General features: G+C 39.2%; 3 protein-coding genes across 4 annotated transcripts; 2 read left to right on the forward strand and 1 right to left on the reverse strand.

The window, feature by feature from the left end:
• Positions 1-12074: 12074 nt before the first annotated feature.
• Positions 12075-19913, reverse strand: LIG4 (DNA ligase 4). Of its 2 annotated transcripts, none has more exons than XM_032611157.1 (2): positions 19697-19913; positions 12075-15961 (listed from the first exon to the last, which is right to left on the reverse strand). In XM_032611157.1, exon 2 carries the CDS (start codon positions 15931-15933, stop codon positions 13198-13200), a length of 2736 nt encoding a protein of 911 aa, XP_032467048.1. In that variant the 5' UTR covers positions 15934-15961; positions 19697-19913; the 3' UTR covers positions 12075-13197. The 2 variants fall into 2 exon arrangements, with proteins under 2 accessions (XP_032467048.1, XP_032467049.1); XM_032611158.1 differs by having other exon boundaries at positions 19377-19709.
• A 2335-nt stretch (positions 19914-22248) lies between these two features.
• On the forward strand, positions 22249-40726 carry ABHD13 (abhydrolase domain containing 13). Its single transcript, XM_032611159.1, is given in 4 exon segments — positions 22249-22501; positions 35535-35831; positions 35834-36537; positions 36539-40726. Coding segments are annotated over 3 exon segments (1011 nt in total). The 5' UTR covers positions 22249-22501; positions 35535-35554; the 3' UTR covers positions 36569-40726.
• Positions 40727-64885: 24159 nt separating this feature from the next.
• Positions 64886-100325, forward strand: TNFSF13B (TNF superfamily member 13b). The gene is made up of 6 exons (XM_032611685.1): positions 64886-65414; positions 65493-65580; positions 81566-81622; positions 95393-95505; positions 95593-95743; positions 98862-100325. Exons 1-6 carry the CDS (start codon positions 65085-65087, stop codon positions 98972-98974), a joined length of 852 nt encoding a protein of 283 aa, XP_032467576.1. The 5' UTR covers positions 64886-65084; the 3' UTR covers positions 98975-100325.
• The last annotated feature ends 43854 nt before the right edge of the window (positions 100326-144179 follow it).

Raw genomic sequence — 144179 nt, forward strand, 5'->3', positions numbered from 1 at the left:
GTAGTTGTGGCTCACGGGCCTAGTTGCTCCGCGACATGTGGCATCTTCCCAGACCAGGGCTCGAACCCGCGTCCCCTGCATTGGCAGGCAGACTCTCAACCACTGCGTCACCAGGGAAGCCCTCCCTCATTGTCTTGATCACTGTTTAATCCTCAGCATCCACACCGTGCCTGGTACACAGTTGGTACTTGATAAATATTTGTTAAAGGATATAAATTATTCATCTTTAATTAACTCTTCTGAAGAAAAATCTCTTCTTTAAAAATCCTTTCTGTGGGGGCTTCCCTGGTGGCGCAGTGGTTGGGAGTCTGCCTGCTGATGCAGGGGACACGGGTTCGAGCCCTGGTCCGGGAGGATCCCACATGCCGCGGAGCAACTGGGCCCGTGAGCCACAACTACTGAGCCTGCGCGTCTGGAGCTTGTGCTCCACAACAGGAGAGGCTGCGATAGTGAGAGGCCCGCGCACCGCGATGAAGAGTGGCCCCCGCTCGCCACTAGAGAAAGCCCGCGAAAAGAGACGAAGACCCAACACAGCCAAAAATAAATAAATAAAAATTAAAAAAAAAAAAAAAAAAATCCTTTCTGTGGTTCACACTGAAACCACCTCTTCTGTGTGTTTTCTACAAACCATAATATGGCTTAATCAATAGATTCATACTTCAATTTTAACAATTTAATAAGTCACATAGATTTCAGTTATTTTTCCTCCCTGAGTTTCTTCTCACACGCATCACAGCCTTTCTGACATTAGGACCCCATATTTGAACCATTTCTTTGTACTTTTTTGTGAAAATTCTTCCCTGACCTCCAAGACAGGATTAGATGTCTCTCATGTGTTCCTTTGCACCCTTGTCTCTCCATATACCCCTTTGATGTCAAGGCCTCATTTTGTCTTTCTGTTGAACAAAACCATGAACTCTTTGAGACAAGGACAGTGTCTTATTTTTGTAACAGTAGTGCCTATCATATAATAGGCCCATAATTTATATCTGCTGAATTATTTAAAGGCAAACATACAAATCAATGAATGTCAAAACAGTAAGACCAACAGAATTCATTCTTGACCAGTAGGTGGCAACAGTAGAAAAATGTCAAAAGAATGACCCCTGGGAGGTGACCAGGAAGCCTTTGGTGTGGGGTCTGAGTGGGGCTACCAGTTTTGCCAGAGGAAGTCACCTTATATATTAAATTTATTAATATAAATTTAGTCGCTCTTGTCTAGATGCCTTCCAAATTTGCTGTACCTTTTTCCAGCTCCAGAAATCTGAACTGGTTTAATTATTCCATTTGTAATAATATTTTTGCTGGACTTCTTTTCCCAGTAGCCTAACTTGTAAAATATTTATTTTCAAAGAACTGATAAAAGTGTTTATATATTTTTCTTATCTAATTAAGCTATAATTTGAATACATATATGATACATGTCCCGATTTGAAAGTATACCTTCTTATTCCTGAATATTTGTGGATTTGGAGAAATTCTGCCTTTAATAACAACCTGATATTGGAGGAAGATGAAGTTACCCAAAACAAGAAACCATTATTACTGAACACGGAAGCAGAAATGAATATGAACAGTTTTCCCTTTAGGTTTAACCACGGTCCAAACATTCTAGAAGAAGGGGCACGCTGCAATAAAATTAAGAAAGAATGTTCCTCTCACATTTATTTACATAAATTCCCATCCTTCTAATCAAACTATTCAGACTAGTGCTTCTTTTACAGTGCAAATAAGTCACTCAGAGATTTTGTTAAAATGATGCAGGAAAGGGTAAGCTGGGACGAAGAGAGTGGCATGGACATATATACACTCCCAAATGTAAAATTGATAGCTAGTGGGAAGCAGCTGCATAGCACAGGGAGATCAGCTCCGTGCTCTGTGATCCCCAAGAGGGGTGGGAGAGGGAGGGTGGGAGGGAGACACAAGAGGGAGGGGATATGGGGATATATGTATATGTATGGCTGAATCACTTTGTAATACAGCAGAAACTAACACACCATTGTAAAGCAATTATACTCCTATAAAGATGTTTAGAAAAAAACCCCACAACAGCCTGGCCAGCCATATGACCAAGAAAAAAAAAAAAATGATGCAGGGAGTCTGGGGTAGGGCCAGAGGTCCTGCATTTCTAACAAGCTCCCAGGTCAGGCTGAAGGTCCTGGACCATGGACCACAGTCTCAGCAGCCAGCACAATTATTTCCAGCACTTCCAGGACAAGAATATCCTGTGCCTGTATGTTAGGGTATCTGATGGCCTCAGGCTGAATCTTAAGGTATGAATCCTTCTTAGTTATATTTGACTTAATACACTTAGCTCTTATGTTGATTATTTTATTATTCAGAGACAGTCATTCCCTGAAATTAATGTTAAATCTCTTCCTAAATTAATCCAACCTGCAATATTCTACTAACGCATAACAAACTCTCCCCAAACTCAGAGGCTTTAAACGACAGTAATCTCATTGTACCTCACAATTTTGTGCACCAGGAATTCAGGCACGCATTGCCTGAACATTCAGTTAGTTTGGTCTCCAAGGTCCCAGATGTCTTTATTTCCAAGTCTGGTGCCTTTAGAGCCATGGCTAGAAGGCTGAGCTCCTCTGCGCCCCTCTGCTGTCCCCCAGGACAGGACATCTCTAGATGGTCTGTTCAGCAGGGCAACTGGACATCTTACACGATGGTTCAGGCTTCAGGATCAAGGTGGAAAGTGCCAGTCCTCTTAAAAGCAAGTCGTGGCCTGTCAGGGCATCACTTCTACCGTGCTCTGTTAGTCAAGACCATGACAGGCCAGTCCAGGCTCCAGGGAAGGAGCAATAGGCTTTCCCCTGGACAGGACGAGTGTCAAGGAACGTGCACCCATCTGGACTCTCCCACAGCTGCCTACTCTCAGAGAACAGATGGACACCATGGAACCAGGGCACATCTGTGTGTTTGTGTTAAGTGGTAGGAGGAACTGGAATATTTATACTGTTTTTTTCCTCCTTATAATTGGTCATATATTCAAATTGAATTTCTTTGCATCTCTCTTCATTTCACTTGACTGTCATAAGATGGAACACATTTACATTTGCAAATACATTTGTTAGTGTTGAGGTATGTATCTCTCTCTTGGTCTCAATTTTCTTCTTGTTAAACTGAGTAAGAACTTATGTGACTGCTAAGCCTCCTTGGAACTCCATGATTCCAAGCCATTTAATCTCTTTTGTCATCTCGTGTAATATACTTATAGTAGCTTTTAAAAATATTTAATATATTTAATGTCTCAAAATTATACCAATCCAAACAAAAAAGTATGTACTTATATATAATATTATTAATACTATATTATATATATTATTATAAATATTATATATAATTACCTATATATATAAATTATATGTATATGAAATATATATATAATTACCTATTTATATCCTAAGTCTCTGCCTCATCTTTATTTCTGGCAAGTTCTTCAAGAGCTTCTGCATAATTTAAGTATTGCTTACTTAAAGATTTACCACTTTAATTATAGCATCCTCCCTCTTTGAAAGTCCTTTAGATGTTTAGGGAAATCTTACAGCTCATTCAAGCCCATATAATTTATCTATATAACATAATTTTAAAGCTTAACTAAAACCTTCCTCAGTTCAAATTATGATTGACTGTTTTAAATCTTTCGACCTTTTTCTATTTCATATTAAACATATTCTCGCAGCTATAATTTCCAAAAAAAAGTTAAAGCATAAAAAAAAATTGCACCCATTTACTACAACCTCTAGCTCCCTCTAAAACTGAGTGATAGTGAATCTTTGGATTGACATTCAAACCTATAAAAAGGAAGAAAAAGAAGGTCACATTATCATAAAGTATCACAGAATTTTCTAGATGTTTCTTTAAAACTGCTGGTATGTAGTGACTTTTCTAGAGAATGAAAAAACATGTTTGTAACTCACGGCAGAAAAAGAAAAGGGCTGGGATTAAGGGCTGCAGATGCGTTCGGTTCAGGCAAAGAGCGAGATGCCTGATGAGAATACAATACAAAATAAGAGATGAAAGGTCAAGATGGAGAAGCCAAGGTGCAGAGGGAAAGGAGGCAGTACAGGGTCTGAAGATTCAAGGCTGATGCCAGCCAGGGGCCCGCAGGTGCCCTTCAGGAAATGCAAATGCTCAGGAAAAGCAGAGACTTGCAGTTGATGTGCCCAAACTATTGTCCATCCCATTTTAGATGTAAAATGGAAACACTTTAAAGAGAGTTCTTAAGTATACATGGTTTTATCTCCGCATTTAGAAAGTAGTTGTTATGGACTGAATTGTGCCCCCCCCCAGCCCCATGCCAATTCATACGTTGAAGGTACCTTAGAATGTGACTATCGCTACTTAAAGAAGGGCCTTTAAGGAGGTGATTAAGTCAAACCGAGGCCCTAAGGGTGGGTCTAATCCAATCATACTGGCATTCTCATCTGGAGAGGATACACAGATAGGAAGGATATAGGCACCCAGGAAAGACCACCTGAGGACCTCGATTATCTGTCTGGCTGAGGTAGTGTCTCCCAGGTGTCTCCACCATAACATTACGCTTTTCCTTCTGTGTACACAGTGAGGAAACATTTCAACCACCCTGAACCTGTTTCTTACTGTTGTAAAATATGGACGAAACCCCCTCCCACTGTTTTGGAAGCAATTCTGTGAAATGATGTTTTCATTCTAGTGATGGACCCGAGCGGCATCTACTCTACACTTACCTTGAGCAGGACAGGGGAGCTGCCTGTGCACGCAGATTTCACACACACACACCCCTGCCCCCCAACCCACGCCAGGTCCAAAGCCAACAAGTGTCATCTAAAGCTCTCTCTTCCAGCCCATTCCCCATGAGCTGCAGCCCCCAATTTCAGATTCCATCCCCTTTAATACCTCTCCTCGTTTTCTACGTCAAAGAAATCTTGAGTCATAACAGCCATTACTTAATACAGTCTTCAACGGTACAAAAGTCTACCATACTCTCCCCGGTAAATCTTGTGGCCACTTCTATTCAAAAGTCTGGAAAATAATAAATAGCTTTTTTTTTTTTTTATTATCATCCCTTGTTTTCCTCTTCCACTGGTAAAAGTTCCATCAGGTACTCACCAGCAACCTTATGGAATATTTACTTAGCACCTTTTGGACACTCTTACTGTTTTTCATTCTAACACTACTAAGATAAAAATACAAATTTAAGAGTATAATAGCACATAATATCTAATTAACTAATGATAGGAGTTTGCTATATAAATTATAACTGAAAATTCCCCCCAAAATAGGGGTAAAAGATTAAATTTCCCTGAAAGAACTATTAAGACTACTACAGCTCTAGATAAAACAGAGTGCTTAAGTAACTTTTTTTTTTTTCCTTAGGCTAGAAATACAGTAAGAGTTCAGAGAAAAGGAAAGATTAGAGAAGGCTGTTGTGAATGAGAATCTCACCTGCCGTATCAGTAAACAATGTTGCAGCCGTCAGGTCACTGCAGCGGCCCCTATGGTGAGCCCTGAGGGGATTCGGGATGAGAAAACACGGGACACTAACCCCAGAGAGCTAAGGTGCATACGAAAGGAATGATTTCAATGAGCCCAGACTCTTGCATCTTCTCATACACAGAAAAGCACTGAATTCCTTTACTTGAGATGTCTGGTTTTCTTTAATTAACAGCAATCTTTTGATGTTCCGACTACCTGGTCCGTGTTGCAAAAACCCCTATATATCCTGGTTCCTTCCTTACCTCTTTGGAGCCGTCCCCCAGAACTATCTAGGAGGCTGCCTCCCGGGCTTAAGTCCTCAGAAAGTCTGCTGAATAAAACATAATTTGCAGCTTTTAGGCTGTGTTTTTCTTCTTCAGCCGATGGTGTATGGAGCAGGTCAGAGTAGGAGTGAGCCACAGAAAACACGATGGGTGTTTCCAGGCAGAGAGGGGGGTCAAGGGTGCTCTAACATCTCAGTGAACATAAGGAAGGGTGTATATAATGATACATAGATCTTTCCTGGTTTTTTACAGAAATGATTTATTATAGACTGATGGGCCACTGGGAAGTCTGTTGATGAGAACAAAGATTTCATGTTGAGAAATTGAAGCGTAATTTGAGCATTAAAGAGGAGGCTATGGTGAAGAGATGATGGAGATTATTGATAAATAAAGAATGAAGGTTCCAGTGAAGGTTCTTTCTTCCATAGAATGACAGGACATGGCATTCTATGGTTTCTCAGTCCCAGGACATTATTTTTTCTAGTTGCCCTCTCCCTTCTAATTTTTATTTGTTGTCCTTACGAGGCACAATCTTCAAGCTAGATTTTTGATTAACACAGAAATGCTAAACTGTACTTGTCATTAAGCTCATAGTAAAAGTTCCTGAGAGAGGACTGAGGAAACCAAGAATCCTATGACTCTGGTACGATGCATTTGATGTATGTTTCTAGCTTCATAATTTATACTTCCTATTATTTACACAAAGGACACCTGGTGAATTTTTACTTCTTATCTTACTTTATTCTGATATACTGTGCTACGAAATCAGTTGTTTAAAGAACGCAGAAAAATGTGTATGTAAGGTTCATTCTCATAATATTCTAGTGATTCTATTCTAGTCAATTCAATTCTATTCTATTCTATTCTGTTCTATAGTCTGGGCCCAGTCACTCTTTCCACATTAGCAGAAGGACTGGAGTGAGGGTCTGTGATACTACAGGCCCTATCTGGTATCAGCAACACCACCAATGAATTAGAACCAGATTATACCTAGCAACTTACAATTAGAATAAAACATAACTCCTGCTTTCCCATTAGTAAAAAACTTGTGAAAGAATAAAGGACTCATTAGAAAGGAATCTGAAAAATTAAATCAGCCAAAATTTAAAAAAAAAGGACATATCTTATGAATTCCACCAGGAGAGAAAAATAAGATTTCTGATTTCAGTGATCAGTGTCTCATTCTTTTAAAGTTCATAACAATTTCATTTCCCTGGAACTTTTCCCTCAGTGCAAAAGTACTAAAAGATTTAGGAAAACACAAAGAAAAGGAAGTACTCATAATTTTCGCATTTACATATAATTGATGCTCATATTTTGATATATGATCCACAGGTTATATTTTTTCTATGCAATTAAGTATTTTTAATTGCATACTGTTTATATCATTTTGTCCACATTGCAGGCTATGAAATCTTCCTCAATAATTTAATGTCTGTCTATCATACCATTATATGAAGTACTTTATTTTACTTACCCATTTAGATCGTTCCCCAATTTTTCTATTACCGATAGCATTGTGATAAGCACCCTTGCACATACGTCTCTCCATATCTATGGAATTCCATATTGAAGAGCGATGCTAACCAAGAATTAGATCATGAAAAATGTAACCTCCATTCTCACTATGTTCGAATAAATGAGTATGGTTACAATCACGCATATCATGCCTACATCTCCCATCAGGTATTTGATGGCAACCGCTAATTAGCAACTGCTCCTACAGTGATCTCATTTACACTAATAACAAAATCAAATAAGGTTGAAACCTATTGTCCTGTTCAGCGAACCATGAGTCTGTCAGCTGCTCCTCCCGAGGCTGGCGTTTGAGCCTGGTTGTTAACAGACTGTCTGCAAAAGTATTTTGCTGATTATCTTCTAACGAACTTATTCTTTGGAGACAACAGTATAAGAAATACATAACCAGATTTCTCTACTGAAAAAAGTGTAAGCTGATTTTACATGAGGATTTCCCACACAAAAGGGGAAACTCCTTCAATTAATAAGTTTACATTGAAGGAAAACCAGGAAACTCTGGGGAACAGCCATTTTGAGATACCTTTCGGAGGAGAAAACTGTATCTTCTCCAAGCAACAACACTGCTGAGTGGAGACGAAATCCATTTGGCGCCTACTGTGCCCTTTAATTTTCCATCTCATCATCTGAAATTACAGAGTATCCATTTTGAACAAGTCAGATCTTATCTTTTTATCTGTATTTACAATACAAGGACCAATATCTAAGGGTGTTCATTGTCGGTGCAATAAAACAAGGAAAGAAAACAGTGGGTCTCTGTTGTAATTAGACAAGGCTCTTAGAATTAGCACTTATTCTTGAAAAACAAACACAAAGTATAGTTTGAATTTAGCTTGGCTATCATGCCAAACATAAATGCCAGGTAAATTTAACCTTTATAAAAATGTGTCAAGAAAATAGTCAAGGCTTCTTCATCTAGGCTGTTTCAATGAAATAACATCCTTAACTCCAGTAATGTTTCTCCATGATTAAACTGGTATCATTTGTGTGCATTTTTTCAATAAATGAAAACATTTTTATTTTAAAATATTTTATTTCTATGTATCTAATAACCAAAAATATGATATAGTTCAGATGACATGATAATATATAGAAAGAATCCTAAAGATGCTACCAGAAAACTACTAGAGCTAATCAATGAATTTGATAAAGTAGCAGGATACAAAATTAATGCACAGAAGTCTCTTACATTCCTATACACTAATGATGAAAACTCTGAAAGAGAAATTAAGGAAACACTCCCATTTACCATAGCAACAAAAAGAATAAAATATCTAGGAATAAACCTACCTAAGGAGACAAAAGACCTGTATGCAGAAAATTATAAGACACTGATGAAAGAAATTAAAGATGATACAAACAGATGGAAAGATATACCATGTTCTTGGATTGGAAGAATCAACATTGTGAAAATGACTCTACTACCCAAAGCAATCTACAGATTCAGTGCAATCCCTATCAAACTACCAATGGCATTTTTCACAGAGCTAGAACAAAAAATTTCACAATTTATATGGAAACACAAAAGACCCTGAATAGCCAAAGCAATCTTGAGAACGAAAAACGGAGCTTGAGGAGTCAGGCTCCCGGACTTCAGACTTCAGGTTCCCGTCCATCAGAATTTGGCAAAGCCAAATCTCACAGCTCAGAATTATTTACCCCAGTATGTCACTACAGATACTTCATCCAGATTGAAGCTGAGTTAAAGACAACATTGTTATTTAAATCTGAAGGTTAGATTCTACCTCCTAACAGGAAAATGGTCACATTAGGTAAAATCAAGAGCCGTATTGAAATTTAAAGACATTTATACTGTCAAAGGATAAAATTATATTTATGGGACATGATTTACACTTCATACCTACAGAAAAAAGCATACTGTATTATACTCAGTTTCTTGGTTTCTTTAGAAGTTCTTTGCAGTTCATTTTATTGTCTTCATTATATCAGACCCAGTCCGAGTTACACAGTGACTCCCAGGCCAGAGAAAACCAGTTTATAAATATAAATAGTAGAATTTTTCTATAAATTAATTGTTTCTTTATAATAATTAAAATTGTATTATGGATTCTTGCTACTCCCCTCCCCCACCCCGCATACAGTGCTGTGAAATTGGAAGAAACTTACTCCTGTTTAGCAGACATATCCCAAAGCTAAACCTATAGTTTTCTTAGTCTTAATGAGCCAAGTTATATACAGTCACATCCTAGCCATCGAAAACTGGCTTAGGTCCTGATGCCCATCTTTCTCATTATAAATGTTCCAGCTTAAATAATCACGCAGTGCCTCTTAGGCCTTTGAGGCTTGGCTGTGGTCATGAACAAGGATCACAGCACGGTCTTCCAGAATGGTAATTAATAACATAGCATTTACATACGATTTTACATCTTCAAAGGGCTTTGCAAACACTAATTAACCCAGTTACTAACACTTTTAAAGGAAGAAGCGGGAATTAGCTTTCATTTTATGAATGAAAAACTGGCTCGCAACAAAGCTGTGATTATGCACGGTCTTTTGGAGTTACTCATAAGTAATATAAGGTCTTCTTTCGTTACATTTCAGGTGACTCTTTGTCAGCCTCACCATTACTGACATTTTGGTCTGGATTGTTACTTGTGAGGAGCTTTTCTGTTCTCAGTAGGACATTTAACGGCATACTTGGCCTCTGCCCACTCGATGCCAGTCACACCTCACCCCCGCCCCCCGTCTTAACAATCAAAAAGTCTCCAGATGTTGCCAAACCCCAGAAAGGCAAAAATCTTCCCCAGCTGTGAACCACTTCGTAGGAGAAAGGGCCAGAAAAGTTTGGTAATGCCCATTACAGGGTTTTCCCTTACAAACACAGTTCTTTTCTCCAATTCACATTCTATTATTACCATGTATCACAGAACCTCTGCACGTATTATTTTTCCTTCTCACATTACGTACAAAAATAATAACTGATGATAGTGTTCTACACAGTCATAATACGTATACACACACAGGGTCCTTACAACCACTGGATAAACCAGTTACCACTATTACCCTATTTTACCCAAGAGGAAACTCAGACACATTTTCCTAAATGGGAATAGAATTTGAAAAAGAATAGATACATGCATGTATTTAGCTGAATCACTTTGCTGTACACCTGAAACTAACACAACATTGTTAACCCACAGTACTCCAACAGAAAATAAAAATTAAAAAGAAAAGATCATGTTTGTTTGAGAAGTCAGGAATTCTACTATAAAATATCTTTAGGGGGCTTCCCTGGTGGCGCAGTGGTTGAGAGTCTGCCTGCCAAGGCAGGGGACACAGGTTCAAGCCCTGGTCTGGGAAGATCCCACGTGCCACGGAGCAGCTGGGCCCGTGAGCTATAAATACTGAGCTCTGCGCGTCTGGAGCCTGTGCTCCGCAGCAAGAGAGGCCGCGACAGTGAGAGGCCCGCGCACCGCGATGAAGAGTGGCCCCCGCTTGCCACAACTAGAGAAAGCCCTCACACAGAAACGAAGACCCAACACAGCCAAAAATAAATAAATGAATAAATAAATTAAAAAAATATATATCTTTAGGTGAAATCATGTGATCTAAGATGACTTCAAAATAATTCAGAGGTCTATAAATATGAAAAAAAGATTAATCATTGATAATTGTTGAGAATGGGTGATGTGCATGCAGGTTCACTATGCTATCCTCCTGGTTGCATTTAAATTCTTTTCTATGATTAAAAAAATGTTATGGTTGGGGGGTTTCCCTGGTGGCGCAGTGGTTGAGAGTCCGCCTGCCGATGCAGGAGACACGGGTTCGTGCCCCGGTCCGGGAAGGTCCCACATGCCGCGGAGCGGCTGGGCCCGTGAGCCATGGCCGCTGAGCCTGCGCGTCCGGAGCCTGTGCTCCGCAAAGGGAGAGGCCACAACAGTGAGAGGCCCGCGTACCGCAAAAAAAAAAAAAAAAAAAAATGTTATGGTTGGACACATTATGTTTGAGAGGCCCATGTGACTTCATGAGGAGATGTTATGTAAATGGTTAGATATGTGAACTAGAGTTAAGCAAAGAAATCGGGGCTAAAAAAAGTGCGTGTTATTAGCACATTTAAAGCCACTGGGCAAGATGAGAACGCCTATGAATTGAAAGGAGAGAGAACAGGTCTAGTACTAAGAAACTGACCTCTCCAAGAAAATCCAGAAAGGCATCCTTGCCAGAATTTTACAATGTGTCTCAAGTCACTGGAAAATACGTAACCATGAATCACTAATTCCATTTCTACAAATGCAAACAACTGATTACAAAGCTCAGTAAAGAAGTGAGGGTGACTTAGTGACATAACCTAAAAGCCAGACAATAAGGACCAGCTGGATACATTACAAACCAGTCAATGGAATATTGTGCAGAAATTAAAAATGATGTAGATATAGTTTAGTGACCTGTAAATATTCTCACAATTTATTAGGTGAGAAAAGCTAGTCATAGAAAGCATTATAGCTTATTTTATTTGTTACACTGTAAATATGCATTTTGTGCTTTCCTCACCATCGGTAACCTAAAATAGATGTTATCTTCGGTGGTAAAATTATGTACTTTTCTTCTCATTACACATACCTGTATTTTGTAATTTTTCTCAATAGACATTATATAAAAATATACAAGTTTAAAAATTTTAATGAAGCTCATTCAGTAATATGAAATTCAAAGGACCTGAAATAGGAATGACTTGAATCAAAAATTATATTAATATCATAATGTCTATTTGACTGAAATAACTATTATGAATTGTTTGAAAATAAAGATAAGAAATTATTTTAATAGTACATTAAATATTTTATTTAAATTAAGAAATATAACAAAATAACATACATTTGTTCCATGGGTTCGATAAAATTTTTAACTACTTACAAATAATCTACACACAGTTTCTCAGGTACCAAATTCCAAGTATTTAACTGATGTCATAAAAACATATTTTTCAAAATGTGCAGGCTGCATTCCAAAATTTAGTATATTTTGGTATTTATATATTTGGTGTATAAATCCAGACATAATATATATATAAATACATACACATACTATACAAACTTTACATAACCTAAGGGTAAATAAAAGTCACTTAAAAAAGTCAAAGCAATGTACTTCTCTGTAAAGAAAGTTATAACACACCTGCCATTCTGACACATTCAATGGGTTACACTTAAGAAAATCACTCTTTGTGGATACTATTTATACTGAAGTACAAATTCACATAAAAGTATTTTCTTTAAAACATGCTCTATTTTAGAAAAAACATTAAGTGTGGGCCAAGTACTTTTAAATTTGCAAGAGATTTTAAAAATCAAACTGATCCAACTTTAAGTTTTTAGACCATTAAACCTCATTCAACTTCCCCTGATTTAGCTAATGACATCATTAACAAGGTATGTATTCATGAGCTTGACTTAACCTTAAAAAATAAATTTGTTCACATTTCACATTTAAAAGAGGAATTTTAGCCTTCAACTTAATAAGACATATTATTTACAAGTCCAATTGTAACAATTCTGATTTTTTTCTTGCAATGCTTTTATTAGACAAAAACTATTATTAAAATTTTTATTTGACTTCAGAAAATCCTGTTAGGTCACTGTTTTTAATGACTCTAAAAGCTTCTAAATCTATTTTATTAATATCTGAGTCAAAATTCTAGATTTCTATAAGGAGACTGTTAACGTTAAACATTTTATTTCATCTTGGTTATAAAAATAACCAAATACTACACTGTTAAAAAATTTTCTTGACATTGGGCCATTGGGTGTCTTTTCTATATCAAAAGTTACGATTACTGTGTTTCTATATCTAATAATACTGTTTAAGCACAGATTTTAAGAGATTAAAATAAAATGTGGTTTAATGAGTCAGCCAGATCAGAGGCCTTCCCTCACTAGGAAAGCTAGCTTCAAAGCAAATATTGATTTTCCTCCTGTAATTCCCTCTTGTCTATTGATTCAGTCACCCAACGTTCTTGTAGGATTTTAAACTTTCTCTTCAGAGTTCTTCGAAAAGCTTTAAAGTCTGCAAGCCGACTCTGATCCTCCCCAATGATGACATGAGACACTCCCTCAGCTAAGCATGAAACTACTTTTGCTCCATGAAATTGAAGCTCCAGGGCTGTGACAGCTAATCTTGCCCCCTCGATTTTAGTACTTAGGTCATTAATAACAGTATACAAGTCCAAAAAAACGGTGTGGTGTCGAAACATGCTAAGAGGAGTGTTGTCCCAGGAATACCGGTGTTCCAAATCGGCAATCACAGGATCCATTTCCCTAGGAGTCTGTTCACCAGCATTTTTAATTCCCGAGAACACTTCCTTCAGTTGGTTCCAATCTGTATCGACAAAGTAACTATCCCCGTAGCAGTCGTATTCCCGAGCAAAGTGCTGTTTTGTGGACGGGCACATGTGAGTCATGAAGCGAGGCTGCCACGGCACACAGCTTTTGGTCTCTAAACACTCTAACAGCCACTCGGGCTTGACGACGTCGTGTTTATCAGAAGAGATGATGTTTTTCACTCGAATGTTCTCACACCCTGCGATCACACAGTATGTGTCTGGGCCTGGATTTTGGACTACGTAACCACCGAATTCGGCGATTCTGTTCTCCAGATCGGGCTTCGGATGGCTCTTGGTTCCACTCATGACACAAAACTCCACATCTTCAAATATATTAGAAACTTTGTTTATGTTAGAGAGGTTGGGTGCTTTTAGGTGCTCAATAATTCCAATAACTTTCTTCATCTTTGGGGCAGCTTTCCGCTTTTTTTCTTGTGGTTCATCATCGTCACCCACATAAAGGTGTTTAGATGCGAGCTTTCCAGAGGCTTTCCCTCGAAGTTGTTCTAAGTCCTCCAGAGATGTACATTCGTGCCATTCTTTGTTTTCTCTTATGTTCTCAATTCGTGGAAAACGCAACGTGCAGCCAGTTTTATACATACCACTGGGGACAATCTCTGTGGCCTTAACCTGAACGATGACCGAATTCCAAGGTTCGATGTAGACCTCTGGCTTCTCTGTTCCACATAAAATGCAACTTGGTGGAGCTTTCCTATGAAAAGGCTTCCAGTGTTGGGCCAACTTCAAACCCAGGTCATACAGTTCTTTCTTGGTGTAACCTGAGCCAACGCGACAGAGAGTATGAAACACTGATGGTTTTTCACCAGGAGGGGGTTTCTCTGACACCGCACACAAAAAATGAGACATCATTCCACCCCGGGAACCTTTCCCCCAGTAGCCCCCCACGATTAAGATGTCCAGTTCATCCATCAGCCCATCTACATACTCTGGTTTAATTTTTAACCACCCTTCACCTCTCTTATCTGGCTTGTAAATGGACAGAGGATGTTTTATCAGGATCCCCTCTTCTCTTTTATCTATTGCTTCATTCAGAGCATCAATTACTTCTTTCTTAGTATGAGCTTGTGTCTTTTGCACTATTTCTATTCTACCTGGTATTGGTGTAAAAACACTATTAAGAATTTCATACCTCTTTCTCAGTGTCTCCTGTCCTAGCTTTTTATCATTAACCATCAATACATCAAAAACACAGTAACAAGTGTGCAGATCAGAATCTTCGACCATTCTTTTAATATCAAACTTACTCCCCTTCTGCATAAAAGTTTGTGTATTAGGGTTGTAGGCCATCATCTCACCATCGAGGATACAGTTTTGAACATCTGTTTTGAATGCATTATGGATGAACGGTGTAAGGGAACCTTCCTGTGGGGAAGAGCCAAACTGATCCTCATAGTTATAGCCGTTGCGGGAGAAGTACCGATACACGTCCCCATCCTTGTGCATCTGCATACGCTCACCGTCCAGCTTGGTTTCGATGTAGAAACTCTGGTGTTTCATGTCCTTCTCAATTCGCTCGATATCTGCTATAGAGGCCAGCATGGGTTTAAATGCAGAGAATAAAGTGATAGAAATGTCACTGAGTCCAACTGAAGGATCATGCAGTTGCCTACAGACCTTTTCCAGATCTGTGGTGACATTATGCAACTCAGCAGCATCATTATGAAAGACAGCAAATACAGTTTCCCGAGTAAAGCCAAGCTTCAAGTCCTTTAAAATCATCCGTATCAGCCACTTTTGTTCAAGTGCTGAACTCTGAGTTATAAGCTGAAGAAGACTCTTCTTTACTAGGTCCTTCCTTTGGGCAGAATTATTGTTGGCAATGGAGTCTAAAAGGTCATTTACTTGCTGTATGGTTAAACTTCCCTTCTGTAAACATCTGGGTTTCAACACAAAGTATGCAATCATCGCAAAGTCTCCAGCATCTCCACGAGTTCCGGTAGGTGTTCTGTAGTTTAGAAGTTTGAGGGCATCTTTTCCTTCTCGAGGTAAGTTAAGCAATTCAATATAAAGCTTAGCAAGCATAGTTTCTTTGATGCCATAGGCCATTCTCTCTCTTTCCAGCTGAGGAAGAATAAGTCTCATGGCTGGATAAAAAGAATCTGTGACATCTTTTTGGTTCTTATGAAGGGCATCATGAAACTTTCTCCAAGAATCTAAAAGTTCTTTGAAGTGTCTGATTTTTTCTGCACGTCCTTTACTTTTCTGTATTCGTTCTAAAGTTGAACATAAATCTGCAAAAGGAACGTGAGATGCAACAGTCTGTGAAGTTTGTGAGGCAGCCATGGAAGCGACGGTGAATCTTCTGGTTTATCTGATAAAGCAAAAAGAGAATAACTGTAAAGGATAAAATTCAACTAAATTTTAATGTAAAGACCTCACAGAAAGTGCCTGGTTCATAACAAATGTTTAATAATGTTTGTTAAATGAAAACAGACCAATGTTACAAATGATGTCTCTTTTCAACCTCTACATTGAATGATAATCAACTATTTTGTTTCAAACCCATTTCACTTCTGGGCTCCTGAGGTCTTTTCTTATATTTCTCCTCTTTTTCTTTCAGACCACCACCACACAGCACCAGAAACAAACTTTTTTTTTCAATTTACAAACAATTTTCCCCATTTTATTGTTTTATTTTTTACTGAAGTATAGTTGATTTACAATATTGTGTTAATTTCTGCTGCAAAGTGATTCAGTTATACATATATCTACATTCTTTTTCATATTCTTTTCCATTATGGTTTATCACAGGATAGAGAAGATAGTTCTCTGTGCTATACAGTAGGACCTTGTTGTTTACCCATTATATGTAAAAAAAAAAAACCTTCCTAAAGTCATGTTTTTAACAAATTGCTAGCTCACTGAATTGAAATTTGGCTGAACTGAACTTCTACGTAGATAGGGTCCTTTCCCCCAAATAAGTACCGTCTTCTTCCAGACAAAGCCTATGACTATGTTTACTGTCACTTCTTCACTGCTATGACAAATCACTCTAGCATTCAAAACCCAAATCAAAATATCCTCCCCATGAAATTCTCACTTTACCTATCTCTTTTTTTCTTTTTTTTTTTTGCGGTACACGGGCCTCTCACTGTTGTGGCCTCTCCGTTGCGGAGCACAGGCTCCGGACGCGCAGACCCAGCGGCCACGGCTCAGGGGCCCAGCCGCTCCGCGGCATGTGGGATCCTCCCGGACCGGGGCACGAACCCATGTCCACTGCATCGGCAGGCGGACTCTCAACCACTGCGCCACCAGGGAAGCCCCCGCTTTACCTATCTCTTAACTCTATTATCATAGTTACTTACAGTTTTATAAATTTAAATTCATTAGTGCACTTTTTTGGCTGATAATCCCATGCCAGTAATCCCCAAACTACTTGCTGACTATATATGGGACATGCATTGTGCTATGGGCAAATACAGTATGTTTCTGCCTCAGGAGTACATTTTGCAATGAAAAAGAGATGTAATGGGAACAACTATAAAATGAAAAGTGCTTTAACAAAAATATAGCAAAAGTAAAATGTCATGAGACAGAGCTTTTCACTGAAATATCTCCTAAAAGTCAGAGAGGAAATAATGGGGGCCTTATTCTAGACCCTAGACCCTGGACTAAAGTGGTCACCACAAGCATAAAAGTGGTCACCACAAGCATAAAATTTCTTTGAAGTTTTAAATAATCATGCAAGTTCTATTAGAATCTATAAAATATCAGAACTAATATGGTTTAAACTATGGAATACTAAAATATACTAACTTTTCCAAAAAAAGATTCAAGTAAAATGTGTACTCTAGGAATTTAAGCCGTGTTTTATCTTGTGGTTTCAGATACCTCCTGGCATATCCCCACGTAGCCCAGAGGGCAGGGAGTCAGAGCAGCTTCTGGGGAGTGGGGAGGTCTCTTGTGGTGCAGAGTCCATGAAATTCCCGGCCCCAACAAACAAAAGAGAATCACACAGTATTATCAGCACGAGGGCTACACTATCTAGCAGGAGAAATCACATGGTTAACTACAACACCACGTTAACTAAACTGTCAGTCTCTGGAGGTTAGAAATCATGTTGTAATCTGTGCCACTAGCTCCTGGCGCATAGTAGGTTGGTTTGTTGAATGAATTACTGAAACCTACAGTTGAGTTCCTGGAAAAGCACACTAGGGAAGGCCAGGAGCTGATCTCACACACACACACACACACACACACACACACACACACACACACACACACACAAGTGATGGGGTAGTTTGGTTAAAAACACCCAGCAGCTATGACTACTCTGGGGAAGGTTAACAAAATCCATTTGGGGGCCTATGGGGCAAAAAACCTCACCTCTCAGTCTAATTCCTGACAAAGGAAATCCAATTTCTACAGAGTCCATTAGGCCGACACAAACCCAGGAGAGACCACAATCCTGAGTCTTTTATCTCTGAATACAGGAACTGCTTCCTCTGGCTGTGTCTCATTTGAATAACTGACTGCACCAACTGGTTAGGTCTGTTCACTCTCTCATCTCTCAAAACATGCTCCCTCAACCCAGCGCATTACAGTATATAATGCCCTGCTTACAATTCATATATAATATATACCAAACGAAGTATGTTAAGAAATACTTCTTTGAATGTTCAAGATTGGTGTAGGGTTTCTGATTTATCTGTAGATTCTATTACAGTCTCAAAGTCCAAGTTTCCCTGAAAGGGAAATTTGAGTCTCAGGCAAAGGCTCAAATTACTTCATACTAATGTTGAAATCCACGTAATGATGTAAATATGTATGCATCGTAAAACTGCTCCATAGATAACAAGGATTCCAAAATTAGTATAAAATGAATAGACTTCAAATATTTTTACTTATTAAAATAGTACAAAAGAGTCGAATATTACCATTTCCACTGCTTTTTACATACTCCTTTCATTTTATTTTCTGGATTCTGAGGACTTTGGCTGATGCTTTTGATTTGTGAAAAAGCAATACAAAGAAGTTTGTGGTTAGGGCTCAGGCTCTGGAGTCCAATAAATCTGAGTTTAAATGTGGAGTCTAACACTTCATAGCTGTGTGATATGGGGCAGCTACTTAATTTCTCTGAGTTTCAGTTTCCTTAAGTGTTAAGTGGGGTTGATAACTATGTAGAAGATGCCTGACAACTCACATAAGATGCTTAACACAGCACCTGGCATTTAGGAAGCCCCTGATCGATTTTAGTACTATAATGCTTGTTGACCCAAAAGACACTGAACACATGAATATTACAAAATACTAAGCTGGTAAGAAGAGAGGGGGACGATTCATTTTGACAAGGATAAGCAAAGCTTTCAAGAGAATATATACAAATAATTGGTACAATAATGACTCATCATCTATTCAGCTGCTGCCTATATACAACACGACACACTAGCAAGGTTTTATTCGGTGAATATGGGAGATGATTCAATGCTCTTCTACTGGAGAGAAAGGAATGGCACAGGTGAAGTTTCCTTCGTGCAACCCTCGACAAGACAGAAAGGTTGACAGGAGCCCACCTTCCACAGCACTTTGTGATATTCTGGGAGAACCTCAGGAGAAAGAAATTAGTGGTGAGAAAAAGCCAGAAAGCTGTGGGAGGCAGGAAGTTAGTGAAAGACAAGGTGTAAGAAGAGAAACAAGCATACTCCCTCTCCGCAAAATCACTGGACGGTCCACACTACCCTCATCAGCGGATGCCGGGGGAGCCCTGGCCCTGGGCAAACCGTTACCTCTGAGTCCAGGGGTCTCCAGCCGGCGGGGCGGGCGCCGGAATCAGGCCATTCAAGCAGCCAACACGGCTCCTGAGCGTCAAAGGCGGGGGACACTACAGTCCCCTCGCCCCACGTCCCAGGAGGGGGGGTCCAGAGCAAGAGCCCGAACCTGGGACCGGGCTTCTAACGCGGCGGGTCGCCAGGGTGTCGGTGCCTCTCACCCGGGGACCCGATGAGGATGAACCGAAGGACGAAGAAGAAGCCTGAACTCTTAAGACTGTAGCATTTCCTGGACTAAGAAGACGCTACACGGCCCCCTCCTGTTCGGCCACACCTACCCAGCCTCCGCCTGCCCAGACTCCACCTCTGGATCCTCCGTGGAATCCGAGGCCCCTCCCGGGCCGTCACACAAACCGCCAACCAAGCCTGAAGCCGCTGCCGCCGCCGCCGCCAAACCGGAAGCGGGAGCATCGAGGGCCGGTTCCGCCAGCTGCTCCCTGCGCAGGCGCAATCGCTTCCTGCGGACGGAGCGGCCCTGACTTCACGCTGCCGACGTACGCGAGCGCCGTCGCCACCTGCGGGCCCAGAGGCTGTGACGTCAGGGAGATGATGTGCGCAGGCGCCGTACCTTTCGGGAGGCACTGGGAGGACCGCCCACCTTACTGGGCTGCAGAGGCCCAGAGGGAACGGGGTTTACAGTGTGGTTACCAACACATTTCCGGTTGGCCTCAGCAGCAGGTGCTCTTTGCAAACGGTTGGCCCACGAGAGTGGATTTCGTCGCTGAGGGAGACCCCCAAATACTTTGTCCACTGGCTCCTTACTGGGACTTTGAGCCTGAGCCTCTCTGCTTAGGCTACTCTTAGCAAGCGACAACCTCTCAGAGTTCTGCTCCCTATGTGTAAAGAGTGGTACCATCACTCATTTCCGTGGTTGTGAAAGCACCCAGGGGAGAGGAGGGCATCTTCCCTCCCAAATCGTCTGCGGTTTCATTTAGGTGGAAAAATATGCTTTTGCAAAATTTCCTATTTGCTTTTCATGATGGTGCAACTGTGATGTCAGCTCTTGTCTCCTAACACAGAAATAATACATAATTCACAATAATACATAATTCATAATACAAACAGTTGCATACTCGGAAATCAACAATGGACTCCTAATTTCTATTCAGGGATTCAAAATAAAACTGTTCCACAAATCTCTCCTGAGCACCTACTATGATATTGTAAATCGTGCTACATACAGAGGATTGAGAAATGAAAACAACCCGAATCCTTTTGTGTGGCTTTCCAGGAGCTGTGGCTTTCTACCAGTATCTTGCTATGGTTTGTCCTCTTCCACCATGGAGAATTGAGAAATTATTCATAAACTGTAGGAGGAGACAACTTATAGAATTACTTCATTTTAGCATAAAATATTACTGCTTTAAAATGAAAGTGAAATTTTGCTACAACAGGCTCTGAGAATACATTTTGGAGCTTTTAAGTGCCCTTAGGAGTTGTCTAATATACAAAAGCCTCTTTTTACAAACTGACACACATTTAATCCACAGTACTAATTTGTAGTAAAGCTACACTTAGGGCTCCTTCTAGCTCAACAACAACTATATGTCACATCAGCTATGTTATCTGACTACTTTTCTAAAATCACTTGAGTCGTAAAGTCACATGGTACTGTTTTGTGGGTAGTTTTTCCACCTACTAGTCAACTTAATTATCAATTCACTTTGGAAGAGCACCCAACAGTGTTAAGTTAGAGGACCCTCCACGTGCCCATCTTTTGCGAAGGCATTTGTGGACATTTTTGTACCCTGTTCAACATCTACTGAGCTTGTATAATGTCGGAGATTGCACTTTGTATTAGTGATATAAGAGGGGAACAAGGAAACCAGACAAACTCCAAGTTGTTTCAAATCCCCATCTCCAAGTTACCATGTTATTTTAGCCTTCTGATGCTTGGTTCACAGAGAATCGAGTTTTTCATTGAGTATCGTCTAGAGTTGCTTTGATTATTAGTTTATTTGTGTAAGTGGTCGGTCTACCATGGTGGGTGGTGCTTATCAGATGATACACCACCTGATAACAATTTCTGATAAAAACAGGAATTATTATCAAGAGCCTCTCTGACCTGGAGCTCTCAATTTGGTAGCAGATTCCAAGCTTTAAAAAACATTGTTACATATCCTCTGTATATATAATACAGGGTACAGAGAATAGGGAATGACGGGGGGTAGGGTTAGACATCGATAAACAAACAATTGAGTACAATTTGGTGCGCAAGGCGGTTGTCAGTGAAGGTAATGACGCTCCAGCTTCAGGGGCCCATTTGTATGGTCACTTCCAAGGACCTGGGAGGGGCCCTAGCAATGTCTTCACTGTCTTGTGCTTCTGTAAAATTTGCAAAAGTAAGGTAATGTTCCATTCTTTTTCTTTACAAGGGCCGTCTAAATGGTACAAGTTTCGGGCCTCATAAACCATGCATCCGCCCGTGACGGTCCACTCTGACAAAGGTAGGAGCGGTCTGGGTTGGGAGAAGACAAAAAGAGAAACGAAGTTAAGGAAGCGATTTAAGTGCCGGAACTCACTCCTATATCCTTAACAACCGACTGGGGCACACACCGCTTCTTCGGGAAGACATGCGTCCTACAGGCAGATCCGGCAGGCTCCGAGCTCTCACCCCGGAGGCCTCGGAGGCGGGGCGAGAGGCCTCCGGGTGATCGGAGGGAAGAGAGGCTACCGGACAACCCGCCGCTGGGTATCCGGCCCATCGCGAGCATGCGCGTGCCGGCGCCCCGTTCCCGCGGTATCTTGTCCGTCCGGGCCGCCGTCGCGGGTGGGGAAACTCCTACGGCCGCGGTCTCTGCGCATGCTCGGGAGGGCGGGCCCGCTTCCTACTCCCGGGAGGAAGGCGAGAGCAGGTGATGTGGGAGCCGGCGGGAGTATTTGCCGGCTACACAGAGCGTGGGCCGGAAGTGGAGGAGCCGAGAGCGGCGCCGCAGGAGCTACGGGCTACACTGTGGCGACGGCGGCGGCCCCTCGGCTGGAGGAGGACGATGAGGAGCGACGGAAGCGGCGCGGGGGGACGCTTCTCCGCGGCGCCGGGTTCCGAGTCCGCGGCCGACTGCGCAGCCTGCGAGCAGGTCTAAGTAAGTGCGGTGCGGGCCTCGGGGCCGCCGTGTCCCGGGGCCGCGGGGGGCGGCCGGCGGGGGCCTCCCGGGAGCGCGGGGCTACGCGCCCAGGGCCGTGCGGGACCGGACGGAGCCCTCTCCGCAGCCTCGCCGGCCGAGGGGGGAGAAGCCCAAACAGACGCCGCTGTGGGAACCGAGGCGCGCCGATTCCCGACCGCCCTCCAGTGCGGCGCCGGGACGCTGTCCTAGAAGGTGTCTTAGAATCCGCTGTTTCCAGTAACGTGTACAAACCGGCGCGTGGACACCATCCATCCCCAGCCCAGCCCTCCCCCGCACACAGGAAAAGTGCAGCGAAAATCCCAGCTGCCAGGTGTGAGACATGGAGTAGTCCTGGCCCACTCAGGTCAAGAACAGGTTTAGACCTGCGAATTCCATGTTAGGAACTTTGGGGTGTTTATGAAACGGGGCGGGAGCACCCCATAGAATTAAGTCAGTTTTGCTGTAGAGTCTTGTCAACATGTGTTTTCTGCAAAATGCATTACGAGACTTACTGCCCAAGGTATCAGAACCCCAAACAAAGTCTTTTATTCGATAGCTCTTTGACTTAGGTTCACCATGTTACAGTTACTGCATAGAAAGGCACAAGAAGATGTGGGCTTTAAGTTTTGATGCTTGGCTTTTCATGGATCCTCTCCTGGTATCTTTCGGCACGCGTTAAGAACTTGTGCGCAAGCGTGGGTTAATCTCGTATCTTTTGCTGAGAGGTTAAGTTTTATTCCACGAGCTAAGAACTCGTGGTTGACCATCTAGTGGTATGTCATAATTGTCCTGCTTACGTCCTAGACTGCTCAATTCAGTAGCTGTTAATAGAGATTTACTGTGTGCCAGGCATTGCTCTGTCGACTGAAAATACGGATTTGCATAAGATGATGTCACTGTCATCAAGGAACTCACAGTCTCTGTAAAGCAGATGAATTACACTACGGCAGTGAGTGCCACCACATGAATTTGTACAAACTACAGGATGTGAAATGGTTGGCAGTAGGGAGTAGAGGACCAGGGAAGGCTTTCTGAAGGAGCTGCTACCTGAGCTGGGTTTTGACAGGAAAAAATAAGGCAGCGCCCTAATTCCTTCCTGTGTGCACCTACTCAGGTAATCTCCAGTGAGTCCTACCATTATTTCATCCAGGTCTAGCAGACCTTCTAGTTGTACTTACTCTGCTCTAGTAGATAATAAAATGCTTTAACTTTTGTCTTGTACAAGTAGCTGCGTGTACTAACATACTGTGTTACAGTTGATCGCGGCCGTGTTTCAGTTACGTGTTTGACCCCCTTTTTACACACCAGGAGACATATATTTAGAAAGCTTACGTGAGTTGGCAAAAGCCACCCAGCTGTCAGCATACGGAGCCTGAAAACACCCTCGTTCCCACAGCACGACGCTGCTTGCCATTGATAGGTCCTTTGGAATGATGAAAGTGAGCCAGCTTATGAATATCTGTACATACGGACCTTGGCAAGCCTCCTGGCTTCTCAGCCACACCTCAGGCCTGAGCGAGAGCATTTACTAACCAAGTTGTCCTGGGTCAACATTGTGACTTTAGAAGTGGATACAGGAAACAATCCAACCTAACCTTTTTCTGGGATCTCTTCTCTCTGGTCGCTTACCTCAGGAAAATCTACTTCTGTTTCTCTGTTTTTCTTTAATTTAGAACTCGGTTGTTACTCAGAGATTCTAAAATCTTTCTAATTATCGGTTAGTCACCTCAGGAATGTTTGAGGCCCTTATATACTCTTTTGAGAACAGACCTAAAAAAAAAAAAAAAAAAAGGGTTCTAGTTTTTCTATTTAAGATTTTTTCCCCCTCAAGCGATAGACTGCATAATAAATTATTACATTTTATGTTGCTGTTTCGTATAAGTCTCAACTCCTACAGCAGTATATTGTACTGGAATTACAAAGCTCTAGTATATCCAGGGTGTGAACTGTGTGCGTTTATGAGCTAGCCTGAGAATCTTACTTCTTCTGTAACACTGATTTTATAAGAAAATAAATTCCAAGTTTCACCCATTTAGTTAATAGTATTTAGAACACTATCCCGTCGTAAGTTGGAAACGTCCTGAATTTCATTACCAGTTTTAATTCTTACATCACTGTTTGCATTTTTAGCCTTGTGGATCTATTTTTTTAACCCTTTTCTTTCTTTGTTATTTATAATCTCAGAATAAATTGTGATTGACTTCCACAGTGACAAGAATCTGTTATCTTTGTTCTCTCAGAGTTGACTAGATTTGCGAAGTCTTCTGTGCTTCAGGCGAAAGGGAAAGCACAAAAATGCTACTAAGTTGCTGCCTGGTATAATGTTCCAGATGTCTGCTCAAGCCAATTGAAATCCCAGTTTAAATCCAGCATCTCCATAGGCAGTTACTGTTGATTTGTCCCATAGGACTATTAATACACACTTTTTCATTATTGGTGACACGTGGGTAACCATTAGGGAAATAGATAATTCATCCTGTGGTGTCTCCAGCACACTGATAGTGGCTGTTTGTGTTTTCATTTCAGCTGTGCAGCTGGCATGGTTTCTTAACTTTCCGGTGCTTAGCAGAAAAGGAGATCCATTGATGCAGGAGAGCTGAATCTGCTTTCCCTGTTACTTGAAATGTGATTGGAAGCTGTGAATTCCCCCAGAGGATACCATTCTCCCCCTGTGATGCAGACGTTAGGCGTGACACATGAATTTGCTTTCCACTTTTTAGTCTTCCCTTGAACCTGCACATGGTTTTGTCACTTGTCGGTATGTTTCTTTAATGTACGAGCAGTTTTTATTTTTAAGCAAGATGTTCCTAAAATTATCAATCGAGATGGATATAAAGGCCTTTAAAATAATAGTATGTTTATGACTTCTTAAAATTCTATTTATAATTGGTTACTCTTCAGTCAGATGTTTCTTGGGGAAGTCATATTTAATTCATGTATAGGTAAAACATCTTTTGTAGTTTTCAAAGACCTTTTACTGTTGGCAGAATCAGTAAATGAATATATACTGTGCAATACGATATAAACTTCTGCATTTAAAAAATAATGAGAATAATTAGCATTTACTTTTTTTTTTGCGAGACAGTTCCAGCCTTCATTAAAGTATAATTTTATATGCGATTGAAAGAGTAACATATTTGTTCAGTTTACTCTGCTAGTATTATTGGGGCAGTCATAATTAAATGTATCCATTCCCATAGTTTGAGCTTTAGTTCTTGATATATCTAAGTTGTTAATCTTTATTTATTTAAAAATTTTGGATAAAATATTGCTAAATGAATAAGTGGCATAGACAGCTGTTTGATGGAAAGTAAGAGAAATTCTTCACCCTAGAGTTGTACTTTGTCCTGTTTTTTAAAAATTGGCAAAAATTTCCCCATGGTTTCTTTAAGTATTCAAGCATAATGAAATCCAGAGATTACTAAAATTATGTTGTGAAGGGCACATAGTTAAGGTTTTCGTTTTCTTTTGCTCTGTGTAAGGACAGTGTGATCTTTCTCTAATTTTCCTTGGCCCCTCTATAATTAAATTTATGTTAGACATATACAGTTACATATGCCCATGATCCCTGAGTAGACCAAGGGCTACTGAGTAGATCATGAGCTACTTAAGAATAGGACTGCATATTTATAAGTTTTAAATAGTCTATAGTGTCTAAGCACTATGATTCAGATAGCAGGTGTCTGCAAGTATTGGTGGCGTTGTCTTTAATCTTGAAATACTATGATAAGATGCAATGGAATCTGATGAGGCTGGGAAACCAACCCTGGGACCATTTTGTGGTCTGGGCTGGGTTTGAGAACTCCCTTGGGGGACGTGTAGTTGTGTTCTGAGGACTCACATGATTGAAGGTGAGCATACGTTTGGTATTGCTCTCTCTTTTTTTTTAAGCCTCAGCTTACTGAACAGTTATTTAAATATTTTTCCTTAGAAATGGAACCATTTGCGATCCTCCAAGTACATATGTGAGGGAGCACATAAGGTGATTAAAGGAGGTCAAACGCACATGTTCATCACTCACTCAGTTGACTGGTCACTCAGCTCACACCGTAACCAACATGGTGGTTCTGACAGCTTCACCGCTATAAATTGTTTATATTTTTAGCCTTAAATGGGTTACTGTGTACTTATATGGGCTGATATTTAAAGATAGGAAGCATATGGAGCAATAAAGGTGAACAAAACAAGTTAATGACTAAAATTCTCAAGATGAGCATCATCAGATTTCTTTTCATTCATTTGCTCAAAGTACTTGTAGAGTATAAAAAGATACTACTAATATTTCAGAACCATTCTTTTAAAAAGAAAACAATCATAATTAGATTTACTTTGTCTATACATTACAATAAAAATTAGTCTTTTTTTTTTTTTTTTTTTTTTTTTGGGTTACGCGGGCCTCTCACCGTTGTGGCCTCTCCCATTGCGGAGCACAGGCTCTGGACGCGCAGGCTCAGCGGCCATGGCTCACGGGCCCAGCCGCTCCGCAGCATGTGGGATCTTCCCAGACCGGGGCACGAACCCGTGTCCCCTGCATCGGCAGGCGGACTCTCAACCACTGTGCCACCAGGGAAGCCCCTAGTCATGTTTTTAATAGATTGTTTCTTGAGAAGTGCTCATAATATCAGATGGCACCTCTAACCACTTCATCTAAATAAAAAGCACAAAAATTGTTTTTAAGGTTGATATTTTTTCATTCGGATATAAGACCTGTGCATGTTATAATAATGTACCTATTATTGATATTGTAACATAGTTAAATTTACTTTGCATGTTATTTTATATGTAGCCCTAGCATCAGTTGTTTTTTAAAAAATATATTTGTTTACACATCATGCTTTTTTGTTCATAATTAACATAAAGCATGTAAAGCATCAGATGAGGAGGATTTGTTTAGTTTTGGGTAAGTCTGTGTTGTTAACGAAGCATCAGGTACTCAAGGAACAGATAAATTGAGATTATCGATGGAGTAGACATGGAGAATGGGAATAATTCATAAACAAGTATGATGGTTGGAGCCATGAGAAAGAATGAAATCCCTGAGGGAAAGAAAGGTAAATACACAGGGCCTTGGAAAATGCCAACATTTAGGGGTGGGTCAGAGCGAGAAACACAGTGATTTGATTATACTGGAAGCTGAGGAAGATTCCAGGTTTGGTGCTACTTAGGGGTACGGTGTTGCAGTGGGGATTGGGAAAAGTCCATTGGATTTATTAGTAAGTGAGGTTTGCTTTTTATGAGAGATCATCACAAGAGCTCACGCATCAGATCCTCTACTAGCGAGTAGTTAGCAGTTACTGGGGTGGTCGAAGCCATAGATAGATGGGCTTTAGAGACATTTGATATGTGAGAGCTGGTGTGATAACTTGGCAAAGGTAGAATTGAGAAATGAGAATAAGTCAGGCACTTATTTAAGACGTAGGCATAAGATTAGAAACAGAGTAATAATGTAGAAGAAGAATGGCAGATGAAGGATATTGGTTGACCGAGCTTCTATGCTCTACAGGTCTAATGTTCTTTCCCTTTTTAATTAGTATAAACATTGATTTCACTTGGAGTACATTAAACTCAAATTTCTCTTTATTGTTTATGATACTAAGATGTTATCAGCAGGTGCATCGCAGCATGCAAAAGAACCTGGCGAATAACCCATCTCTTCTGGCAACACATTTCATAAATTTTCCTCATAGGATGTACTTTTTTTTTTTTTCGCGGTATGCAGGCCTCTCACTGTTGTGGCCTCTCCTGTTGCGGAGCACAGGCTCCGGACGCGCAGGCTCAGCGGCCATGGCTCACATGTGGGATCTTCCCAGACCAGGGCTCGAACCCGTGTCCCCTGCAGTGGCAGGTGGATTCTTAACCACTGCGCCACCAGGGAAGTCCGAGAAAAGGTTTTGTTAACCCTTTATTCAAAAAACACTAATTTTTTGACAAAAGAAGTGGAAAACTTACTGTTAGCTCTAGGATCTGTGCAGTGGACTGTACCGGAGGCAATGTTCATTTTTATTGATCATCATAGCCTCTGGGTTTATGTGAAGTTGTTTTTACATCTCAGCAGATGGCTCTAGTAATTGTACTTTGTTGATAGTTTCAGCAGATTTATCCAAAAAAATCCTTCTTATATTGTTTGATAGATCCAGTCCCATTAAGAGCATGGTGGTGTGATACAGAAGGAGGAGCAGAAATTATTGGTTAATTGGGTTATAGGACAAATAAGGCAGTTCGTGCATGGAGGTCTCTTTCTAAACCGCCAATATGCCGTAATGTATTATAGAGAAGAGACACACACTCTAGAACAGTTTTTATTAACCTGTCCTTAAAATTGACATCCATTTGATATTCCTCAAAATGAATTGACTTTTATTGACTTCCACAGTTTAACAGTCCATTGCAAGATTACCTTTGTTTATCACAAAGTCATTTAATTAAGGCAGCTTTTCAGGAATGCTTTGTGGAAAACTGCAAGGTTAAATCCCTATTGTTCCTAACCAATAATGGACTCAGATATGCCATTTTTCTGGTGTCCAGTCTTAAATATATATGTCTGACGCTCAGAATGCTGTTGTGTTTTCTTAGAAATCTAATAATTCAGATACATTACTGGATTGTTCATTTAAAAAAAAATTTTAGTTTTGAATATATATAAAGTGGTGTACTACCCGTAGGGATACAGTAGTGAAAAAGAACACAGTTCCTGGCCTTACAAATTTAAATTCAGTATTGTATGTTGAAAAGATTCTGAAGACGAAGCAGCTGTTATAGGAAATTACCAGTGATTTGAGAAGCATCCATACCATGAACATGATGAGATTCTAAGAGACTCAGAAATAGTTAGATGCTTTGAAATCAGAGATTAAGAGCTTTGGGTCAAAAAGACTTGATTTCTCATCTTGTCTCTAGCATTAATCAGCCTTGTAAATGTTAGCAAGTTGCTTCACCTCTCTACCTGTTGTTTTTTTTTCATCTGTAGAAAGGAAATAACATTGCATGCTTCCTTAAGTTGTGAGGATTAAATGACTTAAATTGGAAAAATGAGTCAGCTGAAAATTAATGAAAATTGCTCAGACATTGTTACAGCCCTCAGAGATGCCACCAGAGCATGAGGTATGCTGGGGACTGTGGTTCCTGACAGAGGAGCCCAGGAAGACGGCTGCTGTTACTCACTAACCATTATCGCAGGGAGACCATACTTCTGTCCCAGCCTCACTTCACTTCGAAATATGTCATCTCAGCCAGGCAGCAGGTCTCTGGATATTGAGAGCTAGCGCATCAACAATTCCCTATTCCGGGGTTAAAATGCCCTTAAATATTTCTGTAGTTACAAATGGGAGAGCTGGTTGGATCAACAGTGAGATGCTTGAGCAGAACTTATTTCAGAAGCTCTCACTGATCATGGATCCTGTCCTGTTTCCATCCTCTGGAAGAAAGAGGAGAAGGAAGAGCCCGGTGCGAGAGACCAAAAGGCTGATCTCTGTACAGAGCTTATGATTTCTGGGGAAGAGCTCAGAAACTTGTTTTCAGGAAATTTCTCAACAAAAGATTTGACTGTCAGGTGATGCTGGCATTTCTCATGTTCTCAGGCATTTCTCATTATATGAGGTTAGATTTACTGTGTACATTACAGAAAGACCTTTAAAAAATAGATGTTTTGCCATAATTTCCTATGAATGATGATAAATATATGCAAGCAACTGTGTGTTTAAAAAAGCAAATTTATCTTTAAACATCTAGTTGCAGTTCCCAAGAAGGACAGAATGAAATAAGATGATGTAAAAACAAAGATGATGGTAATGATGACAGTCATGGTAACGATGATAATAGCTGTTTACTGAGCCTTTTCTGTGAGTGAAGTCTTGTTTTGGAGGCAGCAAAAAAAAAAAAAGAGACTACTTTTTTAAAAAAGATATTTTTTCAAAGTTTGAAAATCGAAAACTTTATATAGTTTAATCTATATAGGTGGTTTGAATTTCAAAATATGCCCTGTCCATGTATTATGAGGTTTATGTTTTATTTAGTGTTGTACTAGTTTTTTATAAGAACTTTGATGTGAAAACTTGAGTCAATTCACTCCTGATTATCCAGGTTGTAGGAGTGCTTTGCCATGCCCTTATCAAATTCCTATATATTTTTTTCTTATAGGTGCTTGGTAAGTTCTAATTTTGATGTTAATTCAAGCAGAACATGGTTAAGAATGTAGTAGTACAGCCAGAAATACTAGTCACAAAAGCAAATGAAGTTAATATATCTGTAGCATTTGTAAATGCTTTTTTATCAATTTTGTTTGACAATGCTGACCACCTTTATAAATAGGCATTTTTAGAATTCTCATTCTACTGAAAAGGAAATTCAAACTGGAAATAACTGATAAACCCAAGATTATTTAACAAATATATGGTAGAGCAGACTTTAAGGGTGATGGAATTTTAGTGTTTTTTTCCTACTATATCACCAAATAAGTGATATTTGAGTTACTCATCTCTCTGATACTTCTGCCATAAACGATTGGCTTGACTATGAAAAAAAGTACATTTTTTCCCTAAAGAAATATCTTAAATGGTATCTTATTTTCCAAATGACACAGTGCCTTAGTATATTTGTATGTTATATCCCAAACCTTGTTAATCCTAATCATTATACAAAAATTATTTTGATGTATAAAGTAAATGCCAGTCTGTTTTCAAATTTTCCTAATATAACTTCCGGGTACAAATGAAAATCGTTCTCTTAAAGAAATAAAATTAAGTAAGCATTAGATGAAAAATTTAAGTGCTCAGATGTGTTGTTCAGACTTATCCACTACAGTGAAGGATTATAGAGTAGCCCTGTATAATTTAAGCTGTTGATGAATAGTGGTCAGAGATTGTAAACAGCATTGATTATTGACCTGGAACAGTTATTCAGTATTCAGTGTAATTGGCTTATTTGGCTGCTGTAGTGTAGCCTCTTTCAATCTGGTTCTTATCCAGGTCTGACACCTAATGCTCAGGTATTGCTTCTCTAGTTGTTAAGCTTGGATCTTTGTTTTACCTCACATACCTGCTTTTCTCTGGCTTAACATAGTGCTTATTGTAATAAAACTTGCTGCAACTGGGTGGCAGTGTTGATTTTAGAGAAACTTCAGAAAAATGCTACACTGTTGGTTTATGTTCAAAGAGAGTTATTTGAACGCAAATTCAGATTCGAAGGTCCATGTTTGGCGGAATAGTAAAATATTCTTGGTGAGATTATAATGAAAAATCGAATCTATTAAATTGTCTAACTCATCTTTGTAGCCAGTATAATTTAACTTGGTTTTCAGTGTTTAAATCTAATTTGATGAACTAAAATGCCACATTTATTAGCTTATGAAATACAATAAAATTTTATAAAGATAAGTCATTAACAATTATTTATTAAACTTAAGAATAACTTCTTTATGGTAGTTTTGTTAGTGAGTAAAAGAATGTAATTTTTAAAAATGGTAAATATATAAGTAAATGAGTACTACATAAGCAAAATTGTAACATCTCACCTCTTGTGCCTTTTTAAGACAACACACATAAACTTTATTTGATAACAAAAACAATGACTTCTGAAAGCTTTTCTTTTGTATTTTCTTTACATCAGTTATAGTTTTTAGCAAACTTTAAAAAGATTTTTCTCCAGTAAGTCGTTTTCTTCATTTATCTCTGGTTCTGAAATAGAATTTCTGTGTCTTTGTTTCACACTTATCCCCCAAGTGTTTATGGCCTTATCAGTATACTGTAGCAATCTTTGTTGACCCGCTGGTGTGAAATTGCAGTGAGGGCTCTATAAAAGATTGAGCATATTTCACAGTATTAACTATCTAAAGTCTCTTTTAATCAGATATGAAAGACAAATGATTAGACTTTTTCTTAAAAATAATACAATATTAGAAACTAGTGTTCCATTTAAATTATTTTTTAAATTTAGCTGTGAGAACCTCCAAATAGAAGGGAACATATTTTATATTTTAGTTTAATTATAATTTTCTTCTATAATGTGAAAAAGAAAATTGACAATAAATTCTATTGGATTGGTCTTGATAGGTTAGAATCTGTTAACTACCTCTTTAATAAAATTTGCCCTTAACCTACCTAGCTCAGTAAAGTTGTTTTGGGTCCCATCTCCTAGAGAAATGGAAACAAAAGCAAAAACTAGACAAATGGGACTTAATTAAACTTAAAAGCTTTGCACAACAAAGTAAATCATAAACAAAACGAAAAGACAGCCTATGGACTGGGAGAAAATATTTGCAAACCATGAGACCAACAAGGCCTTAATTTCCAAAATATACAAACAGTTTATACTGCTCAATATCAAAAAACCCCCAAAAACTCTCAACCCAATCCAAAAATGGACAGAAGACCTAAATAGACATTTCTCCAAAGAAGACATACAGGTGGCCAGTGGCACATGAAAAGATGCTCAGCATCACTAATTATTAGAGAAATGCAAATCAAAACTACAATGAGATGCCACCTCACACTGATCAATCAAAATGGCCATCATCAAAAAGTCTACAAATAATAAATACTGAAGAGGTTGTGGAGAAAAGGAAGCTCTCCTAAACTGTTGATGAGAATGTAAATTGGTGCAGCCATTATGGAGAACAGGATGGAGGTTCCTTAAAAACTAAATATAGAATTACTCTATGATCGAGCAGTCTCATTCCTGGGCATATATCCAGAAAAGACGAAAACTGTAATTCAAAAAGATGGATGCACCCAGTGTCATAGCAGCACTATTTACAATAGCCAAGACGTGGAAGCAGCCTAAATATACATCAGCAGATGAATGGATAAAGAAAATGTGGCATACACACACACACACACACACACTGGAATATTACTCAGCCCCCAAAATGAATGACATAATGCCATTTGTAGCAACATGAATGGACCTAGAGATTATCATGTTAATTGAAGTAAGTCAGACAGAGAAAGACACCGTATGGTGTCACTTATATGTGGAATATAAAAAAATTATACAAATGAGTTTATTTACAAAACAGAAATAGACTCACAGATATAGAAGGCAAACTTATGGTTACCAAAGGGGAAGGAGGGGGAGATAAATTGGGAATTTGGGATTAACAGGTATACACTGTTAGATAAACAAGGACCTACTATGTAGCCCAAGATACATTCAATATCTTGTAATGACATTATGGAAAAGAATGGAAAAGAATCTGAAAAAGTTATATGTGTGTGTGTGTGTGTGTGTGTGTGTGTATGTATGTATCTATATATAACTGAATCACTGCTGTACACCTAAAACATTGTAAGTCAACTATGTTTCAATTTAAAGAAAGAGTAAAATACCAAGGAATAAATTTAACCAAGGAGGTAAAAGAATTGAACACTGAACACTATAAGACATTAATGAAAGAAATTGAAGGATACACAAGAAAGTGGAAAGGTATTTGGTACTCATGGATTGGAAGAATTAATATTGTTCATACTGCCCAAAGCAGTCTACAGATTCAGTACAATCCCTATCAAAATTCCAGTGGCGTTTATCTCAGAAATAAAACAAATAATCCTAAAATTTGTATGGAACTACAAAAGACCCTGAATAGTCAAAGTATTCTTGAGAAAGGAAAACAAAGGTGGAGACATCATGCTTCCTGATTTCAAACTCTATTACAAAGCTATAGTAATCAGAACAGTATGGTATTGGCACAAAAACAAACACATAGATCAGTGGAACAGGATAGAGAGCCCAGAAATAAACCCACACATAATATGTCAATTTATGACAAAGGAGCCAAGAATATACAATGAGGAATGGACAGTTTCTTCAATAAATGATATTGGGTAAACTGGGTAGCCACATGTGGAAGAATGAAACTGGACTACTGTTTTACACCATACAGAAAAATTAACTCAAAATGGATTAAAGTCGTGAAATTTAGCACTAACTCAAAAAGATATATGCACCACCATGTTTACTGTAGCATTATTTACTATATAGCCAGGATACAGAGACAACCTAGGTGTTCATTGATGGATGAATGAATAAAGAAAATGTGGGATGTGTCTGTGCGTACACACACAATGGAGTATTATTCATCCATTAAAAAGGAGGACATTTTGCCATATATAACAACATGGATAGATCTTGAGGGCATTATACTAAGTAAAGTAAGTCAGAGAAGGACAAATACTACATGATCTCACTTATGTGTAGATTCTGAAAACAAACAAAACAACCCCATACTCATAGATAGAACATATTGGTTGTTGCCAGAAGCTGGGGGTAGTGAGCAAAATAAAAGAAGTGGGTCAAAAGGTATAAACTTAACAGTTGTAAAATAAGTCATGGGGATGTTATGCACAGCATGGTGACAAGTTAATACTGTATTGAATGTTTGAAAGTTGCTAAGCGTAGATCTTAAAAGTTCTCATCACAAGAAAAAGATTTTGTAACTATGTATAGAGATGGATGTTAACTAGATTTATTGTGATCATTTTGCAGTATATACAGATATTGAATCATTATGTTGTACACCTGAAATTAATATGGTATATGTCAGTTTTACCTCAAATTAAAAAGTTGCCCTCACCTTACCTAGCTGACCAGTGGGTGCACCAGGAGCATTAGAAGCGTGCTGCTTGGTCTCCAGGCTCTTCTGTCTGCACAGCTGGGACACAGCCAATCCACTTATGCTCCAGAGCGTTTGTTCCCTCATATAAAAAATTGGGAACATGGCATCAACTTATTTTTCTGTCAAATCAAGGAGAATACATGAATGAAAGTACCTGCATTTTTTTTAAGAAAATGAATATAGTTTGATGAATATTTGTGTTTCATATATACAGCAGTGGAGGGAGAAAGGAGACCTTGAGAACTGAAGGAATGAAGAAAATTAGAACAATCGATTTTGTGGATGGATTGATGTAGGTTTCCAAGGATTCACCTAGTACCATGATTTATTACATCATGGATCTAACTTTTAAAATAATAGATATATGTTGAATTACTGATTCTCCCTATCTCTGTCTCTCTTCAGGACGCTTACGGAGAGCCACAATGGAAAAGTCCTGGATGCTGTGGAACTTTGTTGAAAGATGGCTAATAGCTTTGGCTTCATGGTCTTGGGCTCTCTGCCGTATTTCTCTTTTACCTTTAATAGTGACTTTCCATCTGTATGGAGGCATTATCTTACTTTTGTTAATATTCATATCAATAGCAGGTATTCTCTATAAATTCCAGGATGTATTGCTTTATTTCCCAGAACAGCCATCTTCTTCACGCCTTTATGTTCCCATGCCGACTGGTATTCCACATGAAAACATTTTCATCAGAACCAAGATGGAGTGCGTCTAAATCTTATTTTGATAAGATACACTGGAGGACAATTCGCCCTATTCCCCAACTATAATTTATTTCATGGGAATGCAGGCAACATAGGTCACAGGTTACCGAATGCATTGCTTATGTTGGTTAACCTCAAAGTTAATCTTTTGCTTGTTGATTATCGAGGATATGGAAAAAGTGAAGGAGAAGCAAGTGAAGAAGGACTCTACCTAGATTCTGAGGCTGTGCTAGACTACGTGATGACCAGACCTGACCTTGACAAAACAAAAATTTTTCTTTTCGGCCGTTCCTTGGGAGGGGCAGTAGCTATTCATTTGGCCTCTGAAAATTCACATAGGATTTCAGCCATTATGGTGGAGAACACATTTTTAAGCATACCGCATATGGCCAGCACTTTATTTTCATTCTTTCCAATGCGTTACCTTCCTTTATGGTGCTACAAAAATAAATTTTTGTCCTACAGAAAAATCTCTCAGTGCAGAATGCCTTCTCTTTTCATCTCTGGACTCTCTGACCAATTAATCCCACCAGTAATGATGAAGCAACTTTATGAACTTTCCCCATCTCGGACTAAGAGATTAGCCATTTTTCCTGATGGAACTCATAATGATACATGGCAATGCCAGGGTTACTTCACTGCCCTTGAACAGTTCATCAAAGAAGTAATAAAGAGTCATTCTCCTGAAGAAATGGCAAAAAACTTCATCTAATGTAACAATTATATAATGTTTTTTTTTGATTAATGCACTGTATTTTAATTTGTGCAGAACGATAAAGAATGTTCCTTTCTAGAAGTGTGTTATATCTGTACTTGTCTGAAGAGTGACATTAAACTTTGAAAGGACTTCAGTGCTCCTTTAAAATGATCCAAATAAGTTTTTTACATTTGAAGGACTATAATTATTGGGATTTCATACATTTTCATCGAACCTTTCAATATGGTTATGTATCCATATCTTTAGTTTAGTATGCTATCATAATAGCATATTCAGAAGTTTCTTGTTGCTGAAGTTGTGTAATCTACGTGACACTAGATTAATGACTAAGTGTGGAAGGAGACATGTAAACAAGAAACCTTTGGGTATTATTCCTTTAGTAAATATTGGGACAATCATGGTAAGCAAACTTAGTTCTGTAATTGCATTTTTCACCGTAAAAAATGAAATGCATGATGGTATTTTATTCCTTGACTTATGCAATGCAATGTTTTTAATGTAAATACTGGTCATATACCAATGTATATGGTAACCTGGGTTATATCTATTTTTATGTAAACTCTATTTTGTTTTTAGCAAGAAATGAAATTGAGGCCTATGTGCAGGTGCCATTGAATTTTGCTCTGGTGAATGCTGAGATCCAGCTTTTTCTTACAAATAAATGGGACCCCATTTTCCAATATAAACGTACCGTGTTTTGTTAGGTACAGTCTGGATCATGGCATGTAAAAATAGAAATTGAGAATTTTACTGCAGCTTTGATGTGCATATTTGAACTTTTAACATTTGTAATTTTGGTGGCAAAGAGAATTTTAGCTTCTGTCGATTTGTAAGTCTACAGCTGAACCACTAATAGCAGTCATAATGAAGATTAGAATCTGTTTAAGAATTAGGAAGTCTTATCATTACATTATTGTACATACTATTTTACAAGAATTCCCACATTTCATTTTTAAGTCCAAGTATCTAGGTATATCTGTCCCACTAAAGCCAGGATATCATTTATTGGACTTTCTGAAAATAAAAGTTACAAAAAGAAAAGTAAATGAAAACTATATTCTTTGGTCTGATGTTTCAGTTATGAAATAGAAGAACTGCATCAAAAGACAGCTTTAGGAAGTCTTATTTATTTTCTACATGTGAGAATGTGCGGATAAAGGAACTCTAGAGCTTTTGATCACAGAACCTGTGACCACATTTAACAAATAAATGGCTGTAAGTGGGAAGTAGTATTTCGACATATAGAAGGTAAGAAAAAATCTTATTTAAAAAAAGAGCCCCTTAATCCTTACAGGATTTACCTTAAGATATATAAGCTAAGTTGTTTCAAGCAGTCCTCAAAAATTAGATGTAATTGAGCTCTGTATGTTATGTCAGCTTTAACATATGATATTCTGAGTATTTTAGCTATATTTATTGGCTTTGTGCAAGCAGCTAGGGCAGAGAAATAATGGGTCAGTAATCTTGACCTTAATTGAAGCTCTTTCCATAGAGATAGGGCTAGAAATACTTTTGCCAAATAACATTCTTATTCACTTTATGTCAGTATTTAGAAAAAAATAAATTATAGCAAGTATGATTTCTAAAGGATAATGTTTTCTATAAATTGTAAAAACATCATGCGTTTTTAAAAAAAGTTGGAAACGCGTATCATGGAAGGTGTATTTTGTATTTATAAATTCACTACAATTAAAGGCTACTTTTCATCTTGTCAATCATAGCTATGTAGAATGACTATCCTAACTAGTAATGTATTAACAAGAACGTTAATACAACAAAATGTAGTGTGTTTAGACATGAGTTTACGTGGCATACCTTAGACTTGTATCATTCTTTAAAGTTTACAAAGTACCTTATGTTTTCATGTGATGATTTAGTCTAGTACACTATGGAGGAATTTATCAACTTTTTCTTCATCAGTGTTTTGTTTTATGCTGCTTTTTTTTTTTTTTTTTTTTTAGTACTCCAGGTTTATTAACAATCCCCCCCTCTTCTTTTTGACCCAGGACTTCAGAAGTTGTGGAGTACATGTGTCCCATCCCTACCTTCATTCTCCTCTTTGGGTTGAGGAGCCTTTCTTTCTGCAACAAAAGGAAAAGGTGTCTAGGGTTGTAGCACATCTTTCCTTCCTAGTTTCCTTCTGTATTTGAGACTGGTTCCTTAGATGGGAAGAGAGTAGAAGACAAACTCTTATTATCAGGGGTCCATGACGCCTGTGGCATCATTTTTTTAAAGCATGTCTAATATTGTGGCCAAAGCAATTGGTCTTAATAAAACGTGAATTCTTCATGAGTCACACCTTCATTTTGGACTCATCTCTTAGTGGGAATAGGTGTGTGTCCATCTTGTTTATTAATTTCTGGCTCATTGATGTAAGAGCAGCTGTAGGAGTTTCTGAATGAGTTTTTTAAGTTATTAAGCTACTGGAATTTGGAAACCCTAGAGTCATTTTAAATATGGCAAGAAAAAATCCGTTGAGATCAAAATCCATTATTTTAAAAGGGATTATTGGGGGTAAAATGGCAAAAAAGATCCTAAAAAAAGATATTACAAAATACAGGAAAAAATCATTTGTAACAGATAAAAGAATACTAATAGGATAGAAACAACTGGAAAGGGAAATGTGACATCGTTCTTAAATGTAGATCTAGGAAATAATTAGCTGGTGAGGTTGGTGAAAAGGAAGCATAACATGTAAAACAGATCATTTGAACTCAAGGTGTTTCTAACGGAGAAGGCAACTGGAGCACCTGATACTGCATCTACCCTATGTTTTTGCAAACACTTTGACTGTAAAATTGGTGGTTTCGTTAAAATGGTGTTCTGAAATTTGTTATGGGGCAGCTTAAATTTATCTTTTCATGACTGTAGACAGTTGAGAATAACCCAAATTCTACCTTTGGTAATGCGTCACCAGATTAATGATACCGTAATATTTATTGAGAATCATACCACCTGATGCTTTCATACTCATTTCTTTTGTTCATAAGATTTGGTTTGAGGTGGGTATGGGCTTGTTTGGTGGAATTAAAGAATGAAGGCCATACTCAATTTTATATAAACTATCATGCAAGCCCAGCCAAAGTGTAGTTTTTGACTGAGTCCTGTCCTTGAGGTTAGGAATAAATAAGGTAAACCTTAAAAGAGGGTGTCGCAGAAGTCACTTTTTAAATTAGACTATGATTGAGATATACTGAAAACCTCCACTGACCTCTCCCCTCTCTGTTTTTCTTATTATGTTTGACAGCAATTATGGAGAAAGAAATGTGAAAAGAATTAGTCATAATGCTTTTGGATTATCCTTAAATTTATGTATTTTCATATCACTCAGGTAAAGTTGGGAAATGACAGAGCACAGACATATTTTTAAAATCGGAGTAGAAAATAAAAAGCACTTCTGTTGACTTATATTGCCATATGCGCACATCATCTCAGCTAATCAGAAATAGTATATTCATTTGTATGACAAAATAAATGCATTCATCCTAATAGTAGTCAACACATTTTGCCAGATGGTGCAAATATACCTCCATTTATATTTTGTATCTTAAAAATGTAGTTTAACAATAGGACTGTGTGTAAGAGACACTTTTTTTACGAAAAGTGTCATATATACATATGTAACAGGGATGAGTGTGTGTTGTTTAACATCATTTATAACAGAATTTCTGTCAGTACTCCATATACTGAAAATTCAAGTTGTTTTCAACTTCAAATACGTTCAGGATAAAATAAGTTAATCCCATTTCATAATGTAAATCATATTTTTGTTATTTGCCATATTTTATTTGAAGCAGTGATAAAATTTTATAACTCAAATCTGAATGTTATAGTACATTATGTGCTAATCATGGCAAAGGCAAACATTTACATTTGTGTTTTTACAATAAATTTCTTTAAAATACGCTTTCTATTTTTCTGTACTGACATATGCAATAAATTGATACATTAAAAGTTTGATTAATGTCTTAAGATAGTTTGTATTCAGTCTTTTCTATTACCTAGATATATGGTAGGACATTAAAGCTTCCTTAATGATCAAATAAACTCCTGAATTGTTCTGAAATTAATTTTTATTGTACTAATGGTGTGAATAAAAAGTAGAAGTTAGATTTATTTTCCCTTTCCTCGTATTTTTCTCTCACATACATTTCATTTAGGCTAATATTAAATATTTTCTATATGTGAACTGCTGGTGAATGCATAGACCCAAAGCATTTGATTAGTTACATTAATCTAGGAATAAATAGATTTTAACTGTTCATGGTCATGTTGTCTTGAGATTTCATAAAGTGCCCTTTTATGAAATTATGCTTTTTTTTCTCTTATTATACTGTGTTTATGATTTGGGATGATTACAAAAATGGCCTAATATTCATTCGACCTTTAGGGGGCTGTAGCTTGCTTTCCTTAACCAGAAATTTGCATGCTTAAATAGTGTCACAACCAGCTGGATGATAGGAAATGTATGAGAAACCTTAAATGGCCCCCTGTAAGTGCAGATGAAGAATTCACCTAGTGGAGACCATTTTTCCCATGGGGTAGATCTGGTGGGAAGAAGCATCCCTCATGTACTTCCCTGAGAGATCACCAAGCTGAATCCTTTAGCTAACTAGTTCTTATTTTCAAGTGATAATTTTTTCACATTCCTATTTCACTCTTCAACTCCTGCTTTACATCCTAAAGATGATGAGCAGTTGGATCTGGTTAGAGACTGTAACTCCTGTCTTATTAAGGGGAAGGGAGGGAAAAGATACTTTTTGAATACCTACAAGTGTATAATGTGCTAATGTCATTGAACCCTCACAGCAAACTGTCTAGTAATTTACATATAAAACTCCCATTTTATAATAAACGAGCTCAGAGTGATTCAGTAATGTGCTCAAGATTACCCAGAATGGAGCTGGGATCTGAATGTATCTCCAGTTCTAAATCTAGGACAATTGCACATTCCCTCATTTACTCAGTGAAACAATTTGTTTTTATCCATGTTGGAGTTGATTTAAGACATTGAAATGAAATTAAAAAGTGGCTATGTATAGAAAATTAGGAATATACAAGAAACTACACTTTTTCAAAGTAGTTAAATGTATGTTCCTGTAGGAAAATGTAGAAGTTAATTAACCTCATAAGACTTCTCATCCTCTTTCCTCAGCCTTTTATAGAAAAATTTAGGAGTCATCTTCCTCGTGAAGTGAAACTGATATATCTGATCTTGCTGTTTCCTTTTCCAATAAGATTTATTTTCCCAGCCTTTCCTCTATTACCATTATCACCATACCAGTCCCTGGAATTATTTTATAATAGCTGACATTTTAATTGAATGCTTGTTATTGTACCAGGTATTGTTCTGACTCCTTTTTGTCATTTATTCTTTTTTTAAAAAATTTTTGACTGCCCTATGTGGCTTGTGGATTCTAGTTCCCTGACCAGGTGATTGACCCAGGTCCATGGCAGTGAGAGTGTGGAGTCCCAACCACTGGACCACCAGGAATTCCCTGTCATTTATTCTGATAATTGAATAGTCTATGATCTGGTGTCCAATCCACTGACCCCACTCCTCCATGTTTGTCCTGTTCTAATTTGTCAGAAAAATCTGCAATGCCTTTCCCTAAGAGCATTTAGTGACTTCATTTCTCATTAAAGTCAAGACTTCTTGGTCTATAAGGTCCTTCACCACTACACAATCTCGTTGTGAAAGAAATTTTCTCTTTCTGTTTCCATAAGCCAAATTCATTCCTCCTCTATGTGTTCACCGTGTCCAGTGCTTTAACTGCTAGGTGGAATGTCTTCTCACCTGCTAGGCTCCCAAGCTCATCACCCAACTTAACACTTGTACTGGAGGTTCCATGCAGGACAATTAGGCAGGAAATAAAAGGCATCTAGATCAGAAAGGGAGAAGTAATATTTACAGATGATGTGAGCTTGTGTATAGGAAATCCTAAGGAATCCACTAAAAATATGAGAACTAATAAATGAACTCAGCAAGGTTGCAGGATTCAAGATCCATATACAAAAATCAATTTCATTTGTATACACATCAAGAAACAACCCCCAAATGAGAGTTTTGTAGCTTGGATTATGTATCCCAAAAAGATATGTTGAAGTCCCAACACCTGGTACCTATGAATGTGATGTTACTGGAAATAGGGTTTTTGCAAATGTTATTAAGATGTAATTCAAATAAGATCCTTCTGGAGTAGGGTGTACCATTAATATAGTATGACTGGTGTCCTTATCATAAAAAGAGAAAAGACAGAAACAGACATATATGGAGAGGAGAATAACATGTGAAGACACAGCCAGAGGAAAGATGGTCGTGTGGCAATGATGACAGGTTGGATTTATGCAGCAGCACCAAGGAATGGCAAGGATTTCTGTCAGCCGTTAGAAGCTAGGAGAGAGAGTATGGTCCTGCTGACACTTTGATTTCGGATATCTCTCGTTCAGAGCTGTGAGAGAATGAACTTTTGTTGTTTACGTCACTTAGTTTGTGGCTCTATGTTAATGGCAGCCCTAATATATTTTTTAAAATTCCATTTACAGTAGCACCAAAAATAATGAAATACTTAGGAATGTAATTGGCAATAAAGGCAAAATGTCTTCTCTGCAAACTACATAACATTTTTTAAAGAAATAAAAGAAGTCAAATAAATGGAAACTAATCACATATTTGTAGATTGAAAGATTTATTATTGTTAAGATGGTAATCAAGGGATCAATCCACGAAGAAGATACAACAATTGTAAATATTTATGCACCCAACAGAGGAGCACCTCAATATATAAGGCAAATGCTAACAGCCATAAAAGAGGAGATTGACAGTAACTAAAGTGGGACTTTAACACCCCAGTTTCACCAATGGACAGATCATCCAGAATGAAAATGAGTAAGGAAACACAAGCTTTAAGTGATACATTAAACAAGATGGACTTAATTGATATTTACAGGACATTCCATCCAAAAACAACAGAATACACTTTCTTCTCAAGTGCTCATTCTCCAGGATAGATCATATCTTGGGTCACAAATCAAGCCTTGGTAAATTTAAGAAAATTGAGATCATATCAAGTATCATTTCTGACCACAACGCTATGAGACTAGATATCAATTACAGGAAAAAAAATCTGTAAAAAAATACAAACACAAGGAGGCTAAGCAATACACTACTAAATAACCAAGAGATCACTGAAGAAATCAAAAAATACCTAGAAAAAAACCTATGGGATGCAGCAAAAGAAGTTCTAAGAGGGAAGTTTAGAGCAATACAATCCTACCTCGAGAAACAAGAAACATCTCAAATAAACAACTTAAATTTACACCTAAAGCAATTAGATAAAGAACCCAAAGTTAGCAGAAGGAAAGAAATCATAAAGATCAGATCAGAAAGAAATGAAGAAAACAATAGCAAAGATCAATAAAACTAAAAGCTGGTTCTTTAAGAAGATAAGCAAAATTGATAAACCATTAGCCAGACTCATCAAGAAAAAAAGGGAGAAGACTCCAATCAACAGAATTAGAAATGAAAAAGGAGAAGTAACAACTGACATTGCAGAAATACAAAGGATCATGAGAGATTACTACAAGCAACTCTATGCCAATAAAATGGACAACCTGGAAGAAATGGACAAGTTCTTAGAAAAGCACAACCTTCTGAGACTGAACCAGGAAGAAACAGAAAATAAACAGACCAATCACCAATTACAAGCACTGAAATTGAGACTGTGATTAAAAATCTTCCAACAAACAAAAGCCCAGGACCAGATGGCTTCACAGGCAAATTCTATCAAACATTTAGAGAAGAGCTAACATCTATCCTTCTCAAACTCTTCCAAAATATAGCAGAGGGAGGAACACTCCCAAACGCGTTCTACGAGGCCAACATCACCCTGATACCAAAACCAGACAAAGATGTCGCAAAGAAAACTATAGGCCAATATCACTGATGAACATAGATGCAAAAATCCTCAACAGACTATTAGCAAATAGAATCCAACAGCACATTAAAAGGATCATACACCATGATCAAGTGGGGTTTTTCCCAGGAATGCAAGGATTCTTCGGTACACGCAAATCAGTCAATGTGATACACCATATTAACAAATTGAAGGATAAAAACCATATGATCATCTCAATAGATGCAGGAAAATCTTTTGACAAAAGTCAACATCCATTGATAAAAACCCTCCAGAAAGGAGGCATGGAGGGAACTTACCTCAACGTAATAAAGGCCATATATGACAAACTCAAAGCCGACATCATTCTCAATGGTGAAAATCTGAAACCATTTCCTTGAAGATCAGGAACAAGACACGGTTGTCCACTCTCACCACTATTATTCAACATAGTTTTGGAAGTTTTAGCCACAGCAATCAGAGAAGAAAAATAAATAAAAGGAATCCAAATTGGAAAAGAAGAAATAAAGCTGTCACTGTTTGCAGATGACATGATACTATACATAGAGAATCCTAAAGATGCTACCAGAAAACTACTAGAGCTAATCAATGAATTTGGTAAAGTAGCAGGATACAAAATTAGTGCACAGAAATCTCTTGCATTCCTATACACTAACAACAAAAGATCAGAAAGAGAAATTAAGGAAACAACCCCATTCACCATTGCAACAAAAAGAATAAAATACCTAGGAATAAACCTACCTAAGGAGGTAAAAGTCCTGTACTAAGAAAACTATAAGACACTGATGAAAGAAATTAAAGATGATACAAACAGATGGAGAGATATACCATGTTCTTGGATTGGAAAAATCAACATTGTGAAAATGACTCTACTACCCAAAGCAATCTACAGATTCAATGCAATCCCTATCAAACTACCAATAGCATTTTCAGAGAACTAGAACAAAAAATGTCACAATTTGTATGGAAACACAAAAGACCCCGAATAGCCAAAGAAATCTTGCGAAAGAAAAACAGAGCTGGGGGCATCAGGCTCCCGGACTTCAGACTACACTACAAAGCTACAGTAATCAAGACAATATGGTAGTGGCACAAAAACAGAAATATAGATCAATGGAACAGGATAGAAAGCCCAGAGATAAACCCATGCACATATGGTCACCTTATTTTTCATAAAGGAGGCAAGAATATACAATGGAGAAATGACAGCCTCTTTAATAAGTGGTGCAGGGGAAACTGGACAGGTACATGTAAAAGAATGAAATTAGAACACTCCCTAACACCATACACAAAAATAAACTAAAAATGGATGAAAGACCTAAATGTAAGGCCAGACACTACAAAACTCTTAGAGGAAAATATAGGCAGAATGCTCTATGACATAAAACAAGATCCTTTTTGACCCACCTTCTAGAGAAATGGAAATAAAAACAAAAATAAACAAATGGGACCTAATGAAACTTAAAAGCTTTTGACAGCAAAGGAAAGCATAAACAAGACGAAAAGACAACCCTCAGAATGGGAGAAAATATTTGCAAATGAGGCAGTTGACAAAGGATTAATCTCCAAAATTTACAAGCAGCTCATGCAGCTCAATATCAAAAAAACAAACCACCCAACCCAAAAATGGGCAGAAGACATAAATAGACACTTCTCCAAAGAAGATATACAGATTGCCAACAAACACATGAAAGGATGCTCAGCATCACTAATCATTAGAGAAATTCAAATCAAAACTACAATGAGGTATCACCTCACACTGGTCAGAATGGCCATCATCAAAAAATCTACAAACAATGGATGCTGGAGAGGGTGTGGAGAAAAGGGAACCCTCTTGCACTGTTGGTGGGAATGTAAATTGATACAGCCACTATGGAGAACAGTATGGAGGTTCCTTAAAAAACTACAAATAGAACTACCATACGACCCAGCAATCCCACTACTGGGCATATACCCTGAGAAAACCATAATTCAAAAAGAGTCATGTACCACAGTGTTCATTGCAGCTCTTTTTATAATAGCCAGGACATGGAAGCAACCTAAGTGTCCACCGACAGATGAGTGGATAAGGAAGATGTGGCACATATATACAATGGAATATTACTCAGCCATAAAAAGAAATGAAACTGAGTTATTTGTAGTGAGGTGGATGGACCTAGAGTCTGTCATACAGAGTGAAGTAAGTCAGAAAGAGAAAAACAAGTACACACACACACACACACACACATATATATATATATATATGGAATCTAGAAAAAAATAGTTCTGAAGAACCTAGGGGCAGGACAGGAATAAAGATGCAGATGTAGAGAATGGACTTGAGGACATGGAGAGGGGGAAGCGTAAGCTGGGATGAAGTGAGAGAGTGGCATGGACATATATACACTCCCAAATGTAAAGTAGATAGCTCGTGGGAAGCAGCCACATAGCACAGGGAGGTCAGCTCGGTACTTTGTGTCCACCTAGAGAGGTGGGATAGGGAGGGTGGGAGGAGACACAAGAGGGAGGAGATATGGTAATATATGTATATATATAGCTGATTCATTTTGTTATACAGCAGAAACTAACACATCATTGTAAAGCAATTATACTCCAAGAAAGATGTAAAAAAAAAAAAAAAAAATGCTGGCAATACTCCCCAGTTTGATCAATGGATCAAAACACTCCCTATCAAACCTGTCTCTTTTTTTTGCAGAAGTTAACAAGCTGATCTTAAAATTCATGCATAAATGCAAGGATCTAGAATAGCTAGAATGATCTTTAAAAGAAGAACAAGGTCAGGGGTCTCATATATCCTGATTTTAAAACTTGCTAGAAAGGTATAATGGTCAAGACATACAGGCATAAGGATAGACGTATAAATCAATGGCCTACAGTTGAAAGTCCATAAATAAATATATATTTACAGTTAACTTTTGACAAAAGTGCCAAGATAATTCATTGTTGAAAGGACAGTCTTTTAGCAAATGGTGTTGTGTCAACTGGATATTCACATGCATATGAGTGAATTTGGACTCCTACATCTTACCATATAAAAAATTAATTAAAAAGGGAGTAAAGACTCGTGTAAGAGCTACAGCTGTAAAACTCTTGGTAGAAAACGTAGTCACATCTTTGCGACCTTAGATTAGACAGTGGTTTCTTGGTATGACACAAAAGGCACAAAGGACAAAAGAAAAAAAATAGATGAATTGGGCTTAATTTAAAAAAATATTCCTCAAAGGACATTATACATTATCAAGAGAGTGAAAGACAACTTATAAAAAAGGGGGAAAATATTTGCAAATCGTATATCTGATAAGGAACTTGTTTCCAGAATATGAAGAACGCTTACAACTCAACGATATAAAGACAAACGACCCAATTTAAAAATGGGCAAAGGCACATTCTCCAAGGAAGACATACAGGTGGCCAATAAGCACATAAAGAGATGTTCGCTGTCATTAATAATAAGGGAAGTGCAAGTCAAAACTACAATGAGACACTTTTTCATATCCAGTAAGACAGGTATAATCAGAGACAGAAAACAATGTGTCAGCGAGTGTCAGCGAGGATGTGGAGAAATTTTGAACGCTCACATTGCTGGTGGGAATGAAAAATGGAGTAGCCACTTCGGAAAACATCTAGCAGTTTTTTTTTTTTTTTTTTTTTTTGCGGTACGCGGGCCTCTCACTGTTGTGGCCTCTCCCGTTGCGGAGCACAGGCTCCGGACGCGCAGGCTCAGCGGCCATGGCTCACGGGCCCAGCTGCTCCGCAGCATGTGGGACCTTCCCGGACTGGGGCACGAACCCGTGTCCCCTGCATCGGCAGGCGGACTCTCAACCACTGCGCCACCAGGGAAGCCCCATCTAGCAGTTTTTAAAATGTTGAAAGTGGAGTTAGCATATGTCCAGGATCTGCACGACTGGGTATGTATCTAAGAGAATTGAAAATATATGTTCATACAAAAACTAGTACATGAATGTTCATAGCAGCATCCTTCGTAACAGCAAAAGAGTGGAAACAATCCAATAACTAATGATTGAATAAATAACGTGATGAATCCTACAATGTAATGTTGTTCAGCAATGAAAAGAAATGAAATTCTGATAGATGCTACACATAGACAAACCTTGAAAACATGCAAAGTGAAAGAAGCCAGTCACAAAGGACTATTCATTTGCAAAGTCCAAAATAGGCAACTCCATTGATATAGAAGGTAGATTAGTGGCTGTCTGAGTATAGGGGTATTGGGTGAGGGGGAATGGGGAGTGACTGTTCATGGATATAGAGTTTCTTTTGGGGAAGATGATAATGTTCTAAAATAGATTGTTGTGATCAGTCTGTATCACAACTCTGTGAAAATACTGAAAGTCATTGAATTGTACCTTTAAATGCATGAATAGTGTTGCATGTAAATTATATTCAGTAAAGCTGTTATAATGGGTGAGACTAGGAATATTCTAAGTAGAAACTCTTGGATTTAAATGATGGTAGTGGATCTCGAGAGATGTGGATGGATTCAAGATGCACTTGGGGTGTAAGCGATTGTCAGAGGTGCAGAAGACTATAGAATGAATACATCTATATCTCTGCCTTTCATACCTGGTTGATTAAAAGAACACAAGAATGTTCTGGGAGAAATATCAGGAGTTCAGGTTAAATTCGTAATGAGTTTGAGGTGTCTCCTGAAGAAGGTGTGAGCAGTCTTCATCCTTTTCAGCTGCCTAGCACCTGCCCTTTGCTTTGGCAAATGTTCCATCCGATGGGTCAGAGCTGGATGCTCCCCTTGCAGCTGTGATGACCCAGACTTTGTCAACCAGGTAGAGGCTGGTGGTGTGGAAAAGGAAGGCCATTATCAAATCCATGCTAATGTGGCAGTAGCAGTGGAGCGCCAGCAACCAGATGCAGATTTCAGAGCCTCCAGCACCTATGCATCTAGCAGTAGGTACCCAGAGCTATGACTGCAAGTGGTGGTCTGTGCCCAGCTGTAACAGCAGTGGTATTTTTATGGGCTCACTTCTGTATCGTGATTGCGAGAGGTATATATATTCAATCCCCCAAACATGCTTAAGCATGATTCTCTAATTCTTTCCATAGATTCTGCAAGTGACTCTAAATCCTTTCAATAGAATCCTTTCTATCTGATTAGCTAGAGATGGTTTATGTTGCTTGCACCTAAGAGAAACCTGACTGGAATAACATCCAAAAGAAGATGCTGAAAAGGCCGTTAGCTTTGGGGAAAGAGATCGGAGCTAAAGATACAAGTTTGAATAGCCATCAGTGATACTGTTGATAAAAGAATTGGTGGCGTACAGCAGTGTGATTGTACCTAATGCACTGAACTGTTTATTAAAAGATGGATGAAATGGTACATTTTGTGTTATATATATGTCCACAATAAAAAAAAAAAAAAAGAAGGAATGGATGAGAATGTTTAGGGCACGAGTCTAAAAGGAAAGGAGAACGAAGGACCTAGGCTGAGGCATTTGAACCTTTAAAGGATAGGAGAAAGAGATATGTCCCTAAAGGAGAAAGAGAATGAGGTGTTTTATTCAGCTCTGCGGAGTAGCTGGCACTGGGTAGTCTAGAACAAGGTTTGTAGCCTTGTTCCAAATCTGAACGAATGAATGAGTTTACTCCTCAACTGGGGAGCTCCTGAGCTTGTTGAGTGTTAATTGCATCTTTAATTACACATGGGTTATAAAACTTGGTATATAGCATCATGGTGAACAAGATTAGCAGTTGGGGTCATGGCATAGAACAGCTCCTTTTATTATAGTGCAGAGTCCACAGGAATCCATGGTCCAGGACGGGGACTGGAAGACACAGTACTATTTACCCTGCACGTAATCAGAAGCAAGGCGCCATTGCCTGAAAACACTTTTATTCAGTCTTCACATACAGTCATATTCCCGACATACACTCTAATTCAGTTTATTGTTTCTCTGACAAGTGAGATTTCTTCATGAATGTGGGCCACGTTCCGCAGCTATTATCAACAACCTTCACTACGATCGATTGCCACACCTTTCTTTACTTAGTAACGTCCACTCCGCTAAGGTGGCGATAAAAATAATGACGAAGTTAAGTCTTATATTTTCTTTTTTCCCTTAGCTGTCATCTTGAGGCGTTCTTTAAGTTCTCTCAGCATTCTTTTTAAATTTACAGTTTATCTTTAGATAATTTTAGACCTCTTCACGTGAAATTTGAGAACCTAAAAATGGTATGCTTATGTTCCTCCCCTTATTGCCTTTGTGCTATTTTGGTCATATATTTTGCTTCTGTATATGTTATAAATTTCACAACTGTAATTATTTTGTCATTAGTCAGTTATCTTTTTTTCTTGTGGTACAAGTCACAAACATAAAATTTACCATCGTAATCATTATTGAGTATATGGTACGTTAGTGTTAACTATACGCTCTGTGCAGTGGATCTCTAGATTTTTTTTCATCTTACAAAACTGAAACTCTGCCTTTTGAACAACTTCCATTTCCCCCTTCCCCAAGCCCCTGGCAACTATAATTCTACTTTCTGTTCCTTTGAATTTGACTACTTTATATACTCCATGTAAATGGAATCATGCAACATTTGTCTCCTTGTGACTACTTCACTTAGCATAATGTCCTCAAGGTTCATCTGTGTTATAGCATAAAACAGGCTTTCCTTCTATTTTAAGGCTGAATAATATTCCATTGTATGTATACATCACATTTTCTTTATCCAGTCATCAGCCAGTAGACATTTAGGTTGCTTCCACCTCTTGGCTATTGTGAATAATGCTGCAATGAAAATAGGTGTGCACATACCTCTTTGAAATCTTGTTTTCAATCCTTTGGGATGTATACTAGGAAATAAGATGTGCTGGATGACATAGGAATTCTATTTTTAATTTTTCGAGGAACTTGCATACTGTTTTCCATACTACCTGCACCATTTTACATTCCCACCAAGAGAGCACAAGGGTACCAATTTCTCCATATCCTTGCCAACACTTTACTTTCTTTTTTCTTAATAGTGACCATTGTAACGGATGTGAGGTGGTACCTCATTGTGGTTTTGATTTGCATTTCCCTGATGATTAGTGATGTTGAGCATCTTTTCATGTGCTTGTTGACCATTTACAAATTATCTTCTTTGGAGACAGGTCTATTCAAGTCCTCTGTTGATTATTAAAGCAGGTTATGGGGGGATTTTTGTTGTTGAGTTGTAGATTTTTATGTATCCTGGATACTAATTCCTTATCAGATCTGTGGTTTGCAATATTTTCTTCCATCCTGTAGATTGCTTTTTCGTTTTGTTCGTTGTTTCCTTTGCTATGCAGACGTTTTTAAGTTTGACGTAGTTCCATTTGCTTTTGCTTTTTATGCCTGTTCTTTGGGTGCCGTATCTAAGAAATCATTGCCAAATCCAGTGTCGTGAAGTTTTTCCTGTATGATTTCTTCTAGGAGTTTATAGTTTCAGGTCTTACATTTAGGTATCTAATCAACTTTGAGTTGATTTTTGTTTATGGTGTAATAGAAGGGCCCCATTTTATTGTTTTGCTTGTAGATACTCAGTTTTCCTAGCACCGTTGGTTGAAGAGACTATCCCTTCCCCATTGTGTAGCCCTGAAAACTTTGTCAAAGATCATTTGACCATAGAAGTGAGCGTTTATTTCTGTGCTGTCTCTTAAATGCTGTTCCATTGGTGCATGTGTCTGTTTTCATGCCAGTACCATACTGTAAATTTGTACTGTGTTTTAAAATCAGCAATTGTAAAGACTCTATAGTTTTTTTGTTCGTTTTCCTGTGAAGACTCTAGTTTTGTTTTTTGTCTTTCTTAAGATTGTTTTAGCTACTTGGAGTCATTTGAGATTCCGTATGAATTTTAAGATGGTTATTTCTATTTCTGTGAAAAATGCCATTGATAGTTTGGCATGGACTGCATTGAATCTGTAGATCGCTTTGAGTATTGCGAATATTTTAACAATATTAACTCCTTTAACCCATGAACGTGGAATGTTTTTCTTCTTACTTGTGTCTTGTTTAATTACTTTCAGCAATATTTTATAGTTTTCAGTGTACATGCCATTTACCTACTTGGTTAAGTTTATTCCTAATTATTTTATTCTTTTTAAAGCTATTGTAGATGGGAGTGTATTCTTAATTTCATTTACAGGCGGTTCATTGTTAGTGTATGAAAACACAACTGATTTTTGTGCATTGATTTTATATTCTGCAACTTTACTGAATTTATTTATTTTAACAATATTTTTGTGGAATCTTAGGGTTTTGTCCATATAAGATCATGCCATCTGTAAACAGACAATTTTACTTCTTCCCTTCCAATTGGGAAGCCTTTTATTTCTTCTATTTGCCTAATTGCTCTAGTTAGGACTCCCAGTACTGTTTTGAACAGAAGCGTCAAAAATGGGCATTCTATGATCTATTTAATCCATGTTTTTGTGTATACAAAGCATGTTTTATCAAGCACTATTCTCCATTTTTCGAATGGTGAATATCTATCCAAATATGAAACCGTTACTAAGCATTTTTTGACCTGTAAAGCTTTTGATAATATTTTATAAAATCATATATCTCCTAAGTGACCCATTGTAGCACTTATAACAACTATTGTAATTGATGTTTCATCTCTTTGTCTGCATCTCATGACTGAATTCCTAAAGGGCAGTTATGACTATAGTTCATTCACTTTTATATGCCCAAGTCTGACAAAGACTTGGTTTCAGGGAGAAAATGATTAATGAGTTGATTAAACAATGTTGATCCTGTGTAGGATTACATCTTGTGTAACAGTCTACTATGCTTCAGAGAAGTAACCATATTTAACAATTTAGTAAGAAAACTTAAATATAGAATAGAAATATATATATATATATATTATTATTATTATTTTTTTGTGGTGCTTGGGCCTCTCACTGTTGTGGCCTCTCCTGTTGCGGAGCGCGGGCTCTGGATGCGCAGGCTCGACGGCCGTGGCTCGCGGGCCCGGCCGCTCCGCGGCATGTGGGATCTTCCTGGACCGGGGCACGAACCCATGTCCCCTGCATCGGCGGGCGGATTCTCGGCCACTGCGCCACCAGGGAAACCCGAATAGAAATATTTTTGAAGAATCAATTTTATTTGATGGATGTACTTAATTTGTAACTTTATCTTTTTTCCTTATTTCTTTTTATGTATGTACGTGTATTTTCCACTTAGCAAATTTAAAAAAAACCATGAAAATCAGATTTTATTTCATTCATCTTTTTGACAAATTGCTTACTTTAAAAAACTTTGTTTCTGAGATGGGATTTTGTTTTATATATGAAAAGTGCAACATTTGCATTGTCTGACTAACCTCAAGTAGACAGTGAAATATAAAGAAGCAAAGACTTTGCTTTTATTCCTTTGTCTTCCTTGCCTTTGCTTTTGTACCCTTCCATGGATTAATCACTTTAAGGTCAATTGTGCAGTCATTACTCCTCTTGGCAAAACTTCTAACTGAAGTCAATCAATGAATCAGCTGAGAAAGCAGTAGCTTTACTAATTCTTAGTGTTTAATCAGAAGAAAAATCTTTAATTTTATTTTGTCAGGGGTTAGAATCCATGCAAATATACCAGTCTCTGGCCAGTTTCTGAATCAAATAACTATTAACCTGAATTAATAAGATAATTAAATCAGAGAAGACCATTAACTAGAAAAATGAATAACATTGCTTTAGTAATAGGTTTCACAATTGAGAAAAAGCATCCTTCCAGGAGCTGGTTAAAGGCAGGAATTCTTCCTTAAGTGTCTATTATGTATTAGGCCCTGAGCTAGACACTATGATTTTTCACTTTAAATTCCTTAACTCTCTGTCAAAGAGAAAACTAAGATTTCTGATGAGAGGTTAAGAAGTTTAAATGCAAACAGAAAAAATAAAGAGCATTCTGACCTTGTTACTAAGAGGGAAAGTTTTCAGTTTTTCACCATTGAGTACGATGTTAGCTGTGGGCTTTTTTTAAAAAATTTATTGAAGCATAGCTGATTTACAATGTTGTGTTAAGTTTTGCTGTACAGCAGTGATTCAGTTATATCAATACATATATGTATATTCTTTTTCATATTATTTTCCATTATGATTTATCACAGGGTCTTGAACAGAGTTCCCTGTGCTGTACAGTAGGACCTTGTTGTTTATCCATCCTATATATAATAGTTTGCACCTGCTAATCTCACACTCCCAGTCCTTCCCTCCCCCACCCCCGTCCCCCTCAGCAACCACAAGTCTGTTCTCTGTCTATGGGTCTATTTCTGTTTTGTATATAAGTTCATTTGTATCATTTTTGTTTAGATTCCACATATAAGTGATATCATATGATATTTGTCTTTCTGTAAGTGACTTACTTCACTTAGTATGACAATCTCTAGGTCCTTATGTAACAACCAAATGGGAAAAGAATTTGAAAAAAGAATAGATACATGTATATGTATAACTGAATCACTTTGCTGTACACCTGAAACTCACAACACGGTTAATCAACTATACTCCAATATAAAATAAAAAGTTTAAAAAAATCTCTAGGTCCATCCATGTTGCTGCAAGTGGCATTATTTCATTCTTTTTTATGGTGGAGTAATATTCCATTGTATATATATATATACAACATCTTTATCCATTCACCTGTTGATGGACATTTGTTTCCATGTCCTGGCTATTGTAAATAGTGCTGCTGTGAGCACTGGGGTGCAGAGGTCTTTCTGAATTAGAGTTTTCTCTGGATATATGCCCAGGAGAGGGATTGCTGGATCATACGGCAACTCTATTTTTATTTTTTTGAGGAAACTCCATACGCTTCTCCATAGTGGCTGCACCAGTTTACATTCCCACCAACAGTGTAGGAGGGCTCCCCTTTCTCCACACCCTCAGCAGCATTTATTATTTATAGACATTTTTTTTTTTTTTGGCTGTGCCGTGTGGCTTGTGGGATTTTAGTTCCCCAACCAGGGATCGAATCCGGGTCCTCAGCAGTGAGAGCACAGAGTCCTAACCATTGGACTGCCTGTTTGTAGACTTTTTAATGATGGCCATTCTGACCGGTGTGAGGTGGTACCTCATTATAGTTTTGATTTGCATTTCTCTAAAGATTAGCTGTGGGCTTTTCATATATGGCTTTCATTATGTTGAGGTAATTTCCTTCTATTTCTAGTTTGTTGAATGTTTTTAGTCATGAAAGAGTGTTGAATTTTGTAAGATGCCAACAGAAGCAGACCCTGCCATGACAATTTGATCAAAGAATCAATGAATGAAGCTTCTCTTTGGCTGTTCTAGAGTCACATGGTCTCATATCTCTGCTTTCTCTTAGCAGATTGACTTCTGCTCTGCTTGGACTTAGCCCATAACTGGTGTCACGAAAGATGCCTGCAACTCCCAGCCCAGTTATTGGGCTATGCATGGGGCAGATGGTCCAAGAAGGGGATGTGAAAAAGGGAGGAGGGCCAATTAGCATCTTTAGTACTAGTTTATTTCTTTGGAATGCATGAGTTTTGGGAGGATTTGTTGGTTATTATATTTTAAAATCACAAGAATTTAATTTTTAGTGAAATTAGTATAGAATTAGGACTTTCTACTCCAGAGGTAGCTGGAATAACAGTTTAATTGGTGTCAGTGTATAAACAATACACTGTTTTGTTTTTCAAGTTTAACAGGAACAAGATTTAAATAATTGATAAAATCTCATGCTGGCAAGAGCACAAGGAAGTGTTGCCGGCAGGATTGTGAATTGCTACACTTTGGAGACCAGACTGCATACATCTATGAAACATTAAGCTTTGTTTCCTCACTTTTAAAAAAATTTTATTTATTTGTTTATGGCTGCGTTGGGTCTTCGTTGCTGTGCGCGGGCCTTCTTTAGTTGCGGTGAGCAGGGGCTACTCTTCATTGTGGTGCACGGGCTTCTCATTGCGGTGGCTTCTCTTGTTGCAGAGCATGGGCTCTAGGTGCCCGGGCTTCAGGAGTTGTGGCTCACGGGCTCTGGAGCTCAGGCTTAGTAGTAGTGGTGCACGGGCTTAGTTGTTCCACGGCATGTGGGATCTTCCTGGACCAGGGCTCGAACCCGTGTCCCCTGCATTGGCAGGCGGATTCCTTTTTTTTTTTTTTTTTTTTGCGGTACGCGGGCCTCTCACCGCTGTGGCCTCTCCCGTTGCAGAGCACAGGCTCCGGACGCGCAGGCTCAGCAGCCATGACTCACGGGCCCAGCCGCTCCATGGCATGTGGGATCTTCCCGGACCGGGGCATGAACCCATGTCCCCTGCATCGGCAGGCAGACTCTCAACCACTGCGCCACCAGGGAAGCCCTGTGTTATTTTTTAAAGTAAACTTTAAAGACCTTTAAAAAATGTCCATTGTTCATCACTAATCAGGGAAATGGAAATCAAATCCACAATGACATATCACTTCACTTCTGTTGGATGGCTACTATCAAAAAACAGACAATAAGAAGTATTGTCAGGGATGTGGAGAAACTGGAACCTTGAGCACTTTGATGGACATGTACCAATAAAATGGGTGCAGCCGCTACAGAAAACAGTGTGGAGGTTCCACAGAAAATTAAAAATAGAATTAACATGTGATTCAGCAACTCCACTTCTGTGTATTTGTCCAAAGGTATTGAAAGCAGGATCTCAAAGAGATTTTGCACACTTATATTCATAGCAACATTATTCACAGTAGCTAAGATGTGGAAGCAACCCAAACTGATCATTGAGAAACCCAAGTTGATTATCATCCATCATCGATGGATGAATGGATAAACAAAATGTGGTATTATATTAATCAGTGTTTTCCAGAACCAACAGGATGTGTAAATATACGTGTATTCCAGTATGTGTGTGTGTGTGTGTGTGTACACAGACCCAGATTTTCTGAGTGTGGCCGGGGCTTTGTCCGCCGTGCACTGCCACCTTCTGGAGCCTGAGATGACATGTACAGTGCCTCCTGCAGTCCTCTTCGTGTTGCAGATCCATGACATACAGAAGTTTCCCCAAATGAGATATCTTTCCTTCTCTGGGACGGGGTGAGGATTATCAATTCAAAAGTTAACCATATTGGGACTTCCCTGGCGGCGCAGTGGTTAAGAAGCAGCCGCCAATGCAGGGGACACGGGTTTGATCCCTGGTCTGGGAAGATCCCACATGCTGTGGAGCAACTAAGCCTGTGTGCCACAACTACTGAGCCCGCATGCCACAACTACTGAAGCCTGTGCGCCTAGAGCCCATGCTCTGCAAAGAGAGAAGCCCGCGCACCGCAACGAGGTGTAGCCCCTGCTCTCCACAACTAGAGAAAAGCCCATGCGCAGCAACGAAGACCCAACAAAGCCAAAAATAAATAAAAAAATAAATAAATGTATTTTTTAAAAAAGTCAACCATGTTAAAGAGAAGTTGAAAAGTGACTTCAAAAGGGTAACGTGGATACAAACGACTATATGTAAAATAAACAACAAGGACCTACTGTATAGCACAGGGAACTATATTCAGTATCCTGTAATAAACCATAATGGAAAAGAATCTGAAATAGAATGTGTATATAGGTATAACTGAATCACTTTGCTGTACACCGGAAACTAACACAACATTGTAAATCAACTACGCTTCAATTTAAAAAAAGGTAAGGTGATAAATTTTATGTTATGTGTATTTTAACACAATTTTTTTTTAAATCGAAAAGATGTGGGACATACACAGTAGAATACTACTCACCCATGAGAAAAGGGGGAATCTTGCCATTGTGACAACATGGATGGACCTTGAGGGTATTATGCTAAGTGTGATAAGTCAGACCGATAAAGACAAATACTGTTTGCTTTCACTTACATGTGGAATATAAAAAACAAACAGACAAACAAAACAAAACAAAACTCAGATACAGAGAGCGGATTGGTGGTTATCAGAGGGGAAGGGGCTTGGGGGCGGTGGGTGAAATGGGTGAAGGGGATCAATTGTACAGTAACAGATGCTAACTAGACTTACTGTGGTGATCACTTTGTAGCGCACACAAAGATTGAATTACGTTATACACCTGAAACTAACATAATGTCATATGCGAATTTTACCTCAATTAAAAAAACTCAGAAAGTGTCTACAGTTAATGGTTTAAGATTAGTGTTCTAAAATACTGAAGGATTTTAATAGCCACCAGCACAGCCCAGGTTATACTTTATTTTATTTGACTTGTTATCCTTAGTTAATTATTACTAATACTGCTGGCTGACAAGTGATAGTGAAAATTTCACATGAATTTTGTACTGCGTCGTGATCACTTCTCTTGAGTGTGGAAATACGAAAATGGGTCTGGATTGTGTTTAATTTTTGAAACTAATAGAAACTCATTATTTAGTTTAAAATATGTAAACAGCTGTAGCTGTGAGATAACAGATTATGCTTTTGGTTAAAATTCTGGAAATCACCCTCTTTTTTTTATACCAGTGGTAGAAAAAAGAGGCTTATATTTAAAAGGAATAGGCAAAAATCAGCAAATTCATTTTAAATGCAGTACATTCAGATGTAATTAACAATAAATGCAGTTTATGAACTCTGACATATTAGACATGTTTTATGACACTTCACGATTATCTAATACAGCTTTTACAAAATTTCCTATAAAATTATATTTGTTGAGCAATCAGACTTGGTAATAAAACAATCTGAGCTTAAGAGAGTCTTTATATTTTGAGTAGCAGGAAAACACAAGAAGAGAAGTTACAGATTTCCAGGCCGCTCAGAGAGGGCTTCCCTGCTGGCGCAGTGGTTGACAGTCTGCCTTCCAATGCAGGGGACACGGGTTCGTGCCCCGGTCCGGGAGAATCCCACATGCCGCAGAGCGGCTGGGCCCGTGAGTCATGGCCGCTGGGCCTGTGCGTCCGGAGCCTGTGCTCCGCAACGGGAGGGGCCACAACAGTGAGAGGCCCGCGTACCGCAAAAAAAAAAAAAAAAAAAAGTGACCATCCTTTCCTTTTTAATTCATCTATTAAACTGTTTCATTGGAAAATGATGGGGATCATTTTAGTTTCTAAGAAAACTTACTGCAGTTGAATTTTCTATTAATTTTTAGAACTCAAATTGTCCATCACCTCTGTTTTGCATGTTGGCAAGAGGATTCCTGTTTCTCTTTCCTTCTGTGCCTGTTCACCTCTCCTAAGCATCCTATCAGTTTTCTTTACTCACTCAACTGCTGGGAAACCAAGTCCTCTCCATCTGGATAAGCCGGCCTGGTGCCGGCAGAGAAGCTTGCCGTCTACTGATGAGACATGGGCGTTGGGGAGGCTTTCGTTTCCTCTCACCCCTTACGTTATCCCAGCTCCAGGGATGGGAGGAATACCTCCACTCACCTGGTTCCTCCATGCCGTCTCCAGGTCAAGGACACCTGGCACACTCATGGGGGGCTGATGGCCCCCACTGCCTGGGCCCACAGACTCCTGCTCTGCCATTTATTGAAGATTCCCTGAGACTCCAGTCCCAGATTCAATACTACCTAACCTTGCTTTGGGGGAAGAAGCCTCACATCATTTTTCTTTGTCTAAGAACTGTTAGAGCCCAACATCCAGCTGCCTATGGGTTTCTCTGTAGTTTGGCTCAAGAAAGATGGATAACTCAGAGCCTGTAGGAAGGAGAAGAAAAATGGATTCAGGCTGCATTTTTCTCAGAATACCCTGGGCTTCCTTTGGTTTTTCTTTAATGCGAGGTGATTCCCTCCTTACATGGTGACCCACAATTCTGATTTCCTATTTCCCTTTCTGAAGAGGTCACTGAATTTATTCTGGGTCCACATAGAAAAGACAGATCCCTTCAATACATCTCCACAGAGTAACACTTTTAAAGATGTTGTTTTCTTGTTTCCTAATTCTACTAAATAGTTGAAGTTATCAAAAAGTAACTTTAGAGTAGAAATGGAAATAAGATTCTTCTTAGTGAATGAGCTAGTTTTTCCAGCAATAAATGCTAGATGAAATATAAAACAAAAATTTCTCTTTACATTGTAATTTTTAACATGAAGACATTTGGAAAAATTCTGGAAGAACATTCGAAACACACAGTTTTTGGGTTGTAGGAATATAAATATCCTCACGCTAGCAGAACTAGTTAGGATGTTTCGGGATCCATTAACGCCCACTCTTGTCTCAAATTGGCTTAAAGAATAAGGCAAAAGGATTACTCAGTATAAAACATCCCCAAATAGGGAACACGAAGAGTTGATTAATTCAACAGCGCGATAGTGCAGTTAGAGACCCAGGTTTTCTTCCTACCCTCCACCTGTCGGCCTAGACAGCACAGCAGTTGGTGGATGGCCAGCACAGTTCTGTGTGCCATATGTGAACATGTGGCAGTGCAGGAAGGATGTCTTTTTCTTGGGTTTCTCTTTAAAGATGATGAACTCTTTCTCATGAGCCCCCAAAGAGACCACCCCTCCCATCTGATTGTTAGAAACCTCTCTTATCCGTCCACTCTTAGCAATCAATGCTGATGCGGATGGAATCACCAGGACTGCGTTGCAGTGATTAGAATTGAAGCTTGCAGTGGGTCAGCATCCCAGCAAAATGTCTATCTAAACAAAATCACTTTCTAGATTTGGGGCAGGGAAGGGTCTGTTAAGATGGTAGAACAAAATTGGGCATACAGATGCGTCAGACTTCAGAGGCCATACATCTCACCCCCATCATTTTACTTCTCACATTTAATAAGCAAAATTTCAAATAAATTATTAAAAACGTGTGCAAACTCTGCTTTATTCGTTTTTAAAGACAGAGAGAATTTCATAAGTAACGTTTCCTGCATGGATAGAATTAATCCTTTCTCCCAACATTTTTGAGATGGTCAAATCTGACCAGGTATTATTTGAGTGCCCCTCTGTGTCAATGTGTATTGTCTGTGTCATGCATGTAAAGTAGAAAAATTAGTTGATGTATATGAAATAGACAGATGATCTGACACATATTCATCTTAATACTAATGAAAATATTCTCGTAAGTATTATAAAGGTAAAGAATAACAAACTAAATTGCAATTTAATTGAAAATAGTATTAAACAGAAATTTCTTAAAAACACACACTTAAATAAACACTCAAGAGAATTAAATCTGAAGGCAGTTACACTACAAATTGAGGACAATTCACAAGTGAAACTGAATTCTTAGCGGATTTTTTTTTCCAAAACTGACAAAAATTAAGCTCCAGTGAATACATACACACTCCTCATTTGAATATAACTATTAAGAAATAAAAGTCAACATCGCAGGGACTGACATTATTTTTTGTATAAGAAATGACCAGTGTTGTCTATGTTTAAAATCACACCATTACTTCCTGGTTCAGTTTCACAGAGCAAATAGCACTTGGCCTTCCAACTCAGGTTTCACTATAATTATAATAGCAACTGACTGCATGTATATATTTCTACAGGAAAACAACATGATTTTTTCTGAAATTAATAATTATTTGCATCAAGCCATTTTCCATATTCTGAGCACCTGAGGAAGCCAGTTTTACCTAGGTCTATTTTTAGGTACATATGTATTTCTAGAAGAGCTGTTGTCTCCATGCTTGAGTTGTCCAAATCCTTATGAAAGACACTTTTTTCCTCAAAGAAATGGGTAAAGGATAGATTTCTCAAACCAGCCAATTCTTTATAGGATTGTTAAGCCAGAAATTTAAAATTAAGCTTTCTGAATCTTTTTGAGGTTGTCACTATAAGAAGCAAGCAGTCAGCGTAGATGTTTGTTTTATGCTGTGTTTCATCCATCAGACAAATTCCTGACTTCAGTTCTTTTCAAATATACTCTCCCATGTTCCTGTCTACTCTCTCCTGAATAGATGGGACAGGGAACCTGGGACTCACTTTGTTTATTCACTTTGTTTCAGCTCTGTTGCAGGAGAATGTTTTACACTCCAGTTGAGAAAAAGAAGTGGCTGAAAAGGAGCTGAACCATGGAAGAGAACTGTGGCTCAGGTCCAGCCCTAAATAAACGTGAATGTGGTGAGCTAGTCAGTGACTATGGACGTGCTTGCTATCTGTTGAACAGAATTTCAGTTAAATTATTGTCACACCCTTTCCTTTGCAGGAAACAGATCCTTGATTGATGGAGTAATAACTTCCTTTTGTTCCTCTACTAAGAAATTCGAGAGCACATAAATGCCACTTCGTTTTCTACCTGTCTTCTGAGAAACCGCATCACGTGATGGCTATGGAGGACATCACCTGGCCATGTCCAGTCTGGGCCAGCTGCCCTGCTGCCTTTGGTCGAGGGAGAACTAGCCCTCCTCTGGTGCGGCTGCCCGCTGGTGGTCCAAGACCAGCTCCTGGTTCCAAACTGGCCGCAGGCAGACTGCTCGGTGGCTCTCCCAGGAGAGCAGCTGAAGGCAAAGGTAATTCCCTAAAACAAGTTATTCCCTCTCTCTTGAGAACTTTTACAGCAGAACACGGAGCGGAGTGGCCTGCCAGAAGGGGAAGAATGTCCACTCACAGAAAGAAGCGGTGGCTGCAGGTGTCCAGGGTGGAAAAGAGAGTAATTGGTTTCTAGCACTGCCTTGAATTCTTTTATTTCTCCATGTATTTAGGTACTAAGAAGGCACACACTTATAATCTGAGAGAGTTTCAGTTACTTTCAGTCAGAAAGTAATCCCCAAACTAATCCTTTTGTAAAAAATTGAAATGTTACCTAGTATGTTTTACCGTGATGATCTGGAAACAAGGACTGTCACAAAGGAATTGTATTACAGTAAAGAGTCTGCACACTTACTTATAGACGACAACTTCCACCTGAGAACAGCTAACTGGGGTGACCACGGGAATCACTAAAACCTTTTTTTAAACAGAAAAAAATTTTAAAGTCATTTTGAAAGGTCTTGGAACTTGCAGATGCAAAGGAAAAAACAACAATCCCAAGAGGTAAAAATGAATAAGGCGGATGACATCGCACTTAGTGAGACAAGGACGAAACAGGCGGTCCTGGGAGGGAGCTCAGAGACACCCGGTCAAGGTGACTGTGTGCTCTTCTCCAGCAGGTGTGTGCAGCTGTGACCAGGGGACAGGTACAAAGACGTCTATTGCAGCACTGTTTGTAAGAATGAAAAAGATTCCATGGACTGAATAAATGAAGCATTCTGTTCATAAAATGATTGAATGAAATAGATTCCACATGAATGAATGGAATGAATGAAAAATGGGAACATCTTGAAGGTCGCTTGTTCTACATTCCTGTAAGTCTCCTTACAGCTCTCGGGGACAGTTATCACCCCATCCAACAGATGAGGACACAGAATCTCAGGCGGGATTGGTGTCCTTACAGCCACGCCACGTCCAACAATAGAGACTTTTTTTAAAAATTAATTTGTTTTTGGCTGTGTTGTGTCTTAGTTGCAGTGTGCGGGCTTCTCACTGCAGTGGCTTCTCGTTGCAGAGCACGGGCTCTAGGCGCGCGGACTTCCTTAGTTGTGGCTCATGGGCTTAGCTGCTCCGCGGCATGTGGGATCTTCCCGGACCAGGGCTCGAACCCGTGTCCCCTGCATTGGCAGGCGGATTCTCAACCACTGAGCCACCAGGGAAGCCCCCAACAATAGAGATTTGAAACTAAATTCTGTCTGGGTCGAGTCGGGTCGTCTTGTATACAGGTTAGATTGGAGCAGAGTCGGCCTAATGTGGACGAGCAGATAAGCTGCTTTAGGGAAAGAGCAGTTAATGACGGGACCCAGGCATCTGGAGCCGAGCTAAGACCGATTCTCCCCCAAATGGTGTCCGACGGAGCAGGGACTTGCAGCTCCAGAGGTGGGGACAGCAGAGGTGGGACAGCTCCTGGGGACTGGCCATCCTGTGGGTGGCTGCCTCTCTAGCAGTGAGTCCCAGGAGGAAGAGGATTACTTAGAGTCCCTTTCAAAATGCATACACCTGCACATAGAGAATCCCCTGCATACCTAATCTAAGTAGGTCCCCCAAATTGAGGCACTTCCTTCTTATTCCATTACTAAGGTGATAGTGGGGACAGTACTCCCCAGCGGACTTTTATGCCTTGTCCAAGGACATTTCATTGTATTTCCCACTTAGAGACTGTTACTAAATCACTCTCCAGCTGACTACAGTTCAATGCTGAAGTACTTAGCTTATCTGACCTTGGCATTCATTAATTTTATCACACCAGCAGGAACTTATTAATATTCTTTTCCCCCTTCCCTACAAAGCCACGTGGCCCCAAGTGGACCCAGTTCTCTCCTAATGCCTGAGGGGGAGTTCCTTAAACACCTTCCTATCTTAAAAGTTGTCTGTAGTGTGCTGGTCCAAACCCCCAACTCCTTGCCGTCAGTAGATTTAAGGGGCCCTTTTGTGCATGAGTGTTCTGAGATGCCATTAAAATTCTTACAAAAACTGAAAGTGAAATGAGGAAGACTGATTGGGTAATCACATAGAAGGGCGAATGCCAGGAAGACCTATCATACAGTAGGGGCAGAGATGCGGCCGGGCAGAGAGAAGAAAATTCAGGAGAACTCTCCGGAGGGCGAGCGCCGGGCTGGGCCATGTAGTCAATGTAGGACATCAACAAACACAGATAACAGGAAATGATCCATTCTCTGTGGTCACTTATTCAAAGGGCCCGAACCTTCAAAGTTCAAGGAGGGAAATGGATGACTCCACAGGGGAGCAGTCACGCCTTTCTCGCCTTAAGACCAGAGACGAAATGAAACTGAAGGAGACAGTCTCCATCCTCCCCCAGAAGGAAAGCCCCTCTGTCCGCTTCTCCAAAGATGGAAAGCTGCTGGCCGTGACCCTGCTGCTGGCCCTGCTGTCCTGCTGCCTCACGGTGCTGTCCTTCTGCCGCCTGGCTTCCCTGCAAGCAGAGCTGGGAAGGCTCCGGGCGGAGCTGCGGGAGCTGCCCGGCGCCCCCCAGGCTGGAGCCGCAGCCCCCAGGGCCGCCCTGCGGGAGGCTGCAGCCGCCACCTCCGCCCTGAAAGTGAGTCTGCGGCAGCCCCAGCCCCATGCTCCCGCACCCAGACGCCCTGGCAAAAACGGGGGCCTTTTCTCTTGGCAGGGGAGCTTTGCACTACCAGCTCCAGGAGAAAGCAACTCCAGCCAAAGCAGCAGGAGTAAGCGTGGCCTGCAGGATGCAGAAGAAACAGGTATGTTCGGGGCACAGAAGCGGCTAGGAGTCAGGGATCCCAGTTCACAGGTGAGGAGCAGAGGGGAGCCAGACAGGACGTGGAAACTTGGACACGTGCCAACTTGCCGTCCCAGCCGGGTGTGGCTCCAGGGAAAGCCAAGTCCTGGCCGATGTAATAGGCCGACAGCACGTTTTGTCCTACGGTGAGCGGGTTTTGTGGGGAGAGGTATTTATCTGTGCGGCACTTTAAAAAAGGGGAAAGGGGCCCACATTTCCCCTCCAATAGATAGTTCACTCCTACGTCAGGAGCGTCGTCTGGCAGTGCAGGAACAAAGCACCACGTGCCAGTGTAGAATGAGCTTTCGTCAGCGAAGGGCAGCCAGACAGCATCTCCTGGGGGGCGTAGCCGCCGTGAAACCACGTGTAGATCGCCCCGGAGGCAGGTGCATGTTTCTGCTTTATTTGGTGTCTTGCTTTTTTAAAAAAAAGCTTATTGTACACACACACTCACACACACACAGAGATTTTAATGCTTTTCTTTAATGTGTGCTTTTTCCTGGAGCTCCACACACGTTTATAGCCTCCTTGTAATAGTTCCTTAGCGATCGCTACCTTTCTTCCTGCTGCGCATGTCCCACAGAACTGTGTGCGTGCCTGACACCTCAGGTTTGGTGGGGCCTCCCAAGACGTGATTCAGCTCTAGTTCCTTCATCTCAAGGCTGAGAAAGAGCATTTGAATGGCACTTACTAATATTGCAATTTAACAAATCCTTGGTGCTGTTTCCCTTTTATATTGAAGGAACCTTTTCTTGAGCCCCTAGAATGTGCCAGGCAGGCTTGTACTAAGAGGTATCGTCACACCTCCTGTTTCCTTTCATCTTCATGGTGAGTGTGAGTCAGACCCAGCAGGTGTAATTATTTACATGTATTTGTACTTCTGAACAGAAGTGCATGAGAGACAGAATAGGTGTCCTGTCACACCACACACACACACACACACACACACACACGATGCTCCTTCTGTAAACTTATTTTTCACTAAATGCCTTATTCGTGGAAAAAATTCTTCCTCGTTTTATACAGCTGTAAATTTTGTATCTGGTTATCATATCTTTGTGCCAATTATCAGAAACAAATGGGTTTAAAAATTTTAAAACTGGAAAACACTCATATTTTTACTATGCTTTAACACATCGATTATTTTCATATTTTGCGTTTTATCATCTATATTTTTTACATAATTGAAAAAATTCAGTATATCTACTGTGGTATATTACACAATAAATGTTTTCCTTGTTTCTAGGTAATTCTCACACATCCATATTTATTTGTTATCATACAATTATTTATCATGATCATTTCCAATTTTTTTGATAGAATGGAACATGCCAAACTTTTTGTGCAGATCTCTTTGTTTCTGAGGCATTTTATGCATATATTCAATATAAATTCCATACATGGAATGTCTGAGCCAAAGGGGATGAACATCTTTAGCACCCTTGCTACCTGTTGCCTTACTGTTTTCAAAATGAACTACAAATGTATGTAATCAGAAATGCAGTGTACAAGTTCTCCACATTCTTACAGCATCTTATCTTTAAAAATATATTTTGACTAGTTTAGTAGTTGTAAAAGAATGCCTCAAATTTAATTTTTTGCTTGCTTACAAATAAGAATTAACTTATTTCTGCATATTTTGATAACTTCTAATTTTATCTTCTAATTTTTATTTATAACTTTCCTCACTTATCCTATTTTTAAAATAATTTTGAATAAACTCTATATTAGGCATATTGTTTATCAAAATTTTGATGTAAATATTTTCACAATATTTTGCAGGTTTTTAAACTTGTACAGAGATTTTGCATCTGTATATTCAATGTGATACACTTTTAAAATTTTCTGTAATACATCAAAGCTAAAAATATATTTGTTCATAATCTCTTAAGTAGTTTATTCTTTTCTCTGCCATTTTGACTTTTTTTTGTACTTTAGTGTTGTAGTTTGGTATTTAATCCATTAGTCCTGGAGTTTATTTTGGTAGGTCATGTCATACTAACTTCCTTTCTTTGGAACTTCCTTCCTTCCTTCCTTAACTTCCCCTTTCTTCTTTTACTTTTTCCTTCCAAACTATTGCTAAATATCTCGGCCAAATTCATTAGATGGTTCTTTTTAACTCATTTGCATTGGAATGCTTACTATATTATATTAAGTTCCTCATTTATAGTTGAATCTATTTTGAGACTTTTTTTTTCATTGATTTGTTTCCTACTTGTATTAAATATTTTAAGTAATTTTATAATAAAATGAGCTTCAGTGCCTAGTAGGGTGAGGATGCCTCAATCTTCTTCAACCTTGTCTGCTAGTATTCCCCTGCCTCTAAATATTAATATTAAAACTAAACCCTAACTTTTCCATTCCAAAGAGGATGTAGACTCATTACATCAGATTTAAGAAGGAAAGAATTGAGTAAGAAATCAATAACTCCCTGAGTCCCACTTGACCAAAATATGTTCTATTAATATTTTAAAATTTCCTCCCATGTGAGTATTTTTTCATATTTGTGTTACTATGGCATCCAAAAATTGTATACTGACAAAAATTTTCCCCCCCAAATTTGCAATTTTTAGAAAGTCTGGAGAATAGCAGAAAGTTCTAACCAATGAATCAGAATGCACCTGGTTTCCATAGCCCAGATGTCATCACTATGGTCATTATCATGGTTTGCCTTAGATTTTTATAAACCCTGATGTAGCATATATATGGTGTTTGTATATATATATATATATATATATATATATATATATATATATATACACACATATATGTATTGTATATATAGTGTGTATATATATATATATATATACTCTATAAATATACTTAGTACATATATATCTCTAAATCTCTCTCTACATATATTTATAACATTCATAGATCCCACATGAAGGGTTTGAAGACCAGAACCTTAGTGATAGGTAATATCAGTTATTCCCGGTCAATGAAATTGGCTTGAATGTTGTTTTAGACACTGTCCCTTTGTGCAGGGAAAATTAATTTTGTTTAGCCTTACTCCAAAATTAATGCATATATATATGCCAAGAAAGTTGTCTGAGACTCCATGATTTTCGTTTGTTTTCGGTTTGGTAGGGTCCTTTTTTTGGAATTGAGAAGATTCTATTCAGTTTGAATCTAGCAAGTTTCTTTGGTTTTGGTTTCCATTCTAGTTGTTGTGATTTAAGTAAAACTCAAAAGCCAGAGTTATCCCTTTGACTTTCAAAGCATTAGTTTCTATTTTATTTATTCATTTTCTATAAACGTTTTTGTTGGAATTTTAGAAAAACTGTAACTCTGAAGAAGAAAATGAATTTTCACACTTTGAATTGATATATTCAAGAATTTTTAATATATTAAATATAGAATTTTAAATTTCACAATAAGACAGTTTTCCTTATATAGGTTTCACTATTCTTTCATAGTTAAATGAAAAAGGGTTTATTGCTATGAGGAGTCTTAGCATTTTCAAATAGCTTGTTAAACTGCTAAAAAACATCGAATTTGCAGTAAATGATTTAGTATTCGATCTCACGCTTATTTTTAAGCCACATCAGTAGTACACTCAGTGGATCTATACTTAACAGATTTATAATATTATTCTAGACTTTGTCTAAAATACTCTGCTTTCTGTATATACTCCTCAACATCAGGTGGTCATTATTTTATAACTGTGTCAAAAAGGTTCACAGCTGAATATTGCTAAGTAACATACCAGAATGTTACTCGTTCTTATTTTTCTATAAATCCAACCCAGATTTCACCAGGCATCTCAGTTTTTATTGTGTGGATATTCAGTTTGTAAGTAAATTCCAGTATGCCGTGGGCTAGAAAGTCGAACCTCCCCAGCACACAGCAAGCCTAGTTATTGCATTGGTATTTGATACTCATCCCATATTACCCAGGAAGGTTGTTTTCTTTTCATTTGTGTATACCCCGTCTGTTCAACTAAAGAGTAGAGACTTCTGTGGTCTGGTCCTATTTCTCCTTTTGTATATTCATCATGACACTTGCACCCTGTAGGTATTCCATGAATATGTGTTAATCAATTTTGGGCTCAATATCAAATAAGATAGAATGATTTGGCATCATTTTTAGGGGGAAGGGATTTTCCCATATTTCTTCATTTGTCAGGTTTTGATCAAAGGCCATCTTATGAAATTTTTTTAACTTGACCTTTAAAATAACTAATGAACCAAAGAATGAACATGATCATAAGGCTAAAGTCGCAGGGGCAGTCTGGAGACCCCTCGCCTCAGACTCTCTTGGTGCACCAGGTAGAGGCACTGTTTGGGCTCATTGAAAAGTCATAGAGAAGCTCCCATATTCAGCAACTTCTTTTACTATAATTTCCTGGGTTTCTAGCTTAATTTTTTAAAATTTTAATTGACATATTATTTACACACAGAAAAGGGCATGCATCTTCAGGACACAGGTCAGTGAAATTCGCAAGCTGAACAGCAGTACGTGAAGGGCAGACATCACCATCAGCCTACACACCCATTTAGTCTTTCTTGCAGACCACCCCTGGAGTAAACGTGCTGCTTTTACTTCATTCTAGAATTTGGTGCTGTGGCTCCAGTTTTGTTTTTCTTAATTATGTTGTGTTTCAAATGAAAGTCTCAGTAAGTTTCATGTGTTTCATAAGATAATTTATGATTACAATATAACAAACAAATGTGGGGAAATCCAGGATTTAAATTGCCAAATGGCTTACAATAGCCAAAAATTCACTTTTAAGCCCATAAGTGTATTTGGAGATAGTCCCAATTAGAAAAAAAAAACAAAAACAAAAACCCTAAAGTGACATGGCTTTGAAAATATTACACATGAAAATTTCTTCACAGATGAAATCATGATGACCCATGTTTTGAACCTGCACTTAACTATAATTCTATTCATTTCAAGAATCTAAAGATAAGCATCTTCAGAGTCCATCAAGAAAGTGAATTCTTCCAAATGCGTTCCTACTGAATTAAAACAGTTTATTAATAAAATTAGGTGACCTTTCATTTTTTCCCTTGTTATTCAGTAGGGAGTTTAAGTTATCAGAAACCCATGTATTTTAGATTATAGAAAGACAAAAATTATTTTTTATTAATAACGTTTATTATACTCATCTCAACTGTAATATTAAAAATAGTGGTGAAAGGGACTTCCCTGGCAGTCCAGGCTTAAGACTCTGTGCTCCCAGTGAAGGGGGTGCAGGTTCTATCCCTGGTCGGGGAACTAAGATCCCCGTGCTGCATGGTACAGCCAAACAGTTAAAAAAAAAAACAAAAAACAAAAAAAGTCATGAAGTGGTGAAAGCGTGAGCATTTCAAAGAAATATAAAAACAAGAGCAGAAAAATTTGCCCATATTTTATCTTTCAAATATTTATTGTAAAATTCTGACCAATCTACTTTATTTTTCTCCATTTTTAAATAAACGTTTTAGTTTGACATTATTTTAGAATTACAGGAAAGTTGCAATAACAGTGCAGTGAGCTGCCATATATCCCTCATGCCGTTTCCCCTAATGTTAACATCTTATGTTACCATGGTACCTTTGTCACAACTTAGAGACCAACATTAGGATTTAACTGAACTCCCGACTTTATTTGAATTTCACCAGCTTTTCCGCTAAGGTCTTACCATGTTCCGGGAGCCGTCCAGGACACCAGAATGCATTTAATAGTTTTTAAAAATCAGAGTTTTGAATATAATGCACATAAGTTAACACCTAATAGTATAACTAAAGTATTTCTCTGGGGTAAACACTTTTGTTGTTAAACATAAAGATATCAATACTATTAATATATTTGAAATATTAATATTTCTTTCTTGAAATCCATAGTGCATTTCCTTTGCAAGAAAAGATGGGGTGTCTGAGGGTCTGTAACATCCAGTAACATCCAGTCTTTGCTTCATCGGCATTTCGGGCTCAGCTGTAACTTACAAGGCTGTAAAGTGAGTGTTAAAAGCATGCAGTGTATAACTCAGCCATCCAATTTGTCCCCAGATGAGGCTAACGGCAGCCTCTTACCCAGCAAGGGTGTGTTCCTTCCTAGAACAGAAACAGCTGGCTGCTGTCATGGTGACCTTTGACCAGAATCTTCCCTGAGTGTTATTTTTCTTTTTCCCTGCTTTAAATAAGGAGAGCCTTCTTTTCAGTGTTGCAAGAGCTGGATTCTGTTCAATTTCCACAAAAGTATTTTAAATGGAAATAGTGACCTGGTAACCAAACCTTTGAACCCTGTTCTTATCAAGTTTAAAGTTTTGGGAAACAGAAGAGCCAGGAAGCGAATCAACCAGTGAAGCCAGAAGCGATATTGTATTTCTTCCAACCTTCCCTGACCTATAGGAGGTCCAAGCGCTGTTCCAGTTGTTGGGTATCGATTAGAAGACAAACAGATAAAAGTTTCCCGTGCATTGGAGATTACATTGCAGTGAGGTGGAAAGCCATAGAAAATAATCAATAAACATAATTAATGAGGAAATTATAATACTAGAAAATGTCAAATACATTGCAAAAGTGAAAAATTTAGGGCAGGGTTAAGAGAACCAGCAGAGTTAAGGGTGAAGAAGGGTAAGAGGACATGTCTGTATTTTAAGTAGGGAGGCCGGGGTAAGTCTTTCTATCTAATCCCTGAAAGCTCAATAATTCTTTATTGTTTCAACATTAACAAAAATTGCAGACATTCTAGGTATTTTAACAAATTCATAACGTCGAGGGATGCATTCTCATTAATAGTTCGTAGAAATGGGTGGTATTAGTTTTAACGGTTAATGATGCTTTTTATAGGTCAAGTCCTACTTACAGGATCTGCATTGGGCAGCTGCTCTTTTGTTGTGGTGGGATTTTCTTTGACCTAAATAGACATTTCTCCAAAGAAGGTATACAGATGGCCAGCAAACACATGAAAGGATGCTCAGCATCACTAATCATTAGAGAAAGGCAAATCAGAACTACAATGAGGTATCACCTCACACCTGTCAGAGTGGCCATCATCAAAAAATCTACAAACAATAAATGCTGGAGAGGGTGTGGAGAAAAGGGAACCCTCTTGCACTGTTGGTGGGAATGTAAATTGATACAGCCACTATGGAGAACAGTATGGAGGTTCCTTAAAAAACTACAAATAGAACTACCAAATGACCCAGCAATCCCACTACTGGGCATATACCCTGAGAAAACCATAATTCAAAAAGAGTCATGTACCACAATGTTCATTGCAGCACTATTTACAATAACCAGGACATGGAAGCAAACTAGGTGTCCAGCAACAGATGAGTGGATAAGGAAGATGTGGCACATATATACAATGGAATATTACTCAGCCATAAAAAGCAACGAAATTGAGTTATTTGTAGTGAGGTGGATGGACCTAGAGTCTGTCCTGCAGAGTGAAGTAAGTCAGAAAGAGAAAAACAAATACCGTATGCTAATGCACATATATGGAATCTAAAAAAAAAATGGTTCTCATGAACCTAGGGGCAGGACAGGAATAAAGACGCAGACGTAGAGAGTGGACTTGAGGACACGGGGAAGGGGAAGGGTAAGCTGGGACGAAGTGAGAGAGTGGCATGGACGTATATACACTCCCAAATGTAAAGTAGGTAGCTCGTGGGAAGCAGCCGCATAGCACAGGGAGGTCAGCTCGGTGCTTTGTGACCACCTAGAGGGGTGGGATAGGGAGGGTGGGAGGGAGACGCAAGGGGGAGGGGATATGGGGATATAGGTATACGTATAGCTGGTTCACTTTGTTATACAGCAGAAGCTAACACACCATTGTAAAGCAATTATACTCCAATAAAGATGTTAAAAAAATAAAAATTCCTAAGGACATATCAAAAAAGAACAAAAGTATCCCCATTTCTGAGGAGTTAGAGAAGAAACAGACTTCTCTCAAAATAGAGGAGACACCTACTGTGCAAAGCTCTGAGGTAGTCTCTCCAGAATATGCAGAAAAGGGGAGAGAAATGAAATGAAATTAGCCGAGTACGGTCCATGTGAAAGCTCTGGGTTAGGCCCTGTGGACCTGTGATTATCATTTGCCCTCTTCGTAACCCTGCAGTGCTGGCATTATTGTCTGCATTTTAGGTGAGAGAATTGAAGCAGGCACAGCCAACCCCTCTTTTCAGAAACCCAGTACTGAGTTGGAGAAGTTTTAAAAAAACTAATGTAAATTTCAAGATAATAAGTAATTAAAAAATAACAATGTCTTTTGCCTTTACAAAACACATGCAAATTATGCCTTCAACTAATTCTCACTATGAAATAGATATTGTTTTTTTCAGTTTACAGATAAGAAAAAATATTTCAAAATTGTGTCAATCTCATGATTAAATAGCTAATTGGTTTAAGAACTAAGGTTGAATTTATTATCTCGACTGTAAATTCTGAGCTTTTTTGATCACGTGAGCTATATGTGCCTAATGTTCAAATAAAGCACCAGTTTTGAGAAAAGTTATTGGATCCTGGAGAAGCCTAAATTATTATTAATATTATTACCAGTGAGAAGGATAGCTAGTTACGGAATCACAGGGTGTCAGTAGTGGAGATCACAGACTGAAAGATCATCTAGACCATGGTCGAGAAGAGCTGAGCTGGGTTTTAAAGGTTGAGTAGATGTGGGTAAGAGGAGAGTGTGTCCAAGGTATGGTAACAGTAATAAAACAGGAAATAGAAAAAATACAAGAAGAGACCTTATTATAGTAAGCGGCCGTCTCCTTGGGGATTTTTGCAAATGTTGATTGATTGAAGTTCAGGCTTTCCTCTTCTCTCCATCCCTCTCCTCTGACTACCCTGTGTCAGGTAGACAAAGAAATGGAAAATAACTGCTTCATGGTATCTGCTGACACAAGTTGTGAAGCTACACTTCAGCTCATCTTTTTTCTCTTCTATCTACTACCCTAGAGCTTCTTCTGGCAACTAGAGAGTAAGAAATTCTAGAGAAATAGCACACAACCATTTACTTTTAAAAATATTATAGCGTGCTACAGTTCTATGGATGACGTTTCAAAAACTTACTGAGATTATTTGTTATGAAGAATGTTTTCCATAAAACCGTGGACCCAAAGATTTATTGTTACAGAGTTCAGACATCATGGACATAGGTTTTTTTTTTTTAATGGAACCTATTTTCCCTAAAACATTAATTTAATTTGATTTAACATGTCTTATAAATTTGGATGTAAGGATGGGGTTTTTAAAAATTATTTGGAAAGGTTAGACGTTGGTATGATGTCTTTCTTTTCTAAATTGTTCCACAGATTTTTTTTTTAATGTGCTGTAAATGAGACACTGCAAATTTGTAAATGATGGACCTTAATGTGAAGTGACTCACAGTCTAGGGATGGAAGCAGTTATAGAAACAATTAGTACATATAGTGAAATGTATTTCAATAGATGTACGTACAAAGTGTAATGCTATCAAATATTTAGCTAGAAGGATCAGGGAAAGATTTGATATGTGACCTGAGCCCTGAAGCATGAATGAGGTTTCACCAGTTGGAAAGGTGAGGAATATTTAGCCGTAGGTAATGGCAGATACAAGGTCCTGGAAACATGAAGCCGACCTCCTGTTCTGAGAAGGTGTGTTTAAGTACAGTGGGGGTGGGAGAGGAGGGTCATGAGGCTGTGCAGGTAGACTTGGATTTTGTGTGCAAAGAAATCCTTTGAAGGAATTATAAACATGAAAAGGACAAGATAGGATTTGGGTTTAGGAAGATAATTCTGGAGGAAATGCAAGTGATGGACTAGGAATTGTAGAAAATGGAAGAGGCACAACTAGGTAGACTAAGGTAATTGTGAAGAATGGTGAGGGTAAAGATCTGAATTTAGGCTACGATGCTCTCCATCTTACCATTTCTCTCTGTCTCTCTTTCTCTCTCTCTCTCCCTCTCTCTCTCTCTCTCTCTCTCTCTCTCTCTCTCTCTCTCTCTCTCCTTCAGCCAAACTTGCCACCATTCAAAGAAGCCTTCCTCATTGGATCAGACATCTAGGCACTGTATCACTCTTACACTTGCAATTTTAATTCTGTTTTGGTGCTACTCATTCATGCCTGTTCTTCCCACTAGATTGTAATCTCCATGGGGGTAGGAATTATATCTCCTTTTTTTGGTATCCCTAAGTGCAACATGTGACACAAATCTAGTGCTCAGTAAAATTGTTGAATGGATGAATGAGAGATGAAATCTTAATTGAATGAAAGTTAAAAGTTCAAACCATTAGAACTTGGTTATTAGTTGAATTTCAAGATTGAGGAGGAAGAAATAAGGCATGTTTATAAAGTTTCTAGTTTGGGCAACTCAGAGGACAGTTATATATCCACTAAGAGAGAAAACAGAGAAGGAGTGAGAGGTGAGTGTGTGTGGAGAAGATCAAGAAATAGATTTGAGGCAGATGAAACTTGAGGTATCACTATGGCATTCAGGTGGGAATGTCCAAGTGGGAGTTGAAAATGCAACAGCCAACTGTGCCATTTATTGCTACCTTTCTCCAGATATTCAGGTGTATTTCTATTTTTGGTTTTACCTTCCTTGACTTCAGAGCTGTTTGCACGTTGTGTTATGAAGCCAATGTCCTTCACTGGTAAGTTAGTGATACCCAGTGCCTTCTGAGTATGCGTCATTAATAAAGTGAAATATCCTGGGCTTCCCTGGTGGTGCAGTGGTTGAGAGTCCGCCTGCCGATGCAGGGGACGCGGGTTCGTGCCCCGGTCCAGGAGGATCCCACATGCCGCGGAGCGGCTGGGCCCGTGAGCCATGGCCGCTGAGCCTGCGCATCTAGAGCCTGTGCTCCACAACGGGAGAAGCCACAGCAGTGAGAGGCCCGTGTACCGCAAAAAAAAAAAAAAAAAAGTGAAATATCCTAAAATAATGCAAAGAAGTCATGACCGAAGAAAAAACATATCCTATGGAGATGATGACAACTATAAAATTGGTAATTTTAAGTTAAAATATTTGATCATTTGCAAAATTAAACAACATTAGATGAAGATGGTATTTTTGGGGTTTTTTTTATCTTTGTTACTTTACTCTTATGAGGCTATCCAGAGGGCTGCCATCTTACATATCCTGCCTTACTTTAGTCATAGAACATGATTATATTATGAGTGGTACATGGCAACGTCCAGTTCACGTCAAGACTCTTTCTGTGCACATATACACATAGAAAATCTTCAATTCAAATATATTTCTTTACTTCTATCCGTTATATTTATTTCTACTTTATCAGCTTCATTCCAAGCCCTCCAAAAATTCAGCACCCCTTCCTCACTTCCCCAAGGCCGTTATAGTGCTGCCATCTTTGTGAATTCCCCAGAATTGAAAACCTGCTTTTAATATTAGTTTTTAATTCTCCTTCAAGCACATATACTCATTAGTCAGAAACTTTTAAATTTTTTTCACAGTTTGTCTTGGGTGCTCCACTTATATAATTGCATTTTAGACCAAATCACCCACATATATTTATTACCAGTCAAGAGCTGAACCTTGGCTTTCATTCTCCCTTTACAGCAGTTCATTCTACACATAGACACATGTTTTGTCTTTCTCAGGCACAACATGTATCAGGCAAGCCCCTCTCAAGATTAAGAACTCCTAATATTTTTTCTATTTTCTAGTAAGTCAAATACAGACTTCTCAACCTAGCTCTCTAGAAATTCTTTCAGAACTCTCTCATTGTTTTTGTAAGTTACCAATAAGTAACTTAATAAATGTTGCCAGTTACACAAACTGCTTATCCCTGATCAAACAATACTTTATAATCCAGTTTCCACCCCTAAAATTTTTTCTTCCCGTTCCAGTAGAAATGTTTATCCTAAAACCATGATTTCTTTGATTTCTTCATAAATCTATGTCCAGCATTAGGTCAATATTTAGATCTGTAAGGGATTTCTCTTAACTAACTATTCCAGCCACTGATGATTTATTCAAAACTAGCTCAAGAAAATTCCAACTCCTACATTTGTCATGACTTCCATGCACTGAATGAAAGCTCTACAGAAATGAAGAGAGGCATCATCTCCAGAGTCCTCATTGTTGAAAAATGTACAATGTAATAAGTAAGGCAACAGAAAAAAGAAGAAAGATAAAAGAAGATGAAGGAAGGGCGTCTCACTCAGACTGAAGAGCTTAGAAGAAGCTTCTCGAATGAGATGAGTGAGAAATTTGGGAGTTAGTGGGTGTAGGTCATATGGACAGGACACGAGTAATGGGAAAAGCTCATGTGGGATGCTTTTCATGGGAACCACGTATAATCTGCAATAATTGCATTATTTATGGTAGTTTCTATTAGATTTAGTTTTGTGGAAATAATGTATAATAAACTGGATTCCAGTTTGAAAAGGTTTGGTTCCAACACAGAAAACAATACAACAGATATTAGCAATTCCATAAACCTATAAATCTCTTTTCCTGATTAAAAGCCACTTTAAAAGGTGGTTTTCAATCTCAATCAGTCCAACCACTATTCTAATTGTGGAGTTGGTTGGATTTTATTATATCAAATACTGAGCAATAGCAAATGACTTTTGTCTAAAAGTTCTTATTTTAGGAATTCTCTTTTGTAAGCTAGTTTTGTCATCAGTATAATGTTTTGTTTTTAGAAATATTTTTCACATGGTTTAATATTATGAGTAAATTTTCTTATGCTGTAAAAATGTACTTAAGATTAATTATCTGTGGTTCTCACATCATTATAGTATGAGATATATATATATTTAGAAATACGTGCCTCCCCATTGACACAGAAATGTTTTAATGTATGCTACTGCCTTGCTTAGTTAAAAAGATAAACCATTCTCAAACTCTTGTATAACTCCCCTCAACTGTAGCAGCAGGAAAGATGTGTGAAAGACATTTGAAAACCAAACACAGTCAATTAATACTACAATTGTTATCAATATTATGTTTCTTATATTAGACTATGCATTCTCAAAAATTTGTGGTTGGATATCTATGCTATTGGGAGATACAAAAACAGTACTGCTCTCTTGGCCAACCTTTTGTGAGCAATAATCTATAGTCTAAAATCAGATCTATGTTGAATTGGAAAGAGAGTCCTAAAAGACTGAACTGGAGATAAGTTGATAATAGATATGAAATTTCCTTAAAAGGAGGAGTTGAAAGCTGAAGAGGTAAGTAGCACTGATAGGGTTGATGGGACCTGAACAGCATCTAATGAGGGCAGGATGGAAAGTCCTGTTCTTATTTCCAAGAATTTATCTCCTTGAAAAGCCCAGTGACTTTCTCTGGAGTAAGGAAAACTAATGAATAGCACTAGCTTTAGTGAGTATAATTCAAACACTACTCTTTTTTTTTTTTTTTTTGCGGTACGCGGGCCTCTCACTGTTGTGGCCTCCCCCATTGCAGAGCACAGGCTCCGGACGCACAGGCTCAGCGGCCATGGCTCACGGGCCTAGCCGCTCCACGGCATGTGGGATCTTCCCAGACCGGGACACGAACGCGTGTCCCCTGCTTCGGCAGGCGGACTCTCAACCACTGCGCCACCAGGGAAGCCCCAAACACTACTCCTGAACTGTCATTTTAATATCTCATTTTCTTTTCTGAAGAGTATTTCATGAAATAAAAATTTCTCTCCTTAGTGTATTTTCTTCTGAAAGCTAGATTTCTGCTACTGTGTGATAGAATAGACCATAGTTTTTCAATGTGTAGGTTGTGGCCAAGTTTTAGTTGGGCTTTGGAGATTAAAATTCAGATACTTTCATATCAGTTTGGTAGTTTCCAGGCAGCACTCATTAGGTAAACCCCTTTCTGTCTAAATAGAAAAGGTAAGTCTCCTACAGGAGTTTGTGGAAACAGTCAAGGAGAGGGCTAATTGGAATAGTATTTCTAGGGACTTCCCTGGCGGTCCAGAGGTTAAGACTCCGCGTTTCCGCTGCAGGGGTGCAGGGGGCAAGTGTTGGATACCTGGCTGGGGAACTAAGATCCCAGGTGCCTCGTGTGGCCAAAAAAAAAACCACCAAAAAACAAGAAATAGTATTTCTAGTATTTCCTTGGGCCCTTTATCAGCTTCACCTGGTCTTCTTGCTCTCCTAATGTCCTTCCCTTGTGTTCCCAGTTTATTTGGTTCGATGCTACTAAGAACAATACCACTAATAATAGCCAAGATTGACTTTGCAATTGTTATGTCCCAAGTACAGTACTAAATGTTTCAGATGTATTATCTCACTTAATCTTTACAATATGCATGCACATGACAAAGGAAAGATGGAAAGTTTGGAAATTTAACTTTGACTTTCGTCAAGATCCTCTTCTTTTTCATTGTGGAGGAAAGATTAGAGCTTTTCATGCCCTGATTGGCCCTTGCATCCCTCACAAAACTTATCATGGTGCCTTGTATGTAGTAATTCCTCAAGAAGTGTTTGTTAGAAAAATAGGTTTAATATGGTGACTCTAGACCTTGTGCTTTTCAGACTTTGGCTGCTTTGGATGTTCTGTGGTTCCTTTCTTTCAAGCTGTCCTTATTCACAGCTATTCTGCCTGTTACGATGCTTTTCCATATTTTCTGTGGCAGAGGGTCTGCCATAGTAACTGCAGTAATGAGTCACATTTCCCTGTGGCATAGACACCGCTGCCATTGTTTTCCAGGTCAATAAAAGAACCACAAAGTGGCCAAAATGTTGTGCTCCTATCCAGACCATCAGATTAACATAAAAATGTGTTAGAAAAGTCTCGTGGTTATAAAGGAATTGCAGTTTTTAACATTATAGTTCCACCTTTAAATACCAAGGGAAATTTCTTAGCAGGTTTTCATATGTGATCACTGCCTGTAACAGTATTCTTTTTAGGCCTATGCGTTTGCACAGCTTCAGAATATTACATAATTATTACATCTGTTATTCCATGTTTTCCATTAGTGACTTGCAGCAGGAACTCTCCACTGTGTTAATAAGCTCCTAAAGTGTATACATTGCGAAGCGTGTTTTTAAAGCATTACTTCAATGCAGAATAAAATACCTGCTATATAATAAGCGACCTAAACTAATATTTTCTGAATTTAAAGTGGGCATACTTAGGTTCATGTTCCATATTTACCGTAGATCTTTACTGCTTTGTTTCCTTTTCCTACAGGCAGTGTACCTATTTTGCTGTTACCCGAAGGCATTGTCTTTATTTAATAGCGTAGTTACGTATTCTTTGGAATACTCTGTGTAATATTCTATATGTGATGTGTGATGTGAATTGATGCTTCCCAGAAGCTTTACTGGTGATGCAGTGTCAGGGAAATCTTCCATTTTTATCTTAAAAAGACGTTGTAGCTCTCTTTCTAGTCCAAAACATTTTACCAAAAGCCTGACTTTGGCTCCACAGTGAAACAGGCGTGATTAAACTTTGGCCCTGTCACTTTCTATCCCTGGGGACTGGACAGGTTGTTTACACTTTCCATGACGTAGTTTCCAGTATGTAAATCTTGGGATTTCTGTGAAGTTGCCTGGATTTATATTAGCTCAATGCATTTTAGCAATTATTTTTATTTTCAGTAATGTTAATAGTGATAGTTTCAGTACTAGTGAGTTGTCACTTAATGTTAGATTTTTTAAACAAAAAATCATTTTAGAGTGATCTGATAATTTGGCTTGTGTATTTAAGAGAATTGAAAAACAAATGACAGTGGCTAAACTTGCTTTCTATACAGGCATAAACATTTTAGAGTAAGTTAAGCTAAACTGTTTAGATGATATACTCACTGTATTTCAACAGCATATAGAGTTTTTCTAAAGCTTGAATTTCAAGTACATATTGTATTTCAAGTACGAGTTATAGTAAGAACCTGTGGGCACATTTCCTAAAGTAATTTTAAGAAGAGCATACAGGCAATATAGAAAGTATAACTGATTTGGTGTCACTGGAAGAGTGGGTTTGCAGCTCTGTATTCTTGGTCATCTTTAGTCCCTTACAATTTCTATTCAAGTAACTAAAATGATACATTTTTGCTTTTCAGTCACTCAAGACTGCTTGCAACTGATTGCAGACACTGACACGCCTACCATACGAAAAGGTAATAAAACATTCCCAGGAACGTCTCCACTTGGCATTCAATTCAGTCCAATTACCTGTACATTTCAAGTCTAAAGACTGTATTCAAACTCCATCTCAAATCACCTATCTGCCTCAAAATTTCTTACAATCAGATTTAAAATAATAAATTTATTTACAATGATTGGGGAGTAAATATTTAGACTAATGTAATAACCTAACAAAGAGAATTACCTTAAGGATACTAATACGTACAAATTTTAAATAAGTAGCACATGATAAAGCAAAATCAGTACTAAATCCAATTCAGTATTTTATTATTTAGAAATGATTTTGGCTTCTATGGTACCTCAAGATCCTCTTCACAAATATTCATTCTCTGTTATATTAGGTTGTAGAATATTACAATAGGATGAAGATAAAACTGAACATACATTTTATATTAATTTATCAATAAGTATATGTACAAATAAATATAACATTTTTGTGATAAATCTCCAGTGTGAAATTATTGCTTTATATTTTACATATACTGGTTAAAAACATACAATGTTCCAGTTACTGTGTGGGTATTGGGGCTCAGCAGTGAAACATACATATAGGTCCTCATTTTTATGGAATTTACCTTCTCATGAAGGGAAAACAGAAAAGCAAACAAATGAACGAGTAAAATGTAGAATGATAAAATTAAATGGTATGGAGAAAAATAAAGCAGGCGGGGGGCAAGGGAATATTTGGGTTGTGAACCACAAGGGGGAGTTCAGAAGTGTCAGGAAGTTAAGCTGGGGGCCAGGAGTGGAGACACAAGAAAGATAATGAATTTGGATTGGCCTTTGCAATGATTCCTGGGAACGCTACCTTTCATCTATATTTTTCTATGTGACTTTAATTATCCTAAATGTAACCCAAATAATAAACTATTTGAAATTCTCTTATTATTTATTGTTCTGCATTTTCCAAAGTCATATGTTTGCAACTTTTATTAGGTAGCAAATTGTTCCCTAAGAATTAGAATAGAGCCAGAAGAAGACCCTAAGGACCAATTAAAAAATATAACTTGGAAAAGGTTTGTTTTACACATTTGGCCAAAACCAAAAATGCTATAAATCATGCAAAAAAAAAATGCAGCTGCTACTCCATTGTGAGCTTGAATTTCACAGAGTGTTGTGATCTTCCTGGCGTGGTGGCTGCTCTACATTGATCCTCCTTGGAAGATCTGGCTGCTTATCTGGGCGCTTTGCCATTTGGGCTGATGCGTTGTGATGCCAGTAAACCTTGAACGTGTAAATGTTAGTGTGTGTGGACATTGCAGCAGTACTGCTTTACTGCATCCTATAAGTTTTGCTATGTTGTGTTTTCATTTTTATTTGTCTTAAGATATTTTTTGATTTACCTTTTGATTTCTTTTTTTGACTCCCTGGTTGTTCAGGAGTGTATTGTTTAATTTCCACATATTTGTGAGTTTTTCAAATTTTCTCCTGTTACTGATTTCTGGTTTCATACCATTTTAGTTGGAAAAGATGCTTGATATGATTTCAGTCTTCTTTAATTTGTTAAGATGTATTTTGTGTCCTAACATTTCATCTATCTTAGAGAATTTTCCTTGTGCACTTAAGAATGTATATTTTGCTACACAGTAGGCTAGAATGTTCTCTATATATCTGTTAAGTTCGTTTAGTCTGTAGGGTTGTTCAAGTATGCTATACCCTTATTGATTTTCTTTTGGGTGATCTATCCATTGTTGAAAATGGGGTACTGAATTATCCTATTGTTGTTGTATTGCTGTCTATTTCTTCTTTCAGATCTGTTAATATTTGTTTTACATATTTAGGAGCTCCACTGTTGAGTGCATATATATTTATATTTGTTATATCCCCTTGATGAATTGATCCATTTATCATTACATAATGACCCTCTTTGTCTCATGTGACAGGTTTTGACTTAAAATCTATTTTGTCTGATTTAAGAAAAGCCACTTCTTCTTTCTTGCTTACCATTTGAATGGAATATTGTTTTCCAACCCTTCACTTTCAGTCTATGTGTGTCCTTAAAGCTACAGTGAGTCTATTGTAGGCAACATATGATTGGATTTTGTTCTTTCCAATCCATTCAGCCACTCTGTGTGTTTTGACTGGGGAATTTAATCCATTTACATTTAAAGTAATTATTGATAATGAAGACTTATTATTTCCCTTTTGTTAATTGTTTTCTGGCTGTTTCACAGTTCATTTGTTCCTTTCTTCCTCTCTTAATGTCTTTCTCTGTGTTCTCTGATTATTTTTTGTAGTGGTATGCTTTGAGTCTGTTTACGTTTTTTGTATCTACTACAGGTTTTTATTTCTGCTGACCATGGGGTTTACATAAAACAACCTAGTGATAATAGTCTACTTGAAGCTAATAACAACTTAACTTTGATCTTATCCCAGAACTGCACTTTTACTTCTCCCTCCCCTACACTTTAGCTTGTTAATGTGACAACTTACATCTGCTTATCTTGTGTATGTATTAACACATTATTGTAGTCATAATTCTTTTTTAAAAAATACTTTTGTCTTTTAACTTTTATATTTACTAGAGCTAAAAGTGATTTACAACTCATTATAGCCATTTCTCTTAGGTTGTTTACTGGAGATTTTTTTTCTTCCTTTGTGTTGTGTTTTCTCGATTCCTCATATTCCTTGTAGATTTGCTTTGTTGTCTGTGCATTTGAAGAAGCAGCTACTTCTCCCCATCTTCTTGGACTGATTTTGACTGGGATACACTTTCACTGTCAGCAGTGCTCAGTGTTAGTCACTCTAAGGCTGGGAGCAAAGCCCCTTTGCGTCCTTCCTTCCCTCCTGAGGTAAAGTATCAGTTCTCTGCTTTTCCACAATCATGACAAAAAAATTTCTGACTATAAGGGGATGCACTCCCCTTTTTTGTTTCTAACTGTTTCAAGGGACCAAGATCTTTGGTTGTTCAGTGCTCAGTATGAGGCAAGATAGAAACCAGTTCCTCAGAAGGCACCCTAGGAGGCCCTGAGGCCTTGTGCACAATCCAACCTCACCATCCCTCCATGCGAGGATCATGGGCTGAGGCAGTCTTCTTGGGGTGGAGCTAAGCCTGTCTGGAGGAGGGACTGATGTGAGTAAATTGAAATTGCTTTTCTTACCTGTATAAATATGACTGCTTCTCAGTTTGTGCTCCTCTAGGCTGCTTCTGCTTCTTAGTTGGATCCTGAATGTCTCTTCACGGTATTTTGATAACAATATTATTGTTAAATCAGCATTTCTGTGGAGGGATGAGAGGTAAGTCTCCCTGCTCTACCATCTAACTGGCATAATTCCTCATTCAGAACCTTAAATATGTCATCCCACTGCCTTTTGATTACATAGTTTCAAGTAAGAAAACAGCTGTTGATCTTATGGAGCATCCCTTGTACTTGAGGAATTGCTTTTCTCTTGCTACTTTCGAAATTCTGTGCTTGCCTTTGTCTTTCAGCTGCTAGCTATAATGCATCTTGGTATGGATCTCTTTAAGTTTATTCTCCTTGAAATTCATTCAGCTTTGTGGATATGTAGATTCATTCTTTCTACAAAGTTGGGAAGAGTTTGGCCATTATTTTTTCAAATATTCTTTGTGCCTTTTTCTCTTCTCCTTCTGGGACTCCTATAATGCATATATTAGTCTGAAGGAGAGTGTCCTATGGGTCCTTTATGCTCTTTTCACTTCCTTTTATTCCTTTTTATTTCTTCTACTCAGACTAGATAATTTCAATTGTCCTATATTCAAGTTTGCCGATTCCATCTTCTGCCTGGTGAAGTCTGCTGTGTAACCTCTCCAGTAAAAATTTTATTTCAGCTATTTTAATTTTTAGCTCCACAAGTTCTTTTTAAAGAAAGAGTTTGGCTCCTTTTACAATAATTTTTATCTCTTAACTGATAGTGTCTATTTGTTCATACACTTTTCTCCCAGTTTTCTTAAGTTCTCTGTCCATGGTATCCTTTAGCTCTTTAAACTTATTTAAGATATGTAATATCTTTGTCTAGTAAGTCCAATATCTGGGCTTCCCCAGGAATGGTTTCTGCCCATTTTCTTCCCTGTGAATGGTCCACAATTTTCTGTTTGTTTGCATGCTTTATATTTTTCTTTGTAAATTGGACAATTTGAATATTACAGTGTGGTAACTCTGGAAATCCCATCCCCAGGGTTTGCTGTTGTTGATTGTTGTGGGCTGCAGTTGTCCATTTGTTTACTGAATTTTCCAAAACCTTTTTTCAAAAAAATAAACTGTACTCCTTGTTCTGTGTGGTCACTGAAGTCTTTTTTCTGTTATCTCTGCAGTAATCCTGTTGGGGATTCTTTTATCTCCAATCCTAATCCTGATAGAGATTTACTTTAATGCCAGGAAACAAAACCCAAACCACCACCACCAACAAAAACCAAACTCCCTCTTTTCTGAGCAGATTATCTCTGGGCTGGGGCACTCCTTCCACGTTTAGCTAGGCTACCAGCAACTGTGCCTTAGACTTCCCATCCTGCTTGAGCAAAGGGCAAAGATCGACTAGAGGTGTTAGCTTAGGGTTCTTTCAGGTGTTTTCTGAACATGCATCCTGCTCTGGTCATGCAAAGCCCACTGCAGATTCCTTGGTGTATGTGGTAACCCTTCAAAGCCCTTATTCCTTGAAGTATCTTCCTCCTTAGCCTCATCCTTCTCAGGCTTCTTGTCGGCCTGCTGCTTGCCCTGTCCACTGCTCCTTGTTACAGGTGGCTACAGGTAGTGTATTTCTGTAAAGCTTTTGACTGACACCAGCCTGAGGAGCTGCTCCCATCTAAATGGAAACTCCAGGCAGGTCAAAATCCAGAGTCACAATGTTTTGAGAACAAAGTGAGTATTGCACTTCCTGGCACCAGCAAGACACCAACTGGAACCCAGGCCACCATCTCCATGGCTGCCACTAAGTTGGAGAATGAGGGGTGGTACATGAGTAAGCAGAAATACCGCAATACTTTCTTACTGAAATTTACACCTTTTGTTTCATTAAACACTCCCTTGGTTTCTATAAGTTTTTTACTAGATTTCATATATCCAAAAACATGGATTCTATAAGTTCTTGCAAGTTTAATTGCTGCCTTAGCAAAGGGACTTTTCTTTTTCTTTCTCTTTTTTTGAATTTTATTTTATTTCTTTATACAGCAGGTTCTTATTAATTATCCATTTTATACATATTAGTGTATATATGTCAATCCCAATCTCCCAATTCATCACACCACTACCACCCCCGATGCCACTTCCCCCCTTGGTGTCCATACGTTTGTTCTCTACGTCTGTGTCTCAATTTCTGCCCTTCAAACCAGTTCATCTGTACCATTTTTCTAGGTTCCACATATATGTGTTAATATACAATATTTGTTTTCCTCTTTCTGACTTACTTCACTCTGTATGACACTCTTTAGGTCCATCCACGTCTCTACAAATGACCCAGTTTCGTTCCTTTTTATGGCTGAGTAATATTCCATTGTATATATGTACCACAACTTCTTTATCCATTCGTCTGTTGATGGGCATTTAGGTTGCTTCCGTGACCTGGCTATTGTAAATATTGCTGCAGTGAACATTGGGGTGCATGTGTCTTTTTGAATTATGGTTTTCTCAGGGTATATGCCCAGTAGTGGGATTGCTGGGTCACATGGTAATTCTATTTTTAGTTTTTTAAGAAACCTCCATACTGTTCTCCATAGTGGCTGTATCAATTTACATTCCCACCAACAGTGCAAGACGGTTCCCTTTTCTCCACACCCTCTCCCGCATTTGTTGTTTGTAGATTTTCTGATGATTCCCATTCTAACTGGTGTGAGGTGATACCTCACTGTAGTTTTGATTTGCATTTCTCTAATAATTAGTGATGTTGAGCAGCTTTTCATGTGCTTCTTGGCCATCTGTATGTCTTTTTTGGGAAAATGTCTATTTAGGTCTTCTGCCCATTTTTGGATTGAGTTGTTTGTTTTTTTGATATGGAGCTGCATGAGCTGCTTGTAAATTTTGGAGATTAATCCTTTGTTGATTCATTTGCAAATATTTTCTCCCATTCTGAGGGTTGTCTTTTCGTCTTGTTTATGGTTTCCTTTGCTATGCCAAAGCTTTGAAGTTTCATTAGGTCCCATTTGTTTATTTTTGTTTTTATCTCCATTACTCTAGGAGGTGGATCCAAAAAGATCTTGCTGTGATTTATGTCAAAGAGTGTTCTTCCTGTGTTTTCCTCTAAGAGTTTTATAGTGTCCGGTCTTACATTTAGGTCTCTATTCCATCTTGAGTTTATTTTTGTGTATGGTGTTAGGGAGTGTTGTAATTTCATTCTTTTACATGTAGCTGTCCAGTTTTCCCAGCACCGCTTATTGAAGGGACTGTCTTTTCTCCATTGTATAGCCTTGCCTCCACAAAGGAACTTATTTTTGAGCTTTGTACTCTGTCATTTTTCATGATGTTACTCTGACATCTATAATTATGTCTTTAGATAATATATATTGATTGTCTACTCTGGTCTGTAATAAAACTAAATATGATTTTTCTTTATTTTTTTCTATCATTCCTGTCCTCCACCATCCATTTTTTGGATAGTGGTGTTACATTTCCTAATGCTTATCTACACACTGTTGCAATGTTTATATTGCTATTACTTGATCTCTCAGCTTTATATCCTTTGAGCCCCAGCTGTTACAAATGAGGCAGTTGGTGAATTTACTGTCAACATTTTTTTCTCCACTACTTCTCAGTATTTGCTAGTTATATAATCTCTACATTGTCATGGCATAAAACTGTTCTATTCTTTATCATCAAACCACCCTCTTTATGTGTTTTTACAGTAAATATATTCAATACCCATTGCAAGTCCTTTTGCTATGGTTTCCTCATTCATATCTTAGTTTCCTGAATTTTGTTTTCTACTAGTTTATTCAAAATCGCCACAGGAGAACAATGCTCTCTTAGTGTTTGCATTAATAAAGCTGTTTCCTTGTAGTTTTTATACTTTAAGGACAGATGTCTGGGTATGAAATCCTCAGTTTACCGTTTCTTTACCTGGGTAGCTTGTAGGAATTTCTCCACTGTCTTTTGCCTTTGGCATTATATGCACTTTGAAGAAAACTGAAGTAAGAGAAAATTCCTTCTCATAAGTGGCTTGACTATCTTGTCTAGTTACACAAAGAAGTATATATTTACCTTAAGATTTCAGTACTTATTTTATTATATATCTGAAGGTAGACTATTGTGGTGGGTAGAAAAATATTTCCTCAGACATGTCCACACTGTAATCCCTGAAACCTGTGAGTTTATTACCTCACCTGGCAAAAGGGACTTGGAAGATGTGATTAAGATAAGGAATTTGGGCATATTATCCTGGATTATCCGTGTGGTCCCAGTATAATCACAAAGGTCCTTGTATGAGAGAGTTAGCAGGGTCAGAGTCGGAGAAGGTGATGTGGCGATGAAAACAGAGTTCAGAATGATGTGATTGCTGTCTGGGAAGAGGAAGGGCCACAAGCCCAGGAAAGCAGGCAGACTGTAGAAGCTGGAAAAGGCAAGGGATAGACATTCCAGCGTCCAGAAAGAACACAACTTGCCAACACCTTGATTTTTGCCCAGTGAGACTTCTGATGTTTCAGACGGGAGATAATAAATGTGTGTTGTTTTAAGCCACTAAGTTTGTGGTAATTTGTTACAGCTGCAATAAGAAACTAATAAAACTCTGAATCAACTTTCTCTGACACATAATGGGTCTTTTAATTCTGCAGTAGCTCTACGTGGTTGTTCTGCTTGACTTTTTCTTGTTTTTGTTTTGTCTCTCTGGGTTCCAATTATGTATATGCTGGTAATTCATTACCTATCTTTTGTATTCTATAGTTTTACAATTTTCCTCAAATTCTTAACTCTTTTTTAAATTTCCATCTCATTTTGTTTTGTGTGAAACCCATTTTCCCTTCTGAAACTTTTACTTTCATTTAAGTGAGCACTTTCCCCCCCTAATTTCCCAAATTCTTTTAGCTAACATTGACATTTCCTGTTTGTTTGTTTGTAGACTTCTGTGTGTGTGTGTGCGGGCCTCGTCACCTTTAGTGAGTTGATTTTGCTGTGACTCTGTGTGAACTTTGCTGTTCCAGGCCATTGACTATTTCCTTTGCTTCTTCTCTTCACTTTTTTTTTTTGTTTTTTTTTTTTGCGGTACGCGGGCCTCTCACTGTTGTGGCTTCTCGCGTTGCAGAGCACAGGCTCTGGATGCGCAGGCTCAGCGGCCATGGCTCACGGGCCCAGCCGCTCCGCGGCATGTGGGATCTTCCCGGACCGGGGCACGAACCCATGTCCCCTGCATCGGCAGGCGGACTCCCAACCACTGCGCTACCAGGGAAGCCCTCTCTTCACTTTTATGCTCAGCTTCAGTGTGATCTCAGTTGCTTTGGGCATCCCTTGCAGTTATTTTGGAGAACACACATCTATGTTTCTTTCATGGGATTTACAGGAGGTAATAAAGGAGAGATGTGATTTCCACAGTCATTGATAGTGGAAGTCTCTCGTTTATTCTGTTTTTCAACATAATTATTTCACAGCGGCAATGATGAGATTTAATCTCACAGTAGAATTTGACACTTGATGATTTCCCTCTTTTTGAAACACGTGCTTTTCTTGGTTTGTTTCTCCAACCATGTTCCTAGCTTTTTTGGCCACTGCTTTTTAAACTTCTTTGCAAATTATTCTTAAATTTCTTCAGTATTGATGTTTTTCAGACCTCTGACACAGTCCCATTGTCTTCGTTCTTATTTCTTTGGCATTCCTAAATCCTCATGTGTTGTCACTTAACATGCACGTGTGATGGCTTAAATGTAGATCTTTAGCCCAGATGACTTTTCCGAGATCCAAGCCTATATATACCTCTGTCTACTTAACATCTTTTCCTGAGTATCTTGGTGGCATATCAGCATGAACTCTTTAGAACTTTTCCCCAAGTCTGGTCTTTTTCCAGTGTCTCCTGTTTCAGTAAGTGCTGACCATGTCTTCAGCTGTTCAGTCTGGAATTCTGGGTGTCATTCTTGACAGCTTCCTCGAAGTCAGTACGTTAATCTCAAAACTTTATCAGTGATTCCTCATATATATAATTTGAATGAATCTGTTTTTCTTCATTTTCATTTCACCGTCCTAGTATAAACCACCATCGTCTCTCACCTTGGCTGGTTTCCTGGCCTCCCGTTTTGCGCATTTCTTACCTGGTAACCACACAGAAATGTTTCTAAAACACAGATATAGTCATTTTCCCCCACTGCTCACAGCCCCTACAGGGCTTCTCACTGCCCTTCTGGTAGCTCAACCTGCATGGCTCTGCCTGTCTGGCTTCTGTTCCTTTTGATTTTTCTAGTCCTGCCTCATCTACAGAATCAGGCATATGATTACGTGGATTTCACTGCTAAACTATATTTGTTCAATAAAAAAAAAATCCCTATTTCTTTTTAAAAAATCCCTATTTCTTCAATTGGTTTACTTAATCTATCTTCAAAAAATATTATTAGTATCTTCTCCCTTAAAACTATTTCCAGGAGTTTTAAGATAATAAAATAGAAAATCAGGAACAGTAAGCAAATGTGATAGCTGTGATTGACAGCTGCTCTCAGGAGCGTCTATATTCAATTACTGAGGGAAATAACACTGGAGGTATAAATATCGGGGAGGAAATTTCCTATTCATAAAATAGAATAGAAAACAAATATTAATGAAATAGATCTGATTTTCCTATAAAAATTTCTTGTCCTAAAATTTATCTACAAGTCTTTCATATATATCAGTACAGGAAAGATCTACTCTTTCAAAAGCAGGCATTTTCAGAAATACATGTAAATTATTTTTACATTTAAATACTGGCATTATTTTTATTTAATTTCACATATTAATGTACACAGTAATTTATTAAGTTTTCCGAAACATTTAAATACATCAAGTATTTAAAGCTGAGTGGAGCTGGGACGTTCACACTTTATATACCAAGATATATCAGTATTTTAGCTGTTGACTAGCAAAATTAAGCATTAATACTCCTAGAATTTACCTCCACTGACTGAAATAAAAACACACAATATAAGATCTATGAGTTGGAGTTCATTCAGTGTCTTATTGAGGACTATAGCCCGGGAGACAGCCTCTCAGATAGCTCTGAGAAAGGTTCCAAAAAGGCAAGGGAGGAACCTGGATACATCTAATTTTTTTTTTTTTTCTGGAAAAGAATGTTTAGTTGAACATCAAAAGATTACTGCTAATCACAAAGCATAGACTCTGAGTTTAATGACTTTAGTGCTTTTCTATGTATGAGGAGAAGCTGTAAGAATCTGTGGTCATTGAAATTTTTCCTTTCCAAATTCCTAGATACTATAAGGAGTGATTCACACTAGCTTAGATAAGCGTCCTACAGAAGAGTCACTTAGTACATATTTTCTTGTTAGCATCCATCTGTGGCCTAACTAGCAGGCCAAAAAACCTAAGTGAATTTTAAGATGTAGAAACATAACATTTACGCTTAAGTTGACAATTACTTTAGCTTGTAATTAATTGTTCAGTCTGTTTTCTTAAATTAAAACTTCATGGAGCAGCACGTATTGATTGAGTGCATACTGTGTGCTAGGCTCCATTCTTGGCGTCTGAGTTTCCAGCTGTGACTACAGCATAGTCATTGCCTTGGCCTAATGGAGTGTAATCCGTGTGTGTGTGTGTGTGTGTGTGTGTGTGTGTGCGTGTGTGCACGCATGTGCGAGGCTGGGGTTGGGAGGAGAAACATAGACAGTATATAAAGACAAGTAAATGTATACTCTCTCTCTAATAAGAATATTTCCAGCGAGGTATGATGAAATGCCGAAAGCAAAAGAGTAAATAAGAATATAAACCTAATAACTACTTGTTTTTCTTTCTATTATGACAATACAGCAGTGGAATTTGGTAAGACCTGGCTAATTTTATAGATACAAGTATTGTGTAAAGAAATAGAGGATCAATTTCAGGTATGGCAAAAACATTTTTTTACTCAATATCTCTAGTCAGAATATAAACAAGCAGTTTTAGAAATACGTGTTTTACTTCAAGAGTTCATATTACCTCTATAGTGGAGGGTGTTTCATTTCCAAGAGTTTCAGAAACCAGGTAATAAAATGCTTTTAAAAAACAATCGAATGCTAGTGACTAATGGCCTAGCACCCCACCATTTTGAATTATTTTATGTTTAAAGTTGAATTAGTTAACTCAGTAAATATTTGCTGCATCTGCTGTGGGCCAGGTATCATTTTAGGCCCTGGGGAAACAGCAGGGAACCAAACAGAAACAATCCCCAAGCTCAGAGAAATTAGAGTCTATGATGTGTATAGTTTTGAAGGGGAAGGAAAGCCCTTTGTGGTCAGAGTACCAAATAAGTATCACTTCCATGAAAACAATCACGTTCAGTCATCAGCTTACATTTTACAATAATAACAACCATGATATTAATTTTCCCTCATGTTTTCAGAACTCTACCTTAAAGAATGCTTTGGGCATGTGATCTTTATTTAAACAGAACTTAAAACTACCTCATTATAATCTTTTCACTGAAATAATATTTTATTAAAAACAGGTGATGATGAGATTACCTCTGTTATTTGTAAATGAGGAGATCTTTATTCATGGACTGTCATTACCCAGTGTGTGGCACTGGAGAGTTTTCATTTAAGGAAATGGTTTCTCAGAGGCCGTCTTTGTGGACAGCAGATTGCAGGGATCAGACCTGCCTCATGTGTTGGGGGGAGCATTCACTCCTCCTGAGAGATGGAGCCATTCAGGGGAGCACAGGAGAGGAGTGGAGATCTGTGGGGTCCCCTCCTGCTGCTTCCTCTCTCCTCTCTCCACCCACCCCTCCCTCTCAGCTCCCTCCCTCTGTCTGTGGCATGTGATCCTGGAGGGCTACCTTAAGGAATTGTTTCATTGTAACTTGAATTCACAGTATAGTGGCTTTGTTTGACCACTCAGGTTCTTAATTCCTCAGAAATATTCAGAAAATATGTGGTTCTTCTTTTGTATTCTTCCCTTGAGAATCCTATTTGGGGAAAGTTCAAGTAGGATGGTTTTGCCTTGGGGGCACCATTGAAGCGGGCATGCCCACTTAGAAATTGTGTTTATGAACATGAAAGCATTGTCAACTATTGCATCCTAGGGCGCTGCCTTAGGAAAATCCGCAGGGGAACATTTCCTTTATTCTCAATCTAGGACAAGTTGTTCTTTTCTTGAGCTTCTGTCATACCGTCTTGTAGACTTCTGAATTTTATTATTGATTTTGTTTCTCTTTTTGTTATGACCAAGGTGAAGCTTGGGGACACATGTGGTCCAACATTGCCAATTATATGGGAACATTTTTTATATGATTGTAGATGACCCCAGTTTCATTTTACTATTTTTTTCTTGTACTGCCATTTCCCTAATCTTCTTTTCCCTTACTTTATGCCATTTTATTTATACCCCAGATTTCCTAGCCCCTAGCCTCAGGGTCCACTGTTTACTCCACTATATGCATAACATGATGGTGGGAGCTCCAGGGACCTTAGCTTGTGAATTCACCGGAAAGCAGTGTTTACTCTTTCAGTGGCCATTCCGGTTCAGCCATCTGCACCCCTTTTGCCCATGCATTTCTTTGGCCTCTGTCTTCTCTCCGCCCCTTTATCCAACTCTTGAGAACCGTGGCTCTCCTGCCACTCCCCAAGTGATGTTTGAGGGATAGTGGAGGAGAATTGGTGTAATGAACAGAAACCACTTCAACTTGAACATTACGGATGGTTATCACAACGTTCCTGGACCATTTTCCTAGGAGAGGTTGCGTCTCAGTAATTTCTCTCCCTCTCCTTAAGCTCTGTCTTATTGCCATGTTGGGGAGAGGGTGGCTTCCTCTCCATATTCTTTGCTAAACTCTCCACATACAAACTCCCTCCTCTCTGGGAACTGGAGGGGAGCAAAATTTGCTGCCCCAAAATGTGTCTCTTTGACATGAGGATTAATTTAGGCTGATTATTTTTAGCGATTATTTTTAAGAAGACTCGGGAAGTTTTTCTTGTTACCTCTCCCCTTAAGTGCCTAAAAGAATTTGGATAGAGGACTTGTTCCTAGAACAGAGCCATCCTGAGAGACGTCTGCAAAGAATATGGGCTGAGGGTAGCGAGGGAGACTCTGGTAGGGCTTAGTGACCAGAGTCCACTCTGTGTCCCACTGTCTCTGGTGGCCCAGCAGACATTTGTTTTGCCCACTTTGGGGGGTTACTCAGTCTTCCTGGGACTCTCCCATGTATGCATATTATTAAACTTTTGTGTGGTTTTCTCCTGTTGATCTGTCTCGTGTCAGTTTAATTCTTAGACCAGCCAGAAGAACCAAGAAGGGTAGAGGAAAATCTCTTCCTCCCCGACAGAATCAAAGGAAAACCAAAAATTTCTCTTGGTGTGTTATTCAGAGAGTTTGTCCATGTTTTTGGCCTCAAACTGTCCCATCCAGACCAGCCTATATTTTGAAAATTGCTGAAATACAGAAGAAGTCAAAACCCCAGACATTACATATGAAGTGTTTGCTTTCAAGTTCCTGTATCTGACAATTGCCTGGGTGAGTATGTAAATATGGCTGAGAAACCAGTGGAGGATTGTGATTTCTCTTCTTTTCCCCTTTTTTTAAAAGATGAAATTCTCCTCTAGGTTTCAGACTTAGTTTAGCAGCTAAGTGGAGGTGAAGAACTGCTTTTCTCAGTTTTTTTTTTCTTATAAATGATTCTCTTCATTGTAGGAGCTTACACATTTGTTCCGTGGCTTCTCAGCTTTAAAAGAGGAAGAGCGCTAGAAGAAAAAGAGAATAAAATATTGGTCAAAGAAACGGGTTACTTCTTTATATACGGTCAGGTAGGTTCCACCCTAATACCGCTGTCACTGTCCAGTGCCTCCCATTTTGTGCTGACTTCTGACAAAGTTCTTTGGTTTGTTTCTCAGGTTTTATACACCGATAACACCTTTGCCATGGGACACCTAATACAGAGGAAAAAAGTCCATGTCTTTGGGGACGAATTGAGTCTGGTGACTTTGTTCCGATGTATTCAAAATATGCCTGAAACACTACCCAATAATTCCTGTTACTCAGCTGGTAAATAATAGTTCTATATACATAGACAGAAAGACATTCCTCAATATACTGTGTGGTACTTACTATCTTGAATGATAAGCTAGTCTGTGTTGATAGAGGCAAAATCATTATTAGTAGGTATATTATTTTTACATACATTTAGAAAGGGCAGTAACTTCACAGCAATCCACACTAGAACGATCGTAAGCGGTGTTTTCTTCAACCTGTAATAACAATGCTGGAATAATACGAGAATGGTGAGCGCGTGCCAGGCACTTTACCTGTGCCCCTTCCTTTAATCGTCCCTGTCGAAGGGAGGTGGGGTCTGAGGCACAGAGAGGAAGCACACATTGTCTTAGGCTGCACAGAACTTAGTTTAAACCAGCCAGTCTGACCCCAGTGGGACTCACAGAATCTCTTCTTCACCGCCTGCGGAAGAAGTGCCTTTGGCTGGTTTGAGGGTCAGGTCCAGTGGCCCGGTGGCTTTGCTGGTGTCAGTGGACACCAGGTGGATGCATTTGGGATGTGAAAGTGTAGGAGGGAGGCTGCATTTCAACTCAGAAAAGGGAAAGGGCAGGCTTGCTTCATTGCAGGTCTGTTTGGGCTGTAATTGTCATCGTAGCCTTCATCTCGTCTTGGGGTAATTTCAAATTAATCGAGGCCAGTATTTGGACAAAAACAAAAAGCCTTCGACACATTTATTTCTCTCTGGTGATTTTGACAAATCCATTCAGGACCCCGAGGAATGTCTTCCCTTCCAGACAGCGTGAATGGCAGTGTGGAACACGGGGTGCAGCTGGGCTGTGCGATTTGAAGTGCTATATTCCAAAGGCGTTTACTGACAAAGGCACGATGAAACATGTGAGAAGGCAAAATAGTTCCCAATAATGGAGACAATTGTCATCCTGGATCCACAGCCATGAATAGCTTTGACAGGGTGATGAGGAAGTTAATGAAATTGGAATTCCCTAATTTTCATAGAGAAATGTTTCCCTGCAGCCAGTGGTAACCAGTATTTTGGTGTTGCAAAATATTTATAAATGGTGAGGTCACTTCAGTCTGTTATATGTATTTACATTAATTAGTACTTAGAGCTTTACAACACACTCTTTCAAATTTTCTAATCATCAGCCCCTCATGGTTACTTTCTCAGCCAGATTTCCTAGGTGCCTTACTTTTTAAGAGTAATTAATTTGACCTTAAAGATATTTCTCAGTGCTAGTAGCTTAGTATTATTTACGAAAAGTGTTTTCTAGGAAATTTCAGGTTTTCAATCTTTATCTGTTCTAGAACGAATTTGTTTAAAACCATTAAAAGCTACACATTGGTGTATACGTGTATAAAGTGCTTCCATAATAATCTGGAAAAAATTTAAATGGTCCATTTGAGGAGCCCAACGAAGCTGAATCTTATTATTTCATTAACAAATTGAATGTGTTTATTGTAGAAAAAGTTAGAGCTGATTGCTATAATCTGGAAGACTTGAACTAGCCAATAACCCAGTGTTGAAATTTTAAATAGAACCTACTTTGAAACGTAGTTGGTTCACACAGACTTTATTTGAGAGTTACTGTAATTAATGATCTGTGACCTATAGCCTTTGTCAAATTATTAGATTATCTTCAATCTCTATGATAATGGACTAATCCATTCAACAATAATTTCAATCTTTTTTTTTTTCTACTACTTAATGTAGTCATCAAATGCCTTGCCAATCCCAAAAGTGTACACTTTACCCTTAACAATACCTAGAACTATGTTCTTTTGTTTGTTGTCTGTCTTGGTCTATTAACAAAAAACAAGGTCCTTGTAGACAGACTCTTTGGTTATTCTGATCACTGCCCTATGAGGGCCTACGAAGGTGTCTGGTATATCTGAGGTGCTCCGTAAATAAATACCCACTGGCTAGTGCTGCAGGACACCCAGGTGCTTTGGCTTGACAGTGGAATAGAGGTTAAAGTAGATGTGTTCCTGTAAATACATTTTCATGGCATGTTAATGAAACAATGCAACTACTTTTAAAATTGTGAGTTGAATGTATTGACAGTTTAGATGCTATTTCCTTTGTTATTTCGTTGGTTTTATTCTCTGCCCCTCCTCCTCTTTCTTTTTCTTTATCTTTTTTCTTTATCTTTTTCTTTTAAGATGATGTCAAGAATGACCTGATAGTATACTGAGTGTAGTTCCTGAGTTGTGTTTTGTATTCCTGAATCACAGGCTGCATTATTGTAAATTAGGCGCATGAATGAAGATTAGTTGATCAGTTTTGAGACGCTAATTACCTTGTTGCTTTTGATTCTAAAAACAAGTATGGAAACACAAATTATAGAGGGCTAGAAAAGTAATCCAAATGACTTCTCATCCCCGTAGTTTGTACTCTAGAGAAAGACCTATGTTAGCAGATTGCTTTGTGAATAAGTAGTGTTTTGTTTTTCACTTTTAAATAATTTATGCATTTTATATGCACATTTGAAAGTATATTTAGGGCTATGCAGTATATATACGTGGGTGTGCTCATTTTTTTGTATTTTTATTTAACATTATTTTTTAAAGATTCCCATGTCAATAAAATGAAGCAAAACCAATTTTTTTTTTTTTTTTTCCGGAACGCGGGCCTCTCACTGTTGCGGCCTCTCCCTTTGTGGAGCACAGGCTCCGGACGCGCAGGCTTAGCGGCCATGGCTCACGGGCCCAGCCGCTCCACGGCATGTGGGATCTTCCCGGACCAGGGCACGAACCCGTGTCCCCTGCATCGGCAGGCAGACTCTCAACCACTGAGCCACCAGGGAAGCCCAAAAACTACTTTTAACTATATAACATTCCATCAAGGGACGTGCTATGAATTCCTAAACTTTTTTCTTATAGTTAGATGTCTGAGTCCTGTTTAGATTCTCCATTTTACGAACAGTAGGTGATACATCCATTTATGTCTGTTATAACTCCTCCTGCTTATTTCTTTTACTTTTTTTGGGGGGGGTGTTTAGGCAAATCATAACTGGTTTAGAAGTCCACTGGTGTAATTTGAAGGGTGAATGCCTACTATTTTTTTCCAAAACAAAGTAGTTGTCTTTAATGTTCTCCTCTCCCCCTCCTTTCCGTGTACAACTGCTTAAAGTTCTTGCAAATCATTCTTTTCCAGGCATAGCAAAGCTGGAGGAAGGAGATGAACTCCAACTGGCCATACCACGCGAAGATGCTAAAATATCCCGGGATGGAGACGGCACGTTTTTCGGTGCACTGAAACTTCTGTGACCTACTTACACACCTTGGTGTGGCTGTTTTCCTCCCTTTCTTTGTACCTCTAAAGAGAAAACACTTAACTGGAAATACCAAAAGGAAAAAAAAAAGGTAGTTACCATAGCCTGGTTTGCTGAAACTAGACCAAAACAGGAAATTTAACAGACAACCACAGCCAAAGGGTGTCATGTGAATTACAAGAACTAGAGCCCTAGAGCCCGTTTAAGGAAAAATAGAACTAGAAAGACTTTTCACTATAATGCCATGTTGAACACCTTAGTCATAGTTTCTTACCTTGCAAGAAGCACAGGATTCAAAGGGGCAATAATCATTTCTTCAAAAATGGTATCCCACTGTTTGCTATGGAACAGCGCCCATGGCTGTAGGACATTAAGACATTTGGGGGAAATCTGAGGATTTATCCTCTATTTTTATGTTAAATACCCTTTCTCCATTTTCAGTTAATATTGAGGAAACTAAAAAAAAAAAAAAGAAAAAGTATAGAAATCTTGCATCCCATACATGAAAAAGTAACTAAAAGTTTAAATTTAAATATCATTAAACAATCGGACTCAAAATAGGATATAGGTACTATTTAAGTCTTTTAGGTTTATTTCAAGTTTGCAGTTTTTAGCTCTAATATCATATATTACCTGCTGAACACTCCTGGACATCTTCACAGGAGGGAAATAATTCTCTCATGTGTTTACACTTAGGTGTATTTTTTATAGCTAATTTCAGTTACTTCAGAAACTTTTTAATGTAGGGTAATTCCAATTCATGCATATAAGCATTAATTGAAAGAAATAACTGTTTTAACCTAAAAATAAAATCTGCCATAGAAGTTAATAAGTACATTTGTAATAATGTAATATCATTTCCCTTTATTTCCTATCCTTCTATTTTAAACTGCTGATATTGTAGTTCACATATCCCAGCCTTTAAAAAATACTCATGTTATTAGCTTTACAGAAGTTGAGGTTTAACTAAAGTTCTTGGCATCCTGAGTATGTTATATCCCATGTGCTTGTTCCAAAGATTATCACATGCCAGAAGACATTGTCCTAATTTTCATTTTATAAAGACTCATTTTTGAGGATGCTGTAATACTTATCTTTTATAACGTCATGTGTTTTGCTTATATTTTTAAATGTCATCAGTTTAAACAGTTTACTTCATTGTTTAAACAGATGGAAAAACAGACCCTGGTCTACACTAGTTTTCCCCAGTTTACATTAAAATATTTTTAAAGGTATTTTTTTCAAAACAAAATTATTTGTATTTTGTGTCTAAAATTAAACTTTGTTTAAAACTGATTTCTATAGTTTTGGCTTTTTGGTTAAAATAAAATACACTTTGCAGTTTATTCTGTTCTTCAATATTGTAATAAAAAAAGAAGTGATAGGTGAGGTAGAAGTTTCAATAATAGAAGGAAGTCAGAGATTTTCTTAGTGTTGCTGCCAAGTGGATTGCCAAATAAAAATGTTAGTGCCTTTTGCCTCATTTTTGGATTGTTTGTCTAACACTAGTCATCTTTTGGTTCTCTCCATAACACTGAATGTTGTCTTAAAAAATTAGGTGCATGCAGGGAACTATAGTCAATATCCTGTGATTAAACCATAATGGAAAAGAATATGGAAAAGAATGTATATATATGTATAACTGAATCACTTTGCTGTACAGAAATGAACACAATATTGTAAATCAACTATGCTTCAGTTAAAAAAAAGACTAAGTAAAATGATAAAAAAAAATTAGGTGCATAAATTGTTGAACATGATAAAGTAGTATGTGTTAGGGTATGATATAAAGTATTTGAAGTCATAAATATTTTACATGTTTCAAAAAGGATTTGGTCACCTCAATACTATATATGTAAAGTTATGGATTAAATATTTCTTAGAGCCTAGGTTAAAAAAAAGATAAAACTACATTGTAATAGGCTTGTGCCCTAATCTCTTGTAAATCTACAGCTTGCAACATTTTTCTTTCTCAATGGCTTAGCATATTTTGTCAGCAGATGTAGAATTCAGCCACATAAAATGGTCTTAAATCTTACTTTGCTTTCTGTTCAAACCAGCCTTAAAATGTGAATTTTATCTTCCTCGTCAGTGAAATTGTGAGGAAAATCAGACTTCGGTTGAGTCAAAGTTTATGCAGTTATCAGGAAGTTGAATTAAGTCAGAAAGAGAAAGACAAATACCATATGATATTACTTGTATGTGTAATCTAAAATATGACACAAATGAACCTATCTATGAAACAGAAGCAGAATCAGGGACATAGAAAATAGACTGGTGGTTGCCAAGGAGGAGGGGTGTGGGAGAGGGATGGATTGGGAGTTTGGGAATAGCAGATGCAAACTGGTATATATATAAAATGGATAAACAACAAGGTCCTACTGTAGAGCACAGGGAACTATATTCAGTAACCTGGGATAAACCATAGTGGAAAAGACTATGAAAAAGAATGTAGATATATGTATAACTGAGTCACTTTACTGTACAGCAGTAATTAACATGGTGTTGTAATTCAACTATACTTCAATAAAAAATAAATTAAAAAAGAGATTAGGTAAATATAGAGGTGTGGGGGGATGTGACTGCAACAGTGAGTGAGATTGCCCAAGTTCAGCCTTTGCTATCTTTCCTCCAGTTTATTTTAGCAGAAAATGGATGTTATCCTGGGATTTCCTACGAAAGAAAATTTCTAAGGTTTAAGTGTATGGGCCCAGGCCAGATACTCTTCTGTCTTAAATCCGAAGTCAAGATTCGTGATGCTACCTAATCACCCAGTGAGGGCCCTCAATGCATCAGCAGAACATCCTGAGGAAGTAATGTGCTGGCCTCACTGGTGCCTGGAGAAACGCCTCCACTGTCCGATCACCGTGCAGAGAAGCTCCTCCCATGCACTCTGTTATGGGTGCAATGACCTACTGATAGAAGGGCTTAATAAATCCTATTGTCATTCGAAGTCCAAACCAGAAACTATTACTCTGAAGATGTCCCTGCCCTAGGAGACCCGTGCAGCCCCCTGACGTGTTTGGTTTGGCTCCCATGTTGCTTTGCAATTTTTGAGTTGGTTTCTTTTTTCTTTTTCTTTTTTTGTATTGGAGTATAATTGCTTTACAATGGTGTGTTAGTTTCTGCTTTACAACAAAGTGAATCAGCTATACATATACATATATCCCCATATCTCTTCCCTCTTGTGACTCTCTTCCACCCTCCCTATCCCACGCCTCTAGGTGGACACAAAGCACCGAGCTGATCTCCCTGTGCTATGCAGCTGCTTCCCACTAGCTATCTACCTTACGTTTGTTAGTGTATATATGTCCATGCCTATCTCTCGCTTTGTCACAGCTTACCCTTCCCCCTCCCCATATCCTCAAGTCCATTCTCTAGTAGGTCTGTGTCTTTATTCCTATCTAACCCCTAGGTTCTTAATGACATTTTTTCCCCTTAAGTTCCATATATATGTGTTAGCATACAGTATTTGTCTTTCTCTTTCTGACTTACTTCACTCTGTATGACAGACTCTAGGTCTATTCACCTCATTACAAACAGCTCAACTTCATTTCTTTTTATGGCTGAGTAATATTCCATTGTATATATGTGCCACATCTTCCTTATCCACTCATCTGTTGATGGACACTTAGGTTGCTTCCATGTCCTGGCTGTTGTAAATAGAGCTGCAATGAATATTTTGGTACATGACTCTTTTTGAATTATGGTTTTCTCAGGGTATATGCCCAGTAGTGGGATTGCTGGGTCGTATGGTAGTTCTATTTGTAGTTTTTTAAGGAACATCCATACTGTTCTGCACAGTGGCTGTATCAATGTACATTCCCACCAGCAGTGCAAGAGTGTTCCCTTTTCTCCACACCCTCTCCAGCATTTATTGTTTCTAGATTTTTTGATGATGGCCATTCTGAGTGGTGTGAGATGATATCTCATTGTAGTTTTGATTTGCATTTCTCTGATGATTAATGACGTTGAGCATTCTTTCATGTGTTTGTTGGCAGTCTGTATATCTTCTTTGGAGAAATGTCTATTTAGGTCTTCTGCCCATTTTTGGATTGGGTTGTTTGTTTTTTTGTTATTGAACTGCATGAGCTGCTTATAAATTTTGGAGATTAATCCTTTGTCAGTTGCTTCATTTGCAAATATTTTCTCCCATTCTGAGGGTTGTCTTTGGTCTTGTTTATGGTTTCCTTTGCTGTGCAAAAGCTCTGAAGTTTCATTAGGTCCCATTTGTTTATTTTTGTTTCCATTTCTTGAGGAGGTGGGTCAAAAAGGATCTTGCTATGATTTATGTCAGAGTGTTCTGCCTGTGTTTTCCTCTAAGAGTTTGATAGTTTCTGGCCTTACATTTAGGTCTTTAATCCATTTTGAGCTTATTTTTGTGTATGGTCTTAGGGAGTGATCTACTCTCATACTTTTACATGTACCTGTCCAGTTTTCCCAGCACCACTTATTGAAGAGGCTGTCCTTTCTCCACTGTACATTCCTGCCTCCTTTATCAAAGATAAGGTGACCATATGTGCGTGCGTTTATCTCTGGGCTTTCTATCCTCTTCCATTGATCTATCTTTCTATTTTTGTGCCAGTACTATACTGTCTTGATAACTGTAGCTTTGTAGTATAGTCTGAAGTCAGGGAGTCTGATTCCTCAAGCTCCGTTTTTCGTTCTCAAGATTACTTTGGCTATTCGGGGTCTTTTGTGTTTCCATACAAATTGTGACATTTTTTGTTCTAGTTCTGTGAAAAATGCCAGTGGTAGTTTGATAGGGATTGCATTGAATCTGTAGATTGCTTTGGGTCGTAGAGTCATTTTCACAATGTTGATTCTTCCAATCCAAGAACATGGTATGTCTCTCCATCTATTTGTATCATCTTTAATTTCTTTCATCAGTGTCTTATAATTGTCTGCATACAGGTCTTTTGTCTCCTTAGGTAGGTTTATTCCTAGGTATTTTATTCTTTTTGTTGCAATGGTAAATGGGAGTGTTTTCTTGATTTCACTTTCAGATTTTTCATCATTAGTGTATAGGAATGCCAGAGATTTCTGTGCATTAATTTTATATCCTGCTACTTTACCAGATTCATTGATTAGCTCTAGTAGTTTTCTGGTAGCATCTTTAGGATTCACTATGTATAGTATCATGTCATCTGCAAACAGTGACAGCTTTACTTCTACTTTTCCGATTTGGATTCCTTTTATTTCCTTTTCTTCTCTTATTGCTGTGGCTAAAACTTCCAAAACGATGTTGAATAAGAGTGGTGAGAGTGGACAACCTTGTCTTGTTTGTGATCTTAGTGGAAATGCTTTCAGTTTTTAACCACTGAGGATGATGTTGGCTGTGGGTTTGTCATATATGGCCTTTATTATGTTGAGGAACGTTCCCTCTATGCCTACTTTCTGCAGGGTTTTTATCATAAATGGGTGTTGAATTTTGTCAAAAGCTTTCTCTGCATTTATTGAGATGATCATATGATTTTTCTCCTTCAATTTGTTAATATGGTGTATCACGTTGATTGATTTGCATATATTGAAGAATCCTTGCATTCCTGGAATAAACCCCACTTGATCATGGTGTGTGATCCGTTTAATGTGCTGTTGGATTTTGTTTGCTAGTATTTAGTTGAGGATTTTTGCATCTATGTTCATCAGTGATATTGGCCTGTGGTTTTCTTTCTTTGTGACGTCCTTGTCTGGTTTTGGTATCAGGGTGATGGTGGCCTCATAGAATGAGTTTGGGAGTGTCCTCCCTCTGCTATATTTTGGAAGAGTTTGAGAAGGATAGGTGTTAGCTCTTCTCTAAATGTTTGATAGAATTCGCCTGTGAAGCCATCTGGTCCTGGGCTTTTGTTTGTTGGAAGATTTTAAATCACAGTTTCAATTTCAGTGCTTGTGATTGGTCTGTTCATATTTTCTATTTCTTCGTGATTTCAGTCTTGGCAGGTTGTGCATTTCTAAGAATTTGTCCATTTCTTCCAGGTTGTACATTTTATTGGCATAGAGTTGCTTGTAGTAATCGCTTATGATCTTTTGTATTTCTGCAGTGTCAGAAGTTGTTACTTCTCCTTTTTCATTTCTAATTCTATTGATTTGAGTCTTCTCCCTTTTTTTCTTGATGAGTCTGGTTAATGGTTTATCGATTTTGTTTATCTTCTCAAAGAACCAGCTTTTAGTTTTATTGATCTTTGCTATCGTTTCCTTCATTTCTTTTTCATTTATTTCTGATCTGATTTTTATGATTTCTTTCCTTCTGCTAACTTTGGGGTTTTTTGTTCTTCTTTCTCTGATTGCTTTAGGTGCAAGGTTAGGTTGTTTATTTGAGATGTTTCCTGTTTCTTAAGGTAGGATTGTATTGCTATAAACTTCCCTCTTAGAACTGCTTTTGCTACGTCCCATAGATTTTGGGTCATCGTGTCCACATTGTCATTTGTTTCTAGGTATTTTTTGATTTCCTCTTTGATTTCTTCAGTGATCACTTCGTTATTAAGTAGTGTATTGTTTAGCCTCCATGTGTTTGTATTTTTTACAGATCTTTTCCTGTAATTGATATCTAGTCTCATAGCGTTGTGGTCCAAAAAGATACTTGATACAATTTCAATTTTCTTAAATTTACCAAGGCTTGATTTGTGACCCAAGATATGATCTATCCTGGAGAATGTTCCATGAGCACTTGAGAAAAATGTGTATTCTGTTGTTTTTGGATGGAATGTCCTATAAATATCAAGTCCCTCTTGTTTAATGTATCATTTAAAGCTTGTGTTTCCTTATTTATTTTCATTTTGGATGATCTGTCCATCGGTGAAAGTGGGGTGTTAAAGTCCCCTACTATGAATGTGTTACTGTCGACCTCCCCTTTTATGGCTGTTAGTGTTTGCCTTACGTATTGAGGTGCTCCTATTTTGGGTGCATAAATAATTACAATTGTTATATCTTCTTCTTGGATAGATCCCTTGATCATTATGTAGTGTCCTTCTTTGTCTCTTCTAATAGTCTTTAAAGTCTATTTTGTCTGATATGAGAATTGCTACTCCAGCTTTCTTTTGGTTTCCATGTGCATGAAATACCTTTTTCCATCCCCTCACTTTCAGTCTGTATGTGTCTCTAGATCTGAAGTGGGTCTCTTGTAGACAGCAAATATATGGGTCTTGTTTTTGTATCCATTCAGCCAATCTGTGTCTTTTGGTGGGAGCATTTAGTCCATTTACATTTAAGGTAATTATTGATATGTTACATTCCTATTCCCATTTTCTTAATTGTTTTGGATTCGTTATTGTAGGTCTTTTCCTTCTCTCGTGTTTCTTGCCTAGAGAAGTTCCTTTAGCAGTTGTTGTAAAACTGGTTTGGTGGTGTTGAACTCTCTCAGCTTTTGCTTGTCTGCAAAGGTTTTAATTTCTCCATCAAATCTGAATGGGATCCTTGCTGGGTAATCTTGGTTGCAGGTTTTTCTCCTTCATTACTTTAAATATGTCCTGCCAGTCCCTTCTGGCATGCAGAGTTTCTGCTGAAAGATCAGCTGTTAACCTTACGGGGATTCCCTTGTGTGTTATTTGTTGTTTTTCTCTTGCTGCTTTTAATATGTTTTCTTTGTATTTAATTTTTGACAGTTTGATATGTCTTGGCATATTTCTCCTTGGATTTATCCTGTATGGGACTCTCTGTGCTTCCTGGACTTGATTAACTATTTCCTTTCCCATATTAGGGAAGTTTTCAACTATAATCTCTTCAAATATTTTCTCAGTCCCTTTCTTTATCTCTTCTTCTTCTGGAACCCCTATAATTCGAATGTTGGTGCGTTTAGTGTTGTCCCAGAGGTCTCTGAGACTGTCCTCAGTTCTTTTCATTCTTTTTTCTTCATTCTGCTCTGCAGTAGTTATTTCCACTATTTTATCTTCCAGGTCACTTATCCGTTCTTCTGCCTCAATTATTCTGCTATTGATCCCATCTAGAGTATTTTTAATTTCATTTATTGTGTTGTTCATTGTTGTTTGTTTCATCTTTAGTTCTTCTAGGTCCTTGTTAAATGTTTCTTGCGTTTTGTCTATTCTATTTCCAAGATTTTGGATCATCTTTACTATCATTATTCTGAATTCTTTTTCAGGTAGACTGCCTATTTCCTCTTAATTTGTTAGATCTGGTGGGTTTTTATCTTGCTCCTTCATCTGCTGTGTGTTTTTCTGTCTTCTCATTTTGCTTATCTTACTGTGTTTGGGATCTCCTTTTTGCAGGCTGCAGGTTCGTAGTTCCCGTTCTTTTTGGTGTCTGTCCCCAGTGGCTAAGGTTGGTTCAGTGGGTTGTGTAGGCTTCCTGGTGGAGGGGACTAGTGCCTGTGTTCTGGTGGCTGAGGCTGGATCTTGTCTTTCTGGTGGGCAGGTCCACGTCTGGTGGTGTGTTTTGGGGTGTCATGGCCTTATGATTTTAGGCAGCCTCTCTGCTAATGGGTGGGGTTGTGTTCCTGTCTTGCTAGTTGTTTGGCATAGGATGTCCAGCACTGTAGCTTGCTGGTCGTTGAGTGAAGCTGGCTGCTGGTGTTGAGATGGAGATCTCTGGGAGATTTTCGCCATTTGATATTATGTCGAGCTGGGAGGTCTCTTGTGGACCAGTGTCCTGAAGCTGGCTCTCCCACCTCAGAGGCACAGCACTGACTCATGGCTGCAGCACCAAGAGCCTTTCATCCACATGGCTCAGAATAAAAGGGAGAAAAAGTAGAAAGAAAGAATTAGTAGGAGTAGAAAAAAAGAAAGAAAGGAGGGAGGGAGGAAGGAAGGAAGGAGGGAAGAAAAAAAGAAAGAGATAAAATAAAATAAAGTAGGATAAAATATAATAAAGTTATTAAAATAAAAAATATTTATTAAGAGAAAAAAATTAAAAAACGGACAGATAGAACCCTAGGACAAATGGTGGAAGCAAAGCTATACAGACAAAATCTCACACAGAAGCATACACATACACACTCACAAAAAGAGGAAAAGGGGAAAAAATCATAAATCTTGCTCTCAAAGTCCACCTCCTTAATTTGGGATGATTCATTGTCCATTCAGGTATTCCAGAGATGCAGGTACATCAGGTTGATTGTGGAGCTTTAATCCGCTGCTCCTGAGGCTGCTGGGAGAGATTTCCCTTTCTCTTCTTTGTTCGCACAGCTCCCGGGGCTCAGCTTTGGATTTGGCCCCGCCTCTGCGTGTAGGTCGCCAGAGAGCGTCTGATCTTCGCTCAGACAGGACGGGGTTAAAGGAGCCGCTGCTTCTGGGAGGGAGGGGCACAGAGTGCAGCAGAGGCCGGCGTGACGCTGCACGAGCCCGAGGCGCGCCGTGCGTTCTCCCGGGGGAGTTGTCCCTGGATCCCGGGACCCTGGCAGTGGCGGGCTGCACAGGCTCCCCGGAAGGGGCGTGTGGAGAGTGACCTGCGCTCGCACACAGGCTTTCTGGTGGCGGCAGCAGCAGCCTTAGCGTCTCATGCTCGTCTCTGGGGTCCGCGCTTTTAGCCGTGGCTCGTGCCCATCTCTGGAGCTCCTTTAAGCAGCGCTCTCAATCCCCTCTCCTCGCGCACCAGGAAACAAAGAGGTAAGAAAAAGTCTCTTGCCTCTTCGGCGGGTGCAGACTTTTCCCCGGACTCCCTCCCGGTTAGCCGTGGCGCACTAACCCCCTGCAGGCCGTGTTCACGCCGCCAACCCCAGTCCTCTCCCTGCGCTCCGACCGAAGCCCGAGCCTCAGCTCCCAGCCCCGCCCGCCCCGGCGGGGGAGCAGACAAGCCTCTCGGGCTGGTGAGTGCCGGTCGGCACCGATCCTCTGTGCGGGAGTCTCTCCGCTTTGTCCCCCGCACCCCTGTTGCTGCGCTCTCCTCCGCGGCGCCGAAGCTTCCCCCCTCCGCTACCCGCAGTCTCCGCCCGCGAAGGGGCTTCCTAGTGTATTGAAACCTCTCCTCCTTCACGGCTCCCTCCACTGGTGCAGGTCCCGGCCCTATTCTTGTCTCTGTTTACTCTTTTTTCTTTTGCCCTACCCAGGTGGGTGGGGGGTTTCTTGCCTGTTGGGAGGTCTGAGGTCTTCTGCCAGCGTTCAGTAGGTGTTCTGTAGGAGTTGTTCCACGTGTAGATGTATTTCTGGTGCATCTGTGGGGAGGAAGGTGATCTCCATGTCTTACTCTTCCGCCATCTTCCCGGAAGCTCTCCACCACTCAGCAGCCTGAGTTGGTTTCTAAGATTCATTACATGAAACAGGACACTCATTTCTTTCAGAAATACAGACGTTTTATTTTACAACCTTGGAGGGTGATAATATAATATACGTACAATAATACTCAGAATCTTCAGGGCACGGTTTGGTGATGCCTTTTTACAAAGTGGACCCTTCCTGAGGCCACTTCCGCAATCTCAGCACAGGACATCGCCAGCACACCGAAGCCTGTCACCTCCTCCCTGACTTTAAGTAATCGCCATTCTGACTTCTGTCTTAAAGGAAGAGTTTTACCATTTGAACTTTATACAAATGGCACCTTACGGGATGTCATCTTTTGAACATCTGCTCACCGCTTTGTGAAATCTTTCCACACTGTTTCCTGTAGGAAGTGTTCATTCTCTTTCTTTGCTGAATAGAATTTCACTTTGTGAATGTATCACAATGTATTTGTCCATTTTACTATTGAAAGACCTTTGGGCTATTTTTAGTTTGGGGCTATTATGAGTTGTGTTTCTGTGAATATTCTCTGAAAATATTTTGGGGATCCTATGTACATATTTCCGCTGGATCTATACCTAGGAGTGGAATTGTTACGACATAGACTATGCATATGTCCGGCTTCAGTTAATACTGCTAAAAAGATGTCTGAATGATAATTTCCAGAACATCACACAGAACCAGGCTATTCAAGGCCACAGTTGACAGGGCTAATTTTTCTCTGCCCACTGCAGCCAGACACGTGCTCTCTGCTTTGCTGCAGACCCCTGGGACTCTCTTTGCCCCCCTGTTATCTGTCTGGCCTGTGCTAGGATCCTGGGGATTATAAAGAGAGTTTACTCTGGATATGTGTGGGCTCATTCACTTTTCTAAATTAATTTTGTAAATGGGCATACATCTAATTAACTTTCACAGATTCATCATGGTTAAAGGGGGTCCAAGATCTCTAGGTGTCCATCAAAACAGCTTCTCCTCTCTGGTTTCCCTTCTCCTGTGGAGGACGGGAGGGCCCCAGGGGCTGGCATGGGGCCCTCAGCAACTCCAAACACTGGGGATGTCCCTGCTCAGCCATGCCCGGGCCATCAAGAAGCGAATGCAATTTTCTTTTAAGCTCCGTTTGAGGGTGTCTTTGATTTCCTCCTCACCTTCCCCATCGCTAAGTTGACTAAGTCTTTTGTTACTTAAAAAAAAAGGAAATAATGTTTAAGATCATTGAAAAAATAAAGATAATAAAATTGTAGAAGGATGTTAATAACAGTTACGAGTATAAATTTGTTGTTTATTTAGATTTATTTTGCAATCTTATGCTAGCATGAACCTCACCAAAAGTTAAGATCATGTATTTAGAGTATGCCATACTTTTCCTGAATACTTAATCCTGTGCACCTGAAAAGATTTTAGGCATTTGTTTAGTTTTTGTTTTATCTTGTGTTTCTAGACACCGCTGCGATCACACACTGTATTTAAAACTAATCACAAAGGTGGGAACTAATGGGCTAAGTTGGAGTGGGTAGCTCTGTGTGAGGGACTGTTAGGTTTGGTGTTATGATATGGAACTGTCAACTTAGATCTCCCGACGTCTAGTTAATTTGTCACTTTAAAGGACTAAACAAACAAGACCAACAACACAAAACTATGATATATCTGGAGTACAAGTTGATTAATTTTTCTGGGTCTTATTTTTTCCATCTGTTTAGCAACGATTTTTTTTCACAAATGAATGGGAAAACTCACAAAATCCATTTTAGACCACTTAGAGGGAAACACTGCTTATATTTTTACCTGTAGGCATGTATTTATAGTGGTAGAATATATTCTATGAGAACTTTTTGCATGAAACATTTTATTGTGTGTATATATATATATAAAACTTCGATAGTGACTCTAGACCTTGTGCTTTTCAGACTTTGGCTGCTTTGGATGTTCTGTGGTTCCTTTCTTTCAAGCTGTCCTTATTCACAGCTATTCTGCCTGTTACGATGCTTTTCCATATTTTCTGTGGCAGAGGGTCTGCCATAGTAACTGCAGTAATGAGTCACATTTCCCTGTGGCATAGACACCGCTGCCATTGTTTTCCAGGTCAATAAAAGAACCACAAAGTGGCCAAAATGTTGTGCTCCTATCCAGACCATCAGATTAACATAAAAATGTGTTAGAAAAGTCTCGTGGTTATAAAGGAATTGCAGTTTTTAACATTATAGTTCCACCTTTAAATACCAAGGGAAATTTCTTAGCAGGTTTTCATATGTGATCACTGCCTGTAACAGTATTCTTTTTAGGCCTATGCGTTTGCACAGCTTCAGAATATTACATAATTATTACATCTGTTATTCCATGTTTTCCGTTAATAGCAATTGGCGTATAGGTACTAAGTACTTTTGCTTAAAAGACACCCCCATCCTCAAACACACACATAAGAGGAGGGATTTGAACCAGAATTCGAAAGAAGAAAATAGACATGCACTATTCGGTTTTGTTTTAGAAAAAATATGAAAGTTAAATTGGAAGGAAATTGAGAAATCTAGTTTTATTCTTTTGTTTTAAGATCTCTTGAATAGACCAGAAATAAAGAAGTCGAACCAGAGAGAAAGCAGCCCCCTGGGACTGGGAACACCTCTCCTGCCCTTCTTCAGCCCCATGGGAGCCTCCTTCTGTCCAGTAGTGCAAATGGAAAAGGAAACACACAGCTCTGACCACATCCTGCCCGGAGGCTACGTGTTTCCAGGATTTAAGAGGCAGGTGGGGCGAGAGCTTCAGTGTGGAAGCGGAAGGTCGCCCGAAATTTAACTTGATGGAAGGAGTGAAAGGAACCAGGATTCAGGAGATCTGGGAGGAGTGGCAAGAAAGCAGAATAAGGGGGAGTTTATGAGAAAGAAAACGTCCATGGGAAAGAGTCTTTCCGGGGCCGGGGGCTGTCCTATGGGAGCAGCCTACAGGTCTGAGCTGGGGCAAGTAGGGAGATGGGGGCGTGGTCTGCTCACATCCCTCAGGACCGCCCCTACCTAGCCTCTCTCTTAAGTGCTGAGAAAGGATTGATCCTCTTAAGGGGTCTTGTCAGGGAAGAGCATAGTACTGGGGTCCCTGGTCCCCCAGTGGAATAGGAGCCACACTCAATATGAACAGGACTGTGTGGGTAGAGAGTCACTTGGAAATGAAAACAGCCCACTTTCTCCTTCTGCATTTCAGAGAAGCCTATTGCATAATACATGACAATTTGACTCCCTTGGAAGTGAAGAAAAATTATTATTTTTTGTAAGCGTTAACTTCAGAGTTGACAGGGCTACTCTAAAAATCACAGTAAAAGTGAACAAGACATTTCTAAACAGCTTCCCGCCTGCAGAGGACTCTGCTCTACCACTTTGGAAGGTTGTCATCCAGCCTCGGAGGAAACACCTCCAGAGAAGACAGCCTGCTTTAGTGCTGAAATCGCATCTCCTTCGGGAAACTAGGATGCGGTCTGTGCTTTCAGAGGTCCCTCTCCCCACATCCCAAGAGAGGAAATTCAGCACTTAGCAGAAGTTCTTTTTAACCCCCATTATCTGAGTGGATACGTCCAGCCATTTGGAAGAGTTTGCAAAGCTACAAGAATTTTCATTTGTGAAAATTAAAACTAATTGGAGTTCTAGCTGTTGCTTGAGTCTTATCTCAGGGAATGGGTGGTCCACTTGGGTCTCATGTAGGAGGAAGCCTGCTTTTTTGCACATGAGGTGAAAGAGCCCCCGGATTTCCCACTGTCACCTAATAGTGAGAAATGTGGAAAAGGTCAAGGAAGGAAGTGTCAAGAAACTACAAATTTCTGTACAAGAGAAAAAAATGAAAAAGAAAGCCCCTGCCCCCAAAAGAAGTCAAAAGAGACAGAGAGGAAGAGCAAGGAAGGAAGGAAGGGAGGAAGGAAAGAAGGAAGAAAGGGAGGAAGGGAGGGAGGGAGGAGAAAAGGAGGGAGAGAGGAGGGAAGAAACTTTTTCAATATTTAAAGAGGCATAACATGCTAGAGGGTAAAACTAGAATCAATGGATGGAACTTACAGAATGTTTTCTTTTTTTAATTTAATTTTTATTTTATATTAGAGTACAGTTGATTCACAGTGTTGTGTTAGTTGCAGGTTTGCAGCAAAGTGATTCAGTTATACATATAGATATACACATTATTTTTCAGATTCTTTTCCCTTACAGATTATTACAAGATATTGAGTAGAGTTCCTTGTGCTATACGGTAGGTCCTTGTTGATTATCTATTTTATATATAATAGTGTGTATATGTTAATCCCAAACTTTTAATTTATCCCTCCTGGAATTTTTTCTTTTTTAAACAACTTTTTTAAGGTACAAATGACATACTATAAAATTTACCTGTTTAAAATACATTTGAAGAGTTGTGCAGAAAGTGACCAAATTTAATTTAAAGCCTGAGGAACTTGAAATTATAGTCTCAGGAAGGAAAGGGAGAGGCTTAGAGAAAGATCTAAAAAGAAGAAGAAAAAGAATTTTCTGAGAAAAGATTTTGCGCATCCTCCTATATTAAAATGGATTTAGATTTACAGAAGGTTACAAAGATAGTACAGTGTTCTGTACACTCCTCACCCAGCTTCCCGTAGAGTGTCATACATACATGACATTGCCACAACCAAGAAACAAACACTAGTACGTTACTGTTAACTGAACTCCATACTTTATTAGGATTTTATTGGCTTTTCTTCTGCTGTCCTCTTGCTTTCCTGGATCCAACCCAGGGCACTTCATTGCATTTAGTTGTCACACTGTCTTCGCCTCCTCTGATCTGTGACTGTTTCTCAGACTGTCCTTGTTTGCATGGCCCTGGCAGCTTTGAGGGTGTTTTGTAGGATGACCCTCAGTTTGGGTTTGCCTGATATTTTTCTCATGGTTAGGATGGAGTCATTATGCCTTTTGGGAAGGAACACCAAAGAAGTGCCCTTCTCATCACATCAAATCAGACAGAATCACCTGGCTAGGTAGTGTTTGCCAAATTCCCAAGAGATCCCTTGGAAATTCATGTTTCTCCTTACTTTGGAAACACAGCAGTGTCTTACCTTTGCCTTGTAGAGATGTTGTACCCACGTACAACCACCAGAGGGAAACCTAGAACAACTAAAGTAAATTGTCTTTTTTTTTTTTTACAGTCTTTATTGAATTTGTTACAATATTGCTTCTGTTTTTTGTTTTGGTTTTTTAGCCGAAAGGCACGTAGGATCTTAGTTCCCCAACCAGTGATCCAACCCGAACTCCCTGCATTGGAAGGCGAAGTCTTAACCACTGGACCGCCAGGGAAGTCCCAAATGGTCTTTTTTTTTTTTTTAACATCTTCATTGGAGTATAATTGCTTTACATTGTTGTGTTAGTTGCTGCTGTATAACTAAGTGAGTCAGCTATATGTATACATATATCCCCATATCCCCTCCCTCTTGCGTCTCCCTCCCTCCCACCCTCCCTATCCCACCCCTCCAGGCGGTCACAAAGCACCCAGCTGATCTCCCTGTGCTATGCGGCTGCCTCCCACTAGCTATCTGTTTTACATGTGGTAGTGTATATATGTCCATGCCACTCTCTCACTTCGTCCCAGCTCACCCTTCCCCCTCCCTGTGTCCTCAAGTCCATTCTCTACGTCTGCATCTTTATTCCTGTCCTGCCCCTAGGTTCTTCAGAACCATTTTTTTTTTAAGATTCCATATATATGTGTTAGCATACGGTATTTGTTTTCCTCTTTCTGATTTACTTCACTCTGGGTGACAGACTCTAGGTCCATCCACCTCACTACAAATAACTCACTCCAAATGGTTTGTTTTTAAATACAACTAAGTGGGTAGAGAAATACTGAAAATGATAAAACCAGGAACTGGACAAGTGTTAAAAGACCAACCAGACCCTTTTAGTGATTCCTCAATCACATCCAACTCCTAATGAAAGCTTTGCAATGTCACAGTTTCTACTCTGTCCTGTGTGACGCAGACTGATTCCTGTGGGGTTGTTCTAACTGGTTGGCAAACCTGGAAAATGTGGCCAATGTCTAGAGTCCACACAAGTTAGGGGCAGAAGGATGGCAGGAAGAACCTGGAGAAAGGAAATTTGGAGGACAGTTTCCTTCCTAAGTTTTCATAGAAATCTCTTCCCATCTCTGACTTTTTAACCAGGAAATGGTGAGCAGTATGTTTTAATACCTATATATAATGCATACTGTCTACCTCTGTTTAATTTAAAAAATCATTTATATATATAACCGCACTAAGCCAATTTGTACACACTATCTAATTTTTAATTAAAAAAATTAATAGACAATATTTTAGAGCAGTTTTGTGTTGGCAGAAAAATTGAACAGAGAGAGCCTGTCCACCTAATCATCACCACCTCAACTCCCCATGTTAGTAACATATTGTATTTATGTGGTAAATTTGCTATAATCAATGAACCCACATTGATACACAATTATTAACTAAAGTTCTACAGTTTACATTAGGGTTCTTGGTATTGGACAGTCTATGGGTTTTGACAGATGCTTAAAGCCGTGTATCCACCATCTCAGGATCATATAGAGTACTTCCACTGCCCTAAAAGTCCCCTGTGCTCCCCCATTCATCCCTCCACTCCCTTCACGCCCCACCCTGAGGCTCTGGTAACCACTCAGCTCTTTTACTGTCTGCATAGTTCTACCTTTTCCAGAATGTCATAGAGTTGGAATCACACAGTGTATAGTCTTTTTTTTTAATGTTTATTTTTTTAATTCAAGTATAGTTGATTTGTAACATTGTGTTAGTTGTTTCAGGTGTCCAGCACAGTGATTCAGTTTCAGATTCTTTTCCCCTATAGGTTATTACAAAATATTGAGTATAGTTCCCTGTGCTATACAGCAGGTCCTTGTTGGTTATCTATTTTATATATAGTAGTGTGTATATGTTAATCCCAAACTCCTAATTTATCCTCCCCCTTTCCCGTTTGGTATCCATAAGTTGTCTGGCTTCTTTCACTTGCAATATGACTTAAGATTCCTCTATGTCTTTTTGTAGCTTGACGCTTGTTTCTTTTTACTGCTGAATAATCCTCCATTGTATGAATGATTGGCAGTTGTTAATCTGTTCACCTATGAAAGGACATCTGAGTTGCTCCCAATTTTTTTCTTTTTTTAAAGAAGATGTTGGGGGTAGTAGGAGTTTAGTAATTCATTTATTTATTTTTGCTGCGTTGGGTCTTTGTTTCTGTGCGAGGGCTTTCTCTAGTTGCGGTGAGCGGGGGCCACTCTTCATCGCAGTACGCGGGCCTCTCACTATCGCGGTCTCTCTTTTTGCGGAGCACAGGCTCCAGACGCGCCGGCTCAGTAGTTGTGGCTCACGGGCCTAGTTGCTCCGCAGCATGTGGGATCCTCCCAGACCAGGGCTCAAACCCGTGTCCCCTGCATCAGCAGGGAGATTCTCAACCACTGCGCCACCAGGGAAGCCCGCTCCCAATTTTTGATAATTATGAATGAAGCTGCTATAAACATTTGTGCACAGAATTTTGCGTGGACGTACATTTTCAAATCACTAGGGTAAAAGTCAAGGAGAACAACTGCAGGAACGTATGGTAAGACTATGCTTAGCTTTGTAAGAAGCTACCAAAGTGTCTTCCAAAGGGGCTGCAGCATTTTGCCTTCTTACCAGCAGTGAATGAGAGTTCCTATTGCTCTGCGTCCTTGCCGGCATTTGGCGAGGGTCTCACTGTCAGTGTTCCAGATTTTAGCCGTTTAATAGGTGAGCAGAGTTGCCTCCTTGTTTTAACTTGTAGTTCCCTCCTGACACGTGATGTTGAGCACCTTTTCAGGTTTCTTTGCCATCTGCAGATCTTCTTTGCCGAGGGGTCTCTTCAGACCTTTTGGCCACTTTTCAACTGGTGTGTGTTTTCTTACTGTTGAGTTGTAAGAGTTCTTTGTCTGTTTTTTGTAGAAGTCCTTTGTCAGATGTGTGTTCTGTGAAGGTCCCCTTCTAGTCTGTCGTTTTTCTTTCTGTTCCCTTAAATCTAATTTAGTTTTCGCCACAACCGTGGAATTGCAGGTGCTATTATTCTCTCTCTTTCATAGACGAGGAGCTGGGGCCATATCTCATGCAAGGTCTCAGAAACTAGAGTATGTGCATCTGGACTGTGACCCCTGATGGGGACAGGGTCTGCAGAGCCAACTGCTTCTTCACTTTCGTATTCAGTGTTTATTAGCTTTACACCCCTTTGTGCTCCACTGAGGTCAGTAGTGATGCTGAGACCCTGATATTGGTCCACTTTCCATTTATGTTGCCCTAGATACTGGTGCCTACTTGGACATGCAGTGAGCTAGCAATAGTCAGTGTTTGAGAATAGACTTTGAAATACTGTAAAATCAAATCCAGCTTCCAAAAAGTTGCATTCAGACCAACAGCGGGGGTTTTTTCAATGTCAGAGAACAATGCAATGGTTTCTTGAAAGAGCAGGGAAAAATCCGCTATAACTTAACCCAGGGGATTTTCGTTTGGTCCTTGGTAGAAGTGAAAATGAAGCTTCAGAAGTCAGGCCGTGGGGTCAACTATCCTTACTTTCAATCACTTTGGCCTGGAAATTTCCCAGCAGAGGGCTAGACTATCCACTTCATCCAAACAGATGCATAGGAGAAAAGGTGGATGAGTAACACTGTGGGTATATTGTCACCTCTACCAATCTTTCTTAAAAAAGAAAGAGAGAGAGAGAGGGAGAGGACTTGGGAGATGAGATAGGGGAGGGCGGTGGAGGGCAGCACGACTGGTACCTTCACGCTTTTTTTTTTTTTTTTTTTTTGCGGTACGCGGGTCTCTCACTGTTGTGGCCTCTCCCGTTGCGGAGCACAGGCTCCGGACGCGCAGGCTCAGGGGCCATGGCTCACGGGCCCAGCCGCTCCACGGCATGTGGGATCTTCCCGGACCGGGGCACGAACCCGTGTCCCCTGCATCGGCAGGCGGACTCTCAACCACTGCCCCACCAGGGAAGCCCTGAACATACAAGTTTGAATTAATAATTGCAGAGCAGTATACATACGTCTCTAAAATGGCAGTTGGGGTGGAATCATGTCCATTTTGCTTGATTAATTAAAAATTGAATACCAGTATGTACTTGTCTAGGAATTTACTTTCTTTGCCATGAAGATTTTGCATTTCTCTCCGTTTGGGAGTTGCTTAAGCCTTTTTCTGAAATGACACAGAACTTCATTTTTACCTGTTTGGTGTATCTTATTAAATTACCCTGAAAAGCAGTATAGAGTTGTGACAGGATCATGGGGTCCTTGGAATCCGATGAACTGGTTTGAATTGCAACTGTGTTAATTTTAGATATGTGTTCTTGAGTAAGCCCTTAACTTTTCCAAGTCTCAGTTTTTTGATCTGTAAAACAGGGATAGGAATCTGTACAAGGTTGATGTGGGAACCAGAGATAAGTTTATAAAACTTGTAAGCTCACTCAGTAGCTCAGTTCCTGCCCATGGCAGGTGTGGTAATGATCTCCATCCCATGTGTGCCTTTATTACCAGGCTGATGCTGAGCAGGGCAAAGGATGTCTCTGTCTTACCCACTTTTCTATCCCCCATCACTTAGCCCAGTGTTTTGCTCATAAAAGATATCAGCTTACATTTCTTAATTGAGAAATAAATTAAGGAATGTATTCACGATAGCCAAGACATGTAAATAACCTAAATGTACATTGACAGATGAATGGATGAAGAAGATGTGGTACATATATACAATGGAATACTACTCAGCCATAAAAAAGAATGAAATAATGCCATTTGCAGCAACATGGTTGGACTTGGAGATTATCAGACTAAGTGAAATAAGTCAGACAGAGAAAGACAAATACCATATGATATCACTTATATGTGGAATCTAAAATATGACACAAATGAACTTACAAAATGGAAACAGACTCACAGACACAGAGAACAGACCTGTGGTTGCTGAGGGGGAGGGAGAGTGGGGGAGGGTTAGATTGGGAGTTTGGGATTAGCAGATGCAAACTATTCAATATAGAATGGATAAACAACAAGGTCCTACTGTAGAGCACAGGGAACTCTATTCAGTATCCTGTGATAACCATAATGGAAAAGACTGTGAAAAAGAATGTATATATGTGTGCTCTTAAGTCACTTTGCTGTACAGCAGAAATGAACACAATATTGTAAATCAACTCTACCTCAATAAAATAAATTAAAAAAAATTATTAAGGGCATGAAGCGCCTCATAACCCCTAACTTAAGAAAATCTGGAAATCGGTGTCACGTCTACTTTCTTGCGCCTACATCCATTTCTTTCCATATATTATGCCACTTTGTCAAGAGATGGAGGCCCTTTCATTGTGCATCATCGATGGTCTTACTGAGAGAAGTAAAACATTTTTGCATCTCCAGTAGATAGAGAAAGTGGAAATGCCCACAGAGAATTTCCTGAGGGTGCTGTATTGCTTCCTGTGTATACAACGCCTGCTGTGTCCACACAGCAGTTCAGTAGCACTTGTGGTCAATAGCTAGTAATAGAAATGACTCTGGCCAAGTTGCAATTCAGTTAGCAAAGATTTGATGTAAAGTTGATACTGTTTGGGTTCCTTGGATTTAAACGCCATAGAAAAAGGCTAACTGGAAAAGTAATACAACTGTCTGCATGTTTTAATGGAGAAACTGAGGGCATTTGCACCTGGCTTAGTTTTCCCTCTTTAGTCCAAGCATCGTCTCCTTTGGAGATTTCTGATAATGATGGGAATTAACTGTTAGGGTGAGAGTCAGAGAGCTTCTGTTGGCAGGAGTCTATCTTTCTCCTAAAATGGACCAAGTCTCTACCAGACAAAGCCCTGGAAGGAAAAACTATAAAGACCGGACATGTACAAAAACTACCTGGAGGCCATGGGGGTGAGGAGAAGCCAGCAGACTCCGGGGGGAGAGCACACTTGCTTGAACCGGGAGGTGGAACTGTACATGGAGGTTTCTCTGGGGGGCTGTGGAGCACATGTGGAAAACTCCAGAAGGATTTCTAGGAAATCAGAAATGAGCTGGTAAAACATGACTGTTGAGGAGTGTGGGGAATCCTGGAAGGAAGGAGTCTGAGAATGGATGTCCAAAATCTACCTCCCCATCTCTCTCTCTTTTTTTTTTTTTTTTTTTTTTTTTGCCCCACTGCTTGGCTTGCGGGATCCCAGTTCCCTCACCAGGGATTGAACGTGTGCCCCTTGCACTGGGAGCACAGAGTCCTAACCACTGGGCCGCCAGGGAAGCCCCTCTCATCTCTAATCAACAGATGCAAAGCACAAACGCTGAGGACAAAATATCTGAACTGAGACCCAAACTAACTGCTGAAGAAATCCAGTTTGTAGCCCAAACTCAGCTAACATGATTTTCTACAATTACTGACATTCACCTACCTATATACCTAAAATTATATATGCCGTTTTATATAAACACTATCTTAGTAAAAAAGAAACAATGAAGGTAAACTAGAAAAGCCTGATTTAACTGTAATTGAGAATTTTGTCTCTTTTGTGGGCTATTTTCAGCTAATTTAATCCTTTTTTTTTTTAACAAGTAGCTTCAAAAGAAAAATGCCCTACCAATTTATCTTTTTAGATTTTCATTGCAGTTTTTTTTGGTGGATTCATAATTTATGAAACCAATTTTATTTCTCTCTATATGTATTTTTTCACTTATTTACTGTTAACATTGTTTTTTCTGGAAAAAATTTAAACTGCAGTTATGCTCTTAAATTTTGGTTTGATTACCTTCAGTGTCTTGTACTGGCATATACGCAATCATTTATCTCATTACTTAAAGAATTAAACTTTTTCTGAGACAGATATACATCTGTTGAAAATGGACATAGTCTGGTGATGCGTAATTGCCATATACTTTTGCGGGGGTATCAGTGGTTTCTAACAATTAGAGGCAGGTACCTCTCTGCACCCCGGCAAGAGAGAGTATTGTGTTTTGCCTATAGTCACATGGTCAGTTCTCTGTCCTTTTCGGTACTTCACTAAGTACATTTAAAAATTTTTTTAATTTCATTTTTTATTGAAGTGTAGTTGATTTACAATGTTGTGTTAGTGTCAGGTGTATAGCCCAGTACTTTGCAAGAAAAGTTTCCTCAGATGCAAATTCAGCAATGTTCTGAAGGTGGATGTACCACATTTTTGAAGCTCTTGGTCACATGATTGACTAGGACGTTAAACCTTTGGCACCTTTTTGGAAAGTTAAGCTACTTTACTCTCCAGGTTTTTCTATATGATCATGTAAAAGTTGAAGTGCCCCAAACAACTTTTGCAGCCATGCAGGGTGAACACCGCTCATTCCTCCCATGAACTATTATTTACTACATCTCTTATGTAGATTCACAGTCCTGCAGTGCAGAATGGAGCTGGCATCACAGGAAGAGTTGCGTAGCCCCCTGGAGGCTGGAATACCAACGAGGGTCTTCGAGTTGCCCACCCGGAGTTTGTTTCCTGATTCCTCCTTGTTGACCCCCATCGCTCCCTTACGAACGAAAGGCAACTTGCACACACACATGTGCATCCTTCCGTCTGTACTGAAGTATATAAAGGAAATGATAGATGACATAACAACACTATCAGGTGAAATTCCCTGAGAACGGTGTTTTCAGGCACTTCAGATTTGATAGAAGGCTGGCAGCTTGGGTCTGGAGCAAACTGAAGAAGAAGAGGCGAGGTGGCCACAGGCAACACTGGAGGGGAAGGGGTCACATTGACAGCAGGCTCCCGGAGGCGACCAGCAAGCACTGAAGATGCAGGGTGGCAGAGGCAGTGAGGCTGCTGCCAGAGAAGCAAACGTGGAAGGTGTAGGGCAAATAAAAAGTGAAAAGAAGAGGCATCATTCTACCTGTTAGAGATCAGGGAGATCTCCCTTTTCTTAGAACATTTTCTTTAAAAAACTTGAAAGTTCTTTCTCTGTCTCTTCAAAGTATTTGTAAATCTTTCCAAAAGCTAAACTTAGGTTTCCCAGCCCGGGAAAGTCTTTCTCAAGGACCTGGGAGCCATCTCCTTGAGACGTAACATCAAGGAAGGTAAGGGCTCCATCTCCTGCCGTAGAGAGATCGGTGTTTGTTCTTCCTTTGTATAAAGTCAATTAACCAACACGGATGGTCACCCCAATTACCGGGTAGATTTAGGATGAATTACATGGGACAAATGTTTCCGTCAAGTCCCGTTACTTGAGGACTAGTTACCGTTTATCCTGAGAACGTGTATCTAATGGGTCGCGTCCGCTTGGTGACAAACCTCTTAGCAGACTACCTGCTACGTGCATCACATTCTGGTTTAATGCTTACTCAACAATAAAACTATTTTCTTTCTCTCCTGACTTTATGGAGAGGATTTCCGGGTTGGAAGATTATTCTGTTTTGAAGTATATTTCTCCACTAAAGGCTAACACTTGGGGAAAGTCTTCACGATTTCTTTGCTGTTTTCATGGCAGCACGATGATGACAAGGTGTTCTCCTCAAACATTTTCTCTTTGTTTATAGGAATAGTATTTATTTTCTATCAGGTGAGCATATTGTAATGTGGTTGCCCCTTCATCTCTCATCAATCTAATTCTCTTCCCTGGCTGAGGCCCAAGGTCTTTTGGTCCATCCCCCTGTGCTCATAGGTTGGTCAATACTGTTTAGCCAAGTGTCAGCTGGGCCCCAGGATAATTTAGTCAAATAATAATGTTAGAGGTAATGATTAACACACAATATTCCTTGAACGGTGATACTTTCGGTGCCTCACTGGAGTTTTGCACCTCTTTCTGTCTTTCAGTATTTCCATCGAATTTTTAGATCTTTACCAATAGCTTCAATTTCTTTTTTTTTATAATTTTTCTCATTGATTTACTTCTGCTTGTAATGCATTGAAGTAGAAAAATAACTGTTCCCCCTGCAAAGGACGTATCACAACATTAAAGCCCTAGAGCTAATCACCAGAAAGACTTCACAATTCTCCGTGTGTGGGGAGCTGGACTTCTCCATATTTCTGCTACTGCAAAGAGTGCACTGCAGTAATGGAAGAATATAAATTTTAAAAAAGCACATTAGGAATGTGAACTAAGATATTGCCTGTCATATCAGGAAACAAAGGGTGTTGCAGCCATGACGCCATCACGTGACAGGTGCCCGGATGGTGAGCCCTGAGGGAACTCCGGATGGAGACAAAAGGTCTGCCCACTGGCAAGTCCATCTAGCAGTCAGCTGCTGCAGCCACAGGATGAGAGAGCACAGGGTACTGGCCCCAGAGAGCTGAGGTGCACATCAAAGGAATGATTTCAGTGAGCCCAGACTCTTGCATCTTCCCATACATAGCAAAGTGCTAACTTCCTTAACTTGAGATATCTGGTTTTCTTGCGTTAACAGTAATATTTTGATGTCCTGAGTTCCTTGTCTTTTTATTTATGTATTTTTTTGGCCGTGCCACCAGGCATGTGGGATCTTATTCTCTCTTCCCTGCAGTGATAGTGCAGGGTCCCAACCAATGGACCGCTAGGAAAGTCCCTGACTTCTTGTCTTTTGTTGCCCAAAACTCCTATATATCCTGGCTCCCTCCCCTCCCCCCTTGCCTCTTTGGAACAGTTTCTCACAGTTATCTGAGATGCTGTGTCCCTGGCTTAAGTCCTCAGATTTGTCCACCGAATGAAACATAATTCTCAACTTTCAGGCTGTGCATTTTTTTCAGTTGACAGGAAGGAATGAAATGGAAATCTTTCTCTCCAAAATTCTTAGATATCTAAGAAATCATCGTGCGAAGCACCGTGCTAAAAGACAAGCGCATCGTTGGAAGAATACTCATTTGCAATTAGGCTTTTAAGCAGAACTTTCGGTTACTTTCGGCTCCATCACAGTGAGCCAGATTGCTTTGGCTAAATTGCCTTCAGCCTAATCATATGCGATTTCCTAACACAGGGCCTTGTGTAGCTGCTACCAATTAATTGGAGTGATCTTAAAGGGTTCTTTTTCATTAGTGAGATTGTCTTTAGGGATAAATGAATCATTTGCTTGGAGTTTGTAAGAAAAGAAATCAGGACTGAGAAACAGTTTCCAAATTGCAAGACACTCCCGGTATTTTGTTGCTTGCTTGAAAAGTGTAAGCCTTTAGCAGCACCTAAACAACCAATAGGGCGTTTACATAGACACTAGTGTTAGTAAAGTGTTAATGCCAGAACTTTAAATTCCTGCATTATAAAATGATATTAAAGATGCCTTCTTCTGAGAAGAGGGAAGAGACAATAAAAGGGAAGTCGTGATTTACTGAGGCTAATCTTGAACTATGATGATCTTCGATAATTACCTCTCATTTAATTTAAATCTTCAGAGAAATACATTTCTTCCTCAAGTATCGGCCTTAAATTTCACTGGCTGATCATCTCACAGCTAAAAAAAAAATAATACTTTTCCAGGTGGCTTACTTTATAAGAGGGAACAGTTGAAGGCACAAGAAAATTTGGCTTCAGTCCCGTCCTGGTCCTTGATTTTGAATCCAAAAAGCTGCTCTGTGTCTCAGCAGTGATGACCACTAGATGGGATGCAGCAACAATGCCTGCTTCTCCGTTTCTTCAGTGGCTAATAATAGCAAGCATTTCTTCTCAGCAGCTGCAAAAACTGTACACTCAAATGCTCACATAACTGATAAACTGTCTTTTGAAAATGAGAGATCGATCATTTAATTGTCATTGAGTCCAGCCTCCTGTTTTACCAGTTCTGTGTTTGGATAGCCCTTTGCCCAATCCCTGCCCTGTCCTCTAGGTGCTGCCTGAGAAACAGCAGGAAGTGACCACAGTGCGAGGTAACCAGTGATGGCAGGACGCGGGTGGCGTGGGAGTGCTGGTAATTTGGGAAATCAGCACCAGGAGGGCCTAGAGTAATAATATCCAGATATTTTACCTACAGGCCAAAGAAGGGAAGCAAAGCTCAATGCTGATGTCTTGTCCTTGTTGCCAAGGAGATAAAAGGGAAAATGGAAATGGAGGCGTGCAGGAAGAAACTGACATTTTTGGTTGACGTTGCAGAATCAGAATGGAACACTTTGCTGCTAAGATGTCTAAGAACTGTCATAAAAGATACGGCGTGCCCTTGGGATAAACTAACAGTTCATACTTACGGGTTCTGGAATGCCCAAAAGATAAAATCTTGACTATTTTGTATAAACTGGACTTCACAAAAAACTTTATCCCTGATTTTTTTTTAATGTGTTGGTGTTGGAACATAACTTTGTGAATATAACTGCTTGAGAATTGCTCCTTTTCCACCATGAGCAGACTAATATAAATGGACTAAGCTTGGTCATTTGCCATTGTTAAAAATATCTGTTGCGTTTTATGTTTGGTGAGCCAGTCTTCTGAAGCCTGACTTTCCTAGAAGTCTTTGTGAAAAAACGCTTCCTCGCTTTTTAAAGTGATTCTGCTTCTGAGTCTTCCTTTGACAAGACATACAGTGTGTCCAAAGATAAAGAAGAAATCTTGCTTTTATAAATAACTTTGAGATCTTGACTAATCCACAGAATAGACGGTATTTCCATTGACCTATGTAAGTCTTTTCACTACTTTTTCCAACCAAATAGTTGGAACCACAGCCTATAATTATGTAATATCTTCACTGTGGAGCATTTTGCCAGTTGTCCTCAATATCCATCCTCTCCTTCCTTCATAGCAACAGAAGTTTTCACCAGGTTAATTTCTTCTCAGAATAAATATTATGTTAATTAGCATCTCACACAAGAGATGGATGGGGCCATTTAACTTAATTCTGGCCAAAAGAATGTAAGCAAAAGGACTTGGGAAAACATTCTTAACAGGTAACTTGCTTATGCTCTTTGCCACTTTCTCCTTTGTCCAGTACTACTTCCTGCTAGCCGGAATATAGTCCTTATAGCTGGTGCTGCAGCAATAGTTTTGGTCCATGAGGTGAATTTAGGGAAAACATCCATGCCAAGCTGAGAAAAAATAGCTTGCCAAGCTGAGAATGTTATTGGGCAGTAAACCAGCTATTTATGTAATATCCTTAGATTATACAAGAAATAATCAATTTCTGTCTTGTATAAGTCGCTATTATTTTGGATCTTTTATGGGTTGAATTGTGTCTTCCCTTCAAATTCATATGTTGACGTTCTAACCCCTAGTACCTCAGGATGTGATCTTATTTGGAGATACAGTCTTTACTAAGATAATTAAGTAAAAATGAGGTCAGTAGGGTTGGCCCTAATCTAGTAAGGTTGGTGTCCTTACAAAAAGGGGAAATTTGGAAACAGATATATTCACAGGGAGAATGGAATGCGAAGAGACACAGGAAGAAGATGGCCATTTACAAACCAAGGGGAGAGGAGTGAAAAAGAGCATCCCTTACAGCCCTGGGAAGGAACAGACTCTGTGGACACCATCCTGGACGTCCAGGTTCCAGGCTATGAGACAGTAAAGGTCTGCTGTTGAAGTCTACAGTCTGTGGGACTTCGTTCTGCCAGCCCCAGAAAACTAAGACAGGGTCTGAGAACCAAGGAGGATTTTGTCAGAGAAAGAGAAATCACTCTCAGTGTTTCAAGTTTAAAGGATTTAATATAGGGAATTGAGATTGTGGAAACTGCTAGAATGCCTGGGAGAGTGAGGCTTGATCACTTGGCTCAGGTAGTGTTTTATCAGATTTCTCCACTGCAAAATTATTGGTTTTTTAATCCCCTTGTTACTGTATACTTTGGAAGGAGATCACTGTTCAGCCGATACCTAAGGAATGGAAGTTATGCTTCACCTTTTGAGGGTAGAGTATCTACACAAATTATTTGAAATTCTTCTTCATGGAAGATTTGTTTCTTCTCTAATATTTATTAATTTATTCAATTTTTTATTTATAGCATATGGACTTATGGATGTTTACTCTATACTTTGGGTTATAATCCAATACTACTTTATCGCTCACATTTTTTCGGCTTTGGCTACTGGAGGTTCTTTCGGTAGGTTTCTTGTAGGCCTTTGACATGTCCCCATCGCTGTGGGATTTCTTTACTTTCTGTTCATTGTGGGGTTTTCTTTCAATAAAAAGTGTCTGGTTAAGGGGAAACTTATCTAGAATTGCACTTGGGATCTTTACTATCCTTACTGATCTTTGGCCCACCAGCTATCTCTTGCACCAAGAGTGTGTTTCAATCTATCCCGTGTCTTCCATAGTTTCTGTCTTATGAATGAATTGTGTTATTTAGAGCCTAGTTATTCATACCTCCTATATCTTAGTATAAAGTATTTAAAATAATGAAATGGCATTTAATTCATTTCATTTGCCATTTTTTTTTTTTTTTTTTTTTTTTGCGGTACGCGGGCCTCTCACTGTTGTGGCCTCTCCCGTTGCGGAGCAACAGGCTCCGGACGCGCAGGCTCAGTGGCCATGGCTCACGGACCCAGCCGCTCCGCGGCATGTGGGATCCTCCCACACCGGGGCACGAACCCGTGTCCCCTGCATCGGCAGGCGGACTCTCAACCACTGCGCCACCAGGGAAGCCCTCATTTGCCATTTTTAATTCAAATTCTGTTGTCTGCTCTCAGGATCAGCACCCTGATATTCTGTTGTTTCCACTGGCCTCGTGTATTTGCTTATCATCTAGTTTGGCTTTGCTGAATCACTTTGTTTTGAGTGTGTCTCTTGCTTTGTGAACCAAATTTAAAATATTGATATGACTGATGTGATTAGTTTCAGCTCTGTCACGTCATTTTTGTTGAATTTGTTGTGCTTTCCATTAATATTGTTTTGCTGCAGGCATAATATTTATTTGGTGCTATTTGTTCTTCTTGGTGATCTAAATAGTGTTCTGAAGGATGTGTAAAGTGGTTCAGAGTTAAGCGGCTGCCCGTCCCTCGGTTCCCTAGAAGTTCCCCACCAATATTTCCTTTCAACATGTATTTTTCTTTTCTTACTCTCAAGAATGCTATAAAAAGGTAGAATAGCTTTGAGATGTCTGAAATGGCTACTTTGGTTTGTCATACCCTTTTTGTAAAATAATTAACAGGACCTTTAATAAAGAAATTTAAATGTATCTGACATTTTCAAAAAGCCAGTGATGATAAAGAGAATTGTCTACAGCACAAGTCAATTCTCTAAATATTAATATGTAAATTTAATTAAATTTACAATTTAAATTCCAGTGGAATTTACCCAATCTGGAATTGGATAAAATGATCTTGAAATTCATACGGAAGTGCAAATCTTTGGAGATAGCCAAGAAAACTCTTTTTAAAACCTATTTGGCAGATGTCAACGAATACTATAAAGCCAGTAGAATCAACTCAGTACAGTGTTGGAATACAGATAGATAAATAGATTAGTTTAACAAAGTGGTAAACCAAATAATTTTAACCAAAGAGAATCGAGAAATACAGTCCAGTATACATGCGATAAAATATTAGACATAAGTGGTGTTTTAGTCCGGAGAGAAGAGTGTGGCTTATTTAACAGACAGTGTTGGTACAACTGCTCATCCACGTAAGAGAATATTTGAGGGGATGCGAGCTGAGTCCCACCAGTGACCCCACGTGTCGGTGTTTGTGGCCAGAAGGGAACGGTGAGGGGCTAAGGCTGGTGAGTGAGAAGTCTTTTAGACCGTGCAGGTCTTTACACGTCACCTAAGGAGGGAAATTCAACCTTGTAGGAGAAGTGGGGAATCAGTTTTTCTATTAAGCAGAAGGAAGGCAGTTATGTACACGTGCTATAGGACAAAGTGGGCAAACGTGTGAAGGATGTTGGAGGGGAGAAAATGAGAGTGTTGGAGGTGGCTAGGAAAAGAGGGCATGGAAGCCCAGAAGTGGAAAGACAGAGGCTTGTAAAAAGCAGGGGAAGAAAGAGCTCTGATAACTGGGCCGGCCGACCCCGTCATACTTGGCCTGCTTTACCATTTGCTTCCCCATGGAATTCCCTTGCCATGTACATTTCAAATAGATTCCTGGTCTCGTGTTCTATCTCTCCGGCTCTATGGTTACAGTGATCCAGAGGGTGTATGATCTGTGTTTAGCCAATAGTTTCTCTAACACCATGGCCCTGCTTTGTCAGTTCCTGGAACCCCCTTTCATTATCCTGACCTCCCATCCTCTTTGCTAACCTGGGTTACAGCCTTCAGGTCTCCAGTAAAGTACTCACTCAAGGGAAAACTAAAATCTTGTGGTTCAAAACCCAACTGGAGTGTTCCCAAACACAAGGGAAGGCGCACAATCGAAATATATGTCAAGAAGCAGTGGCACCAGCTGGCGGGGCTGAGCTTCTATCTGCAGCTTGTAGCAGCTGTCAGTTGTCTGAAGAGACAGGTGGAGCCCAGCTGGGACACAGCGGACCCACAGCTGTTTGACTAGGGTGGCTGAGGTGTAGATCTTTTAGAAAACAAAGCCTAGATTAGGTTTGAAGTCCCCTCAAACCGCATAATGGAAAAAGTCGTTGTGAAAACACGGGACATAAAGATGAAAGCAAGAGTGAACATAAATGTCTTCATGTCTTCATGTTACGTGAGGATTTCTGCTTTGTGTTTTACAATCTATACCATGACTGTTGCGTTGAAAGATTTGGGAAGCAGTGTCTTTTCTTTCTTCTTAGGCTTTTTGCCACTACTGTTTTCTGTTATTATTATTATTATTATTATATATTATCCTGACATTAGTTTATTCAGTAAATACTTTGTGCGAGGTATTCGAATAAGAGTATTTATTCTTCATTCTCAAGTCGTTTTATTCTCAGAACAATTTAATTTTATCAGCAAGATTAACTAATTTTTCCTGTCACACAACCAGAAAGTGAAAAACTTGTCTTTTAATTCAAGTGTACACAAATACACTTGAGTTAAATATGCTCTTTCTACATTATATTTCCAAAAAATATGCTCTTTCTACATTATATTTCCTCTTGATTAGGCAAAAGCAACTAGTTCGAATAGAGAAAAGTCAGAATCATTTTGGTAACTCTTTTTACCTTTCATGCAAATTGCTTTTGTGCCTGCAGTCTTAATGGAGTAAATTAACCAGCCACTTTGATGTGAGCACTGAATCTGAAGAGGGTGAAACTGTTTTTCAGCATTTTTCCTTGTAGTCTTACTGACAGGGTTTAGAATCTGATAGTTATGAGATGATTATTTAGGATAAGTTTCTTAAATTTGCTGAACCTTGGTTTACTCATCTATAAAATGGGTTGTTCCAGACATTAAATATGAATATATATAAACACGTCTAGAGAATAATACTAAATAAGTGACAATCTCCTTCCTGTCTATCATGCATCTCCTCTCAGCTCTATAGTGTCCTTAGACCCCTAAAAGTTTATACGTCATATTGTAAATAATGCTCTTGTGGTAAGGATGGCATTTGACCAAAGAAATAAATATGCGATAATTGAATTTTATTATTACAGTAAACAAGGAAAAATGATAAGTTGTAAGATCTTCTTGGAACATTCTCAAATCTTAGCAAATTGGTGTCTGTTTCTTTAAAAAGTACTGTGAAAATATACGTTTTGGCCAGTATCCATTGACAAAGTTAGGCACTGTAAAAAGGGAAGGAGCGTTTGAAAGGGAAAGAACAGGACGTGCACACAGATAGGTTACGACAAATATTTTCCATATCAAAGCATACAAAAATTAAAAATGGTAAAAGAATAGTGAAGAAGTGAGAAATAAACCATTAAATGAACCATTTTGATAGAAAGCTTTGAATATTGCTAATGTTTAATATTAAGGTCACAGTGTTAATGAAAATTTCTAAATCCATTTGGTTTGATATAAATCCACTGGTCACCGTGGATTATCTCAGCCAGAGAAGCAAAGGGTGGAGTGAGAATAAAGGATGACCTTCAATATGAAGGTGCGGGAGCTGGCTGCTCTCACCGTTCAAAGACAGCAGAACAAGAAGAGATCCAGAGAATGCAGTATTCAGGTTCTGTTTTTTCTGAAAGCCACACGTGAGCAATGCAATTGTGAGCCAAGGGAAATTGTGCAATTCTTCCTCTAGAGATTCTGGCATGGCTCTGCCAAAAAGTAATGCATGACCCTACTATCACAGTTGCTCCTCTGGCCCTTCGGGGATATAATTCTTTATTTCAAGAGCCCAAGCTGCGTTCTGCTGTGTTTCAAAGACTCTGGAATTCTGTGACTGCCATGGGAAAAAGAATGTCATTGTGTTTTGGCAATTTGTCAGATTCAAAATAGAATTCAAAGTCTTTGTCAAGTTCACCTTTTTCTTAGATAATCCTCTGAGAGCTGTTGTATGCAAAGTTGAAACAGAGCGCTGGATGCATGGAACCGCTCCGTGGTGACTGAGAGCTCTCTCAGCTGAGCAAGGTACTTAGGTCCAAAGTGATACACACGCGTATTCAAAACTACCTCATGTCAAAGAAGACAAACTGTTGGAAGGATCTGGCATATTTTGAACTTTGTTTGGCATACAGGAAATAGGGGAGCAAAAACGTCCTGTCATTGAGTCTCGGTAATTGAAGAATCACTGAGTTGAAGCCTGAATAGAAAGAAAGACAGGAAGATGAAGTCAGCTTTTCTGTCCATCAGTATGACATTGACAGTGTAGCCCTTGAATGAAAAATTGTAACTAAGGCTGACAGATACACTGGTGAGGTCTGCTCTCTTGCTTCGTCCTGATGGGTTTATCTTTGGGGGCACATCAGCTTTACTTAAAATATTCAATGGAAAGTTGAGATGCAATAGTTTATTCTAAAAGCTTCACATGTCTCATTCCATCAACAATCGTTGTTGAGTACGTGCGAGATAGATGTCAGACTCACAGAGTTCAAGATGAAAACGACCTGGACCCTCTTTTCAAGGAAGACTCAGTCATCCTTTGGGGATGCTGGGTTCCAGCCCCCCAGAATGGAACTTCTGCACTTGTAAAATTTTAATCAGCAACTAGGTTGCGATTCCTGTTGTGCTATTTGACTCTCACACATGTTTATATTAAATCCTGTTCTGCTACAGATGAAACCAGAGAAGGGGTCATGGAGAAGGCAATATTCATCCAAGGAGGGGGGTGATGAGCCCTCGCCCGGGCAATCAACACTCATTATTAATATTCCACTCACCTCGCGAGCAACAGAGTAAGATGCTCACGGGAAGGTCACCCGACACTGTCTTCAGCCCTTTGAGGAGCAGTTGAGCCTGAGGCTCTGGGCAGTGAGGAGCATCGTGTACCTCCTTCTTTTGTAAGGCTGCTGTGTCAGTCACAGGGCTGTCGCCATGTGTGCATATGTCTGGTGTCCATCTCAGGGAAGGTGCTGTTTTGGCTTCTTTGACACTCCTCTTCTGTTTCTACTGTGGTAATAACAGATGAATGGATAACAAGAATCTACCCTCCTAACAAAATTTTAAGTGGAGGATATAGTGTTGTTAACTTCAAGCCCAATGTCCTATCTCTGGTCTCTAGCACTTCTTTATCGTCTTGTATAACTGAAACTCTACGTCCCTTAAACAGCAATTCCTCATCTCCGCCCCTCCGCAGGCCCTGAATGCCACCATTCAACTTTCTACTTATCAGAGGTATTGAAAATAGTCAAACTCATGGGAGCGCCAGATATTTTGGAAACATAACAGATCATGACTCAGACGTGAAAAGGGACATACAGTCTATGTGTCTTTAGGCTACTGAGTTAACTGATCACATGAGTGGATTCAAATATGAGTCAGCCTGTTTCTTTGCTCATTTATTTAACCGAAGGTACTCTCTTGATGGGCTGTTTTGGTGTTGCCTGTATAAAACCATAATCCCATGTCTTGCTATGTAGACCACAACCCTTGAAGAGTCATCCTTAAAGCCCTGTAGACGAATGTGAAACGAATTTTAATTGACAGCCTGTCCCATGTCAGTCCCTGTTTTAGTTTTGGGAGATGTTGGAAGGAACAAGACAAAAATCTCCGCTCAGGGAGCTTCCATTCCAGTGGAGGACACAGGCAATAAGCAAGTTGAATACGTAAAGCAGACAGCGTAGGCACCAGTAATAAGTGCTTAAGAGAAACCGTCAAAGAGGGAGGTGGGGCTGTGGAGGGTTGGAGTCCAGGGAAGGAGTGGGTATTGACATTTTAGAGAGTGTAGACTCAGAAAGCCTCACGGAGAGAGTGACTTGTGAATTAAAACTGAATGAAGGAAGGAGCAGGTCACGTGGCTGACAGGAGGGGAGCAGAAAGGGAGGGGTCAGTGGAAAGTGCTGGGTGGAGGGTGCCCGGCGTGTTGGGGAACTCGGCACCTGGGGAGCAGAGTAGCGGGAGATGACGTCAGACAGGCAGTGGGGGCCTTGTACAGGGTGGAAAGGGTTCTGCTTTTACTCCGAGATGGGACTCTCCTGTAGAGTTGTGCCTGGGGAGTGACAGTGTGTAACTTAGGCTTTGATAGGTTTGTACTGGTACTCGTGTTGAGAGTATACAGTAAGAAGCTGTGGTACAATCAGGGAGAAGTTAGATCAATAGTTAAACACAGGGTTCACGATGCCCTTGACCAGGGAGTCGGTCCTGAGGACAGTGAGAAAAGGCAACATGCTTTATTCCTGGAAGATATGTAGGATGTGAGAGGAGAAGCCGAGTCAAGGATGAAGGTTCGTAGCATAGAGTTCCCACTGCCTGAGACGGGGAAGACTTCGTGGGATAACATCACATTCGTGGGAATATAGAAACTTGTTTTTAGATATAACTATTCTTATTTTTGCTTTATTTACTTTTAATTGAAATACAGTTGATTTACAATTTTATATTAGTTTCAGGTGTACAACATAGTGATTCAATATTTTTATAGATTATGCTCCATGTCAGGTTGTTACAAAACAATGGCTGTATTTCCCTGTGCTGTACAACATATCCTTGTGGCTTATCTTCTTTTCCTTTCCTTCTGTATTTTTTGTTTTATATTGGAGGCGTATATTTGATTCACAATGTTGTGTTAGTTTCAGGTGTACAGCAAAGTGATTCAGTTATACATATACATGTATCTATTCTTTTTCAAATTATTTTACCATTTCGGTTGTTAGAGAATATTGAGCAGACTTCCCTGTGCTATACAGTAGGTCTTTGTTGGTTATCTGTTTTACACACAATAGTTTTTATCTTTTAATCCCATACCCCTATCTCATCCCTCCCCCTGTTCACTTTCCTCAGTGGTAACCACTAGTTTGTTCTCTATTATCTGTGAGTCCGTTTGTTTCATAGATGTAACTTTTTAATACTAGTAGGATTCTCAATGGAGGGACCAGTAGATGGGTGGACATATGGTTTCTGGAATTTGGGAAAAAGTCTGAACTGGGGATATATATTTGGGACACATCAACAGACAGATAGTATTTAAAGCTATGAAGCTGGATGATACCAACTAGAGAATTAGACAGATTGTTTCAAAAGCCTCATCAGAACAGACAAAGAGGCAGAGATTGGAGCTGAGGCTGGCCCAACCTGGGGTGTTCAGAGCAGGCCTGTGCTGGTGGCTGGAATGTCAGAGGAATTCCAGGCCCTGCCTTGGGAGCAGCTTCTGGTTAGGCTTCACAGTGCTTCACTGACTTGCTTAAAGATTGACCTTGGCTTTGGCTATCACATAACCGTGGAATCCGAGTCTTCGTTGCATGTACAGGAGAAGGGTTGAAGTAGCAGAACTGTTCAGTCAGTAATTCTGCAGATGCAAATACTCCCTCACAAATATAAATAAACATATTCATATATTAAAATATTTTCCCCACAACCGAGCATTTTATTTTGTTCTTAATTGTTTTATTCATTTACAGTGAGATTACCAACTAGACAGTAAAGTGTTTTGTTTTTGTTTTTTTTTTTACAGAGGAAGGATCTATTTTGCACAATTCATAATAATGTTGGACACCTAGGAAGCCCTTTCTTGTTAGAGATAAAAATTTTATAACCATATTTTTCTTTTAGAACCATGATAATGGTCCTAATTTTAAACTGTTGTTATAGGACTCAAGCAGAGATGAGACTCCATATTCATGATTTCAATTTTCAAAAGTGTATCTTGGTGATTACTGATTGACCCTCCCATCAAGGTACACTTGTCAACTGTGTTAGGGTCTATTACTTGCAGAGAGCATACATTTTAGAAAAAGGAAAGAAACCCAATTCTCTTCTGAGAATCCCCATAATAATATTATCTTTTAACTATATTTTGACTCCTGCCTGCTGTATTTGGAGAGTGTGATGCTAAAAATACCATCTGGGACAGCTGGGTGGTAGATTACAGAAACTACAGCTGTTCTGGGGTAAACTTTTGATGGATGTCATCCAAGCACCAGTTGTTAAATACTACCACAGCAAAGGTTTTCTTTTTCCTTAAAAAAAAAGACCAAAAAAAAAACTGAAATGAAAGCCACAGAATTCGACCTCTCAAGCAACATGGAATACTTTTAAAAAACCCTCACAGTATGGTACTATAATATAATGAAGTATATGAAAGATGTGTCTGAATGGAGTGTTGCTAGAAGAATCAACAGCAGAAAGCCAAATATATGTAGCACAGTTGCACAAGCTACTAGTGATGGATACAGACTCACCAAGACAAGGCAAACATGTGAAGTAGATCTATAACTTGCATTTTTTACAAGGAGCAAAATACATGTGGCAAACACGAATGCTGATCATCCTAACTCAGCCTTACTGAATTGAACCGGGTCCTCCCTGAGTGCTTTCAAATAATACTATTAGCTGAGCACCGAGTGTGGTCCAAGTGACATCCACGATCTCATTTAACCCTTGCAACAATCTTGGGAATGTGTATTGTTTTCCACATTTTACAGGTGTGGGGATATACTCTCACACAGGGCAAAGTACTTGCCCGAATTATCCTTTAGTTCTTGTAGATTCACAATATAAAATTAAGAGTTACAATTTAAAAGTTTAATTATAAGGAGTGCAAAACTAAGGACAAAAGAAGTGAAGGAAATTTACATGGAATGACCCGCAAATCCTCCCACATCATAGAGGTGCCTCCAAGGGCACATCCTCCCAATGACAGGTCAGAGATGTCACCTACCTACCAGAGGGACAGAGCATGAAAATGAAAAGTCTGCAATTTTAGAATCACAGATGGACTGAAACTACTACGATTTTTGCCTCTAAATGGAGGTGACAATGGTACCCTATGTAGAACATGATTAAGCAACTATTTTTTTTAAACTGTAAAAGTATATACTTAGGGCTTCCCTGATGGCGCAGTGGTTGAGAGTCCACCTGCCGATGCAGGGGACATGGGTTCGTGCCCCAGTCCGGGAGGACCCCATATGCCGCGGAGCGGCTGGGCCCGTGAGCCATGGCCGCTGAGCCTGCGTGTCTGGAGCCTGTGCTCCGCAACGGGAGAGGCCAAGACAGTGAGAGGCCCGCGTACTGCAAAAAAAAAAAAAAGTATATACTTAGAAGGCATTTCAACCACAGCAAAACATTAGGAATAATAACGCTCTTTGTAGTGTGTCCGTATACTTGATCTGAATTAATTCTTGCTAGTGCTATTTTGCTGAAATGTTAATGAAGTCAGTTGAGGCAGAGGTGTGATGCGGAAGAACACAATGACAAGGATTTTCACCAAGCGTTCCTTCCTTTACTTCCTTTGCATCATCCCTAACTTTAATGGAATCGGTGTTCGTGATGACAAATGTGAAGAAAAATAAAAACAGGAATCACAAAAATCAGTTTTCAAGTAAAGAGCAAAGCTCATTCTTGATCTGTAATAGACAGTTGACCCATAATTAAGCCTGGGCAGACACCTCCCTCATTGTCATCCCTCACATATGGGAACAAGTGTGACTTTGGGGGACAAGGTGACCTTGAGTCCTAAGACTTGACCTCTAGTCTCTGCTTTGTGCTGATCGGCTACATAACCCAAAGTCTCTACGTCCAAGTTTCCCAATAAAAAAAGGTAACACGGTTTATCTTGACTGCTTGTCAAGGATATTTGGAAAATCCAATGAGGGAGTAAGCATGAGGGGAAGAACTCTGTGTCTGAGAGGGGTGAATTAAGCAGGGCTTCCAGTCACCTGGGGTGGGGTTTTTAACATTCCTGAAGCTCCAGCCACTCTGCAGACCAATTCAATCAGAAACTTTGGGAGTGGGACCCAGGCATTCATGCACTGTTACTTTTTGAAAGCAGCCCAGGGGAGTCCCCTGTGTAGTCTTGAGAACCCGAGGGCTGGAGGGAGTTGAGAGCACCCCTAATGCACTGGAGCTTCTTCCTCATCCTGTGATGCGTCCACAGTCATGGGTGATGGACTGTTGACCCCAGATGATCACAATTGGGACGTATCATTACTACACCCAATGCTGTATCTCTCCCACTAGCAGATTGGCACGGATTTCGAGGAAAAAATGGACTCACTAAAAACTTGAGACCTAAAGAGATGACCTTCAAAGGACTTACAGCGTGACATTTTGTAGATGAACACATTGTACAATTTTTTCCCCAAGAGCCAGTACAAAATACAAATTATCCGAATAACGAAATGTTTCCGATCCACGGTAGAAATAGCCATTTATTCAAGTTGTATGTGCACCTCAAGTTTCAATTTTTATTTTATTTAGACATTTTTTATTGAACTATACTTGACATAAATCATTGTATTAGTTTCAGGTGTAGAACGTAATGATTCTACACTTGTATGTATTTTGTGAAATGATGATCATAGTAAAAGTCTAGTTAACATCACCACACACGAAGGGTGTTTTTAAAAGAGAATCATAAATTTAGGGAGTGGAGATAGTTATGACTTAAGTGTAGAATCTGAATCGTGTGGCCATACTTATTACCATTGCGCTCTTACTAAGATAAGTAAATCATTCTTTGGATGACTACGGCAGGCTGTCTTTATGGCATTAGATGTTATGAAATTTTATATCCTGTGGGAAAAATTGTTTATTCACTCAATCCTTGAGTATCCACACGATCTAAGAAGGTTTAAAAAATGTACTTGAAAGAGACCAATTTATTTTTTGCGGAGTCAGCCAGCAGCTACCTATTCATCGATGGAACAATTAACGTTTAGCAGCCCCATTTTACAAGACAGGAGTTTTAACAAGACGATTTCACAGTCAGTCTGAACCACTAGGCAAAGCAATTTCAAAGTGGACTTTGATTTGCCCCCTGTCAGCCTTCATCAATTATAGCAACACTATTCATAGGAAGCGTATATACAGCATAAATATGACCAAAGAGAGTGGTCAGTTTCAGATACAGATCTGGTTGGAGAGGGTCTATCATTAATCTTTGAATTTTGTTTTTGGGAAGGGTGAACAACTCAGTAATCATAGTAGCAAATGCTGAGTGCCTGAGACATGGTTTATACCTGTCCCATAAGAAGGGCAATGCAGGCTTATGAGCTGTAATAAACCCATCTTGTATCGTGCACTTACTTGTCATTCACACACCTGAAAATCCTCTTTGCCCTGAGTTAATGAGACAAGTATAGACTCTAAACTTATTGAGAAAATCCAGATTCCCGTAACTGAGGAAGTCTCTCTGAGTCCTGAGTTTCGTTTATTACTTATCCCGGTCACTTTGAAGAAACGCGTCCTAGCTTTCACCCTGTTGGGATTTTCTATTAGGAGGAAGACTATTGAGATTTCTATTCCTCGAATATACACAGGGCTAACGAAATTTTTGTTCAATAGCAAAATGATCAGGCAGAAAACGAGGCTGAGGGATTCTGAAAGACACTAGTGGATTCCAAGTGGGAGTGAAGCCAGTGATGGTGCGGAGTTGGCAGGTGGGAGGACCAGCTGAGGACCCACATGAGTGGATGGGGGTTGGATGGCAGGTCAGGGGGCTGGCAGATCTTGCACCTGGCACACTCAGCCCGGGGCAACCACACCAGTTGCTCAGCATCTTGGGTGGAGAAGAGCTGGCGGTGAGACAGGGCACATGAACAAACACCAGCCAGCTGACGTTTGGATTGCCATGTGCCAAGCACAGCAAGGAGTCCGAAAGATTTGATCCTATTATTTTACCTCTGTTTTCACTATACTAAAATATTTACAGAGAATGGATGGGCATGTATACATCAAAGAATATTTTAGGCTATGTGCTGATACAATACTACAGTTCCACAGGGGGATTCAGCAAATGTTTGAGGGGCTAAGTATCCCTGCATTCGAGTTTGGGTTCAAGTCCCCGCACGGCTGCTTTCCCAGATGTGACAATCTCATAACCTTTCTGTGCTGAGTTCAATCACGTGGACAAGAGGATTATGTTTATAAGTACTTCATAGGGTTGTTGTGAATTTAAATACATTTATTCTGAAGAAAAGCACCAAACCAAACACTAATAGCAGCTATTGTTTTCTCACAAGCCTTTTAACCAAGTGGACTAAAATATATCTTCAAGAAAGCACTGAATCATTAAGGTTTTCCATCCCAGCCTCTTCACTGGGTCAACTGGCTCAGGGGCAGAGATATGGCTCTCAGAGTAAACTTCCATTATTGGGTTGAATTCATCTCATTACCAGGAATGCAGCGAAAACTTGAAAAGCTTTTTTTTCTTTAAAATACGATTATAAGTACGTCAAACAAGTTATACGTATGTATAGGAAAACGAATAGTACAGAAGCATCTAAAATAAAAAGAAATTATCTCCTGATCCCATGTTTCTCATTCCCAGGCTTTCTTCCAAAGCAATAAATTTAAAATTTTGAATAATAGCATATGTGTACAGAAAAGGGCACAAATTATCAAAGTGCAAGGTGAATTTTTACAGTGAGCACACCATGTACCCACCACCTAGATCAGCTGTTGAGCTACCTGGTCCAATGCAGTAGCCATGGGCACTTACGACATACGATGTACATACTTACGAGAACTGATAATTGATTCAATTATTGGACAATATTTAACTATGTTTGGAACAGCTGTAGTATATGAATCTACTTTTCTGTCTGTAAAATTTACAAAATCTAAGTATCAATCAAGAATTTCTGTTGAAAATTAGTGTCTGAATCGAGAGCCATAAATGACTGCAAAGACACGGCACAAAAATTTAAAATATCCCAGTAATTTTTATACTGATTTCCTGTGGGATTAAATAAAATTCGCAAAAATAGTTTTATCTGTTTCCTTTTACTTTCTAAAAATGTGACTACTAAGTATTTTAAATCACATGTAGCTCACTTCGTGTATTTACTCTGGTCAGGGCTGATCTAGAACACTACCAGGACCCCTGACTCTGCCTTGCGTCCACGTCTAGCTAGTAGTAGTAGTTAGTTATCTTTACTGACCTTTAACAGTCCATTGTTTGACAACACCACAATGTATTTATTTATCCATTCTACTGTGAATGGTCCTTGGGGGGGGTTGCCTTTTTTTTGGTCTTCCTGCCATCTGGTTCTAGAAGCTAGGCTTCTGTAACTCTTCAAGGATCCAGTTTTTATGGAATTTCCCTATTCCTACAATTTCTGCACTTGTATTGTTCTCCAGCTGTCTCTTGAGCTCACTTCTGTCTTATAATGTACGGCTAATGCAGTCCACTGCAACCAACATACACTTTTACATTCCGTTCTCCAGCCTTTTGTATCACAGCTTGTACTTTTACCAAATGTTTTTCTATCGCATAGCATGTATTTCCTATGATCCGCCCCGCACAGCTGTTTCGTCACCACGACTCTTTTATTGCAATGCCAGCGCTACATACTTTAGATGTTTATTATAGCAGCATCAGTTTAAGTCAAGGTATCAGTTTCTATTTCAGTCAGAGGGTATGAACTGCTGGAAAAAAGCCCCCCAAATCTCAGTTTACCGTAATAACTTTGTATTTCTTGCACCCTCATAGCACTGGTTCAGTAGTGGACGGCTGGGGGGATGCACGCCTCGGTGGTATGTCCCAGGAGAAAAGGAGTCATATGGGTAGTGCAAAGCTCTGTTAAACTCCCTGTGGGGTCTTCCTATTGAATTCATCTGCCCTTCAATTTTGGAGATGATCACATGTCACTCTTTGATAATTTCTTTTCCCCTCTTTTGAAAAATTGCTATAAATTGTTAAATTGTACCTCCTGTAATGATAGTCTATGCCACTTACATTTTCCTCTCATTTTTTCTTTTTCCTCTTTCATTTCTTGACTTTGTATGCACCTCCTAATTAAAGTTTTCTTTCTTGTTGTTTCTGTTCCTCGAAGTATCTTCCTGGGCCATTTGGTTTTTTTCTTGGATTTTCTCCCTCATGTTACAAGGGTTCTTAAAATAACTGGTTCCTCATATTAAAGGAGAAGGTGGTAGAGAAGCTGAATAGAAACTCTGTGTTTGTTGGTGGGCTTATATACGGACAGACTTCACTCTGTGATGGTTGGAAAAGAGCCAGGACCCTCAGATATGAAAAGTTGGTTGTCCTTGTGCTGGGACTAAACCCGTCTCGCTTCTGCTTGCCCTTCCCCCAAACTGTCTTCAGAGAATAGGTCCAACAGTTATCTACTGTGTCTTTTATTTATTTATTTTTTTTAAAGAAGATGTTGGGGGTAGGAGTTTAGTAATTCATTTATTTATTTTTGCTGCGTTGGGTCTTCGTTTCCGTGCGAGGGCTTTCTCTAGTTGCGGCGAGCAGGGGTCACTCTTCATCGCGGTATGCGGGCCCCTCACTGTCGCGGCCTCTCTTGTTGCGGAGCACAGGCTCCGGACGCGCAGGCTCAGTAGTTGTGGCTCACGGGCCTAGTCGCTCCGCGGCATGTGGGATCTTCCCAGACCAGGGCTCGATCCCGTGTCCCCTGCATCAGCAGGCAGATTTGCAACCACTGCGCCAACAGGGAAGCCCCTCTACTGTGTCTTGTTTATGCTTTGGGTGTTACCCAAACGCATGTGCTCTGTGTGCTGTTTCTAGAGAGAGTCTATTGGTTACCTTCTCCCCCGCGCCTCTTCCCACGCTGAGGACCTCGTAGGGGCTCTGTCCAGCAGGTTGGCTGCTGCCGGTGCCGTGCTGTCTTGATTAGAGTTGCTTTACAGTGAGAGTTAAAATTGAGTCATGGGAGTCTTCCAATTTTATTCAACAGCCAATCCAAACTTCTTTAAAGAAATAAAATGTGGTATGTGTGTTATTCAAGTTTAGTTTCAGTTTTTAAATTTATGCTTTTATGGGGATTGGCAGCTTATGATCAGTTGTCAGTGAGTTAAGTCCCACCCTGTTTCAATTTTAGTCCTTCCCCTACGTAGTCACAATATATGCATTAAGGAAAAAAGTATCAATTTGAGAACCAAAGTTTGTAAGTACACCACAGTTGCACACTCTAAAGTTTCCTGGGGACAGTGTGACCTCGATTTTCAGTTAAATAGGTTCATGCAGTGAAGGCTGTATTATAGGATGCCCAGCCCCATGTGTCTCTGATAACCTTCACCTTCTAGAACAACCACATGGATTATACAGTTTTCGTACTCTTCGAGCTTGGCTACGCTGCCCTATTGGCTTGGGAAAAAGAGGTCAGCACAGGAATTATTCATAAAACACATGGATTTCCTTTGAAACCCACTGAGGGTCTGGGGCATGAACCCTCTTGGGTGGAGTTACTAAGGCTGAAAACACAAGTGTCCTTTTATAGTCTCCACTGAATGGTTTCCACAGTAATTAATGCGAGGACAATTTCACTTGTGAACTACAGTGGCTGGATGATATGAGTCCGAAAATTGGATGGAGAATCCATACAGTTTTATTTCCCGAACTATCACACCCTCCTTGAAAAATGTCTCCCTTGAAACATTTACTGGCTAATTTGCGAAGTATATTTAGAGGATATCCGAAGTTGGAGCCTTATTAAGTGACTAAAGAACTAGTTTATATTTTAAGCAACTGAAAGATTTTACATCATTTCATTCAGATTTGTAATCCAGTTAGATGGGGTTTTCTCAACCAGGACAGTATTGACACTTCGGGCTGGGTAATTCTTTGTAGTGGGGGCAGTCCTGTGCATTGTGGGATGTTTAGCAGCATTGGTGGCCTCCACCCACTGGATGCCAGTGGCTCTCCCAGTGCCTTCCCTATTAGTCCTGACCATCAGAAATGTCCCCAGACATTGTTAACTGTCCTTGAGGGATGGGAGCAAAACTGTCCCCAGCTGAGACTGAGTTAGACAATGGCAGCCGAGTAGTAACCTATGGTTGCAAAGAGTTAGTGACTTTGACTGGAAGCGAAGTTTGTTAAAGATAAAAAAATCATGTTTCAGAAAAATTGTGTGAAAATCAGCACAATGAAGGTGAGCTATAAAATGCATTGACATCTATAATAAATGACATACTGAACTATCCCAATGCCATATAATTTCCTGAACGCTCCAGTCTCTCCTTATAAGCATGGATGACATAAAAAATCACATGTTGCCCATAAATGTCAAACTTATTTACATCTGCGGGCTTCCCTGGTGGCGCAGTGGTTGAGAGTCCGCCTGCCGATGCAGGGGACACGGGTTCGTGCCCCGGTCCGGGAAGATCCCACGTGCCGCGGAGCGGCTGGGCCCGTGAGCCATGGCTGCTGAGCCTGCGCGTCCGGAGCCTGTGCTCCGCAATGGGAGAGGCCACAACAGTGAGAGGCCCGCGTACCGCAAAAAAAATAATAAATTATTTACATCTGCGATTTATTTTTGCCTTAAAATATTTACTCTTCTGCACAGACAAGTTCATTTTTCTGGATGCTGGCTATTTCTGTTTTATGCTGAACTCAACGGACTGTTACAGAGCAGCTCTTGGTGGAATCATATCAAAAATATTTGAGTCATTTTATTTTAGAATCACACATCATCTTCATATTCAGTGCTGAAATTTTATGCAGCTCACTTATGGAATTAATCAATTCTTCCAGTTATTTTGAAGTCATCTACATCCTTTGGAGCACCTCAGCAGGAAGTCTTTTATAACTGTTGTTTACTCTTTCTCTGTTCTACTTTGTTCATCTTCCTATAAGATTCTAGTCACCAGTCATATAATGTTATCTCTTTCCCTCTCTCTTGTGTGATTGGATGAAGTTAGACTGATTTTTGTTAGATATGATACGGAGACTAGAATTATTTGCTTGAGATAGTAACAGAAAATCTTTCATTCACGTTAGAGCTATTATTCAAGGGTATGATAAAAATGCAGTAGCATT

The sequence above is a fragment of the Phocoena sinus genome, chromosome 18 (assembly GCF_008692025.1).
Source record: "Phocoena sinus isolate mPhoSin1 chromosome 18, mPhoSin1.pri, whole genome shotgun sequence".
Classification (NCBI taxonomy): domain Eukaryota; kingdom Metazoa; phylum Chordata; class Mammalia; order Artiodactyla; family Phocoenidae; genus Phocoena; species Phocoena sinus.

Bases quoted from the DNA above. Each gene is read 5' to 3' on its own strand.
- LIG4 (XM_032611157.1), bottom strand. From the start codon at position 15,933: ATGGCTGCCTCACAAACTTCACAGACTGTTGCATCTCACGTTCCTTTT.
- TNFSF13B (XM_032611685.1), top strand. From the start codon at position 65,085: ATGGATGACTCCACAGGGGAGCAGTCACGCCTTTCTCGCCTTAAGACC. The intron at 65,581-81,565 runs GTATGTTCGGGG...TTTGCTTTTCAG, and splicing joins GCAGGATGCAGAAGAAACAG to TCACTCAAGACTGCTTGCAA. The intron at 81,623-95,392 runs GTAATAAAACAT...TCTTCATTGTAG, and splicing joins CACGCCTACCATACGAAAAG to GAGCTTACACATTTGTTCCG.